Below are 129142 nucleotides of genomic sequence, written 5' to 3' on the forward strand. Positions count from 1 at the left end.
GAAATCCGCGTTTCTTCTTCCGTCGTAAAAATATATTCGAAAGCAAATGATGTATTGTGTAAATTCAACCGTACTCGTTTATAAGCATGCAATATAATATTTATTACCTCAATCATCAACGTTGTCAGATTAATGTTGATCGCAAGTGACAAATAAGATATCATTAAATCAACAGGGTGCCCCATGCAATGCATGCTCTAGGGGACTATGCGGCACGTCATTTATTTTTATAAGTGGAGTGAAATTCACGTTTTCTTCTCCTATCATAGAAATGTATTTGAAAGCAACGGTTATATCATGTAAAATTTCCCAAGTTTTTTATTATTTATCTCATTCACTTGATCTCACGCTCACTTGCTTCGCACTCTCATCTCAATTTAGATATGATTTTTTGTAGATTGAGTTAGATATGAAAGTGCTTTTACGATATGAGTCGGGTTGGATATAAGCTTTTAGATTCGTATTGCATGGAAAACAATCAAAACAAATTAAATGGATTTATTTAAGTCTACTGATTTTTCGATCCGATTCAATCCATCAATTTGACAAGTCCAATCTTAGGGTGTGATGGGGCTTTTATCAAAGTCATATGCTTGTCTATCTTCCACAAGAAATAGAAAAAAAAAATGAGGTGGAAGATTCGTGCTCCACAAGTTGACTAGTGACTTTGCTAGTCACCGTGAATTTTCTCCAACATTGCCTCGTACTCGAACTGAACTTTCCAAGGAACCTAAGATAGAGAGTAAAAAAAGGGTTGAAACTAGTCGGGCGCGTTACGTCTTATTTGAATGTTGACTTAGACAGGAGACCCGCTCGAAGACAAAATGATTGATTGATTGCTCGAGGGTGAGGACAGATTAGCAAGCGGGATTATTACCTCATCAGTAGGTTGATTACACGAGTACTAATCCATCTCTCCTTTTCGTCGAGATCGCATTCCCATCAGGGGGAATATAAAATTCAAGTTAAATAATTTAATTCCCATCTCCGACCGTCATTAGAACTGTATAAAATAAGCGTGGGTTGGATGCCTTTGTTCTGATAGATATGCGATTCATTCACCAAACTTGCAAGACTTATTGGCCTTTCCACATTGCTTGAGAACTCGCGACGACCGGTTTATTATAATGTGTTATCATAAAGAAAACGGGAGGGGTAGTTTCACGCTGGGCCGACTGGGATAATAGACGAAGGGATTAAGAGACTATTAGAGTTTTGAGACGAGTATATTTTTCCCAACATATGGGTCCTTCCTCTCAAACATTGGGAATATTTTCCAAATAGTTCTAAATTTATTGTCTTTTTGTCAATTCAATTTCAAATTTTTTAATTTTGCTAATTACGTCATGAACATTTTTACGTTTTGTCAATTGGATCTATCCAACCAATTCTAGTTTGAAATTACTGACATTAGTGTTGATTGGTATAGATGAGGACAAATTTTGTTAATCTTTTTTTCTTTTCTTTCTTTGTCATTTTTTTTTTTTTTGGTAAAAGTTTCTTTTGTCTTTTTTCTTTCTTCCAAACCCAATGAGGGTTGGCCCACCCTTATTGGCCACTAGGTGAGGGTTGTGATTACAGGCAAGGGTTGTGGCCCTTGACCTTATCAATCCTGGTAGAATAAAAAGGAAGAAAAAGAAAGAAAAGAAACAAATTATAAAAAATTTAGACATCAATGTCGGTTGTCCTATGTGACACTGTTAGCGTCCATGTTATGATTATAATTGGTCGAATTAACTCAATTGATAAAATATGAAAATGTTTCGAACTCAATTAGTACAATTAAATGGTTTAGGGTTTGATTGACAAAAATGTAATAGATCTATGACTATTTAGTAGTTTTCAAATATCACTAATCTCTATCTCCACAAAATCTATTTAAAGTAGTAAGTTAAGAGCATACTTGGTGAACTGGCTTATCTTGTCGGATCAACGTTGTAATACAATCCTTTAGATATCACCAAGTCCCAAAGGAGAAAGGTTTAGAAGAATAACTGAGAGGACATAATGGAAGTTGGGAATTTTTACTCTTCTCCCGACTCTTGGTTATTATTCCAATTTCATCTCGCCTTATATAGCTGAGGTTGAGGATAAAGCAGATAATATTTCATAACTAGTACGGCCCACAAAGCATATTACAAACTAGCAAGGAAAATTATAGACCTATCAAACTGACAAAAAGTTTCATGCTAAAAAAAAAAAACTGACAAAAAGTTGGAGGTTCGGTACAGACCAATAATACAACAAGTTCTATAACTTTATTAAAATAGTAGATTCCCCACTTATTGATGGATTCACAATATGGGTGGAGATACAGCGTTTAACTACGAAATCTCTAAGATTATTAAAAATTCAAAAAATGATTAACTTATTTACGAGAAAGATTCTTATCAGGTAACTTCGAGACCATTTCACCAGATAGAGCTCTAATTTGATTTATTCAAAGTCTTCGACAACTCAGGGACGACTTCCTATTAAGAAATGAATATTAACTTTCGACTTCGCAATGAATTTGTCATAGAAAATGGAAAAGATCACGAACTTTCCCCTCCAATGTCCCTTCCGAAACCGCTATTATAAATGGCCCCGGACATACTCACTGAAACGAGCACACGACTACATACATCCCCTAGCGATTCCTAGCTAACGCCGCTCCACTTCTCTATAATTCTGCACTATGGTTCGTCAAATGCAGATGGTGGACGAGGTCCCCGGCTGGCTCCGTGTCTACGAGGACGGCTCCGTCGACCGGACGTGGACTGGACCGCCGGAGGCCAAGTTCATGGCCGAGCCCGTGGCCCCCCACGAGGAATTCATCGACGGGGTCGCCGTCCGTGACGTCGTGACCGACAGGAAGTCCGGCCGCCGCGTCCGCATCTACCTCCCGGAGGACATCCCGGAGGCCGACTCAGCCAAGCTCCCCGTCATCCTCCACTTCCACGGCGGCGGCTTCTGCATCAGCCAGGCCGACTGGTTCATGTACTACAACACCTACACCAAGCTGGCCGCCTCGGCCCGGGCCATATGCGTCTCGGCCTACCTGAGGCTGGCCCCGGAGAACCGGCTGCCCGCGGCCATGGAAGACGCCTACGCGGCCCTCGAGTGGCTCATTTCGGTGGCTCGGGGCGAGTCCCGCGAGCCGTGGCTCGAGGAGCACGCGGATTTCAGTAGGGTTTTCCTCATTGGAGACAGTTCGGGGGGCAACGTGGTGCACGAGGTGGCTCGCAGGGCCGGGGAGGCGGAGGACTTGGGGCCGGTGAGGTTGGCCGGGGCGATCCCGATCCACCCGGGGTTCGTCCGGGCGGAGCGGAGCCAGTCCGAGCTGGAGCAGCCCGAGACGCCGTTCCTGAATCGGGCCATGGTGGACAAGTTCCTCAGCTTGGGGCTGCCCGAGGGCGCGACCAGGGACCACCCGCTGACGTGCCCGATGGGGCGGGCGGCGCCGGCGTTGGAGGGGCTGAGGTTGCCGCCGGTGCTGTTCTGCGTGGCGGAGAAGGACCTGGTGCTGGACACCGAGATGGAGTTCTACAAGGCGATGAAGGCGGCGAACAAGGAGGTGGAGCTGCTGGTGAGCCGCGGGATGACGCACAGCTTCTACCTGAACAAGATGGCCATCGATACGGACCCCGCCACGGCCGAGGAGACCGACCGGCTCATGGCGGGCGTCACCGAGTTCATCAAGAAGCACTGAGCGGAATCAAAAACCCGACGAATAAAAAGTGGCGAGGAATATAGCAAAGATACGTTCTTGGGGTTGTCTTCATGTCGTCCAGTGATTTTTTTTTTCTTTTAAATTTTCCCGTTCGTCTGTTTGCTGCAAATGCCAAGAAGATAAAAAGACCAAAAAAATAATAATAAATAAGGTTTTATGTTCGCCGGGAGTGCATTATTGTCTTCAAACGAGTGGGGAGTCACGGTGCAGTGTAAGACTTTTCGTTGACTGGTTGTAAAGATTTACCGATGTGATCGTGTTCTGGCAACGCCTTGCCGTTTCTGTTCCCACCACGAATCGAAAGCCGCCGCCAAATTGGTTTTGGTCTTTAGTCTGAAGCTTCGAATCGTGGGTTTAAACTTTAAACATTCTAACCGTGATATTAAAAATCAGATTGCTGCATCAATTGATACAGTCATCTGTCTATCGAATTTCACCGGTTATATGTTGATATTTTCAACCCAAATTAGTAAGAAAAAGATGGGTGTTGCGCATGAAAAGCAGCACTTCCACTCCACTCGTGGGTAAAATCTGATGATATTGATGGGACCCTGAACCGAGAAGTGCGGGAGCCATCATGAGAGGGAGGGCTCCAGTTTCAGAGCTGATGCCTCTGGCGTGATCGAGGCGCTGTCTTCTCGTCCGCCCGGACACCCACTCTCGTTTTCTCCATGATATCAGGAAAACGAGATCTTGTCGGGAGGCGGATCTCTTCATCTTATCTCCCCCACCGGCAATTTGACGGAAGGCAATGAATGAATCGTACGCTCTAGTTGCTCGAATATTTCCAGGCGGAGCGGACGGGACCGGGACCGGGACCGGGCCCGGGCTGCTCCTGCTCTTGGTCGTGGCCGCTTAAGGGAAATTGGAATTAAGAACTATTCGGGTTGTAATTCGTCGCAGCTTTTCGCTATTCGCTGACCCGATCCGACGAAATCTTTGACATCGTGACGGAACGCGTCTTGGCTTTTGACGTGTAGGCCTGCGCGTGCCGTTTTTGTGCATGCCTCCACGTGTAGGATCCTCGTTCTGCCCCCCTGTGCGGGTCGGGTCGGGTAGCGTGGCTTTACTCAGCGTTCCCCTGTTTCTCTCCATCGTTCTCGTCCGTCGCTTGTCGCGCCGCCATTTCCGCCGCCGCCGTCCTCGTCTCGTGCCGATCTTCGTTAAGTCTTCCCCCAAATCGCGGTCGCTTCCGTTTCTGGAAGACGCCTCTCCTGCCTTCTTCGCTAATTCCGACCGTCGTTCCGGTGAGCATCTTCGCTGTTGCTCCTCCCTGCTTTTTTCTCTGCTCCGATTGCACGAAAACCCTAATCGCCGTCACTGACCTCTTCCATCTCCGTCGTCTCCGATCGAGGTCGACTCTGACAACTCTCAGGTGGTTCCCCGCCCCGCCTCTGTCTCGCGAATTATGGTGTCGGAAGTTTGTTCTAGGATCACTCTTCCATGATATCGTTTCGTGATATTGTCGGATTTCGTACCGATCATCTTGCATTTGACAGCCTTCGTCTCATAGGGTTGGCGATATGCTTGATTTGTAGTGTCCTCGGCGATCAATTCGCGGATTGCAATTAGCTCAATTGGTCATCTTGTGGGGAAACAATTGTCCCATGGTTGCTTCCGAATATACCATGGACAGCAAAGATCACATCCCTGAGGAAGCAAAGAAGATGTTGCAGTCGTTGGCTTCCGAGTGGGATGATGTGCTCGATTCAAATGCATTACAGGTGATCCGACTTAAGGGTGCCATGACCAATCAAGTCTTCCAAATAAAGTGGCCCGCCAGAAAGGATGGAGTGCCACGAAAGGTCCTAGTTAGGATTTATGGTGAGGGTGTGGACGTGTTCTTCGACAGGGAAAACGAGATCCGGAGTTTCGAGTTTATGTCTAAGCATGGGCAGGGGCCTCGTCTGTTGGGTAGGTTCTCTAATGGGCGAATTGAAGAGTTCATCCATGCACGGGTAATTCTCTTCCCTATCTAGGTAGATTCTTGGGCGTTCAACTTAGGAAGGAACGCATTATCATGGTCCTCAGGGATTTAAGATGATGTTGATGTTGCTAGTTATAGGATTTAGGATTTGGAGTTTTGATGCGCTGTTGGGATTTTTTATAGATGGATATAAGAAGTGCTTAAACTGTTGTTTGAGAATCAATTTGTCAGATATATGCCAAGGTCAGATATTTCTGTTAGCTTTTATAGTCTTCACTGGTGTTTCAGTATCATAATTATTGAAAATTATTTGGATTGTTACACCGATTAAGATACTTGGGGTTGTGGACAAAACACGAAGTACCTTTATTCCTCAAAGGACATGTCATGGGCAGAATTTGAGTACACTAGTGCTCTGCTTGGGCATCACTTCTTTTTTATCATCATGTTGATGAATGATTCTCGAACAAAATCATTCGTAAAATCATAAGGACAGATCTGCTTAGTTTCAAGTCATTCATAGCTTGACAAAAGTTTTTCTTGCGTCACTTGGTAGTTGGTATGATGTTGCTTTTTGGGAAATCAGGTGCATATTATTTATCACCTACATCAGAGGTTTGTAAATAGTACTCTTGGCCAACTTGAAATCAAGAGAACGTGGGCAGAATAAGCTTCTTTTAAATTTGTCGATCTTATTATATGTACATAACAACAAGAATTGAAAACTGAGCTTATCTAAATCTGTGGATTACAGACACTTTCAGCTCCTGATCTGCGTGACTCTGAAATTTCTGCTCATATAGCGGCTAAAATGAGGGAATTCCATACTCTGGATATGCCCGGTCCAAAGAATGCTGTTCTCTGGGATAGACTAAGGTATTAATTTCTCTCGTTGCCTAAAAGAGGTGTTCCATTCTTTTCTTGTAACTCATGCCTTTGGGGAAGAGGAAGTGTGACTGCTTTATGTGTCTCACTCATATGTAATTTCTATCTCAAGACCTAGCTAGAATTAATTCTAACTTTGATATCAAGAATGTCAGTGGAAAAAAGTGATCATCCATGCCCTTGTTATTGTTCCAGAAAGTGGCTGCAGGCGGCCAAGGATATGGCTACTTCGGAAGAAGCAAAGGCTGTAAACTTGGATGCCATTGAGGATGAAATTGTTTTGCTGCAAAGGGAGCTGGCAGGGAAGGAACATATAGGATTCTGCCACAACGATTTACAGTATGGTAACATAATGATGGAGGAAGACACTAAAGCAATAACCATTATTGTAAGATATTTCGCTGCATCTTTCTTTTTTATTCATTTTGATGCCAGTATATAAGATTGCATTGTGAATACTGAAGTGTCAATGCCAATGAATAGTCGTGACACTAGTGCAGATTATACAGAGAATTTTTTTTTTTACCTCATCCTTATGTTTTCTGCTCCACTACAACATTGCCCTTTTTCTTACAATAAAGAAATTTCCTTAAAATGAGCTCTCCTTCTTCATTTCCCATGTTGAAGCTGAACACATAAGAAACCTCTGATAAGATTATTATTCCCATTTTTCTCCATCTCTTTCACCTCATCAGGACTATGAATATTCCAGTTATAATCCCATTGCCTTCGATATTGCAAATCATTTCTGTGAGATGACTGCTGACTATCATACCGAGACTCCTCATATTTTGGACTTCAGAAAATATCCCGGTGAGCAGTTTTTGTTTTTGGGTTCTCTGCTGTTGCTTCCTTGGTCATTATCTATCTCGAATAGAAGTGCTTTTTCTAAAACTATGACTGCTAACAGGATTAGAGGAGCGCGAAGATTTATACGAATATATTTGAGTCATTCAGGTATGATTCTTTATACGTCTGTACGTGGTTTGTTGCTAGGCTTGTAGTCTAGGAAAAAGCATGTTAAGTTGCATTGCACTTTCTGTTTTTTCCTCCATTTTATTTTCTGTGCATGCCTTGTTGAATCTTTTTCGCAGAGCAAGATTGAGCACTGATTTATTGCTAAACCTATTGAAGCATTGTACTTTTAGGGCACACTGAACTAGCTCTTCAACATTTGGTTAAACAACTTAATTGATGTATAATCTCTTCCTACTTGTATGGGACAAGATGCAAAGTATGAATCTTTTCATCATCTGGAGTAAATATCTATGATGTTCTCTATTTGACATGCTGACTTAATCTTTTAGACTTCAATGTGTGACCTGAAAGTGTTAAAACTTTGTGCAGGTCATGTGCCAAGTGAGGCTGAGGTAGAGCAGCTGGTCCAAGATGTTGAGAAGTATACACTGGCCAGTCATCTATTTTGGGGCCTGTGGGGAATAATATCGGTAGGTACTTTAATGTTAAGCCCTGATTATATCGTGAAATTTGTGGCTCACTGGTGGGAATGGCTGTGCCAGCGAGACCAAGCATATTCCTTATTAATGTGAAAGCCCTTTTATCGACACGTGATAACTAGAGTTTTGACTGTTGATGGCTGCCCTTAAAGCTTATTCAATATGCATGTGGTGCTCTTCTTTCTAATTACAATTATTTCCTGGCCCTCCTCTTTGGTTTTCAGGAGCATGTGAATGAAATTGACTTTGACTATATCGGATATGCAAGGCAGAGGTTTGAACGGTATTGGTCGACCAGACCCATTTTGTTGAGCTCACATGGAACTTCTCCCTCTGATGGTGCGACAGACAGCTAAACGTAGCCTCAAATTCTGAAAAATTTGTTAATTTTATTTGCAGTGCTGTACATACGAAACCGTGTAGAAGTACACTACCCCAGGTTTTTTGGCACATAATGCATGGTTAGATGAGATTTATTAGGAAACAAGAAAATGAAAAAGACATGGTGAGGTGAGGATTTTGCTTGTAATGAAAATGCCAATCTCTTGGGTAGCATTACCTTTGAACTAATAATGTAGGCATTATCTATCGATTGTGTATTTTTGTAGTAGTTTTGCAGTTTTGGTGTTAGTATCTCTCTTTTGGTATTTACTTTGTGAAAAGTCTTATCGTTAAACCTTTGGTCATTTGATGTCTTATCTTCTTGGTTGCCTTGCCCTTCTACCTCCACACATTCAGGTTTTTAGATGACATATATACCTCGTCATCACACTTTTGACTTTTCAATTCATGCGCAAGACCAAATTCGATTACCTCGTTGGTTTGCTTTCGCTCTTGAAGTAGAGAGATAAGTCCTTTGAGAACTCCTTTTTGGGCCGTGGAGATCTGTAGTTTTAGCTGTTAGTGTTATCTCTGTTGCCTCTGTGCTATGCGTGCTTCGTCGTCTTTGCTGAGTCGCAGAGTCTGCAGAATTAGAATGAAACGAAGCAATGGTTTGACTGAGCACACTTGTTCTCACGTTGAATTTTAGAAGATGATTTTGTTCAGCAGCCGTCATGTGCTTGCTAAACATTTTTTATAAGAAAAGCTTGCCATGTTCAACGTCAAGTTTCTAATCAGAACAAATGTATAATCGATTTGGAATACATCTTCCTAATAATATTTACTTGTATCTCTTACAAAAACGAGTGAACGAAAAATAGTTTCATCATTTACGGAAATGTTTAGACATGAATTATTGTCGATAATGAAAAATATTTTTCATACACTAATTGATTAAAAAATATTTTTCAAATTATTATTTTTAATTAATGTCACAAAAACTTTCAAACTGATATATCAATGGCAAATTTATCCTGAAATAATTTTTAACCACTAAAAATTATAAATTAATACACATGTAACATATTTATCTTCCATTAAATTTCATTAAACATTGCTGTTAAATTGCTCACTTGGAGGCCTATGTGGCAAATCCAAGTAGATCAATTAATAGTTACATACCATAAAAAAAATTAAATTGATAAAAAATTAATTGTGTGTGTGTGATAAATTTATCCAAAAATAATCTTTGAATCATCAAAAATTCTAAACCGGTACACTTGTCATCAATTATTGTGAAAAGTTTACTCCATGAGGGCTCGCAAGCCCTCGAGGGTTGCAAAGCCTCATTCAACGACCCCTACCAACCCAACAATTAAAAAGAGAGAGAGAGTAAAGAATGAAAAGAAAATAAAAAAGAAAAAGAAAAGGAAAGTAACAATATCAAAATATCAAAATAATATTAAAAATTGTCCACAATAACATCAACCTTGCCAAATAACATGGCCAGTGTCTACTTCAGTGATTCTAGATGGGCTCAATTGACAAAACATTAAAAAATTTAAAATTTAATTAACTCAATTAAAATTTTTGAAATTAAATTGGCAAAAGTGTAATAAGTTTATGTGATTTTTGATAATTTTCCTAATTATATCATTTTTTTTTCCAATTGAATTACAAAGTGATTTTGGATTAGCACGTCTCATTTAAATTTTTTATCAACATCTATTTTGTTTAATCTCATTTGACGACTTTTCTTTTTTTAATAATTTCCAAATTTGTCACCTCTAACTACAAGATGTTAGAGTATCCACATATAAACACCAACCTGTTCCAAATAAAAATTTTACAACTCTTCTTTGTAGAATCTCAATTTATCATCAATAGTATAGGGAGGATATTTTACTAGCATAATCAAGTCATTCCACCAAAAGCATGGCCGATAGAAGCTGATAATGTTTCTTAGGATCATAGTGATGACTATCGCGCAACTTGACCAACAATCGATGTTTGCCTGAGATGATACTACGGAATGGACGTGCCGGACACTTTCGAGTCACAAACATCTTCACAAGATCCAACTTCATTATCGCAAAACCCATGAGGCGAACCACTATCACAATATCCTTTTGATCATAGTAAATAATAGCTTGCACTCAGTCTAAGCTTTAATAGGGAAAGTCCATCACTTCAGCTTGGGAATCTAACTGAAGCTAGCATTTGAACATGTTCCACTAATGTTTCAACAAGCTCTCATCATTTATCCAAAAGACAAAGGTTATCTGAATTAAATGCGGAAGTTACTTCAGCAATTGAAAAGGTAGAAAAACCCTAGAAGCACTCAGGCAACAATATCCAGAGCGAACCACTCTTAATCCTCCCACCATCCCATCTAGTTCTTATTAGCCCCTAGATGATATAGGTACTGAACATCTTGACGCTCTAGAAGTGTAAAGACTTATTAGAGAATACAGGAGGCAAAAGGATGGACATAACTTAGATAGTTCAGACAATAACGAGCCAATTCGCAAATACAACCTATAAAGAAATCTAAAATATCTTCACGTGAAGAAGCAAGTGAATAAGAAGTAAGAAGTCAAAAGCAACTCAAAAGGAAGTCTCATAATCCACTCGAAGGATAAGAAAATTTACTCAAAGTACTGTAGCACAAGTATTGTTCATGTACTTTTTGGCATTGTTCATATCGCCATAGCACACTGTAGCAGAAGTGAAAAATAAGATACAAGGGTCCGTCAGGAGCAAAATTTAGCTTGTCAATATAAAGGTCAAGTAACTAGCCATTGTTGGCCAAAAGGTGTCCGTTAAGAGTCTGTAGAATTATTGGTGATTTCGAACTATCACCAATAGTCATACGTATGTCTTCAGTGTCTACCTATGTAAGAAAGCTTGTCCATGAAAAGAGGAGGGGAACACACACTCCTTGGAAATAATATTTTGTGATTTGCCATGAATCACTAAAAACTCTCTTTTCTTCCTTTATGTTTGGTATGATTCTTTAAAATTAGGGATATTCTGATTAATCCTAATAGTATGTTCTGCACTTGCCATAATGTGAAACTTGTGCATTGGAATTTTGTTACCCTACAACTTTCTATGATATGAATCAAAAAATGAAAAGGATTTTGGTGCCTAACAAACAATCTCCATTCTGAGGCCAATGAAGGATCGTGTGCTGCCACAAATTCTATTTTTGTTTTCCATAGCTCGTATCATAGTTTGATATTTTGAGAATCATTCTACCCATCTAAGAAGTTGAGGATGTGGAATCTGCTTCTACTTGAACTTCAGCATACGAGAAAATGAGAACATGTCAACAAATTGACCTATGATACGAGCTGGCAAAAACGAAAATAGAATACGAGCCTCAAATTAGAAATTGCCAGTTATCCATCAAATTCTTTTTTTCATTTTTTGACTCATATCATAGAAAATTTTAGGGTAGCAGAATTCTTATGCATATATTCCACATTGTAGCAAGTGCAGAGCATACAACCAGGATTAATCAAAACATCCCTAGTTTTAAAGTATTATACCAGACATAAAGGAAGAAAAGAGAGTTTTTAGGTATCATAACTAACCACACAATATTATTTCTAAGGAGAGTGCATTCCCCTCCTCTTTTCATCTACAAGCTTTCTTATATAAGCAAACACTGAAGACATACATATGATTATTGGTGATAGTTTGAAATCACCAATAATTCTACGGACTCTTACAAACACCTTTCGGCCTATAATGGCCAATTATATGACCCTTATACCAACAAACTAGGATGTTACTCCTGACGTGCTTCTGTTACAATGTGTTATGATGCTATAAACAATGCCAAACAGTACATGAAAAGTACTTTTGCCATAATACTTTGAGTAAATTTTCTTCTCCTTTCACGTGGCTTATTATACTTTCTTTGGGGTTGCTTTTGAATTCTTTCCTCTTATTCACTTTCTTCTTCACGTGAAGATACTTTAGATTTCTTCTCTTATCGTACTTGCGAATTGGCTCGTCATCGTCCGAACTATTTAAGTCACGTCCATCATTCTGCCTCTTATATTTCCTGATAAGTCTTTCAACTTCTAGAGCTTCAAGATGTTCAATACCTACATCATCTAGGGGCTGATAAGAAGTGGATGGCATATCGGGAGGAATAAGAGTGCTTCTCTTTGGATACTGTTGCCTGAGTGCTTCAAGGCAATTCTCTACCTCTTCAATTGCTAGAGCAACTTCTGCATTTAATTCAAACAACCTTTATCTGTTGGTTTACTAATGAGAAGTTGTTGGAACATTAGTAGAACATGTTGGAGTGCCGGATTAGGGTAGATTCCCAAGCTAGAGGGATGGACTTTCTATGTCAAGGCCTAGAGTGAATGCAAAATGTTGGAGTATCCACATATAAACCCCAACATATTCTAAGTGAGATTTTTACAACTCTTCCTTATAGAATTTCAATTTATCATTGATAGTATCGGGAGTTGTAGAGGATATTGTATTGTGCCAATACAATCAAGTCACTCCATTAGAAGCGTGGCCAACAGAAGTTGATGAAGTTTCTTGGGATTATTGTAATGACTATTGCGCAATCCAACTAGTGATCGATGCTTGCCTAAGAAAATATTATGGAATGGACGTGCTAGACACTTTTGGGTCACAGACATCTTCACAGGATGCAACTTCATCATCGCAAGATTCATCGGGTGAATCACTGTCACAAGATCTTTTTGATTATAGTGAGTTATAGCTTGCACTCAATCTAGATCTTAACAAAGAAAGTCCATAACTCTAACTTTGGAATTGACCCCAACCCTACATTCCAATATGTTCCACTAATGTTTCGACAAGCTCTCATCAGTCATTCAAAAGACAAAGGTTGTTTGAATTAAATGTGTTGCTTTAGTAATTGAAGAGATAGAAAAGCTCCTCAAAACAATTAGGTAACAATATCTGGAGAGAAGCACTCTTAATCCTTCCAACATCCCTCTAGTTCTTATCAGCCCTTGGATGATATAGGTACCGAATATTTTGAAGCTTTAAAAGTCAAAAGACTTATCAGGAAATACAGGAGGCAGAAGGTTGGACATGGCTCAGATAGTTCGGACGATGACGAGCCAATTTGCAAGCACGATTTGTGAAGAAATCTAAGGCATCATCATGTGAGGAAGAAAATGAAGAAGAGGAAGAAGCCAAAAGCAACCCAAAAGAAAGTCTAATATGCCACGTGAAGGAGAAGATAATTTATTCAAAGTTCTGTAGCAAAAGTACTATTCATGTACTATTTGGAACTATTCATAACACTGTAGCGCACTATAAGGAAAGCGAAAAAAATAAAGGATGAGAGTCTATCAGGAGCAAAATTCTAGCTTGTCAGTATAAGGACTAAATTATTGGCCATCGTCGGCCAAAAGGTGTCAGTAAGAGTCCGTAGAATTATTGGTGATTTCGAACTATCACCAATGATCACATGTATGTCTTCAGTGTCTGCCTATATAAAAAGACTTGTGCGTGAAAAGAGAAAAAGAACGAACCATTCTCCTTAGAAATAATATATTGTGGTTGGTTATAAATCTCTAACAACTCTTTCTTTTTTTCCTTTTTATCCAATATGATTCTTTAAAACTTGGGATGTTCTGGTCAATCTTAATGGCATGCTTTACAATTGCTATAATGTGGAACACGTGCATCGGAATTCTGCCACCCTATAATACGAATTAAAAAATAAAAAGAAATTTGATGGTTAACTAGTAGTCCTTATATTGAGGCCGAGAAAGGGCCATACATGTGGGATAGCATTACTTATCACAAATTCTATTCGTTTTTCCTAAATCGTATCATAGGTCAATTTTCTAGTTAAAAAGGAAAAAGAAAAAAGAAAGTAAAAATATAAAAATTCAAAAAAATCAAAATATTATTAAAAATTATAAATGTCAACACCGATAATGCTACGTGAAACGATTAATATTCATATCAATGGTTTCTAGTCAAAATTTATTAGATAACCTCAATTGACAAAACGTGAATTAAAATTAAACCGGTACAATTAAAAGTTTTAGAATTAAATTGATAAAATTGTAATAAGTTTAGAAATTAGTTTCATAATTTTCGTGATTGTTACGTGAATGACTTATCAATTTTTTCCCAATTAAATCACCCATTGATTTTGGATCACCACCTTCCATTTAAATTATTTATCAACATTTATTATGGTTTAATCTAATTTCTCGATTTTTTTTTTATCATTTCCTATTTTATTTACTACCAAAAGAATAAAAATCTGTGGATTCCGGCAACGCAGATATCGACACGTAACCCGCGCAATATCCACTCGAACGTCGAGCGAACCGCAGACCACAGCAAATGCTGCTACGCCTCTGGCGAAAAATCATCAGTCGAGCTTCAAGAAAACGAAGAAACAACAACCGAAAAAATCGAATCTTGCGACTCTCGAACCGAGCACAGCCCCCACAGGAAATCCTACGAGCGGTTCCGTGCGGGATTCGTGGGTGGGGAACCGCGAAGTCATGGCGTGCGCATCGCAGGCTCTGATGAACACGCTGATATCCGCGAACGGCTGCACGTTCAACCCGTCGCCGAGGTTCTTCTCCGGGAGGTACCGACCCATGAAGAGGCAGGAGCCCAAGCCCTTCGCCGTCCGGGCCTCCGCCGATGATGCCGACTGCAATGTGGAAGAGTGTGCTCCCGACAAGGAGGCAAGTGTCCCCTTGGTTTCTCTGGCTCTCTGTTATTCTTGTGCTTGATTTGGAGGGAGCGAAAGGAAAAAGGAACGGCTTTTGGTGTTTTACGGCATGGGTTTTGGGTGTTTATGCTCGTGTATATTTGTGTACGCGATGATTTCGTGTCTGAACGTGAAATTTCTTTGTTTATGCCACACGGGTCTTGCATTTGGGCTTGAATTGGTTACATTGTATGCTAGTATTGGTCGGTGTTCTGGGTTTGATGTAGCTGAAGAACTATTTCTCAACTTTGAGTATGTGAATTTCGATGAAGATGGGGAGTGGACTTCTTGGTGTAGTCCAGTTCCTTTTGAGATGGGGCACCTCCTGTGGACATTTCATGCTCAGAAAACACAGCTTTCTTTGGTATTAGTTCCATAGCTTGATTTGTGGACATGAGAAGCTTGTTTGTTTATGGTTATTAAAGCTGAACTGCCTAATTTTAAGCCAAAGAGATGAGCTTTGATGTTCATGGCATGGTTTCTTTTCTTTTATACTTGATTCTTTTGGATATAAGGTGCTTTTTTTGCTTTTCATGGTCATGTAAAGCTGAATAAGGAAATTTCTTGTTAATGAAATGATTATCGATGTACATAAATGCTTTTGGCTTTTTATGATTGTGTCAAGCTGAAGAATATGAGTTCGCTTTAAGATACTTTGATGTCTGCGGCATATGGGTCTCGCTGTAATTCATATAAGAGGAAGTTTCGACTGTTTATGGTTTTATATAGATGGAGAATGGGAATAAGTCTACTGGTTGGAAATGAACAGGTAGGAAAAGTGAGCATGGAATGGTTAGCAGGAGAGAAGACCAAAGTGGTGGGCACTTTTCCCCCAAAGACAAAAGATTGGAGTGGATATGTTGAGAAGGACACTGCTGGTCAAACCAACATATACTCTGTTGAGGTTTGTGAATGATCTATTGGTTTACTAATTCTGCACTTTGTCTCTCCTCTTTCAGCAGTTATGTTCCTCTGGCATGATGCAGGAATTAGATTATGCTAAGCCCAAAACCTAGTTAAATCGGTCAATGGGATTTCAATCTATGATCTGTTCCATGCTTCTCATTTTTTCTTGATTGTATCAGTTCTTAATTTCTGATGGGGCATTACCATTTTAGAATTTAAAGTGATAGCATTAGAATTCTTGAAAGGAGTCCGAATTCACAAATTCAGCTTTCTCTCTCTTACCAACTTCCTGCCATGTAAGTGCCATGAATAGTAAGAATTCAAGAGGCTTTTCCAGAGGCTCTTTTCCTTTGGGGTACTCCCACAACACTATGAAGCTAAGTCGGAAGTCTCTGAAACATGATACTTTGGGTAACATCCATCAGGTCACTGATACTCTACTTCTCCTGTTTCAACCGGTTTTAAAATTAAACCTTACGAAGAAAAAGCTTGTTCCATTTCTTTTGCAGAGCAAATTTAAAGTGATGAGAACCAGATGGACACAACCAGCAGTGTTTCCTTGGGATTATTCTTTATGTCTAGTTTCTTGGACCATTAGTGTAGATGTAGGTTATTCTCCAAGTTTTGAATTATGCAAAAGGATTATTAGCATCATAAGCTAGAGCCCCGTCTATTCTCTTATTGGCACCTTCTTCAACTTCGATTCATAGTGCCTATTCTTTCTGTTTCTTTGTTTCTTACCTTCTTCTCCATTTTACATGGCCTGTTTAGGTGAATAATTAACTTTTCTCAATGCGTGTCTTCATAATGCATTAGCCTACAATTTACATAGCGGAAAGTGCTATAAGCTCGGGAACTGCGGGTTCATCTGCTGATGGAGCTGAAAACACGGCAGCGATTGCTGCCGGTCTCGCTCTTATTTCCATTGCCGCTGCTTCATCAGTACTCCTCCAGGTCAACAAGAACGAACCCCAGGTGCAGAGGGCCGCATACTCCGGGCCATCTCTGAGTTACTACATCGACAAATTCAGACCGCCAGAAATTATCCAGGCGTCGGTGCCGAGCCAAATTGAATCTGCAGTGGTGGCACAGCCAGAAGTGTCTGCCCCAGAAGTTTCACAGATTCAAGCTGCTTCTAGTGATCAGCCCGAGGCATCGTCGTGAATATGAAAATTGGAGTTTCTTGTGGGGAATTCAAGCTCTGTTTTGTTGAGGGCTCTTCTTCTGTACTGTAAATTTAGAATATAGTCTCTGTGATATGGTTTGTGATGTTCGGTTTAGTCTAAAAGGAAAGAGCAAGGAATGTTTTGTTACTGCAAATATTCTACTCATTTGATGCATAGTGGAAACCAATCCGCCCTGTTCTTACATTCACCTGGTGCATGTAAGTACTGTCGATCTTCATTCTCAAACCATGTCGGCTCAGGTGAGATCAATGTGATATTATAGATGTATCGGATGCTCTCAAACATTTAGGATAGAAATGAATAATTGAAAGTAGAAAATTTGTTTCTTAACGGTAGGATACATTTCCCTTTTGCATTTTTCACATTTTATGACCAGACATTTTGAACTTTTTTTTTTTAAATTTCAAATACCTGAAATTTCCAGGACATATAAATACTACCACGTGAATTCACATATAAATTTATTATTTTAAAAAAATTATATAGTATTCTAAATTTTGATGGACAGGTGAAAAAAATGAAAAAGGTATTTTTACTTTTAATTAAGCCTGTTTGTTTGGCATTAAACAATAGTAAGAAGTACTCTTTCACGTCGTCGTGCTTTCCCTATCAATATTTTATAAGTTCAATTTGAATTTCCAAAATATATATATATATGATTTCAAACGTCAGTATTATATACTGTAAACGTTTTGGATTATCCGTCTTAAAATAAAATTAAAGTGCGTGCCTGGCAATTATTTTGATCATATAGAAATTAAAATATAAAACTCACAACAAAAGTCCAAACAGATAGAAAATCATTCCATATAGGCCTTATTAAAAGATCGGTTACAAAGTTATATAATTTTTTAATTACCTTGTTAACTCGTCACTGCGAAATCAAATGTTGTATTTGTCCATACCAAATCCAAACATTTGATCCCGTCCGTACTACGCTGGATCAAATGTTTTGGAGGTCGAATTGAAACAGCACGTTAATCTTCGCTTATCATAATCAAGCCGTAAATTTTTTTAAAATTAGACCCAGGGAAAATTAATAAGAAAAAAGGGAAAATAAATACTTTTTACCCACCCTGACCCTTGAGCCTGAGTGGACGAGTTGGTTCACATCTTAATTCCTTAACCGGAAGGGTAGTGATTTGAAACTTGTCACCCCCATTGCGCGTCTTATTTGCGATGCCGTGGGAGGTGGGTCCATGAGGCGCCGCCGGGTTTACATCGCCGGCTGCCGGTTGTTGTACGGGATTTTAGGTCACCAAAAAAAAAAAAAAATGAAAATAAAATAAATACTTTTTATCATGTGCAAAACGGTGGAGGAACAAGCCTGTTTGGCGCCAAATCTCTCTCGTTCTCTCTCGTTCTCTTCACTGCTTCTGCTTCTGCTTCTGCTTCGGCTCGTCGCTGCAGAGCAGCTTGCCGAAGCTCGATGGCGAGTCTAGGGTTTCGCCATCCTCAGTTCTCCGAGGTAGCTTTTCTCTCCTCTGAATCCGTCTTTTCTTCGTGCTGATTCCTTGATTTGATTGGATTGGATCGGTGGGATCGTTCGTTTGATTCCGATTCGCAGGATCTTGCTTGGTTGCCGGATTGGCTGCAGCAAAATCAATCGGAATTTCCTGCGGAGCAGCCGTTCGAGGTCTGTTTGATGATTAGAGCGCCCCCTAGTTTTTTTCCGTTTCCGCTAATTCCCTGGATCGATCGCTCAGAATATAAGTCGAATCGCTCTTTTTGAAACAGAACGCGGCGCTCTTTCGAGAGAATGTCGGTGAAGAGAGGTGGTCGGGATTATCGTCAGAGGATGAAGGTGGATACGCCGGTTGCCGTTTGTTCTTGTCCGGGGAAGATGGTTCGCCGTTCTTGTCGGGGGGAAAAGATGGTTCACCGGGGAGTCATGCTCAGTCTCCTGGAAAAGTAAGTTCGCTCGTTCTTTAACTATTTAAAAGTAGAGCTTTGTCTACGAAGAAGCCTCCGAACTTTTTTTTTTTCCTTTCTAATCGGTAGTCTGACCTAGCTATCTGTGTCTACGCACGAGAGGGAAGAATTTCGCTGTGTCATCGACCGATTATGTTGCTCAGGCATGGAATTTCACTGAGTTTGTGTGCAAGTCTGTAATCATGCCACACCGCGGCACTTGTTGTCCATGAGTTTCTGGTTCACAGATTGTTCGGGCTTACAAACAAGAACTTATTCTGTATACGATTAGTCTACTTTTCAGTTTAAGAGGAGTATGGGTTTAGACAGTCACACAGATGGAGGGTTCTTGATTGTATGTACGGGTTGTTGACAGATAGACATAGAGAGCAAAGGTTTCTGCTGCGCTACTCATGCAGAGGTCTCCAATTTGCATTAATCAATTTCGCCAATTATGCTGGTTTCTAAAAGAACTTCCCATTCTAAGAAAGTTTGGTTCCTGTTGGATCAAATGCTTGATCTCATGGTTTTTGGAGCTACCAAATTATCTAATTTTCTAATAATCGCAATCATTTTGATTCCATTAGTAATTCAGAAAGTTTAGAGCACAAATTGGGGGCATAGTTCATTCTAAAGGATAAAGAATGTTCTTTACCTTGCAGGTTCTTCATTTTCACCTACGATTCTCGTACAACAGCGGCTCACAGTCACAGTGTACGAAAAGCCAAGAATCTAATGCATCTCTGGCAGGGATTCAGTCTTCAAAAAGTACCCAGATTCAACGAGTTGAAAATGCATCTCAACCTGTTGAGAAGGTTAGAGGAAGTGTGCATGGAGAGAACTTGAGAAGACATCTCAAGGATGCAGATCTAGATGCGGCAGTTGAACTCTCGATTGCTGCATCTGAAGCTATGGCTATACATGAATTGGTAGAGAATGATTCAGCTTTAAAATCTCTACCTGCAGCAGCTGTTGTGGAGGTTGCACTTCGGGTGAAGGAAGCACGCTTAAAGGGATCGGAAGAGGTGTCCAATTCTGTGATCAAGAGGACTGAAGAGGATATAGACTTGGATGATATTGCTATGTTAGATGCTTTTAAAGATGTAGGGCTGTCTTTCATTGACTATAATGAGCGAGGCATGAGTGATTTTGACATTTCTCAAGTCAAAGAAACTCCGTCATCTCAAATTCACTGTGAGAATGGTTCCCAAAGAGAGGAGACAAGAATTGATTTTAATAAGATGAATGCGCAGGAGGTTTCGGTTCTTGATAAACAACCAGAAAGTGACTCTTTATTAGAGTACTCCCAATATGAGTGCAGAAAAAGCACTTTTGGTGATAAAGATCAGGGTTCACCCACCTTCAATGTGGCAAGTCATGTTGACACTATGCTGCATCAGTCAGCTCTGAAAGAATCATTTGTTTTAACTGTGGAAAAGGTAAGGGTGTCGTTTTTCTCCCTCTGTTTTATTCATGAAAGCTTCTGAAACCTTCAATTATCTCCTTTAAAAAAAATAAAGAGATGGTTCAACCTTCTAATTGGCGTCGCTTGATGAACAAAATGCTATGCTATGTGGAAGGTTGGTTCTGGCATGGTAGAGAATGCCTTATGTGAACGACAAGAGGAATCATTTGTTAACAACATCTCTCAATGTACTGGTAATACTAGTGAGCTTGTATCTTCTCTTTCCATGACCCTCTAGCCTCATCTCAAATTAACTCACTTATGTTGCTGTACTGTACCTGCAGGAGAATATAGACAAGTATATCTAACTGAAGAAAGATTCCAGAGCCGTTGGTTAGGTGGTTGGTCCGCAAGGTAGTATAAATCTTTCCTGTTCACTGAGCTTTCAATAGGAGATCCATGCAGTCTGTACTTTGTCACTGCTTCATCACCTCCAAAATGACCGATGGTTGTGTCAATTTTCATTGCCATGACAGGAATTGTGGTGTTTGCGCTCCTTTGTAACCTTACTGATTTGAAGAAACATATTTTGCCTTTCTCACCAGTGCTTCATAAGCCTTTCATTCACTCTTAGCTTCCAGTTCTTCTTTAACTCTCTATTGATGATGTCCATATTCACTCGTCTACTTTGGAAGTTTTCAACAGATATTAACCTTTGTTTCCTTCCCCATGTGATATTATTTTTTTCTTTGTTGTTCTTATCATACTAGTTCTTGGTTCTGTAAAATTTTCCAGTCTGTTTACTGACGTGGTGCCTTTTCTTCTTTTTTTGTTGTCTCGTCCAAAAAAACTTTATAAGGACTTAGAACCTCCTGTGGAGTTGAAAGAAAAAAGCATGAGAACTAGAAGCATTGCAAAATTTTTTGTTCATGAGTCAAGCTTTCTCTCAGAATCGGCAGATATTGCGCCCGATGAAAATTCCGTTGTGCAGATTGGAATCAGTACCCAGGAAGCTTCACAGTTAAAGATGGCTTGTGAAGGTTCATGTGACAAAGATAATGAGGGCATATCTTTCTCTCAAGAAATTGTGAAGTCTTCAAGTTTATCTTCAGCAGATCCTCTTTGTTCTTTTGTTCCTTGCAGTATTTCCGCAGAAAACGATGGATTACATCATGAACATAGTCAGAATTGCATTGATATTGATGGTGAGAAATTCAATGACCCGGATTCAGAACTTGGGTTGGCAAGCCCTAATAAAACCTCCAACCCAAAATATAAGGCTGAAAATCATAATGCAGTTGTCAGCTCTGAACCTAACGAAGGTTTTCAGAAGTCAGCAAGAAGACAGCTGTCCTCTTTAAAGACTTACAGTGTAATCTTTTCAAGCAATGACAGCAAGTTGCAGAATGGACATGGACGCTCTAATTTATTGTTGTTCTCGAAATGCAACAGGTAAATCAAATTCTCATATCCTGATACTAATTTCACTCAAAAATATGGCTGGCGAAATTCTGTAAGACTGAAATCACCAAAATTCAGGCATGATACCCCTGCTGTGGGTTGTGGTGAGGAACAGGATCCAGTCACTAAACATCCAGCTGAAAAAGTGGAAATCCATAGGAGTATTTCTGCTCAACCAGCAAAGGATGCAGCAGCATTGCAGGTTCATTTGCCAGGGAAAAGGAAGTTGCCTTTGATATCAGATGATAGAAATTGGCGACATAATATGGATTCCCAGCAACTTGCAGGGGATTGTTTTCGAAAAAGCAATGTCAAATGGGTCACATTACCACTAAATGCAGCTAACATTCGCCAGTGTAAAAAAACTCGCATACCTGGCAGAAAACGTGTAAGTTTCTCATCAGAAATTGATTTCCAGCTTGAGGTGGATAAGATTACATACAGATCCTTGCACCAAAATTGTAAGACCTTCTTTGATCAGCATTTTAAGTTCTTTTTATCCACCGCTTTAATTAATCTTTGGGCCATCTAATGAGTATATGTTCGTTGGCACCAACAGGCTCAACCACAGGATCGTGGAAAAGATTGAGATACTGCAACAGTCAGTTAGAATGTCAAAGTCAAGGCGCAAAACATCGCACTAGTTTCATGGCTCAGCAGCCACTAATTTTTCACAATATGGGATTCTTGCTCACTGGGTTTTCAACCAGCAAAGAAAAGGAAATTGAAAAGTTGATTCAGAAACATGGAGGCGAGGTTCTGCTGGATATTCCACCTGTGAATTTAAGGCGGAAGGGAAGTTCAAAAGTTCTTTCCAAGCAGCGAACTTTTGTCATATCTCCGAGAAAGGTCTTTTCTCTAAGAATTAACGTGGCTAAATCTAATTCTTTATATATTAGATGGGTAATCACGTTGCAATTGTCTGAACTTTTGCTCATTTTTTGATCAAGTACAAAATATAACTCTTCAAATTTGATGAGGGAAATTGCTGATGTGGCACAAAGGCTGTTAATTAGCCATTTAATATGATTATTTGGGTGCTTACATGGAAAAATTATTTCTAAGTTTGCAAAAAAATTTCTTGCCAAGTGTCATTTGTGTGTGTATTTTGCATTTTGTTGGTTAATTTGATTTGAGGTGTTGATTTTGAATCTATGTCGATGTTGCTCTTAAAATGCAAAGCTACATCTCACTTAAAGATAAGCTGAAGCACACAGGAAGCATACATTCTCATTATTTTCTTGAAGAGCGCTTAATTTACAAGACCAGGATCTTGATTCATTGTTGCGAATTATTTTGTGACAAATTATATTTCTGTCTGCAATTTTGTTGATATAAGTTTAACACGCACTAATTTTAGATCAAGTACCTTCCCTAGCCCAATTCTCTATTCAATTCATCCCTATCCCTATACAAGTTGATGTGCTTGCTATACAGTCTGAAACTAGATGATGCCTTTTGATGCTGAGAATTTAAGCAGAGCTCTGGTTTGGTGAAAGTACATCTGACATGGCATTTTAACACTTCAACAAATTCTTGTTTTTCTCAGTTGAAGACCGCCAAGTTCTTATATGGATGCGCAATCCGTGCCTTTGTTCTTAAAGTTACTTGGATTACGGAATCAATCAGTGCGGGTTCTCTCATGTTACCTGATAAGTAAGTTGCTCATTTAGCACAGTAAATGGGACTAATTCACCTTTCTTTCTCTATTCTCTGTGTTTGTGTGAGAATTAGAGTAACGGTACACATTTTTATGTGCTTGCTAGCACAACAGCAATGACCAAGCATTTTCCCACCGAACCTAGTTGGCTGCGTGGATCTTTTGAGTCATTACCCTTTGTCCTGAAGGAGATCTTCAGAATATTTAAGTGCTCAATCTTTCTTAAAACAAGTGCCGTTTCTTATTAGGCCCTGTCTACTGTAGATGAGGAAACTGTAATGCTTTATCTAAATCTCTCTCGTTCGTTATAAATGATTAAGATCAGCTGCTCCTTTCAGTTTTGGAGATTACATCAACGTTTGTCTGTCTTTGTAGATCATCATCTTTGACTGAAAATTTTAAGTCTTATACGTTGCCAAATCTGCTCGATTCTTGTCCATGAAAAATTCTGAAAACTTTGTTCATCTATGTTATGACTTGCATGAGTGACAACCTTTTTGTATTTCTTCAACCCCTAAACTAATATACAGAATGTCTTGTGTCCATTACTAAATAGAATTAATCTGGATTAAGAGAGCCGCAGGATAGTTTGACCAAAAAGAATTCCTTGTCCACGGTTGCCTTCTCCCTACCTTCTTTAGTGTGGCTTTTTTTTTTTCCAATTAGCTCATTAATTATCTTAGTCTGACTGATTGAATTGGAGACATCTCCTCAACTTTTTTTCTACAGATATATGATCATCTCAAATCAAGCTGATGCGATGTTTATCCACATTGGAAAGTCATTGCCACCCTCTAACAGCAGATCTATCTTTGGGCAAGTAGGGATAATGTTACACGGAAAGAAAAGTTTCTGTAACAAGTTTTCTGAAGTAATCAAGGTAATGTGCTCCTCTGGGTTGCAAGTAATGTTAAAAGCTCAGATATTATGGGTTGATATATAACAACATTTTATATCCCTCTCTTTAAATAAGAGACGAGAAAAGACATGTATTTTGGCTTGTTCCTAGCTTTAAAGTGGCAAAGAAACTCACTAAGAGAGATGGAATTTTCTGGGGTTGGACAGGTCACCAGCCTCTGGGTACTCACGTGCCGAAGTGTCCTTAGCTTCTGAAGATAGACTGATAAAATATCTTTCACACCATGAGTGGTCCTGTCATGTATCCTGTCACTTTACTGGTACTGTTAGTCAAGATGCATTAGATACTATGTGAGACTACAATTCTAAAGTATCATAAAATTTCAGCCAGCCTGTTATATATGAATTCGAACCTACTTTACCAAGTCCCGTAGAGTTAAGATGCTGCATCCCTTTAGCCTTCCCGAGGGTAACTTATGTATTTATAACTGGGAAGCTAACAAGGGCTTTCGAAGCGTACTCATATAAAGATGGCACCTTCCTTCTAAGAGGTTTCCTCCTTCTCTCTTTTTGTGGTATGAGATAATTAGGATGCCAGCAATGGCACATTTGCAAGTGATAGGTGCGCTTTTCCTAAATAGCAACTGACTTTGTGTAGTGTTGCTGCATGGTCTTCCTCAATGCTTGGTCAAATACTCTGATTCCTTGTCTTTTGAATGATGAATTGTGAGTTTGACTGTGCCCTTTCGTGTTGCACAGCACGGAGGTGGGGCGGCATACAGGACCCTTCAACGGTTGGTCCATAGTCTTCATAATGGGAAGGTATCCATGGGAAGTATCGTGACAGAATACGAGAGTAGGCCATCTCGTCACTTGAGGCAGTGCGCTTTGGAGAGAAAGATACCAATAATGGTTAGCATTCTCTTTGCAATCAGTTATTTGATTCTGATTTCTTGTGCATATCCTTAGGGTGCTTAGAGGTGAATCATTCTCGCTTCCCGTATCTAAAAGTAAAGATAGCCTCCTCATACGGGTGTATGGCTGCATACTACAATGCTGAGTTCTTATTTGAAACAATACTTTATACTGGACATCCAGTAATTACACTATGGCAAGACTTGTGTACTGGATATTTTCATTTATTTTTTAATTTTTTCCCATTTCGGGTTCTCACATTGACACCTGCTCTTAATGCAGACCATGAGCTGGATAATAGAGAGTTTATATGCAGGGAAGCTGCTTTCTGTCTTAGAACAAAACCAAACCTAGGTTTTGGAGGTAACTACTTATTTAATTGAGTGGGCCAAGGAAAATGATGTTTGTCATCTTTGGCAGACAATGAGGTAATATAGTACGTTTACGTCCTAATCTTTTATTACTTATAGTTATTACTCTCATGCTTCTTTCAGTTATTTGAAGTGTAATCTAAATATAAGAGGGAGTTTTGTGTGAAGTTAATAAATGTCACGATTTTTCATATAATTAGCTTCTAAGAGAAGCTAGTGGCATCTATGATTGTAATCTGGGACAGTTACAAATGAAACGCTCAAGTCAGAGTTGCCAGTGTGCTTTCTCTTGGAAAAGAAAATTTGATACAATATTCTGGAGCTAAAGATCATTTTCTGTTGAGGGTGCCATTATCTATCTCCTGTTTATTTTCCAATTCCATTTGAAGGCATCTTTATATGTTATTGACTCATTTGCAGATGGATTGCATACCAGCACAACACTGATCCAGACTTTAGAAAGTTCCCCTCGTGCTTACATGGTATTTCCCTCCAGCCCGGTGGCTTTCAACTTTCTTGGTAGTATTACTCTTCAAACCACCCTGAAATGTGAACTGGCTCTTACTTTTCCCTGTGCCAATTCCTTTGAATTTTTGAATTCAGCTATATGCGAATCCAGTAGAGCACAGGGTACTTCATTACTAGCGACTTAGTCAGATGTGCAATCTAAAAACATGGTTGTGACTGACATCGGCATAAGTTGGTGTTTTGCTGCTAATTGCTCTTCGGTGCAGCGCAGATATTGCAGATCGTACACGTAGTCTACCAGATGGCGCAGATCACTTTTTATTGACGAGAGGTTCAGCCATTCACATTTCTAAGCATTAGCGGGGTTGGGCTTCTGTGCATGTTTGACAAAGAGGAATGATTGCAGGTCCTTTTTCACAGCGATGCTCTTCCGCTTGATCAAGCACCTTCTGAAACGAAACGGCTAACGTGGGTTCACGGGATCACTACTCTGACCGAGTCTGAATTAGAAGAACTCGAATACTCAGCCGCTTGTAATTCTGGATGATGAGCCAAACTAACTCTTTGTTTGGCTTTGCATCGCTAGCAATAGGTGACACGCCTCTCATGTAAATGAGTTATTTCCAATGCGATAATTATGAAAGAGAATTGATAATAAATGGGAGACAATTACTGAGCCACCTACTGGTCAAGTAATGTTTATTTTATGCGGAAAAAAAAAATCATGTCTATTTTTCATTTCATTGCAATTGCTATTCAGGCTTCAGAATATGAAGAGTGGCTCAAATCTCATCTATATGGGGTCGAGAACGCCGAAGATTTCATTAATTCGAAGCAAGTTGGTTTACATCAAAAACTAAAATATCCAACATAGGTTTCGAGGATAAGACAACTAATTGGGAAGAAGTTCATTTTTCCACTTGGCCCATCTCAGCTTTGTAAGTCTGAAATTTTGTCCAAGGGAAGCCAACGACACAAGCGACGTATTGGACTGAAGATGATTGAACAGTAAAAAACGACACGATGCTTCACAGTTCTTCTGCCTCCCTTTGCTCTATACAACTAACGTTGGCCATGTATCTATATCACAACTTACACCAAACTGACCAAAAAAAAGAGAAAGAAAGACACTTTCCATCTACTTCGAGGTCCAAAATACTCGCAAGTACTTATATCCTGACAAAGAAGATGCTAAGTTCTGGTCCGTTATTGCCGTCTGGGTTCATCATGTAAAACGTTTCGGAATCCTTAGAACCAACCACCCGCTCAAATTGTGCTCTCATGTAAGTCAGCTCACCATCCGGCGGATCTACAACCTCGGTCGGAATCACCCCAGCTCCCATCGAAACCGCATGCAATGTCTGCATGATGCTTAGATCATCTTCGGTCGGCTCCCTCTTCACAGCATAACCTACCTTCCGGCCGTTGCAATACATAGTCCATATTGGCTCGTCGATTAGCTTCGTCTTGTCAGATGGTTGTTTTTCGCACTCTAGTGCTATCCTCGTGAGCCCGGTTCCCATATCTTGAAGAAGCTTCCCCGTCGGTACTGCAAGCTCGAGTACGAGGTTTGGAATGCTCCTTGGGTTTTGTTGGATTGCAAAGTTAATCCGTGTCTTACGGTGCCCAAAAAGTGTACCGGTCATGCGCGTCCCTCCATGGATGTGCCCCTCGGGTGCCCGGCTTCCGTGAAGAGAAACTGGGATTTTACACGTCGGGTTGATGATTGGAAACGACTTGAATACCGAACGGAAACGGCGGAAGATCTTGGAAGATTTTGAGCGGCTTTTCTTGTTCGATGGCTGCTCGAGGGATATAGGAGGTGATCTAAGGGGTGATACGTTTCCGGATGAGGGTGAGACTATTCGAGGTGTGGCAGAGACTATTCGTGGCGAGCGAGTCGGCGACGGCGATGGCATAGATGATGGGCCAGGGGACTGTGGTAGCGGTGATTCGATAAAGAGATTACTTGTATTAGGGGTTAGGGAAGAGGGGCGGGGGGTTCCGATTGCCATTGAGGCTCTTGGAGGTTGGCATGAGTTGGTTGGAGGGAGTATATATGAAGAGTGAGGAGCGTGGGATGCACGTTTGAACTTGGGAAGATGCGTTTCTTGGCTTCATGGAGGGGATGTCAGTATGTTGTTCACCGTTGACTTGTCGCCAAGGCTATAGTTGCTGACACTTTTGGGCACTCAGATATCGCCTAAAGTTTGACCAGAAAAACAAAAAAAAATATCGCCTAGAGAGTATTTATTGTTATCATTTTGATTCCTTAAATCTCTAATAGACAAAGATAACAGGGTTTAACACCGTTTTCTGTCTGCCCCCGATAAGCCGTGCAGCCTGCCCCCGATAAACCGTGCAGCATCTGTGATGAAGAGAGAGAGAGAGAGAGAGAGAGAGAGAGAGAGAGAGAGAGTAGCATAGGTAGGTGAACATCCGGTGCAATGAATCTGAAGCATAATTCTGGGCATTTAACATCACGGAAAGAAGCAGACAGAAGTTATGAGTGATGACCGTTCAAGAGAGACAAATTTATACATGAGAAGGTGCTTCTTTTGCCTTCTCAAATTTGCTCTTCCTCTTCAGGTTCACGTGGTCAACCTAGCTCTACTCTCCAGTGGGCCCTACATTCTCGACAAGAAGCACAGAGATATCTGGGAGTTTCGTTCCATACAATAAGCCTCTGACTAACATTCGTCTGTTGACAACTTGCCAGATTATCCTCCTACCGCAATGAAAATGAGCAAATCCTTAGCATATGACCTCAGAGAGAGAGAGAGAGAGATTGATCCAGCAGGAGAAAGCACATGAAACCCTAGAGATGAAGCAGTCGGTTCCTCCTAAATCCTTTCATTCTGGGACCTACTTGCGCACCGATTAATGTCTGGTGATTTCAGCTTTACCAGCTGCATCAATGAAGCCTCTGTCTCAACCAGGTCAATTTGAAAGTAAACAGAAAATATAAAAGCACATCACCCATACTTGGACTTTTGTTCGTGCCGAAGACTTATGGGATATGGGAATATCCAAACATCAAACAGGGGAAATCCCACATGACAGATAACAAAGCACAACTTCCTATTATTTAACATTCTAAGATCACAACATACCTGTCACAATGCTCTTGTTCCAGTTCTGCTAAAAGAACTGATATGAGCAGGTTTCCAGAACCCCAGAGCTTGCATGCTGGCCCGTTTAGCTCAAGTCGGTGAATTAGCACGTTGGCACATAGGCATGCGAATGGATGAGGATGATGTCCATCTCATCCCAGTTGGGACTTTCTGCGGGGTGTACTAAGTTTTATAACATTTATCAGGAACAATCTAAAGGACCAATCTTGAAGCGGGTGCGGGATTCATGGCTATACAATCTGACACTCATCCAACTAATATGGAGAAGCCTTTCAACTGTTCCATGCAGCCCCCACTGATAATACAACCAAAGACTGGGACCTCTTCAATTTATAAGGATACCATGGCCCACTAGAATCTTTCCAGAAGAATTTAGCAGCAGATCCAGCAAGATGAAAGCTATTCTCAAAACAGCTCTGCAGAAGACATTGCCCACCAATAGTTAGAAGAACGCCAGAAGCATACAACACATTTCATTTAGATACTTCACAATGCAATATAAATCTGCCACAATCTCACTAAACTCTCTTGAAATAAGTATTTCATTAATGCCAGTGGGAATCTTCTTCTCGTTCAAACGAAGGCACAATATTTCGACACAACAGCCTGGGCCAACAAAAGTAGATACCGTTCTTCACACTCACCGATGGCATTAGCTCCCATTGACTTTTAGCAAAAGTGAAAGAATAAAAAGGCAAGCACCAATTCATCTTCTTTATTATTATTACTATTATTATTATAATCATTATTCTTATTATCATTATTTTGCCATATCACCAATTCATTTGATCATGGTAGAGTGGAGAATGTTCTAAATACCCACATGACCTTAGTCTGAAGATCCCAACCAGAACCTCACCTGCATCCCCCATCATATCAAGATTTATCAACCCATATGTGCTTTAGGCCTCTTTTTCATTAGCAACAAAGATTCTCCTGGCCAAATATAAAACATGCTATTAGCTCATAGAAATGTATGTAAAGTCACATTCCTTGAGAGGCATGCAGAGCAAAGTAAAAATTGAGTTATTAGCAACAGTTAAGTTTAGAGATCTTCTGACTGAAAAAAAAAAGTTTAGAGATCAGAATGACCATCTCATCCCTATGCCATCAGGCATGTGACAATAAAGAAAAATCTCATTACAGAAGAAAGATTAAGAGGAGAAGTCAAATCTTCTCTTCTTCATTAAAAAGAGACTTCTCATGGCACTAGGTTGAAGTAGACCATTTCATTGATCCCCTGAAGATTTGAAAACAAATGCCCTTTAAAAAATTATAGAAACTACTGTCATCACCTCATAAATCACACATGCTAAAAGCAATTGTCATATATTCATACATATGCACATAGACAGACCTACATGTGTGACTGCTCCAGGCATGTGACTGTGTTGATGGAGACATAACACATACTAGCTTGTGAGCCCACAATGATGGACATGTGGGATACATGCCATTGCCTTTTCTTTCTCAACTATTGAAAAAATGAAACTACTCTCAGAAAAGAAAAAAAAAAAACCACTTTGCATTAATGTGAGATGTAATGAAATTTGATAACTGACAAACATATGACTATGGGGAACTAAATTCAAATCATCGATCTCTGATAAAAAGTTAATTTGATGACTGTCTTGAAATTTAGAGTAAGAAATTCTTTGTCCTAACAAAAGAGGTGTGAGATCAAAGAGGCACTCCCCTTGATATTAGAATAACTATAATGCATAAATAAGCTGAGAAGAATCTCCAAAAAAACTACTTACGTAGGAGAGCATATGAGAGCAACGTACGGAATGAATGATCCAAAGAGTTACACAATGCTTATTTGAAGATCAGGGTGAGACTTGCCGAGTGTGGACAAAAGTTCTGTGCATCTCATGCCTACACCTGATTTTGATTCGGAAAAATTTGGTAGATCATTGACGTCAAGGTTACTTGAATTCTGACACAGGCAAGAAACAATGGTAGCTATAATTTTTTTGTCTAGAATAACATCCAAATCAGACATCTGATGCAACAAACTCATGACTCCTTTGGCATCACCCTTTGAACTAAAGCCTTTCAACAAGGAATCCAACACAATACAGTCAGGTGCATAGCCTACAGAGATCATCCTATCATAGATTTCTTTTGCTTCATCCAACAGTCCAGCTTTCGACAACCTGTTTATCAGTGTAGAAAAGGTGAAGATATCAGGAGCCAAGCCCCGGTTGAGCATTTCTTTGAGTAAATCTTTGGCAGCTTGAAAGTCTCTTGCTTTGAAGGTTCCATCGATCATAGTATTGAATGTGATAAGATCTGGTTCACGATTATCTCTTATTTCTTTAAATAATGCCCTTGCTTGATCCAACTGATCCTCTTTGCAAAGAAGGCCCAGCAATGTATTACAATCAGACAAGGTAGGACCAGGCTTGCAAGCTCTCATTTTGTTGAATAGTCCCTTTGCCATGCTCACCATGCCTGTTTTGCAAAATGCATTTATCATGATGCTATAAGTGCTTGAATTTGGCACAAGTCCCAACTCAATGATTCTTTTCCAAACTTCCATAGCATGCTTTATATTTCCTTTACTTAGATACCCACCAAGCAAAGTGTTAAGAGTAACTATATTACCACAACTCCCCCTTGCAACCATCTTCTTATATATGTTCTCAGCCTCAGCTACACGTCCTTCTTTGCAAAGCCCATGCATTATCATGTTAAATGTCATGACATCCGGCTCGGCATAATCCTTGTCTTTCACCATAAGATTAAAAAGATGCAATGCCTCATCAACCCTGCCCTTATTGCAAAGTCCCATCAGCAGCGAATTATAGGTATGCACATCAGGCTTTTCACCTTTCATTCTCATAGTTTCAAAAACTTCAAAAGCTTCTCTCATCAGACCTTCCTTGCACATTCCATAAATTACTACATTATATGTAACGGAACTTGGTTGTTGACCTTTTTTTACCATTAAATCAAACATCTCCAAGGCCTTTTTCACTTTCCCCTCTTTGAAAAGACCATCAATCAAACTCGTGTAAACAAAAACATCAGGAAAACTCCCACGTTCTGCCATAGCATCTAATACGTGTATGGCTTCCTCCCACTTACCCATCTTAGAAAGACCATGCACTAAGCAACCGAAAGTGACCACATTTGGAGAAATCCCTTTTTCCAACATCTCGTCGAAAAGTTCTCTTCCTCTGTCAAACTTCCCCACTCGAATGAATCCATTCATAAGAGCTCCGTATACGAAAACATCCACATCCAGACCGTTCTCCCTCATATCCACCATTATCTCCAATGCCTCTTCCGGTCTACCTTCCTTACAAAGACCATCCATCAGAGTGGTGTATGTGACCGAATTCGGGCAACAGCTCAACCTCTTCATCTCAACTAACAAAGACCGAGCTTCTTCAACTTTCTTGGCCTTGCACAGTCCATTCACCAGCGTATTATAACTATAAGCATCCGGCTTCACACCATTCCTTTCCATACTGCGAAACAAATCAACTGCACCCTGGACCTCGCCTTTCCTACACAGTCCTTTCAATATAACATTCATAACAAACACATTCAGGTCATACCCACGCTTCAGAATCAACCCCACCACCCCGCACGCATGCCCCACCCCGCCCGCATCTACAAAAGACTCCACCACACCTCTCAGCGTCTTAAAATACGGAGGAATACCAGAACTCGCCATCTTCGCGTACACCGCCAACACCAAATCGTAGTTCTTGGACTTCACCAGCGCATCCACGAGGTAGCTGCAGGTCGCGCTGGAAGGGGACGAACCTGAATCGATGGCGAGGTGGAGGAGCGAGGCGGCCTCCGCGAATCGCGCATTGGGCTTCTCGCAGAGCGATCTCAATTGATGCTCTATGTCGGTTTGAGGAGCGATTGGCGCCGGCGCCGGCGCCGCCGAGAAGAGCCTCCGACAGACGCACGCGAGCTCGGATTGGCGGCCGAGTCTGATCGGAGAAGTAGAAAGCGATGTGGTCATTGCATGAATGAAGGTCGCCGCCTTGCTGCTGAGCGCGGAGAATTCACAAGGAATTCACGAAGGAGGTTGGAACAAGATGGAAAACCAGTTGCAGAGGAAGGAAGGAAGGAAGGAAGAAGGAGAAGGAGTTTTGGGCCGTGCTCGATTGTTGGGCCTGCGAATTCCTCCATTGGACAGGTCCACACGAGCATTTTGTCCAGTCATTTTTGGGCTGAACTTCCATCGAACCCGGCCCAATAGAGCCCACGAGCTCCCGGGTCACTTCCGCCTGCGTGTTCGCCAGGTTTCCGGACAGAGGAAGAAGGAACGGGGACGTGCGATACGGACTTGAAGCTCGACTGCGTTTCGGTTCCTTCGTCGGTGCTCGTGCCGAAGCGATTTTTGCCCGAATCACCTTGCCGTTCGACCGGATATTCCGATTCGACAGCGATCTGTGCTGGCGAATCCCGCGGCAGAGCTAGCAATTTTCCTTTGACGAACCAGTTTTCTGGTGAGAAGGCCGTTGATTCTTCGGTTAATGCTCCGTTGAGATCAGAAGGCGACGCCGCCATCTTTAATTTCGGAGTTGTGTTCTTCTGATTATGTCGTGCTTGTTTTGTGTGTTTGCTCGTTCTTGCAACCTGCAGATTGGCAATTTACACTTGGCGAAATGTTCAAGAACACTTTCCAATCCGGGTTTTTGTCCATTCTATACAGCCTCGGGTACTTTCTCTCGGCTCTCGCATCTTGCTTTCTTGGTCTTTTCTGTTCAATTTTTTTTTGCTCCTGTGATGAAGCTGTTCCCAATCTTTTGGTTTCTGCAGGAGCAAGCCCTTGCAGATTTGGGATAAAGAAGGTAAGTGGTTTCTGTTTGAAAGGCGGATGGTGTTTTGATGCTGCTTGCCATGTTCAGTTTGTGCCTTGGCGTGTCCTTTACTTGGGTAGATCACGGATGATACTATTTATGCCAATTTCGCAGTTGTCAATGGCCACGTAAAACGGCTGCAAGATGAAGACATTCAGTCGAATGTCCTCGAGATTGTCGGCTCGAATGTTCAATCCGCATACATCACATGCCCTCCGGATCCGGCTGCAACGCTTGGTATTAAACTGCCGTTCTTGGTTGTGATTGTGAAGAATCTGAAGAAGTTCTTTACCTTTGAGATTCAAGTGCTGGATGACAAGAACGTGAGGCGGCGCTTCCGTGCTTCTAATTTTCAAGTGTGTAAGTTTGCCCATATTGCTAGGCTGATATTTTAGTTTGGACAAGTAGTTGATTGATTTTGGGATATGGCCATAGTGGTCCTTTGGTGTGCAGAGAGATTCCATATCTGGCATTTAGTAGAAATTGATGGTTCTGCTTTTTGAATTGGCTTGGCAATGTTCTAATCACAATACTCGAGGAAAAGAGTCTTGCAAAAACATAATCACATATCCTATAAGTGGAATTGTTGGGCACGTCATGTGATGTGGTACAGCGGTCCTTTATTTCGGAGAGAGATTCCATATCTGGCATTTAGAAATTGAGGGTTCTGCTGTTTGAATTGATTTCGTAATGTTCTAATGACAATACTCAGGAAAAGAGTCTTGCAAAAACATAATCACGAATCCTCAGAATCTCATGTTTGTGTTGTTAATCGAATGGTGAGGGATCTCTCAGTTCTCAATACTTTTGTGCCGCCTATTCAAGGATCACGTTTCATACGACCTCTAGAACCAGTGCTGGCTTGATGCCTTTTGATCTCCGAAATTGAGGGATTTTGTGATATATTGTCGGTCGAGTTTGGAAGGTTGATTTGATATGCATTTATATACTGAATCAGCTGGACAAGAAGTGGCTGACTGAGCTGTTGTGGCCTCCCCCCATGAATGGAAAATTGTTAAGCAACCAGACACTAGTCATTTATATAGATAGATGCAGATTTTTTTCCCCTTAATATATTCTAGGTGCACCGTATCTTTACTATAATGGTATCTTTCTATTGATGTTAATGTACTTATTTTATAATTGCAGTCATTGATGGTTGCAGAATGTAATCTTTAATTAAAACCATACCTGATAATTTGTTGCTGCTCAATTAAAAAAAACCCTCTTTCCTCCATTGAGTATTAGGAGTCATATGCACTGGAAGAATTGGCATTGCATCTGATAACCTGCTCTCTTCCATTGAGTTTCATATCAGTCATGTGCACCATAGGCTTGGCGATGCGTGTAACCTTTCGTTCCTGAATTGCAGGCTGTGACTCGAGTAAAGCCATATATTTGCACCATGCCACTGAAGTTGGATGAAGGATGGAATCAGATCCAGTTGAATCTCGCCGACCTCACCAGAAGAGCATATGGAACCAACTATGTCGAGACACTGAGAGTGCAGGTACATGCAAACTGCCGTATACGGAGAATCTATTTCTCAGACCGCCTATACTCAGAAGAGGAACTTCCACCGGAATTTAAACTCTATCTCCCCATGCAGGTAAGAATGATTGCTTCTTCTAACATACCCGATAATTTGAATGCCTTCTCCTTCCATGCTACACCCCACAGCTAACTTTCAGTACTCTTTCCTGTTGCAGAAAAGTTAGGAACTTCGGGAGAAAGTTTCAGATCAATTACTTAAGACAATGAGCGAGACTCGTCAGTCATGTCGACCCATTGGCATCTATATCTTGAAGATAATTTAGGGTACTGCTACCAGACTCTCTGGCCTGTGCTCTTGAATCTTGTAGTTTTCTTCAGGCATCATGCCGCTTTGTGTGTTTAGTCACGCGTCGAGAGGCCTGTTGTTGTTGATATAGGACTTTAAATATGCTGCTACGATGGGTTGCCCCTTAAGGACCCAAGTGATCGGTTTGCTCTGCTAATTTCTTGAAAGTGAGAAGACTTTGATTAGGTGAATGGTTTGCTAATATCACGTCAGCATGCTCTGTTGGAAAAATATTAGATGATATGAAAAATAAGAAATCTTGAAAATTTGTTATCAATTGTTTGGGACTTGCAAGCATCGTGTTTAGAGATGGTTTGACCTTTCGAAGTACGAAATTCGGTGTGATATTTTTTAGTGGCTATCTTCTCTAGATATAACCGTTTTTTTCCCCTTATTTTGCACGGAATAATAGAGGGTACGGGAATGACATAGGTGTATGACCCAATAAAGCAAGAACGTAGTGTATGACCCAATAAAGCAAGGAAAGATATATGACTAGAAAAGAAAAGGAATGTTCTTGTTTTGATCATGTTGGATTATGTTCGAAGTAACAATTTGTAGGTAAGAGAAAGAGGGAAGTCGTTTTTCATCATCAATTCTTGCATATAATTGAAAAACGTTATAAATTCGTTGCAAGTTGATAGCAATCAAGATCATTACAAAACCATTAGAGACAAATAGGAGATAAAAATGGTTATACATTGATGACAATAAAATATACAACATTATCGATGATGGTAAAATATACAACAAAGTCGTTACAATGTTACAAGACTGTTATAGATGAACAGGTGGTAAAATATAGATGAATATTACATGCACATGCAACTTGGCAACTAAAATATTGTATACAATATTACATGCACATGATCATTACAAAACTTAGTCAACAAAACCATTAGTAGGGGGATAAAATGGTCATAGATTAAAATATACAACATTATCGATGATGGTAAAATATACAACAAAGTCGTTACAATGTTACAAGACTGTTATAGATGAACGGGCAGTAAAATATCGTATACAATATTACATGCACATGCAACTTGTCAATTGCAAGTTATAGATGAACAGGTGGTAAAATATCGTATACGACAATATTACATGCACATTGATAGCTATCAAGATCATTACAAAACCATTAGATACGAATAGGGGATAAAAATGGTCATACATTGATGACGATAAAATATACAACATTATTGATGATGGTAAAATATACAACAAAGCCATTACAATGTTACAAGACCGTTATAGATGAATGTGCGGTAAAATATCGTATACGATATTACATGCACATGCAACTTGTCAATTGCAAGGTCCCTCGACATGAATTTTCCTTATTGCAAACCCTAATTAGAATAGATTCCTATTCCAACATTTTCCCGTGACAAAACTCTTGGATTACCTTTCTTTTTATATTATTTGTCAGCAGGAAATTGTACTCGATTCTGGACAAGAGTCGAGTGATAATAAGTCGGATGTCAAAATGGGATCTTAGATATTTTAGTAGCCAAATAACTTAATCATTCTGTCCAGTCATATAAAGAAGACCGTCGGACGGTTCATAAATCTCAAGAATTGACCTCGGGCCTTGATATGCCATTCACACAAAATATTTATACCATAGTAATTTGTATATTTAAGTAGTCAATTGAACATACATGACTATCGATAATTAAGGCGGCATGTGTACAGTATCACATCACTCTTGCTGCCCCCAATCGAGTTCAGAAGCGGCGCAACCCTAGCTAGAAACGGGCCGCACTCCCAGGGCCCGGAAAAACGCCGCTGTCCCGGGCCCCTACATCCGCACGAGGGCCCGACGCCCGTCAAGCCGCCGTAACGGCAGATTCCCCCTCCGAAGCGGATCCCGTAACGGCGAGGGATTTTGGCGGCAAATCAACCTGGCCCCGATGACGCGTCGCGCGCGCATTGGCCGGGGGGGATGTATGTGGTATGTGGGGATGGCAATCCATGGATGGGCATGGTCCATGCGCTTGCCCGCTGTTTCTTTTTTTCCCGCGCACAAGGGACGCCAAAAGAGGGGGCTTTTTATTTTTTATTTTTCCTTTATTTTTCTGAGAAGGAAGGGGTTGTTGCTTCCGCTAAAGGGAAGTCAGCTGGAAAAGGAAAAAAGAGAAGAGATTGCTGGTTTTGGCAGAGGGCGGAGGCGCAGATAAGAAGAGGGAGGCGATAGAGCAGCTCCTTCGCGAAAAATCCTCTTCATCGCTTCGCTTCGGGTTGGGGCGGAGGTCGGCTCCTGTTAGGGTTTCGGCCGGCCAGATCCGCGGGCGGATCTCTCCTTTCTCCGGTGAGTGCGCGCGTGGTTTTTTTTGTTTTTTATTTTTTGCGCTGAGATTGCATTTCCTGAGCTCGATTTGCAGGAGTAACGCCGGCCTCCCGTTGTGTGATCTCCTTAGGGTTTGGATGAGCCCGGTCGCTGCGAACGCCATGGAGGAGGCGGCGGAACCCGAGGTCCCAGCTCCCGTCACTCCCAGCAAGGACGACGCCGACACCGATGCCGCCGTGTCGCGCTTCTTGGGATTCTGCAAGGTTTTTTTCTCGCGCCACGGAACTCTAGTCGTTTTATCCGGCTTCCTTCTCCCGCCTTTCGGTAGAATTTTTACAGGTGCTGTTCGGAATTGTTCTGTGGGGTGACCGGCCCGTGATTTTTGTTGGCAGAGTAAATTGGGCCTGGCCGAGGGAAATTGCGTGCAGTCTTCGACGCTGCTGAGGAAAACCGCACATGTGCTGCGGTCGAGTGGGACTGTTATCGGTACTGGAACGGTATGCGTTGCCATTTCCGAGATCACTTGAGTTTCTTTGTGTTGTTCAAAGCCCGGGCTTGTGGTGATGTGTGATCTCGTTGTCAGGCGGAAGAAGCAGAACGCTATTGGTTCGCTTTTGTGTTGTACACTGTTAGAAGGGTAGGCGAGAGGAAAGCCGAGGATGAGCAAAATGGATCGGACGAGACTGAGGTCCCTTTGTCCCGGATATTGAAAGCTTCAGTACTAAAGTATGTTATATGCGGAATATTTATTTTGGCTGGTCGAAACAGTTTGTCATGACATTTTCTTGTGCGGTGCACTTTTTTGTCTCACCTTATTAACCTGTGGGTTTACCAGCCTCATCGACTTTTTCAAAGAGATTCCGCAATTTGTTATCAAGGCTGGGGCAATCGTAAGCGGCATATATGGTGCTAATTGGGACAGCAGGCTAGAGGTATTGATTAATGTTTATGGCATTGCTTGGATAGAAAGGTTTCTCTAAGAGTTAGCACCGGGACGGAGTTTTTTCCGTCTTTATTTTACTCAAGCCTCCTTGATGGACTGAGCTTCACTTTCTGATTCTTTTTTTTCTTCGAACAGGCCAGAGAGATGCAGACAAACTACGTGCATTTATGCATTTTGTGCAAGTGAGTATCTTTTACGTCACGAGAGATTGGAAAAGAGAGTATCGCTCATTTTGCTAAAAGACTAGCAAAGAAATAAAGCGAGAGGAGCATATTAAACTTACTTTGCTGTTTGTTTGTCGAGAATAAAATGATGGGAAATTGACTAAACCTTGGTAAATGTTTCGTTTATAAAGTGGGATTCGCATGATATTCTAGGTAGTAGGAGTACAAAGATAAGAAATATCCCCCCTAATCCCTTCTCTTCTGTTCACTTCAATCAATCGAACAGGAATAGTCTGATGTAAACCCAGCTCCACTTCTGGTCGTGTTCTCATATTAAGATTGTTTATAGCATTTGTGTATCTGATATACTTTTTCCATAAATAATTACAAGTATCGAGTGTGCAAATGCCGTAATGTATTGGCAGTTGCCTTGTGTTTCTTAAATTATGCTTTCGCTCATCTCCTTATCTACTTTGTCTTTGTTTTGCAAGGTTTTATAAACGTATATGCGGTGAATTCTTCATTCTAAACGATGCAAAAGATGATATGAAGTCCGCTGATTCAAGCACTTCTGACCCCGTGATTATGTACCAACCTTTCGGATGGTTGCTGTTTTTGGCGCTTAGAATACATGCCTTGAGCCGATTTAAGGACCTCGTTTCTAGCACAAATGCTTTGGTCTCTGTACTGGTCAGTTACATTCCTGGACTACTTTGTCAAACTTAACAATTTTTCTAAGGTGTTTGCGTTCACCCAATAACCATGTCAAACATGCGGTTTTCTCCTCTGAAACGTGGCTATTAAAAGGACAAAAAGAACGGATATGCACATTTGACATGTCGCATTGGTTTTTAAGACTAATTTTTGGTACTGAGTACATGATGATCCGTTTTCCAATGATTTTTTTTTTTTTTGACAGGCTATTCTAATAATTCATCTTCCAACCCGCTTCAGAAAATTCAGCATTTCTGACTCATCACAACTTGGTAATCATCTTGCTCTTTTGATTATCAGTTATTGAATACTCATCCACAGTCAGACTTTGAGATTGTATATCCTCATATTTCTTCTTCAGTTGGTCCTTCTCTTCCCTATTAACTTGAACCTGGCTCTTTCTGTGATTGATCAATTTCACTGTCATTCAGTTAAGAGAAGTGAGAAGGGGGTTGACCTTGTTGGATCACTCGCTTATCGTTACGATACCTCAGAAGATGAGATCAAGAGAACATTGGAAAAAGCCAATAACGTGATAGCAGAAATTTTGGGGATAACTCCGCCTCCAGCTTCAGAGTGCAAAGCAGAGAATCTGGAGAATGTTGACACAGGTGGAATGATATCTCATATATAAATGCTGAAGGCACTGTAAATGCATGTTTTAATGTGACAGCGCATGTGCATCGATTTTTGAAATTCTCTTCCTCTTAAATGCAGATGGCTTGATCTACTTTGGAAATCTCATGGAGGAAACATCTTTGTCATCCATTTTAAGTACTTTAGAAAAAATTTATGAAGATGCAACTCGTAATGACAGTGAATTCGATGAGAGGGTATTTATAAATGACGACGACAGCTTGCTTGTATCGGGTAGCTTGTCTGGGGCCGCCATTAATTTAACTGGTGCCAAGGTATGCCTATTCATTCTATCCAGTTGACTAACACTTCTATAAATCATGTAATCATTTTGTCTATTTTCGTGTAGAGGAAATATGACTCATTTGCCTCCCCTGCAAAGACTATCACAAGACCACTCTCTCCCAGCCGCTCTCCAGCATCTCACATCAACGGTATAATTGGTGGCACTAATTTGAGGATCACTGCTACTCCTGTGGCCACTGCTATGACAACTGCCAAGTGGCTTCGGACGTTCGTGTCCCCACTCCCATCAAAACCTTCAACTGATCTACAGGGATTTCTAGCGTCATGCGATAGGGATGTGACCAGTGATGTGATACGTAGGGCCAATATAATTTTGGAGGCCATCTTTCCAAACAGTCCTATTGGCGAGCGTACTGTAACTGGAGGCTTGCAAAATGCTAATCTCATGGACAACATGTGGGCTGAGCAACGAAGGCTGGAAGCCCTTAAGCTTTACTATCGGGTTTTGGAAGCTATGTGTAGAGCAGAGGCACAAATTTTACATTCGAATAATTTGACCTCTTTGTTAACAAATGAGAGGTTTCATAGGTGTATGCTTGCATGTTCCGCTGAGTTGGTTCTTGCAACACATAAGACTGTGACGATGTTGTTTCCTGCAGTTCTAGAGCGAACAGGTATTACAGCTTTTGACCTTAGTAAGGTGATAGAGAGTTTTGTTAGACATGAGGAAACTCTTCCCAGAGAATTAAGAAGGCATCTGAATACATTAGAAGAGCGACTTCTAGAGAACATGGTGTGGGAGAGAGGTTCTTCAATGTACAATTCCTTGGTAGTGGCAAGACCAGCTCTTGCTCCAGAGATAAATCGGCTAGGCCTATTACCAGAACCAATGCCGTCCTTGGATGCCATTGCCTTGCTTATTAATTTTTCTTCCAGTGGATTGCCCCAGTCACCGGTGCAAAAGCACGAGGCTTCTCCTGGTAAGTCTTTCTTTTTAGGGTCCCCTTACCTTTTTGAATTCTAGACTTTCCTTTTAAGAATCAGTTTGAATGTATGAACTTTCCCTGATTTTGTGGGTGTATCAGAATCCACCAATTATCGACAATACGATATATGGATGCTTCCTATTTGCTTCGCTTTGAATGTTTGGATGCAATGATGTTCATGATTCGCCCAACTCAATATCACACCTTGTTGTTCAGGTCAGAATGGGGATATCAGGTCTCCCAAGAGAATTAGTACAGAATACCGGAGTGTATTAGTTGAAAGAAACTTCACTTCACCAGTAAAAGATCGACTGTTAGCCTTGAGCAATATCAAGTCAAAGCTACCGCCACCTCCACTTCAGTCTGCATTTGCCAGGTACTCTCAATGTAGGATCATGGGGTAGTACATAGTTAAAGCTTGGTTTTGCACCACGTTACTTCTTTTCTGTTCTCCAAGTTCTCTTCGTTTCTCTATATTGCAGTCCAACTCGACCACATCCGGGAGGTGGAGGGGAAACATGTGCAGAAACCGCAATCCATATATTCTTTAGCAAGGTACTGGAAAGCATCTAGAACGGACCTACTTGCCAAGTGGCTCCAAGAGAGTCTGAAAATGCACTGCAACTATCCTTCTGCATAAAAAGGAAAACTTGTTTATGAGTGAATATAATGGATCCTGCATCCTTGTTTCTTCTCTTTCCTTCCTGTCCCTTCTCTGCTTAGATTTATATTTTCTAGCAACACATTGCATATTGCGGCTTCATTAAGAGTTTTTATGTCATGTGAAATATTAATAAAGCAATGCAACGTGATAACATCCTTCCAGTCATCCTAATTCCAAACACAAGGACCATACTGAGGGATCTCATCTTAGTTAGTTAGTTCCATGTCTGGTTGCTTTGCAACAATAAAGAAATATCCTAGTTTGGCTTTTACGATTACTGTGAATTATTCTGTCTTTTAATTTATTTTTTTTCCATACTTGTGGGATTGTCCAGATTACTAAGCTGGCAGCCGTCAGAATTAATGCCATGCTTGAAAGGCTACAACTCTCTCAGCAGATAAAGGAAGGCATTTATTGCCTATTTCAGCAAATACTCAGTCAGCGAACTAATCTCTTCTTTAATCGCCATATTGATCAAGTAATACTCTGCTGTTTCTACGGTATCGCGAAGGTTTGGACTCAGGAATTTTGTATAGTTTCCTGTGACATTTCAGAGCATTTAGTATTTCTCTTCCTTGTTACTAATTCATGTCGGTTTGTTTCTCTTTCCCTTTTGGGCCTGAAGATCAATCAAATAAACCTGACCTTTAGGGAGATCATTTACAACTATAGGAAGCAACCCCAGTGCAAGCCACAAGTGTTCCGCAATGTTTTTGTTGATTGGTCAACCCGGCGGAATGGGGTAATGTTGAGTAATCTTACTCTCTTAGGCATCAGTTTTCTAGACATTGCCTTAACTCATTGATTATTTTGGCAACAGAAAGCGGGGAATGAGCATGTGGATATTATCTCTTTCTACAATGAAATATTCATTCCTTCTGTGAAACCGCTGCTCGTTGAACTTGGGCCCACAGGAGCAACTACTAGAACAAACCGGACTTCTGAAGTTGGCAATAAAAATGATGGTATGCTTTTGACTTATATTACTTGTAAATCAGTCTCACACAAGCCTCAGTCTGATTCTCTGTTGTTAATGCTCTTACTAATCAGCTCAATGCCCTGGGTCACCTAAGATATCTTCTTTTCCAACTCTCCCGGATATGTCCCCTAAGAAAGTATCTGCATCCCACAATGTCTACGTATCTCCACTGAGATCATCTAAGGTGCTCTTCTTCTCTCTTGCAGTTTCTTTTTCTTCTTTTACACAGCTCTTCTTTTCTAAATGTTGTATCATGAAATTCCTTTCATTTATCATCATTGCTGACATTGTTATGCAAGATTTGATTTAAGATGGAAGTACTTGAAATGGAATGTCACTAGGATACAAGCAACATGCACGAGGTACTATGGTTGTATCTTCATTCTTTTAATTGTTCTGCTTTGTCTTGATTGTGTGCAGATGGACGCTTCAATCTCTCATAGCTCGAAAAGCTATTATGCTTGTGTTGGAGAGAGCACCCATGCCTACCAAAGCCCTTCCAAAGACCTTGTTGCCATCAACAGTCGCCTGAATGGGTAGGTTCCGATTAGATTGTGAGCTTTGGTATATTTGTTTTAAGTGTGTAACTTGCTTATTTTCCATCCTATTGCAGTAACCGAAAGGTGAGAGGCACGCTTAATTTTGATGATGTTGACGCTGGCCTCGTCAGTGACTCTATGGTGGCCAACAGCCTCTACCTTCAGAATGGGAGCAGTATGTCTTCATCAACTGCTAAATCATCTGAGAAACCAGAATCATAAAGTTAAATGATCCCCAGTCCCATTCCCATGCATGTAAATTCCAGTTTTCTTGTTCCCCTCAACTGGCTAAATCAGGAAGTGGAAGCGTGCAGTGAGTTATTTGTATAATAGCTGCCCTTTCCTTATCTTCTGTCCATGAGACTGCTGCAAGCAAGTTACTTTAGCAGTTTAGTTTAATAAAATCCAATCACCTTCACATGGTGAAAATTATAGCCTATTATTTTCTTACTCAACAGATCAATTTCCCCATGGTACCATTTCTTGCTAATATCACTGCTGCGGTGTCTGATGCGTTCATGATTTAAAGTAGAAGATGGCATATTAAACTTGGATGGGCTGATTAGGAAGATGGTGCAGTTTTTATCATTTAAATTTGCCACTGAATCAATTGTCTTTGAGGAGCAAGGGCTTGTTTTCTGGACATAGAAGTCGACGGTCCTGAGGCTGAAAAGCCTGCAGATTTATTACTAGCTCTGCACTCGGTGACGCAAGATAATTTTCATTAAATCTGAAGTACCTGGAGATCACTTCATTTCTAGTCTTGCTATCATTAAGTGATCTGTTTGCCAAAGGTGGCTGGTAAGTACTGTAATCTGCGCAGTGCAAACACAACTGGGACAAGCAACCGTCTTCCCCCTTGACTGCGGCTGCTACAAACAATGCAGGAAAGAGAAATTAATTTGGACAGTTTACAGCCGCCTATTACAATTTAGTTTGGTGCGAAAGCTTGGTGTCTTCAGATTTGATGTGATCTGTTGTTATTGATGCGTCGGTTATTATGGAGGCCTTCATTGGCACATTCAAAGTGAAGATGTATCCGACAGATCTTGATTTAAAAATCCCCTGCAAAAGAAAGTTAACAGGTTCATCTCGCGTTTTAACTTATGCATAGTTAGCAACAGCGTAGCCCTCACTGACATACTTAGCTATAGATGCCTACCAAGCAACGTAACAGGAGCCAAGAGGACCGGCAGCAATAGATTTCCATTCTTCATCATGCTCGTTACCAAAAAATCGTATCAGCTGTACCAACTCCTTAATGAATTTCACAAGTCAACAAGATATCAGCTTTACAGATAAGAGTTCTTCAACAATAGATGACACTTATGTATCAGTATCGCAATCTTTCAAGTGCAGTGTGCCAACTCAATTTGTTTGTCTTTCAATCAAGTTAAAAAAAACTATCATAAAGTCATTCAACTAATTTAAATGGAAGCTCCCGATGTGGTTCCTACCTAATGTGATAGGGAGCACCTAAGAAAGTTGAAGATGTCAACCAGGAAAGTTACATCCAATCAAGAAGCCGCCCACTGAAAATAACGGTTCCTACCTAATGTGATAGGGAGCACCTAAGAAAGTTGAAGATGTCAACCAGGAAAGTTACATCCAATCAAGAAGCCGCCCACTGAAAATAACGGCATCCGCCACCTCTCGCAGCAGCTGAATTGCCACACCAAAAGAAGAAGTTCCCTTGCTTTGTACCTGGGTTCCGAACAAAGCCTACGCTGCTCTTGATGCCACAGAAACAATAAGGATTATACTGTGATTGAGGACCCCGCAAATCCTTCTGTGTGTGTGGCTGATGGGGAGGCGAGTGCTGTGATATCAGAGCATGGTCATTGTCATACAATGTCAGAGAGTTGGTGATGGAAAATTTGATTCCCCTGCACAAAAGAACCATAAGCAAGCGAGCTGTGTTTTTTGCATCATCTAAACCACAATGAGCACGCCCGAGCCAGGTCAAGCCAGCCATCTCAACCGCCTCCTTAAGATTACATCTTAGACCTCCGAAAACTTCTTGGAATGGGACTTTTAGGTTAATCCATCTAGTGAAAGGAAGAGAGAAAAAGTTAGAATTAAGCATCAAAGAATCTAAGTCTGCATGCTAGTTACATATCATCAACTCACCTGTTGAAGTAAGAAGGCTTTCGAATTTTCTTATATCGACACTCGGATTCCAACATCACCCGGCAATCCCAGTTGGACCAGGTAACAACAGCAAAATTTGTGTTCTTTATGCCCTTCTTTTCAAGCCATTTGTCATGACTAAGAAGAGCCTCACTCAGAGTAACACCTCGATCTACCTAGACTCACCCCCGAAAAAAAAAGGATTTAAAGGCCGTAATAATGAACAGAAAATTGATATGAGAAAGAAGATGCCATAATCCATAAACATGACTGGAATGAGGGAACTCCCTATGGCAGGCATGGGCCATTTCAGTATTTGTGCATGGCAAGCACCAAAAGACAATTGACCCGCCACTTTGGCATGGTTTTGATCTATCATCAAAACTATACGTAAGGTTCTGCACTGCCTATTGAATTTTAGCTTTATCTAATTATCTACAAATCATTCTAGTAACTTGTACTTCTTCAGCATCATACATAGCCATCTTTACCCTTTTTCCAATTTTTTATAGCATAAGATATGATAGACAGACGTGCACTGTTAGCCCTTAACACTTTCTGCTCCACTGTCAAGTATTAATTTCATCTAATGTTCTCCTTTACGGATCAATCCACTTCATGAGACCAATAAATGAACTAAATCTATGCCACATCAGACAACACTCATCAACTTGCACAAGAATCCAGAATTGGCGGCATCCCCCATAACCAGTTCATACTGAATAGATCAATCTTGCTTCCCTCGACATGCAAATGCACATGCTCCAACACATTACGTGCCAATCATCAGATACCACCTGCCATTAGATGCTCTTTTCAGATGTGTAATTTGCAGAACATCCAAGCACTAAACAGCCAATGTTATAGCAGATAGAAAACTCTATGTCCTCTATCCTATATGCACCAGCAGAAATTCTACATGCTTTCGATATATCAAGGGGGAGACAAACAGAAGATGAAGTGGCAAACTCAATTCTTCACTAAGTAGCAAAACTAACTCCAAGCTCTTGGATCATTGGTACAAATAGACATGGAGAAAGGCAACACAATTTCATCCATGATTACAGCAATTTGTCTATCACATCATAATCCAATGCATGTTCCCCCATATAAGGCACACATCGTAACCTTCCTCTTAATTACTAGTAGATTTGAAAGTACATAAAAAACCATCTATAGCCAACTTAAGATAAAAACTATAAATGATTCTCCTAAAGGAAAAATTAGAGGCTCGTAAAAAAGAAGCAACTCACGGCTAGCCATTCATCTACTGGGTAGAGTGAAAACACTGTCACTCTTTACAGGTTCCAAGATCAATCAACAGAAGCCTCCCTACTGAATTGGGACGAAAAGGTCAGGCTATGTAGAAAAAGAAGACACCCCTCATGGTCCGGTCTAGCCACACTAGAAAATACTTTCACCAAACAAACTGTCACATAATCAGAACAAAGAAAATTTTTTCCATGCCAAGGAAAAAATATTCAATGCAAACAAGAGATGAGAAGCCTGCACTGCAAGTGGAGGAAAGAGCTAAATCCATATCTTGCACTAAGACAGTATCCACAAGCTAAGTTATTTAATACTAAACATCAATCCTCACAGCTCTTCGAAATTTTGCCTGCTTCAATTTCACAAGTATCGCATAAGAGAACAATGACCTTTCCTTGTCCATCTTTAGGACTAATAATAGGAAGTTGCAGAAGAAATTAGAAGAACAGCCTTTTCTCCTTTGCTAGGTAATCAGGGGGTTAGAAATTCTTGACACTCGTGAACAGGCCAACGTGGTAGAAAATATGCACAACGAACAGCAGAAAATCCATCTTTCCCACACAAAGAAAGAAAGAGAACAAAAATCGAACACAGAATTGAAAAATGTTTGGTCTGTAGCAATGGAAGAATAATCCATGTCCTCATCTATATTTTGAAAGCCGTTGGAGAAAGTAAAACGAGAGTGCAAGTCTCAACCCTTAACACTGTACTAAGACTTTCACAGGCCAGCATCCTTACAATATCAACTAATATGCTATTATTGACAAGAGAATGGGCTTAAAATAATTGGGAAAACAAAATCTAGATCAACACAAACCTGAGATTGCTGGATACCAGTCAAATCTTTGCAAAAGTCACTCAGATGCTGATTGCATGTTGGTCGAACATAGGTTTGGAAGCATGCTTCCAATTTGCCAGTCATGCTACTCACTATAACAGATGGGAATTCAATTATCTCTTGAGGATGGGGATTCTTTTCCTTGTCACAGGTTGCCTCAAAGTCTATGACTACAAAATACTGAAAGTCTTGGAACTGGCACTCGGGGAGGTAACCTTGAGAGAGCATATCTGGCCGATAACCATGAAAGCCGTTTCCCCCGTGGAAAGAGAAAAATTGACCCTCAAAAGAATTCATTTGGTACGGCTGCATCTGATGAGAGTAGGGATACCGCCAGCCATAGTAGAGAGGATAATTAGGTCCATTGGGATGTTCACCTCTACTAATTGACAAAACTTTCTTCGCAACATCCCCATCAGACTGACCGCTAGTTCCATCCTTAAGCTTGGATAACCCGGAGAGTGCGTTGCTTTTATCCTGAAGGTTGTAAAGGATTCCATTGCTGGAATAACTTCTAGATAATGCCGCGAAATTCCTTCGAGTATCTTCTGTAAACCCAGATGAGCAGACAAGAAAGAATCAGAGAATCGCACATGGTTCCTTTTTACTTACCAACAAGACAGATCCAAATGTATGCAGTCACAAAAGAGATGTGCCAAATGATGTTACGTGAAGAAAGGAATAATTAAGTGAAAGAATATAAGGAAACCTCCTAAAGCGCAGAAAACTTAGTGGTGTACTCCCTGAGATGTCTAATAGAACAAAATCAATCACATCCCGTTTATCACTGCTCTTTCGTAACTGTAAGCAACAGTTGCGCTACTCTTCTTGGACCGGGTGATAATTCAAGCGCTGCTGATGAATTTCGCAGTTCCAGAAAAGACAGCACCAAACCAAGCAATTCCACACTTATATTATTACCCCGTCCAAGAAAATCAGGCACGTCCCGGTAAACACCTCGTCTACTCGTCGGACTTATTCACATCAATCCCAACTTTTGTTTACCAGCAAAGCGCTCAGTCTGACTGAATAAAACAGTTCCCCGACACGAGACCGGACACGGATCATAACCACAAGCCAACCAGGACAGACTCAAAATCAATCACATTCCTCCGGTCGGCACGTGAACGCCGACTCGCGCCGGATAAAAGACAATGCCTTTCGATCGTCGCTCGAAGGACCGAGCAGAAAAATTAAGGATCTTGCACGCGCGCGCAGAGAGAGAGAGAGAGAGAGAGAGAGAGAGAGAGCGCGCACCTCTGCGATCAAAGTCCATCGCGGCCTCGTGCTCGGTTGCTGTGATCCGCCGCCAAATACATTCGATCTTCCACCGTCGTCCGTTCCGACCCGCGCGCGGAAACCGAACGGTCTCTGCTCGAATCGCTCTCTTCCTCTCTCCCCCGCTCGCGCATCAATTCCACTGATGATCGGGAGAAGAAAGCTTGGAACTTTCACCTGGCACGACTGCGATTCGAGGACGGAGAAGGCAGGCGAGCGAAGGAGAGAGGGGAAGTGGTGGTTTTTTATACGTAGTCGATTACATCGTTGATGATACGAAGGCAGGAGCAGCGACGCGCTCGCAGAGAATAGAACGAGGAAGAGGAAATCTCGTTTTGCTTTTCGGCTTCTGGTGTCGCGAAATAGGAAAGTAGTGAGAGAAAGATCGGGGCCCACGGGAAGCGAGAGAGAGAGAGAGAGAGAGAGAGAGCGACGTCTGGTTTCTTTCTAGGATTTGGTGGACACGTGTTCGACGCGGAGCGGCTCTCTCCGGTTGTTGTTTACTGATGTTCGGGTAACGTGCGGTGGTCCTTCGCTGGTCAATGTAACCGCCGGTCCCAGATATTTTATTTATCTTGTTTTATCGGTGGTGACGTTGACGCTCGCTTGCTCTTTGTTTTTTTTTTTGTCCTTTGTATTATCTTTTAAAGTATTTCTTGCGCTTTTAATATCTTTGAAGACGGCGAAATAGGAAATAAATCGTATAGCGTGATCTTCTTACGGATTTTCGTTCCTTTTTCTTGAAAAAACGAGGCTTAACTTGTTCGTGAAAAAATAAGTTCATACTTTTGAGTCGCCATCGCTCGATTATTCTTTCCTCTTTGACGGGATAAAAACTAAGCCAATGTATAACTTCTGTGCATCATTTTTTATCTTATTTTGAAAAAAATAATTAGATTTTCTATTTATAATTTCTCAAGTATTAATGACCTGTCAAAGTATATATAATCATGTGGTGTGATGGTGGGGTAGATGAGATAAACTAAAAAAGATAAGTTTTTTATACATGGATCGTAGGGGGAAATATGGGTTCATTTGACAACTTGTCAAATAGTAAAAAAATTTATTTTTTTATTTCGGAATTGAATATAAATCAATTTGGTAGATTTTTTATTTTCAAGAATAAATTTGTTTCTAGAAATGGATTTAGAGTATAATAATAAAAAAATTAAAAACGTTGTTTTTCTATTTTTGATAACAATTTAAGAATCAAACTAACCAATTTTTTTCTTTTCTCTTATTTTATTCTCGTTCTTTTTCATTATCTCTTCTTCTTCCATTACCACCATTAGTTGCTAGTGATTAATTGGGTGAGGTCCATGCGAGGTTGCCGAAGGCTCGTTAGGCCAAGGCAAAGTTTGGCGAGCTTGCGGGTGGCCAAGCAAGCATCCCCTAGCCATCGATGAGCCTCATTTGGCCAAGCGAGGCTTACCCAACCACTAGCAAGCCTCGCCCAATTGCCAACGAGGCTAGACCAACAAGATGTGGCCTTGCTAAGGGTCGGTGAGCTGACCCTCATCCGGTCGATTTCTAGTCATCCTAAAACGGGTGACTAGCCATGGCTTCAAAAAGAAGACGGGAAAGAAAAGAAAAAAAGAAGAAAAAGTAATCAAATTATTAAAAAAATTAAAATAAAGTGATTTTGATTATAAATTTTGAGAACAGATCAAACACAATTCTATTATCATAATATAAATTTTGAATAGTTATCAAACACCTTAAAATACTTAAAAATTATTCTCGAGCATAATTAAAAATAATCATTTATGATTAAAAATTGCTCTTAAGAACAAAATAGTTACCAAATATATCATAACTCGGCACAATATGATTGATCTAGCTTATCAAGAAAAGACGGCTTATTAGAGTTTAAACATGCATCAAAGATTCAATGAATTGAGATTTAAGAAGGATTTAGTTTACCTTTTAGTTGCAAGTTTGTTCTTCATTGAAAAACATTACCACTGAGCCTGAGTTGCTCATGCGCACAATATCGACACTTAAAAAATAAGTAAAATCGATATCCCTCAAATACAGGCTATGGGTATTTTTAAAATATTCTCGACCGGAGTTTAAAATGGAAAGAGTTGTTTAATTTGCTCCATAATTATCCAACAATTAGAATTTACCGGTGCATGTCAAAGTCCGACGTTAAAACGCAATTCCATTTATTCAATAATATAGAGAGACATAACTTAAAAGAGATCAAAGGAACATGAATCAATCAATGATAATTCTCACGTCACTTTTCCCGAATTGGACAGTGCTTACAAAAAAAAAACTCGACAGAAGAACTTGTTAGCTAAATTATTAAAGTAGAAAAGGAATAAAAGTATATTTTTCAAATCTTTTTTTTTTTATGATCTCATTTCTATTGAAATATTTTGTACTAGTTATTTCCTATAATCTCTGGGGAATATGAACAATAATATATTTATCTGGAAAAATATATATGGTACAATGATATTTACGGATATATAATATATTTGTAGAATTAGCGATTGAAATAAACACGAGCTCGGCTAAGAATAAACGATGGTCTACAATTTACAATCTCTTGGTTTACAAAGGGACGACACGTTTTGTATTTAGCAAATATCATCGTGAATTCATCAATATTTTTTTTAGCCCACCAATTTCGGACCCCAAACCGACCCGACACAACAGTCCGGGCCCAGCCTCAATCCTAGGAAGGAGGCCCAAAAAGCCCATCCAGCAAAACGACGCGCTTCGGACATCCTCCTGCCAAAAACCTTCCATAAACCCTACAATCCAACGTCACAGACAGAACGCACAGTGACAGAGCGAGCAAGCGAGCATGGGAGCGACGAAGGCCGATGCGGCCGACTACGGGGCGCTGCGGGAGCTGTTCCGGCACCACATAGAGTCCTTCGACCACCTCGTCGACCGCGGTCTGGAGACCATGCTCGACAAGATCAAGCCCGTCCAGATTTTCGATCCCTCCTCCGACAAGACGCTCAAGAATATCCTTTTTGCCGCACCAGTTCTTGCGAAATCGCAATAGAAATCGGAAGTTCTCATTTTTCTTTCTTTCTTTCTTTTTTCTCCCGTGCATTGTCGTTGTTAGTTTAGAATTATCGCTCTGGCTGCATGGAATTGATATTCTAGTTTGAGCTCCGCGTTCTCTTCCGCGCTCGGTGCGAATTTCCAAGTCGATTATGTTGACAAAGCATGCAAGTTTCGTCCTTGACGATTTGATCACTCTGGTTTGCAAAACCCGAGGTATATCAGCCTCAAAAGGAGGGCAGTTCGAAGACGAGTCACGATGCTCTGTTACCATTCGAAGTAAGATCGCTGCGGTTGATTCGAGTCCCGCTCGATTTGATTTTGTTCTCGTGCCGATAATCGGGCTGACTTTCGCCTCTTCATTTCGCGTTTTAAATAGTGCAGGCAAGCTAAAACTTCCTACGCCGGGAAGTTCGTGGTGCACCTCTATTTTCAATACGATGATAAGGTTGCTGTACACGAGAAATTTAATTTCGGGCATCTTCCAATAATGTTAAAGGTTAGCTTTCTTTCGTTCCCGATACCATTATTCGGCTGTCGGTCCACTATAAGTCTTTTCCTTTATGTTCACGAGCTGTCTACCTTGCATATTTCGATTGACCTTTGCAGAGTGAACCTTTTTTGTCTCTCGTTAGTAGTGGGGCTTTTCTTGGTTTTCTGTTGCGTCGGATTGTCATCCTGGTCCAATCAAGATTCTTCTTATCCTTACTGAGTGCAGTCCTTTCTCGATACTCCCAACAATGTTTCAAAGCCATCAATAGTTCCCTAAAGGAAACATGATTTCAAAAAGGCTTTCCTCTCTTGCTTTCTTCCTGGTGCTGCTCTGCTAAAATGAGGTTTCGTACATAATAAACTAAGTGGCAATTATGCCACCTTCTGCCGTAATGATGGGATTTTACACATCCAGTAGCACTTTGTTTCCTTCACCATACAGATTAAATCTCCCAAAGTTAAGTTTCCTTCTTTATACAATTCTGCCTTACTTAAAAGCATGTCGAACCACTGAATCTGCTATCTATGTGAATGGAGGTTTCACAGCTAGATGATTAAAGCTAATGCATCATTAAAAAGTCTGAAATGGCTTTTTTTGCTTATTTGGGCTTGCACTTACTTCTCTCGCTCAATCGAGATTCTTTCAATAGGTGTCCTTAATATTGGGATCAGTGATTGATAATTTTCTCCTCTCTAAATTGTGAGGCAGCTTTCCTGCATTTTTCTCCTTGTAGAATTCTGTCTTGTAATTTGTTGAACCAGCATTTTGCTAAACCTGCTTCATGCTAAGCTCCATAGACGACACTGATGAGAAAACCCAACAACCATGGGAAAATATCCTAATTTTCAGGTCTTTCACCCTGCTTTTGTGATGTTTCAACTTATCTGCCTTACTATGCAATGTAATCTGGGATATACCAGCATATGGTGAATGCTATTCCATGTGATAATGACTCTGCAATCTCTTTAAATATGTCTTATAGCTATTGTGCCAACGTGTTGTTCTTAATCTAGTATCTTGAATGCTACTGCTCAATTTGGTTGAGATAATGGTTGCACTTGTCGTGTTGCTGTGTCTTTTGGATATTGGATATTCTTTTTTTTAGTTTGTACATTTTTGCTATTATTTTCCATTGTAGTTAGAATGCTTTGGATTATGGATAAATAGGTGCATCCTTTCCATACTAAAAAAATAACAGACTATATACGTGTTAATGGAGATGAAGAAGATCGGGAATGGTAGATGGTGATTGAATTAATCTGCCTTTCTTTGAGTTAATCAAAGTGATTCTTGATTTGGAGATGATTGTGAAAGATCCATATTGCCATGGTTGTTATGTAATGGTTGAAGATTCATTCTTCAATTTTGCTGCAGTCAAAGCTTTGCTACTTGAATGGCGCTGATCCGCAAAAGTTGGTTTCTTGGAAAGAAGAATCTTCTGAGATGGGTGGGTAAGTTATTTTCTTTCTGCATGTTTAACTAATGATATGGAGCATAGAGTAGGTGCTGTATAAGTTTGGAGCATTGCATACCCACTGGATAGATTATGTGCTATTGTCTTTTGCTTTATTGAAAATGGAGATTAATTAGTTTATGCTATTGGCTTTTGTTTTATTTAAAATGGAGAGTAATTATCATTTGTTGACAAGCTCTTCTTTTGCCTTATTGGAAAAGGCGTCTCTTTGTAAATGAACCCCCCCCAGCACACATGCACATGAAGTGAATGCTGTTATCTAGGGCGACTGTTTGCACATTTCTTTAGTTGTTTTGTACGGTGGTTGTGCCGCCATTGCTCTAATGTCTTCCTTTTGATTTTCCATGGTCATCTCGAGTGGAAACATTTAGATTCCTTATTGAAGTATGGACTTATTACACACTGAAATAACAAATTGTCCTTGTTGAAAGCGGCAAATACTGTAGAGATGCCTTTGTTTAGTCATTCTATCAAAATTTGACTGATTCATTCTTTTGAAGCTATTTCATCTTGAATGGGCTAGAGAGGGTGGTTCGTCTTCTGATATTGCCTAAGCGGAACTATGTAAGCACATTCCTTTGCCAATTTTTATTCATCTGCACTAGTGCTCCTTACAAACTATACTTTGGTAGGGGATTGGAAACAAATGGAACTCTGCAAGCTTTCAACATTTATCTTTTTTTTGGGCAAAGTTTGTTGTATCCATCAGCTTTGCTGTCTATTTATAAACACATACTTTTCATTTTCATTCAGCTGTTTATTTTATTGTGATAATATCTGAGTCCAATCTATATTTCAGCCAATGAGCATGGTGCGGAATTCATTTCGTGACCGACGTGAAGGATATACTGACAAAGCAGTAGTAATAAGGTTTCATTTTTATACTCTGTGCATGAAGTTGCTTTTAGTCATTAAAGTAGTTCATCTATTTGTACGGAATTGTGTACAAATTTTCTGCTGTTTGACCCTAAAAGTGAGGGGTTCAAAAAACACGGCATTGCATGTTAATTGGTAACTATCAATGCAAAAGGCCATTGTGTCAGAGAATCGCTGTTAAATGCCTTCACAGGTTTTTAGGCAATGATTAACCATTTTGCCGATTAAGTGTTGTTTAAATCATGCCTTTAACTTGTGTTGGCAAGTCAAGATTCTTATTGTTATTCCTATGAAATTGAAGATGCCATCAGTTCTGACTACTCTTCTGTTGTAAGAAGGCCCAGTTCTCGTGTCCCATCGATCAAGTGTGATCTTTCATGTGGTGATTTAAGCTGTAACTTTGTTTGTTATATTGGCCACTGTGGTGTGAGCAAATACCTTACCACTTTATATGGCCACTCTCTCAAATATGGCAGCTATTCTAGGAATATCCATATGATTGGGACTATCGTGGAATAGTGATTTTAGAGGAGTATTGTGTGAATAACTACTTAGCGCAATTTTTTTGGCTGTTGAATTTATGCCCAGCTGCGGTTCGAGAAAATTAAGTCTTTTGTTTAATTATTAGCAAAATCCGTGTAGTTGAAAGTGGGTTTGCGTTTGTAAATTCTGCCTACTATTATGACCCTGCAGCTTTCAAGGATTAACACTTCCAGGTCATTGTGGTGGTTTGAATTCTGATTTAACCCCCTTTCAGGTGTGTCAGAGAAGACCAGTCCTCTGTGACAGTTAAACTATATTACCTTCAAAATGGTAGCGCAAGACTTGGATTTTGGTAAGCTATTCTGATTCTTTAACTGGTGAATTAAACCTTTTTCTCTTGAAATGGGATTTTAACTTTTTGCTCTAAATGGTTTTTTGCAGGATTCAGGCTAGAGAGTATTTGCTTCCTGTTGGCGTTGTTTTGAAGGTGCTGTAATTCTAAACTTCCAATAAGAATGTTTTTTTTTCCCTTTCTATTATCTTGGTTGTTTGTGGGATGTTGGAAATGGATAGCTGATGCTTTGTTACTTCTTTGTTGGTTCATGAAATTTGTCTCTTTGTTGCTAGTTCAATTGACTTATATATACAGTGGCAATATCATGTCATATGTTGTTTAATGGTGAATTGACCTGTCAAACTTTGTCCTAGATCTTTCATCTTGTTTATGAGTGTTGGCACCTTCTTTGGAAATTCTGCAATCTTGATGCATCTGAAGAAGAAAGTGGTACCTGTTGTACAATCGTTGTGTGCATCTCTTGTATGTAGGTATTCCAATGAGTGCAATCCCTCTGCATTCCAGATGTCAGAAGCTTTTCCTCCTTACCTGCTGCAAGAAGAAGTATGGTCATTTGTATGGACCTTACTGCTTAGTTGATAGCCTTTCACTTTTAGGTTCTTAGTTAGATGGCACTCAGGTGCTCAGCTTGCTTCCTTCCTTCATCTATCTAATTTCATGAAAGGATTTTTCATATACTTCCTTCTGTTTACTTTATCGCCTTTCATTTAATTAGAGCAAATCTTGTTCAATGCCTTAACTTCTGTTTGAATTTTGATGGAAGATTATTATTGTCTTTTTCTCAGTTCCTACTGTTTACTTTCTAGATCCTGCCAATTACTTATAACAGATCTTATTTAGACACCTCAAATTCTTTTTGAATAGCTGTATCTGCTATGAACTTGTGATCACTTGTTGCTGGAAATTTCCCGTTTCATGAATCATTGAATCTTGGATCAGAGCCAGGAATGGTTTCTTCTGCCATCAAGTTTTTATTCACCCATTTCACCTCGACCTTATTTGATGGTTGTGGAACAAGGGTTGGAGACTGTAGTACAATGCTGTAGTGGAGGTCATTTTTATGCTTTAGAGTTTGAGAAGGTGTATGCAAATTAATGCTTTTGCTTCCACTCTTGGCTGGCCTGCTATATTTATTTGTCTGTCCTTTCCTCTATCTTTGCTGTACTTCTCTTCATGTTGTTGCTAATGGAGATCTTGACTTTCATCAACAGGCACTTATTGACACCAATGATCATGAAATTTATTCTAGTTTGACAAGTTGCTATAGTGAGAAATATGGGAGAGGGAAGGGTGTTGTGGGTAATCAACTTGTGAGTGAAAGGGCTAAGATTATACTTGATGAACTTCGAGATCTGACTCTTTTTACACGACGCCAATGTCTGCAACATATCGGTACTCTTGACATTTTTCACCGTTCCTTTTGCTTAGGTATCTGTTGTATGACTAACAAAGTTTTTGCCCTATATAGGAGAGCATTTCCAACCTGTTATGGATGGTCTAGAAAACGAAAGTTTTATCTCCGTAAGTCGTATCACATGCATGGCTTCATTAAATTGTTTTTGATTTGTCTCTTCAATGGCGTAGTTCCCACCTTCATTTCTCTCTTCCTTCACAGGTTGCAAATGCTGTTCTTCAGGACTACATTTTTGTCCACCTTAATAACAACTATGACAAGTTCAATCTTCTCATGTTAGCTTCTTTCCAACTTGCCTCACTAAGTGGCAACATGATTTTCACTCTAATAGCTCCACTTTTCATTATTCTTAATATGTTTCTGATTGTCTTTATTCTTCATCCAGCTTTATGGTGCAGAAGCTTTTTTCTCTTATTGACCAGACTTCAAGTCCAGATAACCCAGATTCTTTGCAAAATCAGGAAGTTTTACTGCCTGGTCACCTGATTACAATTTATTTGAAGGTAGAGGCTTTGTATCTTCTTTTCTTTTTTCTTGTCTTACTTATACACAGTACTGAAGGACAATTAAAACTTGAACTAGATAAATGCAAAATTACAAGTACTTATGCTTTACTTAATTTTAACTTTTTATTAACTGGGATTGTGGATACTGGTTTCTGCCATAAGCCAGCTTAATATCAGCCTGGTCATTAATGCAGATCACCTTGGTCAAAACCCACTTTCAATAGGTTTTGACCATGGGTAGACCTGTGGACTCTCAGCTCAGGTAAGGGTTCCGACTGTCTTTGGCCCAAGATGTCCCCTGCTTTCAGGGTTTGGTCCCAGTGCCACTTTACAGTGACCCAGGTTGTGTTTGCTATTTCATGAACAAAAAAGATTAGTTAGCTTGCTGCTAGTAGGTTTTGAAATTTTGGCCTTTTGGTCTTCAGCGTGTATGCCAAGCAAGAAAGCAACAGATTTATTTATTTATTTATTTATTATTATTATTTTTTTAACAAAAGCAAGGCGCTCTGTAACATTCTAGTAGTGGAACTATTGATCTGCAATTCAGCCCCCTGATCCGCTTAAAGTCTTGCTAACTGTGGAGTGTTTCTAGACTACATTCTTTAGGAACCAAAAATGCATGGTTGAAATTAATTTCTGCACATTTTACCTTATAGATGCAAAATGATGACTTAAAACAGGCAAATAGAAACATTATGGATATCTGATTGAACAGATAATAATATCTCGGTACTTAATGTGCTTTCTCAATGCAGCTGAAGCTCAATATATTTCATTGCTTGTTTGTTACTTCTCCAGGACAAACTAGAAGATTGGCTACAAAAGGCAAAAAAGCTTCTTCAAGACGAGTTGAAGAACAAAGCTAAAAACTTTGATTTCTCTAGCTGTATGTTATAGTGTTATAGTACACTCTCTCTCTCTCTCTTTCTCTCTCTCTCTCTCACACACACACACACACTTTTTGTTTCTTCTAAGGCCCTTGACTATTGTTGGAATGAACCAATTTTCCTAGGGAATATTCTGTTCATGCGCTATTAATTGTGCTAATTATTGAAAAAGTGATGATTACCTTCAGTTGTTACTTAACTTATCTCAGATGTAGCCCCCTCCCCCTGCGAGTCAACTGGGTTGGAGTTATTATTCTGATGACTGATGGAATCATGTGTTGGTTGTTTTTTTCTGGCTTCAGTATCTGAGAAAGAGAGGGATCGGTCTGGTTCATAAATGCTGTTATTTTGTGTCCAATTATTGCCAATATGTTAAAGATATGTCTGGCTCGTTTGTCCTACCTTTTGGTTTGTTTCAGAGTTCTTGACTAGCGCTTTTTTGACGTGTGATTATGTAGTGGCACATGTTAAGAAGGTCATGGACAAAAATCCCGGAAGACAGATTGGTTCAGCCATAGAAAATATGTTAAAAACTGGAAGGCTCGTTACACAATCGGGTCTGGATTTGCAGCAGGTGTGTATAACTTCTAGCACTACACCGCATTCTTTTTATACAAATGAACTCACAGTTCTCTTGTCAGTGCCTTATCTCTTTTATGATATTTCCTGCAAGCAAGATACTGAGGGTGGTGAAGTGTATCATCTTATCAAGCTTTGGGGTGTAGTTGTTGAAGCACTTTTTAGACTTGTATCTTGGTATGGACTTGAATCAATTGCAAGCTACATGAGACTTGCAACTTCTTTCTGCTCTTTAAATGGATGTCTTTGCATTCATAATTTTGTGCTTCTTACTGTTGGTTGAGATGGAACAGCAGTAATTTCGTGGTGTTTTTCTGTATAGTTGTCTTTCAACTAGAGTGAGAACTTATTGCATGTTTCTTGTTGTTTTTAAGGAAGGGTGCTACTGCTTCTAGTGTTCTATGATAAATCCCGTGAATACACTAGAAGCATAATAGGTTCACTAAGGTGGATTAGAAATAGGAAAGCTTACTCCCAAGTTCTATCTAAACGTTTATTCAGAAAGGGAAGTAAGCTTTGGCATGAAGACCCCCATGATTTGAAAATAGATCAACCCTTACCATGAGGGTACCATACCCTTTGTACTTGGGCAAGCAAACCAGTTGGAAGCGAGCCGAAGTGAAGAAGGTGTGAGAAGGAAGTGCATCCAATTCAATATGTTAAGCAGGAAAAACATGATAGGGGGCTGCTTCAGCTTGTGCCTCCTAACCTATTAGATTTGATAGACTTCATTCTTCTTAGGTTTCCAGAAGTAAAGCTGGTGACCTCATCATTAAAGAAAGAATATATTTATTTTGGAAAATGTTTTCCGTTCCACTCTTAATACCTGAAAGGACCACACTCTAGCACACACTAAAGCATTTTTTTATCCCAAGAACATATATACCATATTTGTAAAGGGGGAGGGAATTAAGCAATAAACCTTTCCTTCTCAAAAGCCAGCTATTATTACTTCTACTTGACAATGATTTTTCTTCTTTTGTTTCTGCGCTTGGCAACCTACCTGAATCTTCCAGCCATTGCTAGGGGCTGCTATACCAATCAAGGAAATTGCCTTCAACTATAATCCAACACAGGCTTCGTGACTGCACACCAAATCTAGGAATCTGTTGCACATTGCAGTGCATGTCTTGCTTAAATTTCTCTTCCTCTGGAAAGGAACTGTGAGGATTCATGAGACTCTTGCTTAGGTTTCTTCAAATGATGATAAGTGCTGGGGACTGTTTAGTCAAACTACTGGCTTTGATATCATTTTTAACTCAGCACTTTGTTGGCAACACTAGAGAGTGCCCAAAACCAACCCTGTCAACATACTTAGTTGATTTTGATTCTATCAAAAGCTCAAGTAATGAGTTCTAGGCCAAATAAGCATATATGTTTACACTAATCATCTGATGTAAGAGACTATCCTGACATCTCACAAATGCATCCAACTAACATACATTTCCTTTTTCTGTACTTGGGGGATTAATTTTCACTTCCTTTTTAGTCCTTAAAAACTAATGTCTTTCAAGATGTTTACATATTTTTCTAGCTTTCATGTAGAGCTGTCTGTGCCTTTTTACCAGTCTGAGAATTGTGAAGGTGATTACCTTCTGCAGAAATTCTAACATGTGGCAATATGTTATCATTTTAAGGTTATAAAATGTGAAAATAGGTAAGAAATAACTGAAGGATTTCTCCTTGAGTGGCATCTTGTTACTAACCTTATCACTTTATTTCCAACGTTAATTTATTTAATCTTGTCTAATCTTTTTTTGAGGTTTTAGTTATGTTCTAGTCAAGCTTGACTAATGCTTGTATCCTGGATCTGCTTTAATAGAGGGCAGGCTATACAGTTCAAGCGGAGAGGCTAAACTTCCTGCGTTTTCTCTCACATTTTCGGGCTGTACATAGGGGTGCATCCTTTGCAGGGTTGCGGACAACGAGTGTTCGAAAATTGTTACCTGAGTATGTGTTGTTTGGTAATCAGTTTGAACGTGTCTTAACTTTGTGCGCTTCTTCCCAATTCTGATTGCTCTTGCCTTGCCCTTTCTCCTTTTTCCCCCTCTTCGTCTTTTTGCATTTTGCAGATCTTGGGGTTTTCTTTGCCCTGTACACACTCCAGATGGGGAACCTTGTGGTTTGCTGAATCATATGACTTGCACCTGTAGTAAGTTAACATATCTTTTCAGATTGCTATCAAGAATTCTCTTATTCCATGAGACAGTTTGAATTTTATCATATCTTATGACAAAATTTTCTGGCCATTGTGTTTTGGAAACTGTTATAGTGTCTGGAAGAGTATTTTCAGAACAAGTTAATAATATTTGGTCTTCTTAACAGATTGACAATAACAAGTTTTTAAAATGACTGCCTTTAGCAACCATAGTCATCACCAGGGACCAATTTCCAAGACGTCTTGGGTTTTATTTTATTCTTCCTCCTTCCCCATCTTACTTGTCAAATTTAAAAAAGAAAATATAAGTTGCTGAGAGCCAACACTTTTTTTTGGCTTTTAAAACAAAAGAAGTGCTTTTGTATGCTTCCAACTAGCATATAAAGGGTCCCTGACATTCCATATATTTCTGTAGCTTTTTTCTTTGACTAATTTATTTATCATATGATGGCAACAAGCATCAGAGATGTATATTTTCTTCTTTTTCAGGGATCACATCCTTTTTTGATTCAAAAGGAAACTTTCGAGATTTTGTCAAGATAAGAACTTCAATTCTAAATGTTCTGATTGGAATTGGAATGACACCTTCACTCCCCAAAATCGTCCAAGCTGGCCCTCCTGATGTTCTCTCGGTCCTTCTAGATGGGCGTGTTGTGGGTTCTATTCCCTCTGCTGAAGTTGAAAAGGCTGTTTCTTATTTGCGTAGATTAAAGCTGTCAACTACTTCAGGGGTCCGTGTTTCATCAAATCCTTCTGCTTTTGTAGTTTCCAACTGCCCCAATCACCACTTCAATTTTTTATTTGTTCTCATTGTGGTACATCCAATTGCAGATTCCCGATGATCTGGAGGTGGGATATGTTCCTTTGAGCTTTGGTGGGGCATATCCTGGCCTTTATCTATTTACAAACCCTTCAAGATTTGCGCGCCCAGTTAGAAATATATCTGCACCCGTAGATGGAAGCCAAAACATTGAACTCATTGGTCCATTTGAGCAGGTTATTTCAGGATGAGTTTTTTTGCTGGATATTCTTAGGTGGTGGTATTTAAACAGTTTATGCAATTTTCAGGTGTTTATGGAAATTAGATGCCCTGATGGTGGAGATGGGGGAAGAAGAAATGAATTTCCTGCAACTCATGAAGAGATCCATCCAACTGGAATGCTCAGTGTGGTTGCTAACCTCACACCATGGTCAGATCATAATCAGAGCCCACGAAACATGTACCAGTGTCAGGTTTTCATCATTTTTCTTCACTTATTATCAGAAGTTTCTTATAATTCTCTCGAGGCTCGAAGATGGTCAGTGGGATTCTTAAGTAAATCTGGCTAATATTCTATTGTTGTCTTTGTTGATTGTAATTTCAGATGGCGAAACAAACAATGGCTTTCTCTTCACAAGCCATTCACTTCCGTGCGGACCAAAAACTGTATCATCTTCAGGTATATATCTAATTATTCAAATTTTTGCAATGGTTGTTTGTAATTAACTTGGTAAATGGCTCATCTGTTCGGAATTTATGCATGCTGAGTTGTTAATTGGCATCCATGACCAACGGGCATTGCCTTTTGGAACTTATTGAGTGCATGAACTTGTTCAAGTCTGATCCGGAAGTCGGCGCTTTGTTGTTGTTATAATCAATCAATGAATTTTTAGTTTGCATCTGTGGGTGCTGCTGGTGTTATTTCTCTTAGTATTGTTTCTCTGAACCAGTACCATGGGGGCTTTGCAGACTCCTCAAACTCCCATAGTAAGAACAGGTGCATACACAAAGTATTGCATAGACGAGTTTCCAACCGGGACAAATGCAATTGTTGCTGTGCTGGCTTATTCAGGGTAATACTTGGAACTAACTCTAAAATTCAAGGTGATGGATATATTTGCTACTTTATTTTTTGTCCTTGAATATCAACCATATGATGCTATTAGGTATGATATGGAGGATGCTATGATTCTGAATAAGTCATCTGTAGAACGTGGAATGTTCCATGGACAAATATACCAGGTACTTCTCTTTCTGCTTAAGCCATTTTTAAAAGAGCAAACTCCTGCGATTGCTTTTCCTACTTCCTGGCTCTTTAGCAAGTGAGCACATGTATTACCCTGTGTAACACTTGTCAAGTACTCTTTTCTTTATGAGCTTAGCTTTTCCATGTGGAGTGGCTACATTTAACCTTTCCCATATGTCTAGCAAGTGAAAGTGGGCAAGTTTTTTGTTGGTATGACCTGTGAAGGAAACACGTCTACAAAAGCTCATCAACATGTCTATCAAATTAAGCAAAAATTTCTCGATTTGTGTCAACCGTTGATGCTAAAAATCCAAAGAGTAAACTCATCTAAAAGTTGACTAAGTTGTTAGCTTGCCACCGGCATCAACTGACTCAATCCCCTGAAATGCTGTACTGCTCTTTCACAACATTTAGAAGACGTCAAAAGCAATTCCATGGTTTCCTGTAAAAGAGCAATATCAAACCTTTGATAACCATTGCCATTGCATTTGTTCCCATCCTAGCGAATTTGAAGTCATGGTAGAGTAACATGTAAGACATGGTCACCCATAATCTGGTAACATAAACAGTTCTTGGATGCCCTTTCCATCTTTAATATCAGGTTATTGGTAGGATTGCACGTAATTACTTATGTTTAAAGTAAAGTTGATAAAGCACTTGGTTATTTTAAAATATTTCAAAGCCTTTTAAAGTGTTTTACTTTTGCTGGTGCTAGCTGGATATGGTCTTATAAACATGCTGGGTTTTGGTCTTTTCTCTACTTCTGTATATGGTAGTTCTGATCTCATGAATTGGTTTCTTCCTTTTTGTGGATGGTGGTCTTGTTTGAGACATTTGCTAAATCCATAAACTGTAAGCAGCAGAGCCTGCACTTATGGAATTTATGCATAGGATATGGGTTTGTTTGTTTATGCATGCAATTTGATACAACCTCCTGAACTGGATTTGTGCCCTTTTTTTTTTTTTTTGGGGGGGGTTGGGGGAAGAACTTTATGGGCTGGGTTGTTGTTTGAACTGATTGTAATTTTGCTACAGACAGAGACCATTGACTTATCTGAGCAAAGTAGCAAATCTGATCGAGAACAGAGGATGTTTAGGAGAAGTAACACTGATAAATCAGCTCACCCTTGGATTGATTCTGATGGACTTCCATATGTTGGTCAGGTCAACGATCTATATAATACTGTCATCACTCTTTTCGTCCACTGAATCCTTTTTCTTAGAAATTGATAAACTCCTTGACATTTCTCTTTTAGATGATACGTCCAAACGAGCCGTATTGCAGTGTATATAATGAGGTGACAACTACTACCAAAAACCATCTACGAAAGGGGTCGGAATCTGCGATAGTTGATTATGTGGCTGTCGATACAAAAACCAAGAAAGGTCTTCAAAAGGTCAGTGAACATGATGAACTTTTTTGAGTCTTTTCTTCCCCATTGATTTCTTCTAATTTCAGCATTAGAATTTCTTGAAATAATAATAATGTATGGGGTACTGGAGCAAATTCCTACAGATAATGTTCTTTCGCCAGCTAAATTGATGAACTCTCATACTTTCTCTTGGAGTTGATCTTTCGGAAGGTGCTTTAGATAGTGGCAGAGATCCCGTGAGAGGTGCCCAAGATATTCGAATGTTAATTTCCTTGTCTCTCTTGCCAAACCTGGTTGGTCTGGGAATTCAGTCTCTATCTGGAGAGAGAGCCCTATCTGGGGAAATCAGTGGTTCTTACTATAACTGCCATGTGTAGTTATCTTGGTGTAGCAGTGTGCATAATCTCTCTACCTACCTGAATACTCATAACTGTGTCTTTTGCTTGCTGACTGACTTGGAGGAGTTATGACCATTAACTCCCCAAAAGTCAAAACAGACACACCAGTTCTGGTTATACTTTGGTCTGTGGCAGGATCTGACTTGACGCAAAATTGGGGGTAGAATTGGAGAATATGTATTGTTTTAAACATTACAGGTCATTTGAGATAAAGAAAAAGGACTTCACATTAAACAAAGGAAAAAGAGGACTTTTAATGTAATATTGTATTATATTCTGAAAGATGGCTGACTGAGTACTGAGTAGTGTACCTTACATTTCAATTAGAGATAGGGCGTCCAGGAGTTTTAAATGTTTTCTATTGTTTCGGGCTCTCATGTTTATGTTGGTATTTCGTGGATAGTCACGCCTACTTGGATTTTAAAATGCTTATTTAATCCCATTTAATATTTGGAGTTGAATTGGTCTTTTTGCAGTGTAGAATTTCACACGCATATGGTGTATGTCAGTGAATAGGCTTGTTGTGAAATAGCTAGTCCTTTTGAAGGTTCTTTGTGCATTGTCATCTGTAGATTTAGCTGCATCCACTGATAATGCTTTTGCAATGCAACATAAAAACTAATCGCATGTTATCTTTCTTTCTCCCCTTTTTCCTTTTCCTCAACAAACTTTCGCATGTGGAGCATGGGATGGACCTTTTCTTATTATTCCCTTTTGAGCAGGCAAATATACGTTTTCGGCATCCAAGGAATCCTGTAATTGGTGACAAATTTAGCAGTAGGCATGGGCAGAAAGGTGTTTGCTCACAGTTGTGGCCAGATGTAGATATGCCTTTTTCAGGAATAACAGGAATGCGTCCAGACTTGATAATTAATCCCCATGCATTTCCTTCCAGGATGACAATTGCTATGCTTCTGGAGTCCATTGCTGCTAAGGTACCTCTAACAGTAGAATAGCTTAGTTGGACTTTATTATGAATACAAAACTTGGTTGAACTGAAGTTGTCGCTGTGTTGCTATATTTTATTGCTTAGTATAGGTGAGGTTTGAGATATACATAAATATCCATGTAGAACTTAGAGAATTCAGTAATTTGCCTTGCAGGTGGGCAGCTTAGATGGTGAATTTGTCGATGCAACTCCATTCGCTAGCTCCACTAAAAAAGCTAACGGGGAAGAGAAATCTGAGTCTGAATTGCTTGTGGATCAAATTGGGGCCAAGTTAAGGAAGAAAGGGTTCAATTACCATGGGGTGGAAGTGCTGTACAGTGGTGTCTATGGAACAGAACTCACATGTGAGATCTTTATTGGGCCTGTGTATTATCAACGACTAAGGCACATGGTCTCGGACAAGTTTCAGGCAAGTGTCTCTTTCTGTTCCCTCCATGCACATGGGTGATTTCATGACACCATTACTTTATTGAAGGATGAGCTGAGATGAAAACCTGTCAATTTCCGCCCAAAGCCTTTCTTTTCCTTTCCCTTTTTATATTTTGGAGGAGAGTAGGGTTTCCGGAGGGAAGAGAGGGAGAGAGGGGGGCGGGGGATCACAAAGGTGTGTTACAGAATAAGTTATTCAATTCTGTATTAGCCTACGCACGTGAAATCTATGATTTTAAACGTGCAAGGCATTACCAATCTGTACCACTGCCTTTTTGATATGTTAAGATAATGGTGGTGTTGTTGTTGACCATGACATAAACTAGTGTGCACTGAGTACCAAAGCTTTGTACTTCAGATCCATGAAAATGCAACTCTTGATCCATAGGTGTGCTTATATGGGAGCACAAATCTGTTTGAAAGAGTTACTAAATTGGCATTTTATTCCCATTGTCATATTTGTCATCTAGGGCTGCCATCATATCCATGCATAACTGTGATAGCAAGGATTACTACTAATGTTTCTTTTTTTTTTCCTTTTTGGGGCTAAACGAAAGGGATTTGTACTCTTAATAATTTGCAGGTTCGCTCCACTGGAACAGTAGACCAGGTCACACGCCAGCCCATCAAAGGAAGAAAACGAGGTGGAGGCATCCGATTTGGGGAGATGGAACGAGATTCCATGGTTGCACACGGGGCGGCGTATTTATTGCACGATAGGCTACACACGTGTTCTGATTACCATATTGCTGATGTATGCTCCCTTTGCGGGAGCATCCTCACTACGCAGTTTGTCCAGCCTCAAAGGCGTCCGGGCCGGGAGATTGGAGGGCTCCCACCTATTAGGGCTCCTAAAAAGGTCACCTGCCACGCGTGCCAGACGAGCAGAGGGATGGAAACCGTTGCAATGCCTTATGTTTTCAGATACTTGGCTGCTGAGCTAGCGGCGATGAACATCAAAATGACCTTGCATTTGAGCAATGGAGCCGGAGCCTGATTCTTGCTGCTGTCTTTTCCATGTGTCCACCCATTTTTCGTACTGCGGAGAGGGTGAAGGGTGCGTATCGTGTATATCATAGGGAGGTTGGTGCCATGATCGTTGAGCGGTTCCGTTCACATCCATTTGATCGACGGACAATATAATCTCTCTCCCAGCAACAGGACGGACAATATAATCTCTCTCCCCAGCAACAGAAGCACGGCGAGCCTGAATCTATCAGCGCAACAGCCTCCACGGAGAACCATTTTGTGTAGAAGCCGGTTTCATAGAGAAAAACATTCACGAGCAATCTTCTCAAGGCAAGTTTTGTTTTTAAGGTTTGGGTTTGCGTTCTTGTAATTTCTGACAGAGGAGTTGGGTTTTGGCAATAGAATTTCGCTATCCAATTTAGCATGTTCATAATCGTCGCCTATTATGTGTTGCGAACAACCAAAGTTTGCGTAAAATGTTGGGTATGACTCAACCAAAACTACAAACGAGAAATCAGCATTTCTACGCGAAAAATCATTTCATAAATATTTGAACACTGTAGGGAAACTCTAGGTTGATGATATCAGCTCTTAAGAAACAGTTATCATGAAATGGGTTCACTTGTGAAAAAGGATAATTGGGGTGTTTGGTTGGGCATTCCCAAGGGGCTTTTGGTATGTGTTTTTGAATGCTCCTTTGTCCAATGCCAGCATCCCCAAGGTTGAAAGCCTAATGCTAGAGTAGGGTTGCTTTGAGCATTGAGCATTTCAAAGATGCGATTTTACTGTTCACCAAGTCACTGTTCATCGTCTCCTCCGCCGTTCGCCTTCTTCTTCGCCGTTCATCTTCTTTTTGCGATGGGCAGCACTCAACCGCGAGCGGCCAGATTTGGCCGCCGGGAAGCCTCACCTAAGGTCGCACAACCTCAGGCGAGTTGGCCTGAGGTCGAGCGACCTCAGTCGGCGTCGCTTGGTCTCACGCAAGCTAGGCGACCGGGCGAGGCTAGATCAGGCCGTTCAACGACTAGATCTGGCGGTTCGGCGACGGCCAGATCAAGCCGTCTGGCGGTGGCCAGCCGCCGGAATATGATTTCAGACTTTAAAAAAAAAAAAAAATAACAAAAGCTAATTACAAATGTGAATTTTGCCAAACGGTGTTTATGCTAAGTTGCATTTCAATGCTATAATTTACCAAATGATCTAACATTTTCGAAAACTCTTTATCTCAAAGATATTTGCATTCTGCATTTCCTCGAAGCCGAACCAAATGGGCCCAATGCCTGGTCTAACGGTGTTCTTGATTGCTCATTGTGAAAAGATTTGATAGATTTTAGATTCTAGTCACAATATGCAAAAGAAATGATTATATTGAATATTACTAATAATTGAGGGATTATGTTGAATAAATTGAAAGTCATTGAGCTGAAGTTTCGAGGGAAAATTTTAAATAAGGACTCAAAGTGGAGCTATTTTATCAAATAAGAACCCGAAGTGAACGTTGTTTCAATAAAAATCTAAAATGGGTAGATTGGTCTTAAATAAGGACCTCAATTCATCGGCCGGTCAAATGTTCTCTGGCCGACGACCAAGTGACGTTTGAAGCAACTGGAATGGGGACATTTTTCTCCAAAAAATTAAAATTCCTAAAAGCTTAAAAAAAAAAAACACAAAAAACAAAAAACAAGGCTCCATTCCTAAGAACTAACAACATTCTTTTTCCTTCTAGCTACTTCGTTTTCCCATAATTTGAGTGCAAGCTCTCCAGCCTCAAATCCCGTGCCCCTAGCAATTTCGACTTATGAATTTCCGCCTTGGTCGCCACGCTGTTGCTACCCCATGCCTTCTTGTCCTCATCATGTTCACTTCCTCAGGAGCCCCATGCCTTCACCTTTCTTGTCTCGTGTCGTGTGATCGATTAAGTGTAAGTCAATTTCTTCGCTTGGAACTTATCTAATATTTGTTTCTCAATCAAATGCATGTGATGCATCCGAGGATATGCCTTGGAGGCATGACTGAAAAATGATACATGAAATTCTCAAATCCGAAAACGTGTTGACATAAATTGCTTGTTTTCAATTTATTTGTTAAGTACTTTGATACAATTCTAATCATATTTCATTGTATTCAAATCGGTATATCAATTTTTTTCTGGTGTTTTTGTTCTATGTTTTGCCTATTTCTTGAGACTTTTGGGCCCGGCCGTGTGAAGTCAGAGTAGAGAGGAAGAGTAATGTTGGTAGGAGAAGACTTTGGTGCGCCCCCACCACCTCAATTCTTTTTGAACTTTTTGTGGGCCACATACCAATATTTTCTCCTATTTTCTCCTTCGGTTACATTTTTTTTTGTCAGTCCTACTCTATTCCTACTCTACACCCACTCTTAGACTTTTGTCCCCGCCTCTTTGCGGCGTTAGTCGAAACCCACTCTTGAAACTCACGCGTCCCCACCCCATCCCCCCTTAAGAAGGTGGGGATTTGAATCCCTCACCCCCCCTTCCATGTTGGAAGTTACATTTTTTTTTCCAGCTATATGTTTTATTCATTTTACACTTTCCTCTGTAACAGCTCAACTCCTTGCCTTCTTGAAATCATGGCTCGGCCTACCGCTACAGATGAATATGGAGTTCAAGATAATCGTGTGGCGAAAATAGGACGTGGTTGCAATCGATCACTGTAATGTTACTCGCGGTTATGCTCGAAGTAGTAGCGATTTGGACGGAGCTGACAAATATTGGGCGAGTGTCCTATTGCAAAGAAATTTTTTCTCATAGCATGCATCATTAATTATGAGTTGCGGCCTTCAGCTAAAATGGCGGCTATTCATCGATTTGGCAATCCTACTAACGTGAATCATCGTCATTCTAGCAACATGGTTGATTACGTCAGTACGTCAATCTCCAATCATTGCCAATCACTTGAACATGGCCATCAGCCTTCAACTCCAGCCATTATCATATTTTGAACATTAACCTACAAACATGACGTACCGACCAATGTAATCCCAAGATGAAGATGCAAAAAGAAACAGTCATGTCTCTAGACAATCCATAAGCATGACATTGACCTCGGCCATTTCCTCACCAATGAATTCCACGAAGACGAAGATGCAAAAAGAAACAGTCATCTCCCTAGAGAAAATAGGACATCTCCATGGAATTCACTGGTGAGGAAATGGCCGGGGTCAATATCATGCTTATGGATTCTCTAGGGACATGACAGTTTCTTTTTGCATCTTCATCTCATTGATACGTCATATTTGTAGGTTAATGTTCAAAATGTGGTAATACCTGGAGTTGAAGGCTAATGGCCATGTTCTCGTGATTGACAATGATTGGAGGTTGACATATCGATGTAATCAACCATGTTGCTAGAATGAGGGCGATACACATCAGCAGGAGTGCCAAATCGGTGAATAGCCACCATTTTAGTTGAAGGCCACGACTCATAATTATTGTCACACTTAAAGACGCCACTAAAGTTATGCTATTACAACTGAGAAAAAAATTATTTGCAATAGGAGACTCGGTCAATGTTTGTGGTGGATTTAGCTCCGTCCAGATTGCCACTACCACAAGAGTAATCGTGAGTAACATTACAATGATCGATTGCAGCCACGTTCTATTTTCGCCCACACGATCATCTTGACCTCCATGTTGGTCGACAGCAATAGGCCAGCCATGATTTTCAGGAAGGTGAGGAGGTGAGTTGTTACAAAGGAAAGTATAGAATGAATAAACCATATAGCTGGAAAAAAAAAAAAAAAAAAAACATGTAGCCGAATGAGAAAATAGGAGAAAATATGAGAAAATATTGGCTAGGCGACAAGTGTCACCCATGAAAAGTTCAAAATAAATCGAGGTGGTGGGGGCGCGCCATCTGCCGTCGTCTCTCGCAAACATTAGCTCCTCCCTCCATGCTCTAACTTCACATCATTGGGCCCAAAAGTCACAAGAGCATATGCAAAACATTGAACAAAAACACCAGAAAAAATTGACATACTGATTGGAATACAATGAAATATGACTAGAATTGGATCTAAGTTCTTAACAAATCAATTAAAATGAGCAATTTGTGTCGAAACGTTTTCAGATCTGAGAATTTCATGGATCATTTTTCGATCATGCCTGGAGCCATTTCCTCGAACACATCACATGCATTTGATTGAAGAATGAAATAAAGGCATAAAGTTGCGCTTAGCTCTCCCCGGCAACAGTACCACGCTAAAATTCTTGAGAAACAAATATTAGATAAGTTCTAAGTAAAGAAATTGACTTACACTTAATTGATCGCTCGACACGAAATGAGGAAGGTGAAGGCGCAGGGCTCCTGAGGAAGTGAATGGGATGAGGACGAGAAGGCACGAGGCTTCTGAGGAAGAGTTGCAGCAACAATATGGCGGACCAAGGCGGCAATTCGTCCGTCAAAATTGCTGGGCGGCATGGGACTTGAGGGTGGAGAGCTTGTGCTCAAATTCTGGGAAAACGAAGAAGCTGGGGAGGAAAAAGAATGATGTTCGTTCTTAGGAATGAAGTCTTGTTTTTATATATATAAAATAATTTTTAGGAATTGTAATTTTTTGGACAAAAATGTCCCCATTCTAGTTGCCGGAAATGTCACTTCCTTGCCGACCGGAGAACATTTGGCCAGCCAGCGAGCTGAGGTCCTTATTTAAGACAAATCTAACCACTTCGAGTCCTTATTTGAAATGATGTTCACTTTGGATCCTTATTTGAAAAAATAGCTCAACTTTGAGTCCTTATTTGAAAAATTTCCTAAAAATAATGCAAAGTAGTAAATTGAAGAATTTTTTATATAATTTAATATGATGCCTATCTAAATTGTATAGTTGAAGGGAAATATCCAAATACATGTCTTATTCTTTTCAATAATCCATATTTGTAGCAATGAAATACTCATCAAGTGAGAAATGATTGATTACAAATATCTACGATCTATATTCTCTATAAAAAAAGAGAGTTTATATTGAGTAAAATATATACTTTGACCTTGTGTTAAAACTTTGGCTCGTAAACACAAAAAGACTATACGCACTTGTTAAAAAAGATTAGGTTTGGAATTTTTGGATTTAGATGCTTCTTCTATTATTTTCTTTTCCTCGGCGCAGCTAGGCCATCCTGGACTTGAACTAGAGACCTCACTTGTGGAATAAATCAGGGTTTCAAACTCAACGGTGGCAACTAAACACAAGGGTTGCGCTCATTGCGGGACTTAACCCAACAGCTTAAGGCACGAGCTGATGACAACCATGCACCACTTGTGTTCACATTGATTTGCAACTTACCCATTCAGTGACTTTGACATTGGACGTTTCCAAAATGAATACTATCGCATAGAGTGAATTCAATACTTTGACATTGGCCTGAGCTTGAGGGATCATTCCAAAAAATAAGGAATACTAAATCAATCTTAAGATAGCATAGAGTGAATTCAATACTAGATTCCTATTGGCATTTCAACCTTCCTTCTCCTTTCAAGGCACTTAAGTGCCACCTCCGGCGACCCTTGCTGAGCTTGAGGGATCATTCCTTTTTAAAGTTTTAATTTTAAAAATTTTAAAACTTTTTTTAAAAAAAGAAAATTTTAAAAAATTAAAAATTTTAAAAAATAAGAAAATTTTAAAAATTTTAATTTTAAAAAATTAAAAAATTTTAAAAATAAGAAAATTTTAAAAATTTTAATTTTAAAAATTTTAAAAATTTTAATTTTAAAAATTAAAAATTTTAAAAATAAGAAAATTTTAAAAATTTTAATTTTAAAAATTTTAAAAAATTTTAAAAAAGAAAATTTTAAAAATTTTAATTTTAAAAATTTAAAAAATTTAAAAATTTTAAAATTTTTTTAAAAAATTAAAAAAATTTAAGAAAATAATAAAATTTAAAAATTTTAATTTTAAAAATTTAAAAAATAATAATAAGAAAATTTAAAAAAATTTCAAAAAATTAAAAAAAGGGGGTCAATGGCGGGCTTAAGATAGCCTCCCACTCCCCACTTTTTTATAATTTTTTTTTAATTTTAATTTTTTTAAAAAATTTTAAAAATTTTAAAAATTTTAAAATTTTCTTAAATTAAAAAAAAAAAAAATTTTCTTAATTTAAAAAAAATTAAATTTTCTTAATTTTTTAAATTTTTTTAAAATTTTCTTAATTTTTAAAATTTTTAAATTTTTAAAATTTTTTAAAATTTTTAAAATTTTTTAAAATTTTTAAAATTTTTAAAATTTTTAAAATTTTTTAAATTTTTCTTATTTTTTAAAATTTTAAAATTTTAACATTTTAAAAATTTTTCTTAATTTTTTAAATTTTTCTTAATTTTTAAAATTTTTTTAAATTTTTCTTATTTTTTAAAATTTTTGAATATTTTAAATCTAATTTAATTAATTTATATACTATTATTTACACGTACGAAACGGCGTCGTTTTTTTTGATAGAGCAAAGGACTGAAAATCATCGTGTCACCGGTTCAAATCCGATTCCTTATATTTTTACCAAGCATAAATGTATTCATATTACAAATCTTAATAAAACATGGGAATGATTTGGAAGATCCAAAAAACCAAAAATAGTGGTATTTGCTAGCAACAACATAATGGAAGCAGTCAATCAATATAGATGGATCCCAAAATCTTATTCGAATCCAATTACCTTGAGATTTTCATTACATATAATCAACTCAATATGGTGATCACACATTCAGAAACATTTTTGAATGTGTAATACATATATAAGCTTTATTATAGTAAAATCAAAATAGTTCCCACTAAACAACAACATTCGATGATATTTCTTAGCCCATGTTCATGACATGTCATTCAAGTATATAAGCAAAAGTCTTTAATTAGTGGGTTTACAACCACATCATCTATGAAAATATGCTCTACTGTAGTATCATCATTTTGTATCATTTTGTATCGTTTCTTTATGGTCACAAACTTGACTGCCACATATCTAGACCCCTTGAAACATTTACTATTGTTGATAAACAATATTGAAGAGTTATTGTCTCGATACAACTGTATGAGTCTATTTATAAAATCAACTATAGTCAACTCCATAATAAGGTTCCGAAGTCAAATATCCTGAGTAATAGCTAAAAAGCATGCTACAAACTCCGTTTATATGGTTGAGGATAACATAGATTTATGTTTATCGCTTTGTCATAATTCTGCACCTTTTGTTAATTTAAAGATATATTATGTTTCTTGTCATCTTTACAGCTAGTAAAATCTGCATTCGAATACCTTACTAGCTCTAGGTCCTAAACATATTTGTCAACATATAGTTTTCTTGTTCATTTCAGTATCTCAAAACCTTATTGGTAGTAATTTAGTTATCATGTCCTAACTTGACTGATATCTGCTTAGAAGTCTTGTCGCAAAAGGAATATCCAGTTTAGTGCAAATTTGAGCATACAAGACACTTCTAAGTGCACTAGCATAAAATATATCATTCATTTGGGTTTTCCCAAAATTTGAATCAAGACAATGCCAGAGATTCAATCCATCAGCCCTAACGACAGAAGCAACTCCCGATTTGTTGAATCTTTTTGAAATGCAATGAACATATATAATCTAAGAAAAATCTGACGTACGACGAGAATATTTCCTATGAATCTCAATGCTAAGGATAAAAGATACCTCATTAAAGTCTTTCAAGTCAAAATTTCTTAACAATATCTGTTTTATCTTGTGTAGTAATCTAATGTCACTATTTGCAAGCAATATATCATTTACATAGAATGTGAGAAAACTAAATTTTCTCCTACTAATCTTACAATATATACACCGATCTACTTTATTCTTAACAAAACCGAACGAAGTAACAAAATTATGAAACTTCAAGCACCATTGTCTGTAGACTTGCTTAAGACTATAAATAAGGCTTTTCAATTTGCACATAAGCTTACCTGACTCATTTATTGCAAAATCTTCGCGTTATATGATACAAACTTCTTGATCAAGTATCTATTGAAAAAAAGAGTTTTAATATTCATCTAATGTAACTCCACATAAAAAAATGAGCTACTAATACTATATTCACTTTGAAATAGTCTTTAGAAAAGACTAAGCTTCTTTTTAAATGAAATGTTTCACTATTAGTTTGAGTTTAAACATCTCAATATTTTCTTTGGAATTTCTTTTAATCTTATACACCCATTTGCAGCGGATGGGCTTGTGACCTTCAGCCAATTCAACAGGCTTCCAAACACTATCATATTTCACAAATTGCATCTCATCTTTTATCGCATCTAACTACAAACCTGACTGAGGACAAAAAACAACATTTATATAAGTCATTAGATCGACCGCGTAGTAGATATTGTAGTCATGCTTTCATAAATAAATTATATAGTTCGATGGTAAAACTGTAGCTACTGCAACCATTTCGTCATGCACCTGAGAGGCTTGACAAACTTCATCAAAAATTGTATTAATAGCAGTATCATGAATCTCAATAAGCTTAATCTATAGTGTAGAAGATTCCACAATTATCTATATAGGCAAAGACAAAGACATTGTGATCTTCACCATACTATTATCTTTAATAGTTTAAGAGTAGCTATCCTTTGCAGCTACATTGAATTCTAAAAAATTTGCTATATGTGATTTCACAATCCTTATACTTCCATTAGAATCATAAACCGATATTCTTTCAAATAACCTAGGTAAGATGCGAAATGATACTGAATGATTCTACAGTCCAATTTACTTAATGTTGGATCATATAACCTCACTTCTGCAAGACATTCCAAACTTTAAGATGATTCAAATTGGGTTTACGTTCAGCCCATAACTCAAAGGGTTAATACCCTGAAAAACCCCAAACCGGTACACTTGTGACAAATTTACCCCAAACTATTTTTTTGACCACAAAAAACCCCAAACTAGTATACATTTAACAAATTTACCCCAAACTGGTACACTTGTGACAAATTTACCCTATGTTAGTTTTCGTTAAATTTTATTATCAAATTATTTAGTTAAATGACACGTGACAATTAACCGGTATACCAATTTAGGATTTTACGATCCGTTTGTCACAGTTTACAATTTTTTTGATTTTTTTTTGTGATATTAATCCAATTTAGCAAATGGTATATTTGTCACAAATTTACCAGTTTATAGTTTTTTACAATCGAATAAATTAGTTTATGGTAAATTTGTCATAAATATACTAGTTTGGGGTTTTTTTATAGTCGGTCGGGATAAATTTGTCACAGGTTTACCAGTTTGGGGTTTTTCATGGTCAAAAAAATAGTTTTTGGTAAATTTGTCACAAGTGTACCGGTTTTGGGTTTTTCAGGTATTAACCCTAACTCAAAATGAGTCAACGTAACATTTTTGGTAAAAATTCAATTTAATGCATATTGGGTTGTTTCGCCCCTTAGAAAACCTGATAAATTAGTCATAATAATCATACTTACTATCATGTCCATTATGATGTAGTTATGCCTTTCGACCACACCAATTTGTTCTAAATAAGATACCATTCCAGAATCTTTCAAGTATTTGACAAATGACAATTTAAGTTATTAAATATTGCCATACAACTCAAAATGCTCATCACTACGGTCATATCTAATAATCTTTAAGACTCATTTCAATTGTTTCTTGACTTTAGTGCGAAAAGACTTAAATCTATTCAAAAATTCCGACTTTTCTTTTATAAAAAATAACTACCTAATTTCCTAAGGGAGTCCTAACATTAAATTTAGTCTCAAACCTATTTGATTATTTTTTTGTCCAATCTCAATTCTACCTTGATTTTTTTTTTGTCTAAGAAAAATCATCAACTTTCAATCTATTTTTAAACTTACCTTGTAATCTAGTCCCAACTTGACGTGGCAGTTCCATGTTGATAACAAATTCACATCAACAATGTGATATAATAAATTATCTCTAAAATGAAACTATTATAAAATATGAAAACTAGAGACGACGATTTTTGGATAGATGGTAAATGAGGGCAGATTTAAGATTGGGATAAAAATTGATGATTTTTCTCTTAAACCAAAAATTTAAAAGAAGTTTTGAGTTAGATTTATGATAGATTGTTGTGGTTTATGAAGACAAAGAAGAGTTCGGGGCAAATTTGGATTGAATCTAAATTTAATTTCCAGGCAATATTTTTATTTGGGATAGAATTGTAATTAGACCTGAAGTTTGGATTTTTTTTATTAATTAGGCTATAAAGTGACATAGTATTACAATAACTATTCATTCGGAAGACATTCAGACTATTTTAAATATATGTAACAGTATAGTAGGGTTTTACATCAGAACATAAAGGGTTTTAGAGTTCAGACCACTTTCCCTTCTCGTTCCACCGCAACGACATGGCCACAAGCCCCGACCAGGAACCCACGAACCTGGAGCGACATGGATCCTCGGAAGATTCGGAGGAGGACGAGGAAGGAGATGATTGGATATTCGATGTCGACGATGAGGACGAAGACGAAGACGAGGAGTCCAGCCCGAGCTTCCTCTGCTTGTTCTGCGACGCCGTGCACAGCTCGTGCGCTTCCCTGTTCGAGCACTGCTCGTCGGCCCACCGCTTCGATTTCGGCGGCATAAGGAAGGCCTTGGGTTTGGACTTCTATGGCTCGGTCAAGCTCGTCAACTATGTTCGCTCGCAGGTCAGTTCAGATTGTTCGCCCGGGATTTGTCCTTGCGAACGTTGAGATATACCCAAAGAATTCCCTTTTCGAGTGTCTCTTCTGTCATTTTAGGAAAGTCGCAATCTTGTTGTATACTTTTGTTTGTATGTTAGCTTGTATTGAATTTTGGGTGTGGTTCACGTTGTGTGGTGTGGTTCACGTTGTGTGGTGTTTCAGTTTGACAATTCTTGAGGGAAGCTTCAGCTTGGTTCCCTTCATCTTTGATGACTGCGAGTTTCTTGTTCCAATTACTGATTTTAGACAGCTTGGTGGATAGATATGAGGGCTGAGGCTTCCTTCTCTCTATTTTCTTTCCTGCTAGGTGGCTAAAAATCGGTGTTGGAGCTGTGGGTTGGAATGCGTCTCAAATCAAGATTTACTGAATCATTTACATGAAGCAAATTCTTTGGAAGATGTCAAACTTCATGTAGACAATGATGAATATCTCAATCCTTTCCTTCAAGAGGATCCACTCTTGTACAGCTTCGATGAAGACGAAGTGGGTGAAGATGACCCTTCTTCTATGTTAGTCGACAAAGAGGAAATTGTGAAGGAGTTGAGGGAACTGGGTATCTCCTTGAACTTTGAGTTGCCTGTTGACATGGCTGCATTATCTTCTGATCCTACAAAGGAAGGTGGACGTCCAGATGTTGCATCAACTTCCAACAGTAAAACAGACACAGCTGGTTCTATGAATTCCTGTAACCCCTTAAGCGGGGCAGCTTTTCTGCAGAAGGAAACAGGAAGTGATCTGAATTTAAGGGCAGAAGTCCGATCTTCCAATGGTATTTATGAAAATGGGAAAGGAGGAAATCGTTTGAAAAGGCTCACTGCAAACAATGTCAGGACTGTGAACGAAAACTATTTTGGGGCTTACAGTTCATATGGCATCCACAGGGAGATGATAAGTGACAAGGTAATATTGATTTTTTTCTTAATCTCTGGCTGGTAAAGCTTAATAGTCTGTCAAAAAATTTGAATATTTATTCTGGCTTGTTTTTCCAGAAAAAGGTTTCGTTGGGAAACGGCTGGTTTTTTCTTTCTTTTTGTGCCATTTTTTTTCCCAGTAAGCCAGGAACTTCTTGCTTGATTTATTGTTTCTGCTCTGAGAGTTTAACTTGATGTTCTCCGCATATGCAGGTGAGAATGGACGCGTATAGCCAAGCTATCCTGAGGAATCCGTCTCTCTTCAGTAATGCTGTTGTGATGGATGTAGGATGTGGAACTGGTATTCTAAGGTTAGTCAGCATATCTTTTTATCAGATGTTGGCTCTTTATAAATATGCATTTATCTATAAAAGATTATCTTTACTATCATGTATGATGTAAGTCATGGTCATAAATGAACTTTGTTCTATTAGCAAAATTCACATGTTGCTCTTTGCTCTTCATTTCTTCTGTCTGCTTAAATTAATTATGATTCCTCTTGATTTTGGTGATGATATTGTTTGGTACTTCCTCCCAAACCACCACCACCAACCCCCCCCAAAAAAAAAAAAAAAAAACGAACAAACAAAAAAACCAAAAGAAAAGAAAAGCTATTCTCCTGCATCCTTGTATGGATGTCAATACCTTCTTAAGCTATATTGTGATAATCTTACATAGAAGGCTTGGGCAGAATAGTCCTTACTTGTATAGGTCACGCTGCATTATTAGTTATTCATTATTTAGTTTAAGCACCATTATGTTCAGTATAAGAATACGTATCTCAATATCTTTGTTGTGGTTAGATTGGCTCTCTTGGGTTATATAATCCTCAACCAGGGTATTCTTGTTGCGGGATTAGCTATGCTGGGACCTTGGTCATGTTTTCTCTTGATTAATGTCTAGCAATTGCGTGCACAGCTCACTCAGTTTATGTTACAAAAAAGTTTTCTGCTTCCACTGCTGTTTGCAATCGGTTTGATCTCTCAGGTCCCCTCTCCCAATACTTTTGATTGGATTCCATCTTCTAGCAAGCCATTAAGATGCCTGAGTTTTTACCATCTCTAAGCCACCTGGTGTTGCTTGCCGAATTGTTTTATCTATTCAAATGGTTAATTTCAAGTGTCCTAAGTTTGATAAATTCAAGTTGTGGGTGTTCACTTTATCCCTCCCTTTTGATGACCTCATATTAGTAAATGAGCACCGCCAAATTTTTCTTCATTGTTAGCTTATTTGCTGCTCAAGCTGGGGCCTCAAGAGTGATTGCAATTGAAGCCAGTGAGAAGATGGCTGGTGTAGCTACTCAGGTAAAGTTTCACCTGTCAGTGGATCTCTTGTTAATTTTTGTGCCGCACCTATTAGTTTTTGCAGAACACTTTTTTTATCTCCCTTGTTGAATTCTCCACTTTTTCCATTCTGCTTGATCATTGCAGATTGCAAGAGACAATGGCCTCTGGCGGAGTGGAAGACCAGATGGATGTAATGATAGTTGCAAAGGCGTCATGGAAGTTGTTCATAGCATGGTTGAAGAGCTTGATAAATCCATACAGATCCAACCTCATTCTGTGGATGTGCTAGTCAGTGAGTGGATGGGATATTGCTTGCTATATGAGTCCATGTTAAACTCAGTCCTTTATGCACGGGATCGATGGCTGAAGCCAGGAGGTGCCATACTCCCTGACACTGCAACTATAGTAAGTTGTTTTATTTTTTCCATCTTAAATCCGTATGCTGCTATTTGCTGCTACAGAGGTTTATGTAATTATCTCCGGTTTCTTTCCAGTTTGCTGCTGGATTCGGAAAAGGTGCAACAAGTATTCCTTTTTGGGAAGATGTCTACAGTTTCAATATGTCTTGCATTGGCAAGGAAATTGTCGAAGATGCTGCTCGATATCCTATAGTTGATGTTGTGAATGATGGTGATCTAGTCACTGATGCAGTTGTTCTTCAGGTTAGTGGGGAATTCCTCATGTTTATTTTTAAGGATATGAAGAGTAGTTTCCTAGTTCCTAGTAATTTATTGCACGGAGGGAAAGTGGGGTCCATATTTTTGTCCGTCTGCTTGTTTTGCATCTATTTCTTCCTAGTCTGTCTCACTAATCCAACTGCAATTGTTTGATGAGCATGCTGATGGAGTTAGCTATCCTCATATTCTGTTCATGTTCCATTTAGCCCGTCCAACAAAGCTAAATAGTCTCCTTATCTCACGAGTTGCAGCGATGCTGCTATCTGGGCTGGGATCGGATATCTTTTATTTGCTCTCTCTCTCTCTCTCTCTCTCTCTCTCTCTCTCTCTCTCTCTCAACTTATTATTGATCTATGGCTTTGCAATGGTGGCTTTTATTTTGCTTCAGGCTTTCGACCTTGTTACAATGAAGCCTGATGAAGTGGATTTTACGTCAAATATCGAGATAGTTCCCAAATTGGCTGGTCTAGCAGACAAAGATGGCAAACCGACCTGGTGCTATGGAGTTGTATTGTGGTTTGAGACTGGGTTTACCAGCAGGTTTTGCAAGGATTTTCCAACCGTGTTATCCACTTCCCCAGCTACCCCTAAAACTCATTGGGCACAGACGATCATGACGTTTCGTGAACCTATTGCTATGTCATCGAGGAGGCCCTGTGCTGACAGGCTTGCTCCAGTTGGTACTGATGCCTGTCCTGCCGAGAAAATTCGCTTAAGAATAAGCATAGCACGTGCTCCTGAGCATCGCAGCATCGACATATCCCTGGAGGCTGTTGGTATTGACCTGGATGGTAGGAAGAGAAATTGGCCCGTGCAAATATTCAATCTATGTTAGCAGTTGAATTTGTTGATTTCCTCAAGATTTTTTTTTTTTTTTTTGGTCGAGATTTCCTCAAGATTCACTAGCCTTGTTCTCTCTTCTTGAAGCCTGGAAGGCTTGCAATTTTGTCTTTATAGTACCAAACACTTGGATCATTTTAGTTTTTCTGTTAATTGCTCGAAAAGAGAGTTGTTAATTGGGAAAATGTGAATGCCTTTCTATTCACGGGCATATAAGACCTTGTCGATATGAAATTTGAATTTTACCAGCTTTATATTGACTCGATGTTGATCATTCCGGTAAATCTCGATTGCTTAACCACAAATACAAGTCAATAACTTATCAATCAATTGCGCAATTGCAAATGGTATGTAATTTTGTGATTCCATAGATTTTTGTTGTCATGGCTCGATAGTTGATATCAACATCCTAATGGCTTTGGATAGTTATTTGTTAAATTGACGATACAACAGATGTCGATTAATCTAAGAGTAAGCTGGAAACCTTGTTTCATGAAATATTTTGATTTAATGTTGGCATATCAGTTTATCTCATTAAACAACATAGTTGATTTAAAATCATGATTATGTCACCTTTCAACTTTTATGCGATAATATCATTAGAAGTTATAAAACTTGTTAAGAAAGTACAATCAAGTTTAAAATTTGCAAAAAATACAATTAAGTTTTAAAACTTGTCACATTTATGCAATCAAGATTATATTATTTAGATATTATTATTATTTAAATTAGTTTTAAAAAAAAAGAAATGTTAAATTTTTTTTATACTTGTGTGATAAGTTTTAGGATTATCCAACTTTCATTATGATTATACCCAAATTCCCGGTCGGCACCTTATATTTCTGAAAAGAGGCCGGTCTGTGTTAGTCAGGCCGGTTTGGCGGTTCAGTCCCCGGTTCATGACGAGGGGCCGGTTAGCCAACATTTCCCAAGGGTACATTTTTGCCTGATTGCATTCGCTATTTAAACAAAAGAGGAGAGAGGAAGAGAGAGAGAGAGGAGGGAATCTGCTCGAGCGAAAAGACAAGAACGCAGAAGGAAAAGAGAGAGAGAGAGAGAGAGAATGGCAACGGGAGGGAACGGAGGGGGAGTGGAGTGGCACTTGCGGCCTCCGAACCCGAAGAATCCGGTCGTCTTCTTCGACGTCACCATCGGCACCATCCCCGCCGGTCGTATCAAGATGGAGCTCTTCGCCGACATCGCCCCCAAAACTGCTGAAAACTTCAGGTCTTCTCTCTCTCTCTCTCTCTATGTTGAGTCGTTTTTTATGCTTCTTCTTTTTCCTCTCCTTTCCCCGCGAAATCCCTCCGAGTGGTTCTGATTAAATTAGTTTATTTTGTGAATTTTCCAGGCAGTTCTGCACCGGGGAGTACAGGTAATTCGACATACTCGAACTCATTCATCATCTAGTTTACTTAGCTTTCTACGTAATTAGTGTTCCATATGTTGAATCTGCCTCAGAAGAGTTTCGGGTTATACATTTTGATCCGATATGAGAGCCGGAGTGCGCAAGTTTTTGAGACTTTAGTAGTCTCCCGCTCTTAAAAAAGTCTTCTTGCATATTATGCTTGTCCTCGGTTGGCTTCCTAGATTGGGAGGTCGGTAACTTGTCGTGGGTTTTTCATTCTTCTGGGTTGTGACCCGTGAGTCAGAGTGAACGAGCTCCTTTCGCAAATTAGCCCCTTATTTCCTGGCGCACATTTTTTTATTGGCTCGAATGCCTTGTGAACTTGGTGGCTTGGCCAGGTCAAGCTTAATCCTAGTGACTCATTTGCTTCGATGATTGCTGTGGCAGGCACCACCATCATCCGGTTTTAGTTGGGTAGAGATGCACTGTTTTGATCATTACAGGTTGGGCAATTATCGTCTTCCCGATATGACTTTGTTGTTGCCACTTGCCAGACCATGTTTGTCTTATAATTTTATATTGTCCGACTGCTAGTTCAATATTTTCATGCAATGATCAACTTCCCCAGCACTGGCTCAAAAAATTTGCGAATCATCTTTGTATTTATTTGGATGGGCAAACTTGAAAGTGCTATCCTTAGGACACATGTACAGTTTGTTGGTGGTCCATTTATTTACTGATGGATGGATCGTAAATTTGTGGAATTTTCTTCTTACTTATTGGTTATCTCCATGTCTTTTGGATTAAAATTGGCAGAAAAGCTGGTCTTCCCGTTGGGTATAAGGGGTGCCAATTCCATAGGGTTATTAAGGATTTCATGATTCAAGCCGGTGACTTTTTGAAGGTAGGCCTGATAACTCCTGAAATTATGTTTTGATCTTCAACTTTCGGTTTAACCGATGGAACTGCTTAGCCAAGATTAATGGAACTGGTTCGTGGATGGCCATTTTTCCTTTGCTTCCTTTTTATATTCCCAGCTGACGGTCACTAATAAAGCAGCATGGTATGGCGTGCATTTGTGTGTGTGGACATGCATACGCGTATTACTCTGAGCATAAAAGAGATGGCAAAAGAGATAGTATCCTCAAATTCTTGTTTTGATATATTCCTGTAACTGCTACATGTAGAACATTGTTTAAATTTATATTAGTTATCGCTTTGGAGTAGTCCCTTACTGCCATTTTGAGCTTCAGAGGATCCTTGTTATATTTGAACTTATTTTTTCTAACCTGGGATACTGAAATATAAACCACTTTACCATTTGCAATGACAGTGGAATTTGCTTTCCTGTGTAATTCTTTGAAAGCCAATGTTTTGCTTCACAGGGCGATGGAAGCGGATGTATTTCCATATATGGGCACAAGTTTGATGATGAAAATTTTGTTGCCAAGCACACCGGTCCTGGTTTATTATCAATGGTATATCCGTGGCTCTAGCTCTTGTCATGTTGTACTATTAACTTCTTCTTTTTTAATAGAAGATCTCATGCAATTCTATTTAGTTTTAGGGTTTTGCCATTTTGAGCAGATTATATGTTTGGAGTCTGAATCTTGTTGCATATCCTGGAAACTTTTTATTCTGCTGCCTAATCTGAGAAGTTCAACTCATCAAGTCGCGAGTTAATTATCTGTTACAGCTTTGACATCTGGATCTAGCATTTAGAAAATTGCTGTGGTGTCTCTTTCAGTCGCATGGATCTTCTTTCAATCGGAGTCTTTTGTAATCCATACATTAGGTTCTCAAGTACTGTGTCAGTAAATTCGGTTTTCCTTTTGGATAGTGGTAACAGCAAATTTACTTCTTTCTCAGGCCAACAGCGGACCCAACACTAATGGATGTCAGGTAAATCTCTCTCTCTCTCTCTCTCTCTCTCTCTCTCTCTCTCGTGTTCTCGCACCAACTTGCACACTCTTTTCATAAGAGGAGTAATTGTGATGGTAGTCTATATTACTGGTCCATGTATCATATCAATTTGCACTTGTTTTCAACGGTTATTGGGACACTAGATAATTTATGATAGCAATTTCAGCTTATCTTAGCTTTTTGTGGACACTGGATATCATCTTTGACATGTACATCTTGCTGCAGTTTTTCATGACCTGTGCAAAGTGTGATTGGCTCGATAACAAGCATGTCGTCTTCGGGGTATGACCACGAAAACCAGCCTTAAATGTCTTTATTTCTTATCCGTACTGAATTTTAAGTTATCCAAAGAATATACCTCTGTTGAAAGGATTCTGAATCATTAATGTTTTTGCTCATGTAGAGAGTGCTTGGCGACGGTCTTTTGGTTTTGAGGAAGATTGAGAATGTAGCTACAGGACCCAACAACAGGCCTAAACTGGCATGTGTCATTGCTGAATGTGGGGAAATGTAAATCTCCAGATTCAGTTTGGTCCATTGTGCATTATCATCTAATCAAAAGAAGGGTCTCTTTATCATATTGAAGCACTTACCTTTGGAGCAGAATGCTTGTTTTCCTCTGTGATATTCCTGCAATCCTGATGGATATGAAAATGGACGGAAGATTTCATCCTTACCAATCTCTCTCTCTCTCTCTCTCTCTCTCTCTCTCTCTCTCTCTCTGTTTGCTTTTGGAGTTCATAAGAAACACTTGGAACGTAATGCCATTGATGGGCAGTGTTTTGGGTCCTTTTGGGCTTGCTCGAACCTTTGAAGGATCTTGTCTAGCTGCATACTAACAAAGCAAAGGAAGCCTCGTTTCTTAGGCTTAGCAAGTCCTGATATGCTTGAATCGGCGGAAGATGAATGGAGAGGGAAGCAGGAGGTAAGTAAAAGAAGGGGAATGAAGGAGAAAGAACCCTCCTTAAGGGACAGTATCGACGGAGGATTTGTCTTCCACTATGGGACAAGGGTGTCCCGGGTGTCCCTTCAGTTGAAGTGTTCTCAATGGGTGGATTGAGCCGGGTCACGTACGCCGAGCAGCGGTCTGCCCCTATTTCGCGGCTTTCGAGACGGGGTCTAATGTATGTCTGAGACTTAGGTCGATATTTGGGTGGGCCGCGGTAAGGCCACCTGACTGGAGCTTCATGCTTGACCCCCTGATTGGAAGTGAAAAATTTTGACCGCGTCAAATACAATTGGAGTTTTCAATTTTCGCTATCAAATAGTAAAAGTGTCGATGTTTTCTCTTGTTCTACCATTTACTTCATTTATTTTGCAAAAAATAGATAATTAGAAAACATTTTTCTAATAATTATTTTGTGTATCGTATGTAAAATAGACAATCAAAAAATGTTTTCATCATTCATGAAGATATTGAAATATTAGTTATTATTGATAATGAAAATATTTCTCGTTGACTAATAAATATTTCAATCGATAGAAACTATTGTTCATAGAAAAATGTTTTTCTATCCAATCAAGTTTTGCTAAACAAATGGAGTCTTAAACTCTCAAAGACACTATACACTTTGGAGTTTGGGATCGGATGAAAAGAATTTGAAGTTAGTGGATAGTGTAAGATGTGATTTACCGTTGAAATTAGATGGTGTAAAAAAAGGAGAAAAATCATGAAAAATCCCAACAACGCCCAAACTTGAGCTTTTAAGGTACAATTGCTCTAAAAATAGGCGGACATGGAAAAAACAATAAAACTCCCTCCCGTTAAAGTCCGATTTCGGTCGAACCGAAAACATCCGGTTCAAAAGGCCAGGCCATCAACACTGGCCCAAAACCCGGTCCGGTCCGGTCCGAGCATTAAGCCATGAGAAGTCGGGAAGGCGTGGGGGTGTCTCCGCCTGTGGTCTTCTTTCTGCTCTGCTGGGGAAGAAACTGAAGCTCAGGTTAAGAGCGAGCGAGCGAGATTTCGACTCAGTGAGTTCGGGGGTGGGGGGAGAGAAGGGAGGAGGGGAGGTCGCAACTGAGCCAGCCATGGCGTTTACGTTGAGGAGCGTGAAGGTGCCGCCGAACTCGGCGAGCCTGGAGGAGGCGAGGCACCGGGTGTTCGATTTCTTCCGGGCGGCCTGCCGATCCATCCCAACCGTCATGGATATCTACAACCTCGACGACGTCGTCACCAAGTCCCACCTCCGCTCCGCCATCTCCGCCGAGATCCGCAAGAACCTTCACGTCACTAACCCTAAGGTCCTCTCTCCCTCTCTTTCTCCGATCGTGATTTTACATCGCCCTCTCGTCGCTCTCCGTACGTGGCTCCCATTTGCGTCTACGCTCGCTAGGTCGGGGCGGTCAATGGCAGCGAATCGAAATGTGTGGTTTGGTTGATCGGGGCTTAGATTGCGGCGAAGGATAGAGTTGGGGGCGGCGTTCTGGAACCCGTTGAAAATGAGTAATCGTAATTGTTTTTGGAGGCGTCAGTTTCGTGCCTACCTTTATCATTTGGCACTGGTGTCCTGTTGCGTTTGGGCTCTCTGCCGCCGGTCCAATTGCTCATAGATCCCGTGTTCTTTTGAGCACAGTTGTTAGATTATATTGGAATTCGAGTTGCGAGTGGTTCAGTGAGCCTTTATTGATTCTCTCCTGAAAAGGCATATGGAGTCTGCGGCTGACAAGGATTTTCTCGATATATGAGAAAATTGATCCAATTTCAGCCTAAATGCTGTTGCAGAATCCCGCACCCTGCAAGTATTTCATTTGTCTTAGTGTTTATGGAATGGCGTTGTATAATTGGTCAGGTGTATGCATCTAGTTAGCTGGTATGCTCAACAATTATGCATGGAAGCAAGCAATGGTATCTCTTCGTGTGGTTCTGGTTATTCCTGATTGGATAAACGTCAAAATTGATTTTGGAGTGTCAAGTAGGAGCACGCATCAGGTTTAATGGTGAATGTTGAAGCCACAATGTCGAATTTCCAGAAAATGGCTGTCATGGATAAGTCTTTTCAGCTGATTACTTTGGTGCCTGTTGATGTGAAGCATGTGGTGAAATTACTCTTAGAAATTATATTACGAAGTGCATTCAGTCCTTTTCTGATATCTAATAAAGTTATAGAGAGGAGGGGAATTCTCAGTCTTCAATACTTTTAACACAAAGAATACTTGTTCATGGCACTAACTTCAAAAACTCCATCGAGACAGGAAGTGAATGATGCTTTAAATTAAGGTTGTGTGCATATTAAGTGCTGCTTGTTGAGTAGTCATAAAGTTGGCTATTCACTCAAATGTTTGTTCTGATTTTTTATCTTCGATGATGCTGTCGATGCTCACCTTTCTTATGTGCATCAAATGATTTGGATAACCGGTTTTATTTCGTCAGGGCTTAGGCTGCAACTAAAAAAAAACAAAAAACAAAAGTATTGTCTGTTTGAGAAAAGATCATGAATGGATTTTATCGCTTACAGAAACAGCGTTGGCAATAAGACGGTCAATTGAAAAGATGATCAATCATGTTGACTCAATCCCCCCCCTCCTTTTTTCTTTTTCTTCTCTCTATTCTCAAACTTTTGCTCTGCCTTTTGCAGAGCACGGGAGTCAAACGCCACACCTATGATACTAGTGTCCCCACCCGCCCAATTCCCTTACCACTGGGCCATGCCCAGTGGGTATCATGTCAACTGTTTAACTGTTGATATAAAAGTCAATCATTGTTACCTATTGCTTCCAATTTAGCTATGACAGTTGGCTAAGAAAAATGGAGGATTTTTTGAAATAGCATAATCAAAGTTGGATATGAGCTTCTGGTTGAGCATGTTGCATATCGAATAATTCATATTGCATAGTGGTGATAGAGTCGCCAGCGTTCTGATAGTAATAAGGTGCAGGTGATTGATATGCTTCTCTTCAAGGGGATGGAAGAACTCAACAATATTAGAGAGCATGCTAAGCAGAGGCACCACATCATTGGCCAATATGTGGTGGGAAATCATGGGCTTGTGCAGGATTTAGGCGCAAAGGAGAAGGACATGTCCGATTTCCTGAAAAGTTTTTATAAAAGCAACTACTTCTGAGCTTTCATCAGTGGCATGTCTCGCTAAAGATTGTGATTTCAGGTGCAAACTTCTGGAATAAAACTTTGTACTTGCAATTGCTCTTCTACATTGGGGGTAATCACCCTTTTCAGTTGAGAATTCGTTTGACTTTATGTGTACTATATTCTTTCGGTTCTTTTCTCGGTCAGTTGCTTGCATATGTGAATTATGTCAGCTCCAGACATGCTGGACTAGAACTGAGTAGAGCATTCAAGCATATCTATGTGTTGCAGTTTTGCTTGGAGAAGCTTGTCAATCAGAGCTCGATATTACCCATTAAAATTGTTTTCTTAGTCTTGAAATAGGAGGAAATTCAGGGAATTGAGGCAATTCTGCTTTAAGTCCTGGGAGCGGGACTGTTAATGCATTGGTTTAACACACAGAAATGAACACATCAAGTAATTGTCTTGAGCATTGAAGGATCTTAGAGCTGGAGTCCAAGAGCCCATCTCCCACGGCTTCTACTTCTCAGATGAATTCTCATTGATATTGCCCTTTAGCATCAAAACCTTACGACATAATCTTGTCTTTCTATATATTTTATAAAGACAATTTTCAAGTTCGGTATCCACCCTCGATATGACGAGAATACCCTTAGTTTCAATTTTCAAAGTGGCAAAAAGTAACGAGCATATTGATCATTATTAATGAAAACTTGATATCTTTGAGCGATTGCTTACTAAATCTTCTCCTATTTTAATGTAGCATGGACTCATTACTAACAGTCATGTCCCCATTTTCGTCTTCAATTTGGCATGTGCGTGACCCGAAAGTAAAAGTTAGCTCCTCTCTAAATTATGCAGGTCTTTTGGCTTTTTTTAGCTGACATATGGAATATGATGAGAATAGTCGCGAAATGTAGGAGCTGCATATATTTTAGTCTTTACTTATATTTGGTGAAGTACGAAGCTAAAAATTTGCAAATTACAAGTAAAATGTCTTGTTCAAATGGTTTAGGAAGAATTCCCAATGTTCCCCTCGCGTTTCGCTCACAAATCAGTTTATGTTCATAATTGGTCCTCGAACTCTTTACATAAATATTACCCTCGTTCGCATCTCACAGGGTAGAATAGCGGTGAGAGCATTCCAAAAGAAAATTGGCAATCTGAACGAATCCAATTACACGTCGAGTGTTTTACAAGTAACAGGTGAGAAATTAAAGAGGATATTTGTAGTTTTTCTAAAATCCCAAGACGCGCTAGAAAGGTGGCCTAGTCGACACGTCAGGAAAATTTGCTCCTTTACTTTATGTTCCGTGAGCCAGATTGATCTGTCGGAAGGAATATATTATACAACTCGTGCATCGCCGGGTACCCACGGGCCACCACCAAGTTTTCATTAACAAACTTGTGATGATTAGAAAGTAATTTTGGATTATCAGAATGATTCGAAGTGCTTCCTTTAACAATCTTACCACATCATTCCAGAAACTGCAATAATGGTTGCACCAATTATTAGATGACTAATGAACAGGAGTGCCTACACAATTAGCAGTATCTTCAATGAGAACAATGCAATCCCAACCTATGATAGCTTAGCATACCATCAATCAATTCTCTGTGACTTCGTGTCTAAGAAAGAAAAAATAATTATAGCCAAAAGAAAAAAAAAAAATGAAGAAAACTAGAAATAAACCAGTTCTAGGTCCGAAACTACTTCAAAACTGATAGCTTCCTAAAGATCACCAATGTACATGTCAGCCTGCATAGACCATGACCTCTTCATTCTCTTGGACGGGCAAGCCAGAGGGAACTAAGGGCCCGAAGTCGGGAGAAATAATCATGAATTGCAAGGAGTGCACGAGCTGACTGACGAGTCGTTAATAAGCGATTCATTTGTTGTAGAGTCTGTTGCCGCAGGTTGTCAGCCTGGTGGCGGCAATCAAAAATAGTTAAAATCAGATTCAGAATAAAGCCAGAGGCACAGAACAACAATACCCCAATGAAAAGTTGCAGGAAATACTTGGCAGCACAAGATCCTAGAATCAGTCTCAGGGGCTCTTAGGATGTTTACCTAGACCTTCTCACTGGTTCATTGTAAGGATCATAATAGCTTGCAATCGAATTGAATAGTATGTATCAATAAAAAGGCGAAGTTATGCTACAAGTTTATGAAATTTGCCCTTACAATAATTTTTGCATGCTTTGCATGCAGGAAACATGAGATTTGGTTAAGAGTTGATTCCCTCTAAATATCTACAGCAGGATCTAGTATTATATGCTGCCATTATCAAATCAAACTAATAGTAGAGAAAAATCCAGAAAACTCGGTCTGACTTTCTATTATGAGCTATGTGAACATTCCAAAATCTTGGACGTCAGTTCGACAGCAAGCTACGTAGAAATGCTAGACATTGAAAACTGACATGCAGTCAAAGATGATATGTTCTTTTCCTTCAATCGATGGAAAATCCATTTTGAAAGGCCAGGAATAAACTTCTCGAGTGTGACACCAAAGGGAAAGTCTATAACACAACTCTAGCACCCGAAAAGAATGACCCAATCCAAGTTTGTGGGAATTCAATATGAACATCCAAAGAGATCAGAAGATTGATGTTATATTCTTTTTTGGTCAGAAGATCAATGTTATATTACCTGGCGGATAAACCCATCAAGTGTCCCTAGCTTTCCCATAGCCATGGCCATTTGACCCATGTAATTTGCCACATTGCCAGATGAACCCGCAGAACCCAGAGATCCGCTGCACAATGTCTCGGCAAGAGATTGCTGCAATGCTTCCATCCCCTGAGACAACGCGTCTTCTGCCTGCTGGGAGGATTGCTGCAAGTTTCCGATACCCGTCAGCTGCTGCTCTGTCAGCGGCTCCAACTGATTCACGAGAAGCTGCTCAAACAAATCCATCAAGATAATTATGCAGGTGTCGCATCAGACGGTGAACTTGCAAGATAATTATGCAAGAACATGCAATCACATTATTCATATCAACCCACGTGCTGGAAGTTAACAAACTACTGTCTGACTAGGGAAACATAAAAAGCTACTGCAGAAAATAAGGCCGCTTGAGTTCTAGGCTTGCTTTCACTTGGGAAGAAAAGGGTACCATGCATAGGTGCATGAAGCGCGAGGGGAGTGGCTGGCAAATGTGCTTCATACACAACTAGTACACAATTGTCTCATCAACCAAGTTTGCAGATGAGTGATCCAAGGGAGTGGTTGGCAAAAGCACTTCATACACGACAGGTAGACAATTGTCTGATCTACCAAGTTTGCAGATGAGTGATTATTATATTCCAAAAATTGAGAAAGGTGAGAACAAGGGCAAGTCATGTGTGAGTGGAGTAGCGAACAAATCAATTTAGGGTGGTAATTCCCACCATGTAAGTTACCTAAAACAGATTGCCTATCTTTATTTTGATCTCAGGTGAAACACAATCAGAAAATTTGCCAGGTGTGAGACCTCTTATTCCTGTCTACTTGATGACTCTCAACTCTCTCCTATATATGGTTCTCCACTTAAGAGTTGAATATAAGGCTGTGAGATGGTCAAATGGAAGAGTCAGCGGTATCAGCAGGGAACTAATTTCCCCGAGAAACAACAACATCGAAACTAATGGAGCCATAATTTGACAAGAACAGGTCAATGGATGGGCATTATGCTGGAGTGCCATGTCTCAAAACAATACAACTTCGGAGCATTTGCTAACTGAGTCCCCAGAAGATATTTTAGAATCCCCCAATGAGGAAGAGAAAAGGTCCTTACCTTGAGGAGTTCTGATGGACGAAATCCGCCAAGCCACATAAAACATCTCTCAGCTGGTGTTTTCCACATTCCCGACAAGAGATGGAAAACATCGTTCTTGGCTGCATTACTCTTCAGCCTGAAGATTTCATCATAGTGTGCCATGATGCCATCAACAATGATACGTAGCTCCCCATCACCTGCATGGGCAGTCACCGCTGACCTCAGCTCATTGATTTGCCGGTTTTGCTCTTCCAACCACCGGGCATATTCTACATCAAATGTCATGGCCCCTGCAAACAATGCAGAAAAAAAAAGAGATCAAGAATTATAGATGAACTTACCTAAAAAAAAGGTATGAACTAACCCAAACTAAAAGCATTCCAATTGGAGCTCTAACTTATGTGACATGCACTAAAGTAAACATCCTGATTATACTGCTGGAGCAATTTGACAACTCACGATAAGGATGTCAACTCAAGTGACAGACACAAAGCATGCAAATGACCAAAATGCATCATCTAGAAAAGGTTAGTACATTTTTCTCAAATTTCTGTAGAAGAAGTTGACCTTCTCCTCAATTTGTCAGAAGAGAAGCCTTCAACATGTACTCACAGCTTAACAACCAATTTTCCCAAAGCTGTTCATTACCCATGCATGGATGCATGTATGATTGCAAAAATCCTTCTCGCTGCAAATCTGATACCTAGACAATCAACTCTTCAGCGTCCAACCACCCATCACTATTACCAACCAGTTTGCATAGTAAAATCCTTGTCACTGCAAGCCTCATACCTAGACAATCATCTCTTCGGCATCCACCCACCCACTATTACCAGCAAATAACTGATCCATGCCCTTTCCACCGAACGGAATGGCCTAAGGTCTTGTGAACTCTGTCCATGACTTTTCCTTAAAATTCTCATGTCACTAAATCAGTTGAACAAATCATTTGACACAGCGCATAAGCTTTCCATATGACTACTAAGTCTAATCCACCGAGGATATGTCAACTTCATGCTCTCCTTTTCTGTCTTGCATCATCCCTTCACTGTTCCTCTGTTGCTACATGCATATGTTTACTCCTTGAAATTGTTGGAAAGAGGCAACAGTCTCATAAAAAGGGGAAAAATTGTTGGTCCTGCCATTTTCACTTAAGTTTATAAAAGGAATTGACCAGCATTATGTTTTACCAGCATTAGCAACTCAGAATGACCCTACTGTATCTGGATCTGCATACTTCTCTCAATTAATTTGCAGAGTAGTGAGGCACTTGTTAACTAGTATCCACAAGCTAGCTATGGAAAAACTGCATCTAAATGACACATAGATAAAAGAATACCATTTCCACCAGATGAGTGAGCTTGGTCTCCTGAGCTTGATATGAATATCCCCTAGAGGAAGAAACATCAAGTTACATTTCAATGTACAGATGACTTTTATCAGAGAGTACGAACTGTAAATATCTGCTAACTTGGTGAGCAACCAAAAATTACCTGTTGTCTTGCTCGCTGGAGTTCCTGCTCTAGTTGAGTTAGCTTCAAGCGGCTACTCTCCAGTTGTTGGACATATGCCTAAGAGATAGGTAAAAGGAAAGCCTTTGGTGAACAAATAGAAGAATGTAAACAGACACATACCATAACAGATGACAATCAATAAACATACTTTTTTCCTTAATCGGCTTTTTCTTGCCGCCTCGCGGTTTTGAGCAAGCCTGCGAAGAGTCTGCATGTCGATTTGGCAAAAGAATCAAAGACTTCATCAGCTGGCTAAAACAACAAATTAATCTCATATGCTCAAACCAAATTATGCAGTATGACCTTTTGATCGGTCTTGTCCTTTGATCTGTCACTGGAGTCATAGGCAACAATAGCTGTAGATTTACCCCTGTCGAACTGCACTATGGACAGTTAAATGTTATATCTCCGTATATACTGGACGACACCAGGACCATCTCCAAAGAAATGAGCACTCCTCATGAGTTATGTTAAATATACAAAAGCACAGACCGGAAACATATAAGAACTATCTGTAGTTTCTTTACAATCAAAACGAGCAATTTTGTACAATTAAACTTGTACGAAAGAAGAAATGATGGACTAAGTGAAACGAGAGTCACCCTCTGATTCTTCTCATCTGTGTCATCACTTGAGATGTCGGTTCTTGGACTACCATCGGCCATTTGGATTTCTATGATTCTTCTGAATACTCTATATTAATGCAGGTCTCAACGCAAGATTTAGGGGCCAATCCTTTTCTGGCAGTGTCCTCCGAGATGTAAACAGAGTTGTCGCACGCCTATTATTAATTGATGTCCTACTGTTTACACCACAAAAGCATATATTAGGAGAACAAAAGAAATCAAGGCGATGCTTTCTTATCGCCTTTAGTTTGAACTAAGGTCTGACACTTCAAAGAAAGCTGTGTCACATTGCACTTATGGTAAAATGAGAGAGAGAAAGAGAGAGTTCCAGCGCAATAGATCAGGAGACAAGAAATTTGGCATATAAGGGATATCTAAGTAAGGATATTAAAATGGGCTCATAAATTCAGCGATATGTGAACAGCTGACTCACCAATAAGAGGAATACGAGAACTGAGATAGATTCAAGATCTCTAATTGGGGATCAAAGTCAGCATCCCACTGACTGCAGGCCTTTTTATTCTCTTCACCGTGCTCCAATGTTTCAAACCCCCAAAATTATGTCACTTTCGCATTGCTCGGAAGAATGTAAAATCTATCAGCTCTATGTCATGTCAGGATTCTTATTATGGAGAAAACCCAAGATTTGCCTCACAAGAATTCAAAAATCATGAGCAGATCCTTTCACCATGGAGTTATCCCCTTCTTCTACTGCTTTGAGCAAATGAGAATTTAATGATCAGAAGGGTAACAAAAAAGGACATTTTATCAATAGAAACCTATCGTGATTAGATACATAAAAGAAAAGATAGATCACAAACTTGTCAGCACCAGAGCAGATGCAATATAAGCACACGTACTAAGAGAAAATTCTCCGAGAACAAACCTACATACCAACCATCCATTATAAAACAGAAACTATTTTACAAAACTTAGCAGCGCCTGATTTATTCATGTCAACAGTATCCAATTGTCAATAAACAACAAGAGCACAAGAAGTCCTCACATGTCCATTGTTTTGATAGACATCATGACACTCGAAACAAGTCGAGAGTGATATCTATTTCCATCACAATTGAAGAGCACGAACATTTAATTCATCGGAAATCCTTTCCTGAGACAACTCACAGCCGCACCCATAACACTAGGGCTTAAGAGAGTACCGTTGGGACTTCATAGACAAGGCTAAGGAATTAAGGACACAAGCTCCCGCATCATATGAACAAACGATAATCCCATCGCAAAGCATATCGGAACATGTATACAGAGGAAATTGAAGCAGCTCGACAAGAAGCGGAAGACAAATCAAAGGACGACCCATGAAGAAAACAAAGCAGGCTTCGCCGGTTGCACAGCTTTGAGGATCACGCCACTGTATGGGCAAAGATGGACCATACCTTAATCCAAGGTGGAGCAATTACAACTGAACTAAGAAGAAGATCCGGGAATTACCCAGATAAAACACAATTCCGAGGATGTAAAATCCATTTCCCAGTACCCACGAATTGACGTTAATGCTGTGCTTCACAAGATTCTTGAAAGAGCAAGAGCCGGTGTTGGGACGAAAGAAGCGAGACTCAAGAACAGATCTTTAACTCGTGGAGTCAAGAATGCTCTTACCCTCTTACGAGAATTCGATACTCGAGCAACCCACGAAGTCAAAATCAACCAGGGAGGCAAGCAAAGTCGGATCAGAGTCCAAGTCCCTTTGACTTGGCCAAGAAATTATTTATAAACTCCCTCTCCACAAGATGAGATTTTGAACGAAGACCCACATGGGAAATTGATGTGGGGAGAAGATGGGAGTGATGATTTGTGTCGGATTAAGTGAGCGAGCGAAATTGGAGGAAGGGGTGGGGGAGAGGGGAGGAAAGAAAGTGACGCTTGGCTCAACTCTTACCCGATTTCAAGGCGTTCACTTTGTTCCGTTGTTTTCTGCCTCTCTCTCTCTCTCTCTGTGCTTTTTCCCAAGACCGGCTATTTTTCTTTTTCATCTTTTTTTTTCTTTGGTTTTTCTTCGTCACTGTTGAGTTGAGTGCTTTGACAATTCATGGTCGTTTTCTTGGGTGCTTATTTTAATGGCCTTCCCTGTTGGCAGTGCCAGATATTCAGAGGATTCGGACAACCTTGCCATCTGCAAGAATCCAAAAAACGGCATCATCCCACCGTTAATTTTTCCTTCCCTCAACCACTAAAATTGCTCTTCTCTCTCTTCCTCGTTTCCCATTTTACTACGTGTCTGACCACCACTTGACGTTGCTGCCGAGAAGCAACGACTTGAGGATGACAAAATTTAAAGAAAAATAGTTATCCCTACAAAGTAGGAAAGGAAAGGGGGCGACTTGATATTAATTTTCGCCGTTGATAATATACGGTGCTTCCCTTTTACGAATACAATTCCCAGTAAAAAAATTTATAAGCCATTGTTGATTTTTCCAAATGCTTGATTTTGAGGGGTGATAAAGAATAAACGGTCGAGTGTTCTTATATTACTTAACACAATCGATTTTCTCTTAACTACTTATACAGTTTGTGGCCTCACACGTATTTTCTTTTCATGTGGATTAACACAATAAAATCTGGTGTATAACGACGCGATGATCTAATTGGCAATTATAATTGGATACTTTGAGTTTAGATGATGTTCTGCATTTTTCCAATGGCTATATTCAATGGATAATGTCGAAGAAAGATAATACATTTAAGTTTACTGTCCTCAAAAGAAAACTAGAGAGAGAGAGAGAGAGGTAGAGGGGAAAAAAGATGAATGAGGAACCATATATATTATTAATAAGGTTGATATAGACAAAGTTAAAACTTTCAACATCACTATTTACTTATTGATATAAAGCGATCGTGAATATTGAATCATTTATAGTAAAGCCTTGAATGTGAATTGAAGTTCTTTAAACATCGATCGAGATTTATTGGTCTTTTGTTTTCCAAAAGAAGAATCTGTACATAGATTTCACAATGAATACGGCACTTTCCAACATAGTTAATCAAAGGAAGCCAAGCTTCATAAATAGTCAATTCCGTCGTCTCAGTTCGAGCTGTCTTCTCTCGAACCCTAAATAGAAACGGGTAAAACAAAACAAATAAGCTATTTCCTAGGAAAGTAGCCCAAGGACGGACGAAGAAGAAGACGAAGACGAAGACGACGACGATGATTTCCATGTTTCAACAAATCGTATTTTGTCGTAATCCCGGAAAAAGTGGGAAGAGGTGGGGGCTCGAGCCTGGACCTCAAAACGCGAGCCCAGCGACAACGGCAAAGCACGAGCTCCGGAAGCGAAGCCCAACACTTGCATCCGTTCGAGGCCCATATTCCAAGACCCAGGCCCAACAAGGAAGGAACCTGCGCACGTCGTTTTTGCCAGCGATGCCCGGCATCGTTGGCGAGTCCTGCACCGCACGTTCCAGCGGTCCGTAAATGCGGCTCCGGTCAAAGTGCCACTTGCGTGGAGGGGCTTGCGTGGAAGGAAACCCTCCCCCGCCCGCACCACCCTGGACCGACATCGGCGCCATCGCCGTTCTGGGGTCGCGAAAGCGAGATTTTCATTTTCTTCTTCCCCTTTCTTCTTTTTTTTATCAAAACGAGGACAGAGAGAGACAGAAAGGGACTCTTTCTTTGACGTCACGGGGTGGCGTATCCTCCAAGCTGCAGCGCACTACGCCACCACGTGCGGGCCCCACCTCGTATTTTTGTACGATTTCGATGTGGGAGTGGGCGTTCTAGAGGGACCGGGGAAGGGAGCCCGATTGTCAAACCGCTCGTTTGCCCCCTCTCTTTCTTTCTCTAATTAAATATCCTAGTCCTCCTCGACGGAGCTTGTCTCATTCGATAATCAATGGAGATTGATGTCGCCATTGGCACCTCTAGGCTTCTAGATCGCTGGCGTTGTTTCCTGGGTTCCTTCCTCCCTTTGCTCTTCCCAGCACTCCCTCCTCGTCACGCCGTGGGTTGCATTAGGACACGTCGTCATTGATTAATGCACACCTTTCGCGAAATTATTAAGTACGATTCCTCTCTGAATTTGCCCCGCAAAAATTTGCATTGAAGGGCAGCAGCATTTACTTACCAGCTGGACTTGAATTTGGAGCGTAGATTTTGTCTCCATTCAAATCATCGTATTACTTAATTTACACACCAAAATCTCATTGCTTTGTCTACTAAACATATGGCTGCAGAGATAGTTACAATAATGAATTAACTATTTTTAAATTTCTTGTATTCCCTTATCTGCTAAACTAGATTTGTTTGACAACCACCCTTTTCTTGGATTGGAGCTTATACGAATTAAACTACAAATGAGATGATTTTTAAATGCACTAGTCTTTTCCCTTTCGATTAGTTTATTCTTAAACACATCACTTGTAAGGATTTGTTTTTAGGGTACAATTGTTTATGGCGTATCATCAATCAACAACAATGACGAATCTTAAAATACATCGAAACAAATCATCCAAATCAATAGTGCTAGAAACATTTCATAAAACATTATGACAATATCACGTTAAACTTCACTTCGCTCTCTGATGTGACTATTGACAATATCCCTCAAGATACAAATGCTCCACTAACAAAAGCTTTAAAACAAACACACACATGGTCACTCTTGCTTAGATCACATGATATTGTTAATCAAACAGCACAACAAGAGCTTCGACTCCCGTTCTATACGAAACCGTCGATGTACGCTTTCCGCACACTGTTTTTTGAGGACGTCGCTAATCGAAGAAATTTTTTACGGCCTACGGAGATGATCTTGTACACGCAGACAAAAAAGATTCAGATTTAGAGAAATATCGTGATACGTCCCCACGTGGGACAAGTTCAATGTACGAACGGGCCCTTATTTTCTCGAAACAAAAGCGACGTGCTGGGGCTTTTTTCACATATGAAAACTCGGCTCGTGCGACGATATCGCCTCCACCCTGTCGTCGTCATCAAAGCAAAGATTGACAATAATGAATAAAGAAAGGCTTCGAAGAATCAAAGGCGGGGAGACATGATCAGGAGCTTCCCGGAAACTCCCTCCCCGCTCCCTCCCACCGCGACTCACCAGGCCAATGCCGTCCGGCCACGTATGCTCACAGTTGGTTTTTTTCAAAGGCTGCATTTGGACTGGCAACCAGCCGGGTCGCGTGTGGCTGCGCACGTGCGTTATCCAATAATACCCGAACGAAAACCCTAGCAAAAGTCCTAGTCCTAGGAACGGGAGATAGGGGAAGCTACGGCGTGTCACCAAACGGACCGTGCGATTCCGGGTCATCTAAGCATCTCCCTCTTCTCGGATAGAATCTTCCATCTAATCCAATCCCGTCACTCTCGCTTCCTCCTGTTTCCTCCCCTCTCCTCTCCTCTCGACGAGACATCTCTCTCTCTCTCTCTTCTTACATCTCCTTCTCCGAAACATCCCGAAAAACCTCTTTTTTTCCACAGGCCCCTGTCCCGCCATCATTATATAATGCCCTCCCTCCACCCGTTTTAATCCTTGCTCAAAGACCCCAGCAACTATACACCTTCGTGTGAAACTCCCTTTCGTCGTGAGATTTCGAGATTCGTTTGAGATCTTGCGCCGCTGAAGATGGACGTGCTTGGCGTCAACCACCCCCGCAAGAAGATCGCCAACAGCCGGAAGCCGGAGGGCGCGGCGCGGAGGAGGTCGTCCGCCGATAAAGGGATCAAGGTCGTTTACATATCGAGCCCCATGAAGGTGAAGACGAGCGCCGCCGAATTCAGGGCCACCGTGCAAGGGCTCACCGGCCGCGACTCGGACGTCGCTCGGTTCATGGACGCCGACGGCAGCGGCGGCGGCGGCGAGAAGCCCCCGAGTCAGAGCGCCGATGAGAGAGGGTTCGTGGCGGCTGGTGATTATTGCATGGGGGGTAATGGTGGCATCGGTAGTAATAACTGCGGATTCGGGATCCATGATCATAATAACTTGAGCTGCGACTCGCCGACCGAGTCGGACTCGGTGTTCGAGCCGTTCAAAGGCGGGTCCGTGCACGGTGGCCATAGAGATGTGGTGCCGTCCAGCTATTTCAATGATTCTGCGTTTCTAGATGTGCTTACCCTATTTGATGCTGTAGCTTGATTCTTTTCTTTCCTTTTCTTCTGGATGTACGTTGAAGAGTTTGATGTGGGCGATTGCAGCCGCCTCGGCCACCCCACCCTCTGTAATTACTCGTATCTGCATATATGCCTGTATCCCTATTATTTGATTTTTGGGAATCTATAAATTATACCACCGGCGCTACTTTTAGAAATATTTCCAGTCTGTTTCTTAATCTACTTATATGGAATGATCAGTGAGATCCATCCCGATGAATACAAGCTCGTGTGATCACTCACCCGCCGTAGCAACAGCCAAAACTGTGCACGAACTTTCAAAAGATCCGACCCAGTTAACTGATGGTGAAGTAAAAAGTCGAGTCCCTTCAGGAACACGTAGCAGAGCGAACATAAGCTAGAAAAGCTTCTGCGGCTAGCTATGCACGGGTTTGGCTGATGTACTCGGACAGGACATGCGAGTGAACAGTGGACATGTCTGTGTTGTTTATGGTCGAGATTGCTGGCAAACGGCCTAACCCATCGCGCCTGCGAACGGACGGATAGGAAGTTCTAGCTCATGGCTCGACAGATCTCAGATTCGTTTTCTTTCCCGTACTGGTTCGGACGTCTTTTGAACGGTCATGTGACCTTCGCAACACCAAATAATGGAAAAGATTCCGTGTGCAATTATTAGCCGTTTCGAGTTTTTCTTATTCGCATCGCATGTATGGATTAGTTTAGAGATGAGCAAGTTAATAGAGAAAATAGTCACTAAACAAGATATTGGCTTAGATAGCATTAGGATCCGCCCTTCTTAAATTCAAATCTTATTGGAAGTCGGATGTGAGAGAGCACGCCATTAAAATCGCTCCGCAAAATGAATTAACCACGTGTACGAAAGCCTTAATTGTGGCCACTTAGAACAGGCTTGTTGTGGGCCAAGCCCATTTGTGCGTAGTCAGGACGATGAACTGTGTCTGAAGCAACGGGACTTTGGCAGAAATAATTGGGGTCGCTTGTTGTGGGCCAAGCCCAGTTGTGTTGTTTGATTAATCAAACGCCGTCGTTGCCCGCGGTACATCAGCTAAAGTATTTTGGAAATCTGGTACCCGAGAGATCAGAATAGTCAAACTACTTGCCGGGACATATGTTTTTTTTTTTCCTTTTTTTTTTGGCCTTTCTCCATGTCTTTTTTAACTGATGGCAGTGTAATTCAGATTTTGAATTTCACTGGCTTTTATAGTGACTTTTTTTCTCTATAAATTACATATGCCGTCTCTTGACATGGCTATACAATCTCATTAAGAGGTACCTAAACATTTATGAAAGACTTCAAGAAAAACGGAAAAAGTAATTAGTACAATGATTTGAGTGAAAATATTTTGGGAAAAGGCCTTACGATATATGCACTACGGATAGAAATTTACAGTCAAAATAAAAAGTGAAGCAAGCATGGAGAAACGTGAAAATTAGCTCTTGTTACAAAACACATACGCTCTTGTGATATTGTTGACCTATCTAAAATATTATGCACTAATTTTTAATGGTTTACATTTTTGAAATAAAACAATTGCACGCACGGTTCTAAATTGGTATTGTACCCTTTTTATTTGTAACGGGTTCCTTTCTTTATATATTTCATATAACAATCCTTAGATTACAAAATTCACGCAAAGGAACGCCTACATCACCTATCAAAACAAAACCCATTTGGAAAGCTCTTTTCTCCCACTTTACATCTCATAATGCACCCTTATTATATAAAGAAAGGCGGCAAAAAAAAGTGCCTAATATGGAGTCATTTTCTCAAGAGAGATGTGGAGTAAATATTATTTCAAAATAAATGCATAAAGTAGTAAGGTCGGTCTTAAATAATGGCGTGACTTTGTTGACCGACTATATTTTCACTGATCAGCAAGCATTAGATTTTTCCGACGGCTGAAGTAGGACATTTTTCTAAATATTAAAAAGAATGAAAGGAAAATTAGAAAGGCCAAAAGAAAAGGAAAGTAATTCAAATCAAGGCAAAAATGAAAACCCGGATTTTAAGAGGAAAAGCATTAATCTTTAGTCTTGGAATCGCAAGTCAATCTCAGCAATATGAGTGAAGAATGGGATGAGGCGCAATAGAAAACTTGCAACGTTTTGATCTCGAAGACACCGTAGGAGTTTCTCTTTTGCTCTTGCAAAAAAAAAAAGAAAAAAAGCATGGATCTCCAAGACGACTCTCTCCCTCGTACCTGAAGATGGTCCAAGCTCAGCAAGTTTTGTCATTAGTTTCTTCGGAGACTGAGATTCTTGATCACGATGGGCGAGAACCCGTTCGTTCCCTTGATTTTCATGGGGTTGAGCTGCTTCGGTTCGGTGCTGGCTCACCGAGTCAAAAGCTGCCTCAAGCAGAATGTACGAGTTATTCTTCTGAGTTGTAAAGGGGGAAAACATGTGTTTTGGCGCAGGGTGCCAAGAAAATGTGGGAAAAATCTCGATTTCGGTTGGTTCATATCATTGTCATTGGCTTGCGAACTCCACATCCAGAGATAAAAGATCCGTGCTTTTGTTCTTGTGATGTTGGTTTCATTTTTTCCCCTGCTTTGATTCTTTTTATATTTCTAATCTTTAGTCCAAATTTTGTTTTGACCAAAAATGCCTGGCTGCCCTGAAAAGATTTAAGTAACCCATGGCCAGTGAGATTTGGCAAACCGGTGAGCTTAAGCTCTTATTGGAAATTGACTTGATTACTTATTTTCTACAAGTATTCTTTTTTTTAAAAATGATAATATTTCAAGCACTTACGTAAGAGTTTCCCAGAATAAATGAAAAGTTTATACACAAAAAATATATATATGAATACAGTAAATCCTTAAATACACACTTCACAGATCAAAGCAAAACAGATTCTCTTTTTTTTCAAAATAAATGAATTTCTGATTTGCTAACAGTAACTCAAATCACACTTTTTTTTCCATCTCCCATCTCCCATCTCCCAACCGTCTCAATCATTTCATAAAGAACCCGATTAATTTTTGTTTTCCTTAATTCATTTTCTCTTTCTAATTAACGGTGGTTTTTCTTGCTGGCAGCAAAAGCATATACGAAAAGGAGCGACAAAAACCTCGCAATTTGTTTTTTGTTTTTTTCTTTTAAATCCATGTTTAAAGTAAGCCCTGAAAATCAGTCGTACTTTACAGGTGGAGAGGAGGACAGGCTGGGGGGGTCAGTGTGGACTCACGAACAAAACAAGCAGCTCCTCCCAGCCTACCTTTGAAAATCAAGCGGAAAGAAAGTCCGCAAAATCATTATAAAAAGTATCGTCCGAACGAACATCACCGGAAAAACGGAAAAAAAAAAAAAAGAAAGAAATAAAAAAGAAGAAAGAAAGAAAAAGAAAGGAGAAAAAAAAAGAAAAAAAACTCCCTCTCTCTCTCTCTAAAACCCTCGCACCTTCTCTCTCTAGAGCTCGCTCTCTCTCTCTCTCTCCTCTCGATCGATCCCTTCTTCCTCCTCAGCTCTTCCGTTCTCTTTCTTCTCCCATGGATCTATACAGCTCCTCGACTTCAGCTTCGGGGCTTCCTCTCCCGATCGCTTCGAGCCGCGAACCCTAATCCCTAATCTCGCGCCATTCGGCCGCCTTGTGGCCCCCCTGCTCGTGCTCGCTTCCAGCTCGGGGGAAGATTCTAGAGAGAGAAAGGGCTAGAGAGAGAGAGAGAGAGAGAGAGAGAGGGAGCAATCGGAGAGAGAGAGAGAGAGAGAGAGAGAGAGATGAAAGTGCCTTGTTGCTCCGTGTGCCAGACGCGGTACAACGAGGAGGACCGGGTGCCGTTGCTCCTCCAATGCGGCCATGGATTCTGCAAGGAGTGCCTCTCCAGGATGTTCGCCGCGTCGCTCGACAACACCCTCCCCTGCCCCCGCTGCCGCCACGTCTCCGCCGTCGGCAACTCTGTCTCCTCCCTCCGCAAGAACTACGCCGTCCTCGCCCTCATCCACTCCAATTCCACGATGCCGGCCAACTTCGACGTCGATTTCACCGACGACGAGGACGACGCCGACGGGGAGGCGGACGGCGAGGACGCCCGGCCGCGGCGCGGGGCCCTGGCCTCGAGCTCCGGCGGCTGCGGGCCGGTGATCGAGCTGGGCACGCACCAGGATTTGAAATGGGTGAAGAAGATTGGGGAGGGGAGGAGGGCTGGAGTGGAGGTGTGGGAGGCGGTGATCGGCAGCAGCAGTGGGGGGCGGTGTAGGCACCGCGTGGCCGTCAAGAAGGTGGTAGTTGGGGATGATGCGGCGGCCATGGATATGGACTGGGTGCAGGGGCAGCTTGACAACTTGAGGAAGATGTCAATGTGGTGTAGGAATGTGTGCACTTTTCACGGGGCCATTAGGAATGAAGACGGTAGCTTATGCCTTGTCTTGGATAGGTGTCACGGGTCAGTGCAGTCAGAGATGCTGCGCAACGAGGGGAGGCTGACATTGGAGCAAATCTTAAGGTTCTGTTGAGAAGCTTTTTCATATCATTTTTCTCTATGCCATGAAAGAATTGGTACTTAAGCCAAAGCGAAAATATAGTTCCACCCTTATGCTTGTGGTTCAAAATTGGTATCTTTTTAATGGGGTGAGGTGAGATCCGGGGATGTCTATCTTCTAATGTCTGGTTTGTGTATTATCTTTCTCGGTAGTTCTTTGTTAGCACGTTTGGATGCAATATGTTACAGAATTCGCGTGATTAATTCTTCGTTCCCCTTTTACGTCGGAACTCAACACCTTGATTTTTTTAGTCAAGCAAAACGTACTACGGTGCTTTCTAGACTCTTAATACGATGGGGTTCTTTGTGGAAGAAAAGTTTAGTCATCGTGCTTCTTTCCCTGTGGATTTGGGCTTCACAGGGTAACTCGTCAACATGGATTTGTGACATTGTTCTTTCTTGTCATTCTGCTCCTGTTGATCGTCCATGGGAAGATAGAACATGCACTTGTGTGTGCAGACCTGCTTGTGTGTATGCCTATAGATCTCAAGCTCTGTCAGTCAGGGCTACCTATAAATACAAGTTATAATTCGATAATGCAGATTAAATTTCAGATTATTTTCTGTCAACAAGTGATACACTGATGGGGCATTGCTTGACCATGCTTCCTGATTACATCTCAGTGATAAACATTATTGTCATCTTTACCATTTGTACTTTGTGAGCTGTTCTCCTCCATCGCTGGATATTGGGTAGAGGGGTTCTGATAATACATATTTGGGATGGCTGGGAACTGTTAAGAGGAAAAAGGGCGAGAGAGATCCCCAAAAGACAATTGTGCAGCTTGCTTTGGTGATTTCAAGGAGTCAAGCTTTCGGTACCTAAATTTTTGGGGAGTAAATTGAGTAAAGCCGAAAAATGATGAGTTCACCTTATTGGAGAGGGTAGTAAGCGGAAGGAAGATGGCTTCCATGGCTGTCACTACCACTACAACATTCCCTATTTGAGATGCAAATGATGCCAGGACATCTTAGAAGATTGGAAAAGTCATCATAATTGTGAAAAGTATGGAGATGTATCTTTTTGAAGATGGTTCAATATTGTTGGAATAAACTTGCTTTTGGCTCGCAGTGTAACTTGAAAACAAGGGGTAGCATGTCCTGTGAAACCATATGCACGAGGCACAAGAAATGAAGGGGTGAGAACATAGAGAGACTTGGTTTGAAGACAATATTATCTGGGGTTATTTTGTTCTCCTTGGATGTTAATTTTCCAGATAGCGACTGGATGAGAGTTATATTGCATCAACAGATTTGATATAGTATTCTGAAATTTAAAGAGTTAAAGCACACCATCAGGTGCCTTCTACTGTGTACTATTTGGGAAATTTCAGGAACTAGAGTAAGGATATAATGGTTGTTAAGTTAGATCATTGTGCTCTCCATAACGACTGAATTATGATTGAAGAATGCTGTAAGCTGCAACTTTTAGTGGTACTTTTTCGTTCTCGGTAAAAATGCTATATCGCATAATGTTTTCTGCCAATGAACCTCGTCGTGACTTGGTGTTCTCTTTGCGTTTGTAGATATGGCGCGGATATTGCACGAGGTGTGGCTGAACTCCATGCGGCAGGAGTTGTTTGCATGAATTTGAAACCATCCAATCTTCTTTTAGATGCAAATGGCCATGCATTAGTTTCTGACTATGGACTTGCTTCAATCCTTAAAAACCTGCCTGTCGAAAAGCTCGGACAGAGTGTGATTCAGCCAGGGTCCATTCTTGCATGGATTGTACAATGCTTAGCCCCCAGTATGCTGCTCCAGAGGCATGGGAGCCGGTGAAGAAGTCCCTGAAGTTCTGGGATGATGCCATTGGTATTTCTGGAGAGTCGGATGCATGGAGTTTTGGTTGCACGTTGGTGGAAATGTGCACTGGTTCTGCCCCGTATGTAGATTTCGATGTGTCATTTCATATTGCTTCCTGTGCAAAGATCACTTTAAATTTTTCTGAGTCCTAGATAATGACACTTGCTGTGCAGGTGGGCTGGTCTTAGTGCAGAGGAAATATACCGGGCTGTTGTCAAGGGTGGGAGATTGCCTCCGCAATATGCAAGTGTCGTCGGAGTTGGAATACCTAGGGATTTGTGGAAGATGATTGGCGACTGCCTCCAGTTTAAGGCATCGAGAAGACCATCTTTTAATTCGATGTTGGCAATATTCCTACGTCACTTGCAAGAAATACCGCGTAGTCCTCCTGCAAGCCCTGAAAAGTAAGTTTTGCTTTGATCTCTGCGTCTTGCATCTTGTGATTTCTCATATTCTGACTGTCCTTGTTTCTTCCTTTGTCATGACGGTTGTCTAATATGAAGAATCAATATATAAGCTATAACTGGATTGGTCTTCTACTTCTAGCACTTAACTGGATGTCTTTCCTGCACTGTCAATTAATTCATAATCTCGACATTTCTGATTGGTTTGATCTGTTGTCATATCATGTATTTTACTCTGTATGTGCCCTTGCAGTGACTTCACCAGATCTTCCGGTTCAAGTTTGACAGAACCACTTCGTGGATCTGTTTCTGATCTAGTACAGGATAACACTGGCCGCCTCCACAAGCTGGTATCAGAGGGCAATGTGAATGGAGTTAGGTCAGTAGATACAACCTTCTTTGGTTTCTGTCAGACAATTATGGGAATGAGTTTTGACTTTGAGTTCTATCATCTGTAGAGATCTGCTCGCAAAGGCTGCATCAGGAAAGATAAACAACTCTATGTCTTCACTTCTGAAAGCACAGAATCCTGATGGCCAAACCGCGCTTCATTTGGCATGTAGGCGTGGCAGTGCAGAATTAGTTGAGGCTATTTTAGAGCATCATGAAGCATATGTAGATGTTTTGGATAAGGATGGCGACCCTCCTCTTGTTTTTGCTTTGGCCGCGGGATCCCCAGAATGTGTCCATGCCCTCATCAGAAGAGGTGCTAATGTTAGATCGAGGTTGAGGGATGGCTTTGGGCCTTCTGTTGCTCATGTATGTGCTTACCATGGCCAACCAGATTGCATGCGTGTAAGTTATTGTTGTTGGCAAACTTTATATTCACATAGCTTTCGGGTTCTTTGGAGATCTAGCTCTGATGGTTCTTGTAATACAGGAATTGCTATTAGCTGGAGCTGATCCCAATGCTGTGGATGATGAAGGTGAATCTGTTCTACACCAGGCTGTGGCAAAAAAATACACTGATTGTGCTGTGGTCATTTTGGAATGTGGGGGCTGTCCATCCATGTCCATTGTGAACTCTAAAAATCTTACGTGAGTACATTGCTTTTCTTCTTTGACCACTTGAAATGATATGTACGGAAAAGATAGCGAAAATAACAATTTGAGCTGAACAAATCCACAGTTAACGGGTCTGGTCTAATTTGTCTGGGAGTGAAGAACTTTTTGCTAATATTGGGGAACTCTGGATATGATCAATATATCATGAACTGAATGTGACTTGGATTTAAACAGCCACATCTAATCAAGAGAAGAAAATGGGAGCTCTAATTTGTGGAGATCTCCCCCCTACCTTTTCTTCCTTCCTTCCCTCAAATTCTCATGCGAATGCGCATGCGCAACTATCTTTTTGTTAGAACAGTATCCTAGTACCTTCACGGTTCTTCCTTTAAAATGTCATATGAATAATATATTGAATAAGTTTTGTGACTCTCCTCTCACAAGCAGTCAACCTTGTCTATTGAAAAATCTTTGTCGATTTTAAAGTTGTCAGTTAGGATCAAGGGCCTGAACTCATGTTGGATTCGTTGCTTTTGTTTATCTGCTTCACTGTGTCAAAGTATATTGCATTTGTGGTCAATGAGTACCATCTCTATTCTTTATCTCTCTGTTATGATTCCTTTTTCCTTTTATATGGTATGCTGTCTGAATCTGAAATCACCTAACTCCATATCTTTTGTTCAATATATGTTCTCAATGGCCTTGGAATGATTGCAGCATAATTTGTCAGTCTAAAACTGTTTCTTGTTTGCTGTATGTTGCAGACCATTGCACTTGTGTGTGGCAACGCACAATGTCACTGTGGTGAGACGGTGGGTGGAAGTTGCTAGCACTGAAGATGTTGAAAATGCGATAGACATTCCTAGTCCAGTTGGCACTGCAGTATGTATGGCAGCTGCTTTAAAAAAAGACCGTGAACTTGGTATACTAGATTGTACCCCAGCTCATTTTTTATTTATTTTCAATGCCTACTCTGTTTGATATCCTCAGTATTAATATTTGTTGTTCCACTTGGAAACGTAATTTGTGACAATCTCTCTAGGATTTCTTAATACAATTAGCTAGCTTTCCACTTGTGTTAAAAATTTCTTCTGCTGTTATTGTGCTATAGAAGGAGGGAGCTTGTTCGATTGCTGCTTGCTGCTGGAGCAGATCCAACCGCTCAAGATGCCCATGGGAGAACAATTTTGCATACTGCTGCTATGGCTGATGATGTTGAGTTGGTCAAGGTTACATGTTTACTCCATACATAAACTTGATTTTTGTCTATTGCTTAATAATCTCATTGAAATATGGAATTTTGAAGATCTTCCTGATTTGTGGCCACTTGGAGGAACTATTTTGTTACTCTTTCCCTGTAAACATTTTGTAGGCTATTCTCGATGCTGGAGTAGATGTGAATATCCGGGATATGCACAACATGATACCTCTTCATACAGCCTTGAGTAGAGGGGCTAAGTCTTGTGTTGGATTGCTATTATATGCTGGGGCGAATTATAATTTACAGGTTTCTCTTCTCACTTCTTGTTTAGTGTTGTGCCTGCATTGGTGTTGCTCCTTCCTTTGCCAGTGTCAAGGCTTCCCTAGCAATGAACTGTGGCTTGGAGTGTATATACTCTTATACTAGCATACTTTTGTTTCTTATATCGGGTGAATTCTTGGTAGGTGTCTCAGTCCCCCCTGCTTGATGTCTTCTCCCTCTCCAGTCTGTTGATCTTTATAAATTTGTATCCAAATCCATAAGAAACTTTTGCCTCATTACTATTTCTAGCATATGTTACCCTTTGAAGGATTGATTTTGAACTTGCGGATAAGATCTCTTTCCTGCAAGCAATCCTGTATGGTAATGTCATCTCATAGATGGCATTGGAAAAGTGCTCTTGTGGGTATCCATAGTGTATTGCTCAAAAGTATTTACTCATCTAGTTCTTTCAAGGATCTCTTCAAGACGAATATCATCTGGTGCTCATGTTTGCTTTTGCTAGAGTTCATTGGTCATCAAGCGGTGGTGAGTAGACCCATCAAACAGGTTGGTCCGGGCAGGTGAATCGAAAATGGTCCGACCCAAATTGACTAATTTAATTTGTTTTAACCTATTTCCATGTAATACAAACCTAGTGACCCACACTCGACCCAACCTCAACCTGATCAATATTGCTAAAACACTTCCATATTTAACCAAATCTAGCAAAACTCATACCCAAACTGAATTGGAGCATGGAGTGAATGAGCATGGGATTGAGTGAGAGGGAGAGAGAGAGTCATAGAAGTCAGTTAAGTCTAAGTAAGTTGTAAACCCATTTAGTACCTAATCCATTTAACAACTCAACCCATCAAACATGGGTCAAGAAAATTTTGACACGTCTTGTGGTGAGGATTGGTGGAATTGTTTCGATTATTCATATGTGATACTCCCTTTTTATATGCTTTTGCAAAAGATATTGGGTTACTAGTTGAAACCTAGTAGTAAAGAAAATTTTGACGCGAATGTTCAGATCTTAGGCCTCATTTGCCTCCACTAACAGGGCATCCATTGGTGAATTTTCATTCCAAGTAATCACATTCCTTAAAATAGTATTTTTTTACCAATTGCATTGATGACTAAAAATTTTCTTGATATACGTTCTCAAAATCTAGGCCTTTTTTGGGGAGAATACATTTCAACCAATCAACACTCAATGGATGAGATATGTTCTCCATTTTTTCCTTATTCTTTATTCTGAAAATTTTCTTTCATTCTCTCTACATCTCTGGTTGTCTTCTTCCCCAAATCTCCAACTCTCAAGGAAAATGAGAGGACAAGCGAAGAGCTAAGCTTTTGCACTGGTCACTGCCCGATGATTGCTGCCACGAGCCCTCACTGCCATACCTCCACTGGCCACTCCTTGTTCAACTCATCTGGACCTCTCTCTCTCTCTCTCTCTCTCTCTCTCTCTCTTTCTCTCTCTTTGTGCACATGATGGTTGCAGCCTCCATCAAGCATCAATAGAGGTTGTTTACCTCGCTCAACCCTAGGTCTATGGTTGTGTGAGGCTGGCGACCTCCATGGCCACGGTGGTGCCGTTTCACATAGAGAGAGAAGGACCTGCGGTCATGGAGGTTGCAACCTCTGCTGATTTGCTCCAATGGAGATTGGCTGCCTTGGCTACCCTAGATCTATGGTCGCGCTGGGACGGCAAGGGGTGCTGGCTCCTTCATTGACTTGAGTTTCAGAGTGACTAAATGAGATTTTTGCACCATTAGCTCAGCTATGCCAAGAGGAAATGCAGTGGCAAAGGCTGTGGCGATGATTAGGGGCAATGGATATCTGTTATTTTTATTTTTCAGCTTTCATTTTTTTAATTTGTTAAAATTATTCAGTTTGCTTTTGTAATTTATCTTTTGGAGTCCCCAAGTGTAGAATCTTAATAATAGGTTTCTAAGTACTCCAGTTCCACATTTTTTGAGAAATCATATTCCATGGCTAATCCAAAATTCAATTTTTTTACCTCTTTCCAAACTTAAGAGACTTAGGAACTGGAAGTCCTTTACTTAAGTAATCCAGTTCTGCAGTGAACTGAACAAGGCCTTATTTCATGTGGGTTGATCAAAGAATGAATCTATGGAGTCTAAATTTGGTAACAGTTGAAGTTCAAAGACATGTTGGTAAGAACCGAAGATCAAGAAGTCCCAAAAGGTGAACGCAATTTACTTTTGTATCTTCAAAAGGATGGTGAGGTAAATGGTGATCTCCCTCAAACTATAAGTAGGGTGGATGAAATGGAGCAGTGCTTCTGGAGTTTTGGTTGACTTGAGAATAAGGCCGACAATACTCTATGGCATGGATTGTTGGGCAGTTAAACTCAAATATGTGCACAAATTGAATGTAACGATGCTGAATATGCTTAGTTGGATGTGTTGGCACATGAGAAAAGACAGTTGAATATCAACTTATACAGGGAAAAGTAGGTGCCTCTCTGAGCAAGGATAACATAGGATAAATTCGTTTGAATGAAGGCTTTTGGATTCTGGCCTAATCTGATTGGGTTTGGGGGCTCAAGGTTGCAGGGACTGGAGAAGACTTTAAAAATGTGGAAGGAGAAAAATAAAAATATGAATCGTACACAATAGCTTAGAGAAGGCTGGACACAAAATCAAGTGCAATTGCAAAGGTGATTTATATAGCCAGCTTAAACGTCTGGTTTGACTTGTCATCATTTTTGTCTGTACATTGTATTTGGTGCTGTCCCTAAAAGAGGCCTGAAATTGCAGTTTAGCTACTAGTCTGACCTTTGAACCTTGATCTTATGACCTAGCGTAGTGATGGGGATCTTATCTATGCTCTTTTTTCCAGCCAACTTCCTTCTCTTTGCTATTGACAACCGCCAAGTTCAGGATCTCCATATCAGAGGATCTGTGAGACTCATTCTCATTAAACATTCAAGTAGAGAGGGTTGAATGCAAACTATAGAACACTAAATGCTAACGTTACCTAAAGCTGTATGTGAATGCATGGTTTGATCTCTGCAAGCATGTCCAGTGCAGTAGTTAGTTGGATGACCAGGCAATCAGCCTGTTGGTGCTGTCCACTGGATAATTAGTGTATTTCCCAGAAGAGAAGTGGGAAGGGTGTTAAGTATATTAGGAGCGATATTTGTCATGCTTACTAAAATATACTCAATGACCATAACTAAGCTACTGCGAAAGTCCTACCATGTTCAAGCAGCATTTCCTTTAATTAGCACTGATAAAGTACTCCCTACTACAAGCATTGTGAGTGCCCATTCCTTCACAAGCTGCAATGGATTTTCCCCCATGAAATGCCCATTTGAGCTTCTAAAGAGTCACCAAGTGCAGGAATGGCAACAAAAATCAAAACTGGAATTCCATTTTCATTCCATCTTTGCGCACAAAACACATAAATAGCATGATAGTGATCGCCCCCCCTCTCCCACTTGGGAAAAATGAAAGAAAAAGAAAAGAAAAGTGAAGGACCAATAAGTAGAAGTACTCATTCAGGGGTTCTAAAATTTAATCCTTTGCTTCACTAACATGCCTTGGATAACCACTTCTCAGCACCTAGCAGATTGTATGAATTTCATATTGAGTGTTCTAGAACTTTGGCTTTTATCCTCTCTTACTTGCTAGAGTGAATAATTCTACTTCTCAATCTTTCTACTTGTCTGATTTCTTTGTTTATCCTTCACAGGATGATGACGGTGACAATGCTTTCCACATAGCTGCTGAGTCTGCAAAAATGATACGAGAAAATCTTCAGTGGCTCATAATAATGCTTAGAAGCCCTGATGCTGCTGTTGAAGCAAGAAATCACAGGCAAGTGCCAATATAGACCTGCTTCCTCTTTGATTTTACGATACTTGTAAACTGATGATCATTTTTAGCTATTCATTGGCCTGCATACATTTTTTTCATTTCTAAGATCTTCCACTTAAATTTGTTAGAAAGTTTGAATCTGATGACCTAAGGATGATATATATTCTCTTTATTCTTAACATAGACATGTTTTTGCTGTTTGTTGGTAGTGGTAAGACATTGCGCGATTTTTTGGAGGCCCTTCCTCGAGAATGGATATCAGAAGATCTCATGGAGGCTCTTGCAAATAGAGGAGTTTATCTATCTTCCACAATGTGAGTAGAAAGGTTCTTCATTTTCAAGAAATTATTGTCTATCCTTGGGATTTTGATTGTTTGCTTCTATATGTTTAGGTATGAAGTAGGAGATTGGGTAAAGTTTAAACGAAGTGTTAAAAATCCTACATATGGATGGCAAGGTGCAAACCATAAAAGTGTTGGGTTTGTTCAAGGTGTTCCAGACAAAGAGAAGCTCATTGTTTCATTTTGTTCTGGAGAGGCTCATGTATTGGCAAGTGAAGTTGTAAAAGTGATACCCCTGGACAGAGGACAGCATGTGAAACTTAAAGCAGATGTTGAAGAACCCAGGTATGAGCTGAATTGTTGCTAATCTTCCATATGCATGTCATTAATGGATCATATCACTTGATGGAGCTTTCTTTGTAGACGTGGAATTAATCATGCATTAGTAAGAAATTACTCTCAAACTACTTCAGGATGTCCCTAAATTCATCCAAAAAAAATTTAGTAAGTTTCATCTGTTCGGTCATTGCAACTTGAGCTGTTGCTCCTGTCCTCTCAAGTCAAGTTGGTTATTTTGTCTAAGGAAGCAGGAGTTGCCCACTTTTTACGCAGAATTATGGTTTATAATAAGAAATTAGTTATTTCATTAGGAGAGCAGGAAATTTCTTGTAGGATTGGCTTGATCTGAAGAGAGAATTCGCTATGTTGCTTTGAGAATTGTTATGTTACATGAGGTAGATTTATGATTTCACTCTCAAACATTATGTAGTAATTTGGACAAATGATGGTATACATCATGTTGCATATTGCTATGCAAATAACAATGGACATATTTTGGCATTGATTACTCATTGTTGTCACTTTCAGATTCATGCTTAGAACAAATGTGTATGTTCTCTATCGTCTCAGGCTGGTTCTGCGAAATTCATTGTTCCAGTGTTGTCTAGAGGATATAGGACCTTGCCTAATATTATTCTTTATTGGCAAGGCTTGCCCAATATTTGTTAGAGCATTGTACTCTAGGTATCTGGAATTGATCTCTGCAGTAGTCTATCTAGGTGCAGTTACCTTAAGAATTTGCATGTTTAATCTGGTTCAATGCTCAGGTTTGGTTGGCGTGGTCAGTCAAGGGACAGCATTGGCACTGTTTTATGTGTTGATGATGATGGCATTCTGCGTGTTGGGTTTCCTGGAGCATCCAGAGGATGGAAAGCAGACCCGGCAGAGATGGAAAGGGTTGAAGAATTCAAGGTTGGGGATTGGGTTCGCATTCGTCCTGGTCTTACCACTGCTAAGCATGGATTAGGCGCTGTTACACCAGGAAGTGTCGGTATAGTTTACTGTATTAGACCAGATAGTAGTCTTTTTCTGGAATTGAGCTACCTGGGCACTCGATGGCATTGTGAGCCAGAAGAAGTTGAGCATGTTGTGCCTTTTAGGGTGAGCAAGAGTCTTCTCTTCTTTAAGAATGATGCCTTTTTTCTTGTTTTGTGCTTTTTTGTTGTTCTACGGTTCCATTTTCTTAGTTTACTCATGGAATGAAAAATTGTATTATGCTTTTGACAGATCGGGGATCGTGTGTGTGTGAAACGGTCTGTTGCAGAGCCCAGATATGCTTGGGGTCGTGAGACTCATCACAGTGTTGGGAGGATATGCGAAATAGAGAACGATGGTCTGCTGCTAATCGAAATACCAAATCGCAATATGCCATGGCGAGCTGATCCTTCTGACATGGAAAAGTTGGAGGATTTTAAGGTAATGATCATCATGTTATTTTTTATCCTATCCCTTGGAATGTCTTTTGCAAAATTAAGCTATGCTCTTTCCCAGGTTGGTGATTGGGTGCGAGTGAAAGCTTCTGTTCCATTCCCCAAATATGGATGGGAAGACATCACACGAGACAGCATTGGCATAGTTCATAGCTTGGAAGAAGACGGCGATATGGGGGTTGCCTTCTGCTTCCGCAGTAAGTCCTTTAGTTGCTCAGTAACAGACATGGAAAAGGTTCCTCCTTTTGAAGTGGGACAAGAGATTCGGATGAAGCCGTCTGTTACCCAGCCTCGGCTTGGATGGTCAAATGAGACCCCTGCAACTGTTGGAAAAGTTGTGAGAATAGACATGGATGGTGCTTTGAATGTGAGTATATTCCCTTTGCTATATTGATGCATGCAGCCTCTAGACACAGCAATGTAGGAATTATTTGACTGGCTGAGGCAGAACCACATATTTAACTGGGAACGCTTGTTTTTACTAAGATTAACAGCATAGTTTTTATGTCAGCTGGTTAAGTTACTGCGTATGATCCTCAGTTGTGTCAATTAGGACTAGTTTCTTTGGTATTTTCTTGGTGGCACATTCTTCTGTTTGTCACTATAGTACTTGCTTTGCCTCAGGCTCCTCATACCTGGGAACATCGTATTGATCATTGCTTGTTGATAGGTTAAAGTGGCTGGTCGACATAGTTTGTGGAAGGTTTCCCCTGGAGATGCAGAACAGCTTGCTGGATTTGAAGTTGGTGATTGGGTACGGTCAAAACCCAGTCTTGGGACTAGACCTAGTTATGACTGGAACAGTATTGGGAAGGAAAGTCTTGCTCTTGTGCACAGCGTGCAGGAGACCGGTTACCTAGAATTAGCATGCTGTTTTCGCAAGGGGAGGTGGATTACACACTATACAGATGTTGAGAAAGTTCCTAGCTTCAAAGTCGGCCAGCATGTTCGATTCCGGGCTGGTCTGAGCGAGCCAAGATGGGGATGGAGAGGGGCCCAGCCTGATTCACAAGGTGTTATAACTAGTGTTCATGCTGATGGAGAATTGAGGGTGGCTATTAATGGTTTGCCTGGCTTTTGGAGAGGAGACCCTGCAGATTTTGAGATAGTGCAGACTTTTGAGGTGGGGGAGTGGGTGAGACTAAAAGAAAAGGCAAATAGCTGGAAATCCATTGGACCCGGCAGTATAGGGGTCGTACAAGGATTAGGATATAATGGAGACGAGTGGGATGGGAGCACGATTGTCTCATTTTGTGGGGAGCAAGAAAGATGGGTGGGGTCCACTTCCCATCTGGAAAGGGTTGAAAAGCTGATGGTTGGGCAGAAGGTAAAGGTAAAGCTTTCGGTAAAGCAGCCAAGATTTGGATGGTCAGCCCATAGCCATTCAAGTATTGGAACCATCTCTGCAATTGACGGTGATGGTAAGCTGAGAATATATACCCCGGCAGGCTCAAAAGCTTGGGTGCTAGACCCATCAGAGGTGGAGATTGTGGAGGAAGAAGAGCTTCACATCGGAGATTGGGTGAAGGTGAAGGTGACAGTATCGACCCCAACCCATCAGTGGGGTGAGGTGAGTCACTCAAGCATTGGGGTAGTGCACAGAATAGATGATGGAAATTTGTGGGTTGCATTTTGCTTTATGGACAGGCTTTGGCTTTGCAAGGCTTTTGAGATGGAACGGGTTAGGCCGTTCCAAGTTGGTGACAAAATTCGGATCAGAGGAGGACTGATTTCTCCACGATGGGGATGGGGAATGGAGACACATGCTAGTAAAGGTGAGATCGTGGGGGTGGATGCCAATGGCAAGTTGAGGATCAGATTCCAGTGGAGAGAAGGTAGACCATGGATTGGAGACCCTGCGGATGTTGTTTTGGACGAATGCCCAGCAGGGACTTGTGCATCATGAGACCTTGCATATCATTGTAACTCAAAATGCTGTTCTTGGCTGCTGCTCTACCATGATGAAGCCGCCGCTGCCGCCGCCGTTATACTTTCTTGCACACGCAAACCACTGATTCGAATGATGTTGGGTGGGGGAGGGGTTGGGTGTGGTGATTGCAAAGAAAGTACTTGATGCAAAGCCGGATGATGATGGTACCGAATCAGAGTGGGGGATTTGTCTTTAACTGGCACAGCCGGAGGAGATCCGGTTCAGCCCGGACAGCAGAGGTAGTGATGGGAAATTTGTACGTTATGGACTCTCGATTGTTGAGCTCTGAGGTATATAATTCTGCTCATGTTTGTACAAATTGGACTGTTATATATATCTGTGAATTATGAAATTTTGGTCTTTCAGTCAGGACTCTTCAGCTAGTTTTTCCATTTCCCAACTAGTAGAAAGAATTTATGTCGTCATCCGTGGGTGCAATACTCTCGTAATTGAAGCCTGGATTGGTGATATTTTCATTATATTTATAGATAAAACGTTAATAAGAAGAAAACTTGCCGGCTCGGCCTCAAAAGATTTGCTGGCCCTGAGGTTGGGGCGTTTGGGCTGGAGGGTGCCCAAAGGTTGGGTAGCTACGCAACTGTAATCATGTCCCAAGTATATAGTTTTCTGGTTTAGACCCAAGCCTACAGCGAATTGGACTGTTCTTGGTCCATTAGGCCCTTTAAAGGCCTTATTGTGGGCTAAATGAGCCCAAAGTCGGTCCAAGTTAGGTCCGAGTTGTTCTGTTCTTTTTCCGCTAGTGCAGGCTTAACATTGGGCTGATCCCGGCCCAACTATGGACTTTGCTGAAGGGAATGTAGGGCTGTCCGAGCCCGAGTCATTGCCTGGGCCTAACGAAATATGGGCCAAACGTTCGGCCTTACATTGGCCCTTCATGGGCCTTAGTTTTGGGCTGATATGAGCTCATTTTAATATAAAAAAGTTGGGCCAAAGGTCGAATGGTTCTGGTCGTCGAATGGGCCATCATATGGGCCGCATTTCGGCTTCTCTGGTCCAAAGTTGTACCGAATTTGGGCCTTCTCATATTGCTCTTTCTGGGCCTCGATTTAAGCTGGTCCAACTCGTACTTGGGCCTTTTGCGCCCATAATAAGCCAAAAAAATTGGGCCTATAGTTGAGCCTTGCTGAATCTTAGTTTGGGCTTTCCTAAGCCCAGGTTGATGGAATTTGGGCCCTAAGACCGGTATTTATGTGGGGCCTATTTGCCATGGTTTGGGCTTTTCTAGGCCCAGGTTGGACAAAAATTAGGGAAAATCAAGAAGTCATAAACTTATTGTAATTTTATCAATTAAGTTATAAATTTTCAATTTACCAATGAAGTTTTAAACATTTTCATTTATTGCCAATGATTTGGGAAAATTGCCCGGAAATTGCTAATATACATTTTTTAGATAATATTTTAAATTTTTATGGTTTACTAGCCATAGGCAAGGGCTAGCCAACCCTCGATATTGTACTTCTTGTTGGCTTTGGGCGAGGGTCAACTGACCCTCGCCTATGGTCATGAAGGTTGGTTTGCAACCTTGCCAGCTCTAAATCTTAAAAAAAAATAATAATAATAAAATAATAAAATAATAAGAAAATAAAAAACCCATAAAAAATTTAAAATATTATTTAAAAAATATCACGTTAGTGTTGGTTATCTATGTTAGAATTTTTTTGTCAAAATTGGTTAGATGGGCTTAATTGATTTAAATGAAAATATTTAAGTTTTAATTGATAAAATTAAAAATTTATGACTAAATTGGTAAAAGTGTAATAAATTTAGGATTTTTAGATAATTTTCCCAGAAATTTGAGCCCTTATGTTGGGCCTCTTTTTGAGCTGATGTGCATCCGTACTTGGGCCTTTATGGGACATTTTAAGTCTAAAATTGTTGGTCGAAGTACAATTTTCCTTGGCCTCAAAATAACCCCTAATCTGTGTTTCGGTTTGGGCTTTCTAGGCCTGGGTTGGATATAAGTTTAGGCCTTGAAGGTTGGGCTTATTGCGGTATGTGGGCCCATTTTAAGCCCAAGGGCTGTTTTTCTTCTAGACCTCATCATGGGCCTTTTTAGTGCAGTTTGGACAAAAAATTGGGCATTGAAGCTGGGCCTAGGCCCAATACCCGAATTGGATTGGGCAGGCATCTTCACACCCATTTTAGCCCAAAATGTTCGACAAAAGGTCAAGTTTTTGCTGGGCCTTTGGGCTTTTCTCGAGCAAGTAGGACCTTTGTTAGGCTAAATGTTCAAGCTTTTATGGGGCGCTATTTGGGCCACTGGTTAGGTTAGTCGATTCTAAGCCCAACATTGATCTTTTGGGCCCATGGTTGGGCCGTCACCGGCTATGATTCCAAACTTAGTGGGAAACTATTGACACGGCCCACGGACAAAGCATGATCCAAGATCGTCCGTGATGGGCCGTGTCACGTACAAGGGGCTGCCCGAAAGCAGTCCACGAACGACCCATGAGCGAACGAGCGAAGGCCCATGTGCGGCCCATGAGCGACCCGTGAGCGATGTTCGAGCGGCCGTGACGGTTGGTGGTCGCATGTCGACGGACTGTAATCCCGATCTTGCTTCTAACACACGCCCATGGTAAGCCCAAGGCACGCGCGCGACCCATGGACTTCCCAGGGGCGTGCGGGTGCGAGACCATCGAGTAGCCTTCGAGTAGCACATTTGTATAGCTTGTAATGATTATACGGATTCAAAATGAACCGTTGGATCGGAGGGACGATCCACGGGCGAGATGCGACCCGCTCTTGTATAAATAGGGATCCCTCTCCCACTTTGTGTCGTTCGTTCACAAGTAATATACACTCTCTTTGCCCATTCGGTTCTTGTGTTCAAGCGAGTGTGTGTCTAAGGCTGACTTGGGATCACCAATCCTAAGGCCGCGCGGTGTTTGATCGACCGTAAAAGATCGACCCGAGACAAGTGGTATCATAGCCATCATTCCTAAACGCAATGGCTAATCCTCGCGCTGATGCTCCGGTCGTTCAAGGCGATGAGCGTGGAGATCGTGGCGTTGGGCGTCAAGCCGAGAGGGCTACCCGGTCAAAGAAGGCCCGTGCTGCCTCGTGTGCGAGGGAGTTGAAGGGGGATCTGGACAACCGTCTGACGGCCCTTGAGGAGACCGTCACGGACGTCCAGGCGTTGATGGACGACTTGCACCAGGCCGTCGAAGGAGCGGAAGCCGGAAGGGAGGAGTTCTTGGCCGAAGTGCAAGAGCTCCAAGCCGGCATGGGAGAGCTCCGTGTCGAGGTGCAAGGATCCTTCATGCACGAGCTGCAGCAGTGAGATGAGACTTGGGAAGCCGCGATGGCGGCCATGAGGGAGGAAATGGTGGAAATGAAGGGCAAGCCCGCGAAGCTTGAAGTAGCACGCGTGAGCGGGGTGATCACCGTGCAGTCCCGTGCCGATGCACCCAAACCAAAGGAGTTCAAGGGCTCCCGGGTGGCAAAGGACGTGGACAACTTCCTATGGTACATGGAACGATACTTCCAGACCATGGGAACAATCGACGACGTGATCCGGGTGAACACCGCAGCTATGTATTTAACTGATGATGCGCTGCTATGGTGGAGACGTCGGTCGGATAGTAGGAATGGCTATCCTATCGTAACATGGGCTCGGTTCATCGAGGAATTTCGACGAATCTACTATCCCGCCTATGCGGAGGAGGAAGCCCAAAGGGAGCTCAAACGCCTAGAGCAGAAGAGCGGAGTTCGTGACTATGTGAAGCGGTTCTCGGAGCTGTTGCTCCAAATCCCGTCCATGACTGAGACGGAGGCGTTCCACCAGTTCATGGGCAGACTCAAACCTTGGGTCAAGCAGGAGCTCAAACGCTGTAATGAAACGGATCTTACTACAACCACTTCGGTGGCCGAGTCTCTTGTGGAATATAGGCTGGCAAATGCGGCCAAGCCCGACTCTCGACCGAGAGAAAAGGCCACAGGTGGGGGAGATTGAGGTCGGTTCCCTCGACCGAATGCTAACAGACTGCCTCCGAACCCTCATAAGAATCAACCCGAGTCCAGCCATGGAGGATACCAGCGCAAGGTACGCACATACAAGTGCTTCTTTTGTGATGGTCCTCATATGGCCCGTGATTGCCCGAAGAGGGGAAAATTGGCGGCCCTGTGCAAGGAGGACAAGCCGCGAGAGGAGGCGCGGTTGGGATCGTTGCGGATCCTTGGAACGATCAAGGCCAAGAAGGCCAAAGAACCAAAGGGGATGATGTTCGTAGATGTAAAGATCGGAGGTACCACGATGAGCGCACTCATGGATATCGGGGCATCCGATCTGTTCATATCCAAAGAGGCCGCGAAGAAGCTGCATCTTCCGGTCGAGGCAAATGAGTCCGGTTGGCTCAAGACGGTGAATTCCAGAGAAGTCCCGACCAACGGCATGGCCAGGGGCGTGGAGTTCCATCTAGGTCCTTGGACCATCAAAGAAGATATCGATGTAATTCCCCTCGATGACTACGATTTCATACTCGGATTGGGATTTCTCGACCGGATAAATGCGGGTGTCATGCCCTTCGCGGATTGCATATGTATCCTGGACAAGCGGTGCCAATGCATGGTCCCGATCTACCGCGAATCGGGACGTGATCGGAAAATGCTATCGACCATGCAGCTATCTAAAGGGCTGAAGAAAGGCGAGGTGACCTTCTTGGCGGCATTAAAGGAGGAGGGCGTAGAAGAAAACTCGGTACCGGAAGAAGTATCCCGAGTCCTTGATGCCTTCCAAGATGTGATGCCGCCTGAGCTGCCCAAGAAGCTGCCTCCTCGGAGAGAGATCGACCATCGGATTGAGCTGGTGCCCGATGCTCGACCACCGGCCATGGCTCCCTATCGCATGGCCCCGCCCGAGTTGGAGGAATTGAGGAAACAGCTCAAAGAGCTGCTCGATGCTGGATATGTTCGGCCATCCAAGGCCCCGTTCGGTGCCCCGGTGTTGTTCCAAAAGAAGCATGACGGATCCCTCCGTATGTGTATCGATTACCGGGCATTGAACAAGCTGACCGTCAAGAATAAGTACCCGATTCCCCTTATTGCTGACTTGTTCGATCAGCTCGGAGAAGCCCGATGGTTCTCTAAGCTCGACCTTCGATCGGGATACTATCAAGTGCGGATTGCCGAGGGGGATGAGTCGAAGACAGCATGTGTGACCCGTTATGGGTCATTCGAGTTCCTCGTCATGCCATTCGGCTTGACTAACGCGCCGGTTACGTTTTGCACACTCATGAACAAGGTACTGCATCCGTTCCTTGATCGGTTCGTTGTAGTTTATCTTGATGATATAGTAATATATAGCCGGACGCTTGATGAGCATGTTGAACATTTGAGTCGAGTTTTTCGGACCTTTCGGGAAAACGACTTGTATGTGAAACGAGAGAAATGTGCCTTCGCACAAAAGGAGATCCCGTTCCTTGGGCACATCGTCGGGGCGGACGTGTGCGGATGGACACGGCCAAGATCCGTGCCATTGTTGATTGGGAGCCACCATCCAAGGTGACTGAGTTGAGATCCTTTCTCGGTCTCACGAACTATTATCGGCGCTTCATTCGGGAATATTCGCGCCTCACCGTGCCACTCACGGACATGCTGAAGAAAGAAAGGTCGTGGGAGTGGACGGATCGGTGTCAAGAAGCATTCGAGCGGTTAAAGCAAGCCATGACCGAGGAGCCGGTTCTTATGCTGCCCGACTTCTCCAAGCCGTATGAGGTAGAAACCGATGCTTCTGATTTTGCCATCGGTGGTGTCTTAATGCAGGAAGGCCATCCGGTGGCCTTCGAGTCCCGAAAGTTGAATGATGCGGAGCGACGATACACGGTCCAAGAGAAAGAAATGACCGCGGTGGTGCATTGCCTTCGCACATGGAGGCACTATCTTTTGGGGTCCCGGTTCGTTGTGAGGACCAACAATGTGGCTACAAGCTACTTCCAAACTCAGAAGAAGCTTAGCCCGAAACAAGCTCGGTGGCAAGACTTCTTGGCCGAGTTTGATTATGCGCTGGAATACAAGCTCGGAAAGTCCAATTTCGTGGCCGACGCCTTAAGCAGGAAGTTCGAATTGGCCAATGTGGTAAGCAGGCCCGGTTGTCCGTGGGTTGATTGTATCAAGGAGGGGCTGAAGTATGATCAAACAGCCCAAGCCCTCCTTCGATACTCCTGAGAGGGCTTGACGAGGAGATTTTGGCTTGAGGATGACCTCCTCTACACCAAAGGACGACGACTTTATGTGCCGCTCCATGGGAAACTTCGAAGGGAAATCCTAAAAGAGTGCCACGACTTCAAATGGGCGGGACATCCGGGAATCCACTGCACCATGGCGCTCGTTGAGGATCAATACTATTGGTCGCATATGAGGGATGATGTGGAGACGTATGTGCGGACATGTCTTGTCTGCCAGCAAGACAAGATAGAGCAACGGTCTCCCGCGGGACTCCTTGAACCATTGCCTATCCCGGAACGTCCCTGGGAGAGTGTCTCCATGGACTTCATCGTGAATCTACTGAAGTCCGAAGGGTGCCGGGCTCTCATGGTCATGGTAGATCGCCTCTCCAAATATGCGACGTTCGTGCCAACAACAAAGGAATGCCCAGCCGAGGAAGCCGCCAAGCTGTTCCTCAAGCACGTCGTCAAATATTGGGGCGTTCCGTGCACGATTGTGAGTGATCGCGACCCTCGGTTCACCGGACGGTTTTGGACCGAGCTCTTCAAATTGCTGGGGACGAGTCTCAACCTCTCCACCAGCATGCATCCACAGACCGACGGTCAGACCGAGCGGGTGAACGGGTTGCTGGAACTCTATCTACGGCATTATGTGAGCAACACGCAAGTAAACTGGGCACGGCTGATCGACGTGGCCCAATTTTCTTACAACTTGCAATGGAGCGAGTCCACTAACCAAAGCCCGTTCGAGATCGTGACCGGACAGCAGCCGCTCACACCGAGTGCCCTCGCTTCGGGGTATCGAGGGGAGCAGCCCGTCTACATATAAGCTCGCTAAAGAATGGGGTGAACACGCGGATTTGGCCCGGGCATGTCTGAATAGGGCCGTGAAACGCACGAAGAAATGGGCTGACAAAAAGCGACGGCATGTGGAGTTTCAAGTCGGGGACTTGGTGCTAGCCAAATTGCACCTCGTCCTTCGATACCGAAATGTGAACAAAGGGCTGATCCGTCGCTATGAAGGCCCTTTCCGAGTGATACAACGGGTTGGAAAAGTGGCCTACAAAAATTTGGACTTACCGCCCAAGTTCAGGCTGCACCCCGTATTCCACGTGAGCATGTTAAAACCATTTCATATGGACAAGGATGATCCGGATCGGGGCACATCACAACGAGCGCCCCTTGGAGTAAAAACTTCCTATGATCGGGATGTTGAGTGTATCATGGCTGATCGGATCGTACGGAAGAAGTATCGGGCACCAAGGAAGGAATACCTCGTCCGGTGGAGAGGCCTTCCCGAGAGTGAAGCAAGCTGGGAACCCTCCGAGGCTCTGTGACAATTCAAGAAGCACATCGAAGCCTTCCATGCCACGGACGCGACGAGGCGTCGCCCGATTAGGTGGGGGAGAATGACACGGCCCACGGACAAAGCATGGTCCAAGATCGTCCGTGACGGGCCGTGTCACGTACAAGGGGTTGCCCGAAAGCAGCCCACGAACGACCCATGAGCAGAACGAGCGGAAGGCCCATGCGCAGCCCATGAGCAACTCGTGAGCGATGTTCGAGTAGCCCGTGACGGTTCAGCTGGTCGCGTGTCAGACGGACCTGTAACCTTGATCTTGCTTCTGACACCCGCCCATGGTCTGCCTAAGGCCTGACGCGGGCGACCCATGGGCTTCCCAAGGGCCTGTCGGGTGCAGACCATCGAGTAGCTTTCGAGTAGCCTGTTGTATAGCTTGTAATGATTATACGGATTCAAAATGAACCGTTGGATCGGAGGGACGATCCACGGCTGAGATGCGACTCGCTCTTGTATAAATAGGGATCCCTCTCCCACTTTGTAATTAGTTCGTTCACAAGTAATATACACTCTCTTTGCCCATTCAGTTCTTGTGTTCGAGCGAGTGTGTGTCTAAGGCTGACTTGGGATCACCGATCCTAAGACCGCGCAGTGTTTGATCGACCGTAAAAGATCGACCCGTGACACTATGCATTATCATAAGCAACGTGAGCATTTTCGTCGATGATGTTTCGAAATTTGATGGTGGCAATGGCGCAACTGTTGAACATTTGTGAGAAACTATAGCAGGAAAAAAGCCAATTAAGGACCATGGTCACTAGTCTAAACTCAGTTCCATGGTTATGTATTTTTAGAAATTTCTTGCCCCGCCAATTAAGTTAAAACTTTGGTCTTTTTGTGCAAATTATTTAAGATAAATGAAAATGCTAGGCGCTAACTTAGGCTGTCCTAATGAATAACTTGGTTGCTTGATGTATGTTTATTTTAAGTGATTTTTATGAACATGTATGAACAAGTGTGGTGATAACATGTTGGGTTTTTCATTTATGTGAATCTTCATGATGATATGTTGTTTACGTTGATGATTTTATTTATTTTAATAAGAAGTATCAATTAAATCTTTGGGGATGACGGTGTTTTGGTGAAGATAGTGTTTTAAAAAAATAAAAATAAAAAGCTTACCTAATATGGTAGTACCGATTGCCACTTACTGAATATGATAGTTACCAATTACCAACTACAGCAACTCACCAAAAATGAAAGTACTGATTACCAATTACCGTTGATGGTAGATATCAAATATGGCAGTACTGATTATCTATTATGGCAAGTTACTGAATATGATAGTTACCGAATTGGGAAAGCTATTGATAATAAAACAAAATTAATATTAAAAAATAAAAAAAGTTCTTTTCTTTTCTCACGCTTTCTATTTTATGGATATTTTAGTTCTTCATGTTTTTAGCATCATTATTTAATAAATACATATCCATTATATTTGAGGAAAGTATGCATAGAATGTTGATGTTGAATATATTCATTGATGATGATTATGTGAAATGAAACTTTGCATAAATGTTAATGTGGAACATATTTAATGTGAAATGACGTGCTACATTGAATGTTGATGTTGATCGTCTTCATGTGCATTAATTTTGTACGATAACTCTGAAAATTGAAAAAGAAAAGTGTCGTTGTTCACATGAGGGTAGCAATAATGCCTCGTGTGTCGAGATACCTCGCATTTTAAAGGAAAAGCAAAAAAGTAAAAATAAATTATGGATGAGTATGGCAGGATTCACTATAAATGCATTATAGGATGCTTCAGAGTTAAGATGTTCCGTGTGTTGGGATGTCTTGGGAGTACTCGTTACAACAATCTCTTGGTGATGACATCTCCGATGGCGACGGCCCTGACGTTGAAGCCGACTTCTTCTCATCCTCCGCCTCCTCCTCCTTCCTCTGCACTCGTCTATTCGCACTTGCTTCCGTTGTGAGACCAATTGGTCGATCGCAACCGGTGGCCATTATATTGTTCAGTGTGTGGCGATCGAGAATCAAACTTCGATCTCGAAACAAGCATTGGCAGATAGTGAAGCGTAGATGAACAATTGCTCGTCGCATGTTCAGATCGGATATCATTGCGGCGTGATTGTCACAATCACCAAATCTACAATTAGACTGCGACTAGGACCATAGACACACAAAAAAAAAAAAAAAAAAAAAAAACCAATCGCAGCTAATCATTCATCCCTATCAGCAAAACTCATCTATGATCGCACTAACATGGAATTGTCGATACATCCTACTTACTATCACACTACGTCTGATGAATAGAACTCACATGGGTTTGTGATGTTGCCGAACATAGTCTCCACCGTAATTATAATTATTAATTTTTCCTTTTTTTATTTTGTTTGTTTCTTATTAACATTTCAAAGTTTCAAGTGTTTCTCATTTGCAAACAAAAAATAAAGATCTGTTCGTCATCAAATTTAGGTTAGCGAAAAACTTATTCTGACCAGCTTAGCTGTGGAAGCAAAAAGGGGTGACTAAACTATGATGAGATCAACGGTTCATATTCCATCTGAATAATACATATTTATTTAGAATAAAGATTGGCATATAATACTCGGCGTTAGGTCAGTATTATTTGACAATAACAAACTCCACAACCCTACGATAATAACATTTCATATTTTCAGGATAGAATGCATAAATTGGCTCACTAGAAGAATAAATATCACTGTGATCTATATGATAATCGCGATCCTAACTCTTTCCTACATGAAATTCTTTTTATTATTTAGGTGTAATACCAAAATTGGTATAGCATGGGTTGTTGCAGCGAATATTATCGAGATCCACATTATTAGGATTGCGAATCTCGTAAGCAGTTGCCACTTAAGGAGATGCTC

General features: G+C 40.7%; 16 protein-coding genes across 51 annotated transcripts; 12 read left to right on the top strand and 4 right to left on the bottom strand.

Annotated features, from left to right (window-relative positions):
* Positions 1–2564: 2564 nt before the first annotated feature.
* Positions 2565–3886, top strand: LOC104454513 (probable carboxylesterase 15). The gene has a single exon (XM_010069377.3). It carries the CDS (start codon positions 2678–2680, stop codon positions 3689–3691), a length of 1014 nt encoding a protein of 337 aa, XP_010067679.2. The 5' UTR covers positions 2565–2677; the 3' UTR covers positions 3692–3886.
* A 703-nt stretch (positions 3887–4589) lies between these two features.
* LOC104454514 (probable choline kinase 2) lies at positions 4590–8614 on the top strand. The gene is made up of 7 exons (XM_039317157.1): positions 4590–5670; positions 6394–6515; positions 6720–6912; positions 7220–7344; positions 7441–7481; positions 7872–7972; positions 8206–8614. The coding sequence occupies exons 1-7, from the start codon at positions 5320–5322 to the stop codon at positions 8335–8337; spliced, it is 1065 nt and encodes a 354-aa protein (XP_039173091.1). The 5' UTR covers positions 4590–5319; the 3' UTR covers positions 8338–8614.
* A 6027-nt stretch (positions 8615–14641) lies between these two features.
* LOC104454516 (protein MAINTENANCE OF PSII UNDER HIGH LIGHT 1) lies at positions 14642–17326 on the top strand. Its single transcript, XM_010069383.3, has 3 exons — positions 14642–15024; positions 15820–15954; positions 16773–17326. The coding sequence occupies exons 1-3, from the start codon at positions 14836–14838 to the stop codon at positions 17118–17120; spliced, it is 672 nt and encodes a 223-aa protein (XP_010067685.1). The 5' UTR covers positions 14642–14835; the 3' UTR covers positions 17121–17326.
* Positions 17327–18471: 1145 nt separating this feature from the next.
* Positions 18472–21454, top strand: LOC104454517. 2 transcript variants are annotated; one of them, XM_039318364.1, is made up of 7 exons: positions 18472–18611; positions 18711–18779; positions 18881–19054; positions 19717–20493; positions 20635–20722; positions 20804–20873; positions 21319–21454. In XM_039318364.1, exons 1-7 carry the CDS (start codon positions 18573–18575, stop codon positions 21323–21325), a joined length of 1224 nt encoding a protein of 407 aa, XP_039174298.1. In that variant the 5' UTR covers positions 18472–18572; the 3' UTR covers positions 21326–21454. The 2 variants fall into 2 exon arrangements, with proteins under 2 accessions (XP_039174298.1, XP_039174300.1); XM_039318366.1 differs by having other exon boundaries at positions 20635–20713.
* Positions 21322–26872, top strand: LOC120285976. Of its 16 annotated transcripts, none has more exons than XM_039318354.1 (10): positions 21322–21911; positions 21999–22381; positions 22480–22769; positions 23470–23576; positions 24310–24460; positions 25198–25350; positions 25636–25781; positions 26145–26206; positions 26464–26523; positions 26599–26872. In XM_039318354.1, exons 1-7 carry the CDS (start codon positions 21355–21357, stop codon positions 25705–25707), a joined length of 1713 nt encoding a protein of 570 aa, XP_039174288.1. In that variant the 5' UTR covers positions 21322–21354; the 3' UTR covers positions 25708–25781; positions 26145–26206; positions 26464–26523; positions 26599–26872. The 16 variants fall into 16 exon arrangements, with proteins under 16 accessions (XP_039174288.1, XP_039174296.1, XP_039174295.1 ...); XM_039318362.1 differs by having other exon boundaries at positions 25636–25716; positions 26459–26523; XM_039318361.1 differs by having other exon boundaries at positions 25636–25716.
* A 130-nt stretch (positions 26873–27002) lies between these two features.
* LOC104454519 (protein MIZU-KUSSEI 1) lies at positions 27003–28483 on the bottom strand. Its single transcript, XM_010069393.3, has one exon. The coding sequence runs from the start codon at positions 28205–28207 to the stop codon at positions 27362–27364; it is 846 nt and encodes a 281-aa protein (XP_010067695.3). The 5' UTR covers positions 28208–28483; the 3' UTR covers positions 27003–27361.
* Positions 28484–28635: 152 nt separating this feature from the next.
* On the bottom strand, positions 28636–33391 carry LOC104454520 (pentatricopeptide repeat-containing protein At4g28010). Of its 6 annotated transcripts, none has more exons than XM_010069399.3 (5): positions 31087–33391; positions 30688–30800; positions 30186–30262; positions 29306–29742; positions 28636–29101 (listed from the first exon to the last, which is right to left on the bottom strand). In XM_010069399.3, the coding sequence occupies exon 1, from the start codon at positions 33312–33314 to the stop codon at positions 31134–31136; it is 2181 nt and encodes a 726-aa protein (XP_010067701.2). In that variant the 5' UTR covers positions 33315–33391; the 3' UTR covers positions 28636–29101; positions 29306–29742; positions 30186–30262; positions 30688–30800; positions 31087–31133. The 6 variants fall into 6 exon arrangements, with proteins under 6 accessions (XP_010067701.2, XP_010067700.2, XP_010067697.2 ...); XM_010069398.3 differs by having other exon boundaries at positions 30684–30800; XM_010069395.3 differs by lacking the exon at positions 30688–30800.
* A 216-nt stretch (positions 33392–33607) lies between these two features.
* Positions 33608–36275, top strand: LOC104454521 (cilia- and flagella-associated protein 20). Its single transcript, XM_010069401.3, has 6 exons — positions 33608–33804; positions 33941–34016; positions 34118–34149; positions 34273–34514; positions 35531–35767; positions 35868–36275. Exons 2-6 carry the CDS (start codon positions 33964–33966, stop codon positions 35874–35876), a joined length of 573 nt encoding a protein of 190 aa, XP_010067703.2. The 5' UTR covers positions 33608–33804; positions 33941–33963; the 3' UTR covers positions 35877–36275.
* Positions 36276–38091: 1816 nt separating this feature from the next.
* Positions 38092–44601, top strand: LOC104454522 (retinoblastoma-related protein). 2 transcript variants are annotated; one of them, XM_010069404.3, is made up of 19 exons: positions 38092–38312; positions 38386–38554; positions 38684–38788; positions 38875–39017; positions 39127–39223; positions 39370–39416; positions 39890–40088; positions 40318–40384; positions 40544–40723; positions 40830–41023; positions 41098–41974; positions 42197–42356; positions 42463–42535; positions 42979–43155; positions 43270–43386; positions 43465–43609; positions 43695–43807; positions 44044–44159; positions 44237–44601. In XM_010069404.3, exons 2-19 carry the CDS (start codon positions 38429–38431, stop codon positions 44382–44384), a joined length of 3084 nt encoding a protein of 1027 aa, XP_010067706.2. In that variant the 5' UTR covers positions 38092–38312; positions 38386–38428; the 3' UTR covers positions 44385–44601. The 2 variants fall into 2 exon arrangements, with proteins under 2 accessions (XP_010067706.2, XP_010067707.2); XM_010069405.3 differs by having other exon boundaries at positions 38422–38554.
* A 311-nt stretch (positions 44602–44912) lies between these two features.
* Positions 44913–50039, bottom strand: LOC104454523 (3'-5' exoribonuclease 1). 7 transcript variants are annotated; one of them, XR_005553299.1, is made up of 6 exons: positions 49657–50039; positions 48379–48947; positions 46293–46468; positions 45620–46210; positions 45325–45416; positions 44913–45227 (listed from the first exon to the last, which is right to left on the bottom strand). XR_005553299.1 is itself a non-coding variant. In XM_039318241.1 (5 exons), exons 1-4 carry the CDS (start codon positions 49673–49675, stop codon positions 45775–45777), a joined length of 1200 nt encoding a protein of 399 aa, XP_039174175.1. In that variant the 5' UTR covers positions 49676–50039; the 3' UTR covers positions 45388–45661; positions 45757–45774. The 7 variants fall into 7 exon arrangements, 3 of the variants coding, with proteins under 3 accessions (XP_039174175.1, XP_039174176.1, XP_010067708.1); XR_005553297.1 differs by having other exon boundaries at positions 45325–45419; XR_005553298.1 differs by having other exon boundaries at positions 45307–45419.
* Positions 50040–52462: 2423 nt separating this feature from the next.
* LOC104454525 (DNA-directed RNA polymerase I subunit 2) lies at positions 52463–68486 on the top strand. Of its 3 annotated transcripts, none has more exons than XM_010069408.3 (27): positions 52463–52661; positions 52901–52983; positions 53084–53203; positions 54572–54648; positions 55172–55235; positions 55471–55541; positions 56305–56382; positions 56472–56517; positions 57597–57777; positions 57854–57906; positions 58001–58074; positions 58185–58302; positions 59104–59191; positions 59651–59766; positions 61594–61721; positions 61844–61923; positions 62419–62660; positions 62761–62925; positions 62998–63162; positions 63294–63368; positions 63659–63762; positions 63856–63931; positions 64971–65099; positions 65192–65332; positions 66429–66641; positions 66810–67064; positions 67668–68486. In XM_010069408.3, exons 1-27 carry the CDS (start codon positions 52496–52498, stop codon positions 68079–68081), a joined length of 3522 nt encoding a protein of 1173 aa, XP_010067710.1. In that variant the 5' UTR covers positions 52463–52495; the 3' UTR covers positions 68082–68486. The 3 variants fall into 3 exon arrangements, with proteins under 3 accessions (XP_010067710.1, XP_010067711.1, XP_010067712.1); XM_010069409.3 differs by having other exon boundaries at positions 52528–52661; positions 53089–53203; XM_010069410.3 differs by lacking the exons at positions 52463–52661; positions 52901–52983 and having other exon boundaries at positions 53186–53203; positions 54572–54644.
* Positions 68487–78339: 9853 nt separating this feature from the next.
* LOC120296327 (probable protein arginine N-methyltransferase 3) lies at positions 78340–82716 on the top strand. 2 transcript variants are annotated; one of them, XM_039318170.1, is made up of 8 exons: positions 78340–78705; positions 79049–79642; positions 79867–79964; positions 80879–80957; positions 81084–81344; positions 81434–81601; positions 82005–82466; positions 82503–82716. In XM_039318170.1, exons 1-7 carry the CDS (start codon positions 78406–78408, stop codon positions 82449–82451), a joined length of 1947 nt encoding a protein of 648 aa, XP_039174104.1. In that variant the 5' UTR covers positions 78340–78405; the 3' UTR covers positions 82452–82466; positions 82503–82716. The 2 variants fall into 2 exon arrangements, with proteins under 2 accessions (XP_039174104.1, XP_039174103.1); XM_039318169.1 differs by having other exon boundaries at positions 82005–82474; positions 82510–82707.
* Positions 82717–83439: 723 nt separating this feature from the next.
* LOC104454526 (peptidyl-prolyl cis-trans isomerase CYP22) lies at positions 83440–86407 on the top strand. The gene is made up of 7 exons (XM_039316476.1): positions 83440–83683; positions 83808–83831; positions 84621–84708; positions 85190–85282; positions 85674–85706; positions 85953–86009; positions 86131–86407. The coding sequence occupies exons 1-7, from the start codon at positions 83520–83522 to the stop codon at positions 86239–86241; spliced, it is 570 nt and encodes a 189-aa protein (XP_039172410.1). The 5' UTR covers positions 83440–83519; the 3' UTR covers positions 86242–86407.
* Positions 86408–87626: 1219 nt separating this feature from the next.
* LOC104454528 (NADH dehydrogenase [ubiquinone] 1 alpha subcomplex subunit 6) lies at positions 87627–90056 on the top strand. Its single transcript, XM_010069413.3, has 2 exons — positions 87627–87971; positions 89606–90056. The coding sequence occupies exons 1-2, from the start codon at positions 87759–87761 to the stop codon at positions 89789–89791; spliced, it is 399 nt and encodes a 132-aa protein (XP_010067715.1). The 5' UTR covers positions 87627–87758; the 3' UTR covers positions 89792–90056.
* A 1177-nt stretch (positions 90057–91233) lies between these two features.
* On the bottom strand, positions 91234–97575 carry LOC104454529 (transcription factor TGA2). 5 transcript variants are annotated; one of them, XM_018877537.2, is made up of 10 exons: positions 97555–97575; positions 96088–96365; positions 95631–95830; positions 95332–95406; positions 95177–95236; positions 95008–95085; positions 94854–94905; positions 93533–93804; positions 92407–92655; positions 91234–91680 (listed from the first exon to the last, which is right to left on the bottom strand). In XM_018877537.2, the coding sequence occupies exons 3-10, from the start codon at positions 95691–95693 to the stop codon at positions 91534–91536; spliced, it is 996 nt and encodes a 331-aa protein (XP_018733082.1). In that variant the 5' UTR covers positions 95694–95830; positions 96088–96365; positions 97555–97575; the 3' UTR covers positions 91234–91533. The 5 variants fall into 5 exon arrangements, with proteins under 5 accessions (XP_018733082.1, XP_010067718.1, XP_010067716.1 ...); XM_010069416.3 differs by lacking the exon at positions 97555–97575 and adding an exon at positions 97275–97548; XM_010069414.3 differs by lacking the exon at positions 97555–97575 and adding an exon at positions 97107–97548.
* Positions 97576–98394: 819 nt separating this feature from the next.
* On the top strand, positions 98395–119131 carry LOC104455940 (E3 ubiquitin-protein ligase KEG). The gene is given in 18 exon segments (XM_039317287.1): positions 98395–98401; positions 105446–106196; positions 107758–107894; positions 107897–108116; positions 108211–108441; positions 108695–108820; positions 108900–109236; positions 109322–109479; positions 110211–110368; positions 110560–110675; positions 110819–110953; positions 114635–114759; positions 114969–115073; positions 115152–115385; positions 116147–116480; positions 116607–116795; positions 116871–117176; positions 117480–119131. Coding segments are annotated over 17 exon segments (4872 nt in total). The 5' UTR covers positions 98395–98401; positions 105446–105471; the 3' UTR covers positions 118716–119131.
* The last annotated feature ends 10011 nt before the right edge of the window (positions 119132–129142 follow it).

Source organism: Eucalyptus grandis, chromosome 7, assembly GCF_016545825.1.
Source record: "Eucalyptus grandis isolate ANBG69807.140 chromosome 7, ASM1654582v1, whole genome shotgun sequence".
NCBI lineage: Eukaryota > Viridiplantae > Streptophyta > Magnoliopsida > Myrtales > Myrtaceae > Eucalyptus > Eucalyptus grandis.

Coding starts and splice junctions, on each gene's coding strand:
- LOC104454513 (XM_010069377.3), top strand. CDS start 2,678: ATGGTTCGTCAAATGCAGATGGTGGACGAGGTCCCCGGCTGGCTCCGT.
- LOC104454514 (XM_039317157.1), top strand. CDS start 5,320: ATGGTTGCTTCCGAATATACCATGGACAGCAAAGATCACATCCCTGAG. Junction 5,671..6,393: donor AAGAGTTCATCCATGCACGG/GTAATTCTCTTC, acceptor TGTGGATTACAG/ACACTTTCAGCTCCTGATCT. Junction 7,973..8,205: donor GCCTGTGGGGAATAATATCG/GTAGGTACTTTA, acceptor TTTGGTTTTCAG/GAGCATGTGAATGAAATTGA.
- LOC104454516 (XM_010069383.3), top strand. CDS start 14,836: ATGGCGTGCGCATCGCAGGCTCTGATGAACACGCTGATATCCGCGAAC. Junction 15,025..15,819: donor AGTGTGCTCCCGACAAGGAG/GCAAGTGTCCCC, acceptor GGAAATGAACAG/GTAGGAAAAGTGAGCATGGA. Junction 15,955..16,772: donor CCAACATATACTCTGTTGAG/GTTTGTGAATGA, acceptor ATAATGCATTAG/CCTACAATTTACATAGCGGA.
- LOC104454517 (XM_039318364.1), top strand. CDS start 18,573: ATGGCGAGTCTAGGGTTTCGCCATCCTCAGTTCTCCGAG. Junction 18,612..18,710: donor GCCATCCTCAGTTCTCCGAG/GTAGCTTTTCTC, acceptor TCCGATTCGCAG/GATCTTGCTTGGTTGCCGGA. Junction 20,494..20,634: donor TTGTTTTAACTGTGGAAAAG/GTAAGGGTGTCG, acceptor GCTATGTGGAAG/GTTGGTTCTGGCATGGTAGA.
- LOC120285976 (XM_039318349.1), top strand. CDS start 21,355: ATGAGAACTAGAAGCATTGCAAAATTTTTTGTTCATGAGTCAAGCTTT. Junction 22,382..22,479: donor CAGATCCTTGCACCAAAATT/GTAAGACCTTCT, acceptor TGGCACCAACAG/GCTCAACCACAGGATCGTGG. Junction 24,461..25,197: donor AGTTTTCTGAAGTAATCAAG/GTAATGTGCTCC, acceptor CGTGTTGCACAG/CACGGAGGTGGGGCGGCATA.
- LOC104454519 (XM_010069393.3), bottom strand. CDS start 28,207: ATGGCAATCGGAACCCCCCGCCCCTCTTCCCTAACCCCTAATACAAGT.
- LOC104454520 (XM_010069395.3), bottom strand. CDS start 33,314: ATGACCACATCGCTTTCTACTTCTCCGATCAGACTCGGCCGCCAATCC.
- LOC104454521 (XM_010069401.3), top strand. CDS start 33,964: ATGTTCAAGAACACTTTCCAATCCGGGTTTTTGTCCATTCTATACAGC. Junction 34,150..34,272: donor GCAGATTTGGGATAAAGAAG/GTAAGTGGTTTC, acceptor CCAATTTCGCAG/TTGTCAATGGCCACGTAAAA. Junction 34,515..35,530: donor TCCGTGCTTCTAATTTTCAA/GTGTGTAAGTTT, acceptor CCTGAATTGCAG/GCTGTGACTCGAGTAAAGCC.
- LOC104454522 (XM_010069404.3), top strand. CDS start 38,429: ATGAGCCCGGTCGCTGCGAACGCCATGGAGGAGGCGGCGGAACCCGAG. Junction 40,385..40,543: donor TTCTGACTCATCACAACTTG/GTAATCATCTTG, acceptor ACTGTCATTCAG/TTAAGAGAAGTGAGAAGGGG. Junction 42,536..42,978: donor TCCATATATTCTTTAGCAAG/GTACTGGAAAGC, acceptor GGGATTGTCCAG/ATTACTAAGCTGGCAGCCGT.
- LOC104454523 (XM_039318241.1), bottom strand. Junction 46,469..48,378: donor CTGGTATCCAGCAATCTCAG/GTTTGTGTTGAT, acceptor GGGTGAGTCTAG/GTAGATCGAGGTGTTACTCT. Junction 46,211..46,292: donor AAGCCTTCTTACTTCAACAG/GTGAGTTGATGA, acceptor TCCTTTCACTAG/ATGGATTAACCTAAAAGTCC.
- LOC104454525 (XM_010069408.3), top strand. CDS start 52,496: ATGGGAGCGACGAAGGCCGATGCGGCCGACTACGGGGCGCTGCGGGAG. Junction 62,661..62,760: donor AGCTGTCAACTACTTCAGGG/GTCCGTGTTTCA, acceptor ATCCAATTGCAG/ATTCCCGATGATCTGGAGGT. Junction 67,065..67,667: donor TGGTCTCGGACAAGTTTCAG/GCAAGTGTCTCT, acceptor AATAATTTGCAG/GTTCGCTCCACTGGAACAGT.
- LOC120296327 (XM_039318170.1), top strand. CDS start 78,406: ATGGCCACAAGCCCCGACCAGGAACCCACGAACCTGGAGCGACATGGA. Junction 78,706..79,048: donor TCAACTATGTTCGCTCGCAG/GTCAGTTCAGAT, acceptor CTTTCCTGCTAG/GTGGCTAAAAATCGGTGTTG. Junction 81,602..82,004: donor CTGATGCAGTTGTTCTTCAG/GTTAGTGGGGAA, acceptor ATTTTGCTTCAG/GCTTTCGACCTTGTTACAAT.
- LOC104454526 (XM_039316476.1), top strand. CDS start 83,520: ATGGCAACGGGAGGGAACGGAGGGGGAGTGGAGTGGCACTTGCGGCCT. Junction 84,709..85,189: donor AAGCCGGTGACTTTTTGAAG/GTAGGCCTGATA, acceptor TTTGCTTCACAG/GGCGATGGAAGCGGATGTAT. Junction 85,283..85,673: donor GTCCTGGTTTATTATCAATG/GTATATCCGTGG, acceptor CTTCTTTCTCAG/GCCAACAGCGGACCCAACAC.
- LOC104454528 (XM_010069413.3), top strand. CDS start 87,759: ATGGCGTTTACGTTGAGGAGCGTGAAGGTGCCGCCGAACTCGGCGAGC. Junction 87,972..89,605: donor TTCACGTCACTAACCCTAAG/GTCCTCTCTCCC, acceptor AATAAGGTGCAG/GTGATTGATATGCTTCTCTT.
- LOC104454529 (XM_018877537.2), bottom strand. CDS start 95,693: ATGGCCGATGGTAGTCCAAGAACCGACATCTCAAGTGATGACACAGAT. Junction 95,237..95,331: donor AGGACAAGACCGATCAAAAG/GTCATACTGCAT, acceptor ATCGACATGCAG/ACTCTTCGCAGGCTTGCTCA. Junction 92,656..93,532: donor GTCCATCAGAACTCCTCAAG/GTAAGGACCTTT, acceptor TTGTTTGAGCAG/CTTCTCGTGAATCAGTTGGA.